The sequence below is a fragment of the Ranitomeya imitator genome, chromosome 3, assembly GCF_032444005.1.
Source record: "Ranitomeya imitator isolate aRanImi1 chromosome 3, aRanImi1.pri, whole genome shotgun sequence".
NCBI classification, from domain to species: domain Eukaryota; kingdom Metazoa; phylum Chordata; class Amphibia; order Anura; family Dendrobatidae; genus Ranitomeya; species Ranitomeya imitator.
Genome location: NC_091284.1, coordinates 328,657,147 through 328,792,694, shown reverse-complemented (window position 1 = coordinate 328,792,694; position 135,548 = coordinate 328,657,147). Strand labels below are relative to the sequence as shown.

Sequence of the window (135,548 nt, the reverse complement as noted above, 5' to 3'; positions counted from 1 at the left end):
ACTTTTGATAGTGTCAGCAATAAGCCATGTGCTCGGTACAGAATAAAAATAAGAATAATTAATATTTAACACGGTCAAAACCACAATACGGTGCTTAGCTCCCTCAAGCCAATGTCGCCACTCCTCAAACGCCCACTTCATAGCCAACAACTCCCGATTGCCGACATCATAATTGCGTTCAGCAGGCGAAAACTTACAGGAAAAGAAGGCACACGGTTTCATTAAGGAACCAACAGGATCCCTCTGAGACAAAACGGCCCCTGCCCCAATCTCAGAAGCGTCAACCTCAACCTGAAACGGAAGAGAAAAATCCGGTTGGCGCAACACTGGAGCAGAAGTAAATCGACGTTTAAGCTCCTGAAAGGCAGAGACAGCCGCAGAGGACTAATTCGCCACATCAGCGCCCTTCTTCGTCAAATCGGTCAAGGGTTTAACCATGCTGGAAAAATTAGCAATGAAGCGGCGATAAAAATTTGCAAAACCCCAAAATTTCTGAAGGCTCTTCACGGATGTGGGCTGAATCCAATCATGAATGGCCTGAACCTTAACCGGATCCATCTGTATAGACGAAGGAGAAAAAATGAAGCCCAAAAAAGAGACTTTCTGCACCCCAAAGAGACACTTAGACCCTTTCACAAACAGGGCATTGTCACGAAGGATCTGAAATACCATCCTGACCTGTTGCACATGAGACTCCCAATCATCGGAAAAAATCAAAATATCGTCCAAATATACAATCAAGAATTTATCAAGATAAGTCCGGAAGATATCATGCATGAAAGACTGAAAAACAGATGGAGCATTAGAAAGTCCGAATGGCATCACAAGGTATTCAAAATGGCCTTTGGGCGTGTTAAACGCAGTTTTCCATTCATCACCCTGCTTAATACGAACAAGATTATATGCCCCTCGAAGGTCAATCTTGGTAAACCAACTAGCTCCCTTAATCCTAGCAAACAAATTGGAAAGCAAAGGTAACGGGTATTGAAACTTGACCGTGATTTTATTCAAGAGGCGATAATCTATACAGGGTCTCAAGGAACCATCTTTTTTAGCAACAAAAAAGAACCCCGCTCCCAACGGTGAAGAAGATGGCCGAATATGCCCTTTCTCCAAAGACTCCTTAATATAGCTCCGCATGGCGGTATGTTCAGGCACAGATAGATTAAAAAGTCGACCCTTAGGAAACTTACAGCCTGGAATCAAGTCAATAGCACAATCACAGTCCCTGTGCGGTGGAAGGGAACTGGACTTGGGCTCATCGAATACATCCTGAAAATCAGACAAAAACTCTGGAATCTCAGAAGGTGAAGAAGAGGAGATTGACATCAAAGGAACATCATTATGAACCACCTGACAACCCCAACTAGTCACAGACATGGACTTCCAGTCCAACACAGGATTATGTACCTGCAACCATGGAAAACCCAGCACGATAACATCATGCAAGTTATGCAACACCAGAAAATGACAATCTTCCTGATGGGCTGGCGCCATGCGCATGGTTACCTGTGTCCAAAACTGGGGCTTATTTCTAGCCAAGGGTGTAGCATCAATGCCCCTCAAAGGAATAGGGTTCTGCAAAGGCTGCAAGGGAAAACCACGCTTGGCAAACTCAAAATCCATTAAATTCAAGGCGGCGCCTGAATCCACAAACGCCATGACAGAAAATGATGACAATGAGCAGATCAAGGACACAGATAACAGAAATTTAGGTTGTACAGTACTGATGGTAATTGAACTGGCGATCCTCTTTGTCCGCTTAGGGCAGACAGAAATGACATGAGAAGCGTCGCCACAATAATAACACAACCTATTTTGACGTCTGAAACCTTGTCGTTCTGTTCTAGACAGAATTCTATCACATTGCATAGGCTCAGAAATTTGCTCTGAGGATAACGCCACAGCGCGCACAGTTCTGCGCTCCCGCAGGCATCGGTCAATCTGAATGGCCAGAGACATAGAATCACTCAGACCGGAAGGCATGGGAAACCCCACCATAACATCTTTAACGGATTCAGAAAGCCCCCTTCTGAAAATTGCCGCCAAAGCATCATTATTCCATTTAGTCAATACTGACCATTTTCTGAATTTCTGACAATACGATTCTGCCGCCTCTTGACCCTGAGACAGGGCCAACAAGGTCTTCTCAGCTTGATCTACAGAATTAGGTTCATCATATAATAGTCCTAAAACCTGAAAAAAGGAATCAATATTAAGCAAAGCCGGATTCCCAGATTCCAGGGAAAACGCCCAATCCTGCGGGTCGCCACGCAGCAGGGAGATTACGATTATTACCTGCTGAATGGAATCACCAGAGGATCGAGGTCTCAGGTCAAAAAACAGTTTACAGTTGTTTTTAAAACTCATAAATTTAGACCTGTCACCAGAAAACAAATCAGGAGTAGGAATCTTCAGTTCTAAAGCAGGAGTCTGAACAATATAATCAGAAATACCTTGCACCCTAGCAGCAAGCTGGTCTACACGAGAAGCTAATTCCTGAACATTCATGCTTGCACCAGGCTCCTCAGCCACCCAGATATTAAGAGGGAAGAGAACACAAAACAGACTGGAGAAAAAAAAATGGCTCAAGAGCTTCCTTCCCTTCTTCTGAGATGCATTTAACTCATTGTTGGCCAGTTGTACTGTTATCCGGTGACCTTGGAGCTGCATGAGAACTTTCACTGGAGAAAGTGGCCACTATACTGACCGCAAACCTGAACTTAACACCGCAACTAGAAGTAGCCGTGGAGTGTACCTAACACACCTAGACACCTCGTCACAGCCGGAGGACTAAATACCCCAAAAGATGGAAATCCGAATACTGTCAGGCCTCAGAGAAAATCCCCAAAGGATAGACAGCCCCCCACAAATATTGGCGGTGAGTCGGAGAGGAAAAAACATACACAGGCAGAAAAATCAGGATTTAGCACAGAAGGCCACTCTAGCTAGATAGGAAAGGATAGGACAGAGTTCTGTGCGGTCAGTATTAAAACCCTTCAAAAAATCCACAGCAGAATATACAAAAAACTTCCTACATCTAACTAAAGATGTAGGAGCGTATATCTGCAACTCCAGTGAAACCAACCAGACTGAGAAAACACAGACACAGTCTAATCTGGACAAAATAAAAACAAACGAACAGTACTGAAAATAAGCACACTGCATGTGTGCCACAGGAAAAGAAACAGACACTTATCTTTGCTGAACTGGCAGATAAGCAGGAGAGGCCAGGCAGAGATCCAACACTTCCAGAGAAACATTGACAACTGGCAAGGGCTAAAGGATCCTGCACACCTAAATATCCCAGTCAGAATTGTAGTTATCCGATACACCTGGCCAGGACTGCGAGTCAGAGACAACTGCATTCCCACCAACAACCACTGGAGGGAACCCAAGAGCAGAATTCACAACAATTCCCCTGCCTACAATGCACGCAATGCAACAATGTGCAGAGAGGCAACACTTTCCACCATCCCCATAATGGTAAACAATACACCATTAAGGAATACTTTACATGTGAAACATCATTTGTCATTTATTTGATCAAATGTCCATGCGGCATTTGTTATGTTGGCGAAACAACACAGCCCATAAAAGACCGCATATCTAAACATAAGTCGACCATCAGGTGTAAAAATCTACTATTGCCCATTCCCTACGATTTCATTACCCTGGGACATACCATTGCCCAGTTAAAATTCCAGGTAATAAAATAATAATAATAATCTTTATTTTTATATAGCGCTAACATATTCCGCAGCGCTTTACAGTTTGCACACATTATCATCGCTGTCCCCGATGGGGCTCACAATCTAAATTCCCTATCAGTATGTCTTTGAATTGATAATTGAATTGATAATTGATAATTGAATTGATAATTGAATACGTTGCACCACCCTGCAGAGGTGATCGCATACACCTCCTAAGAAAGAGGGAAGCCTACTGGATCCATGAACTTCAGATGTTGGCCCCAAAGGGCTTGAACAGAGAATATGACGTCCAATCGTTCATGCCTTGATTCTTATGCTACTGTAATGTCACATGAACAGTTTTCTATATTTTTGTAACTGACTGTTTTTTGATTTACTGGATGTCTGTGACATATAAGACTAATGTATATATTTCTTTTGCAGAACCGCCTGTATTAATACTATGTCCACGGCTATTAGGACCTAACTTCAGGATCACCACATCTTTCCCCTCACTTTCTGACTCAGGGATCAGCCCTGCTACAGCGGTAGTTCACAGATCTTTCACATGCACATGTTCTAAAGTGGAACGCAAACATGGACTTATCTCCACCCATTTTTTGCTTAGTGGAACGCAGAACACCATCACTGAGGCTCACCAACGTCACTTCCGGTAAGCCACTTCCGGCCGTGTGGTCTCCTGGAGACAAGCAGACCTTCCGGACACTCATTCCCCACACTGGACTAGCGGTAGATACTGCGTCTGTCACTCCTGTCTCTTTGGTGAGTCACCCATCGGACTGAACGGTGCCACGCCACTATCACCTAGACTTCAGCGCAGCACTACCGTACTATGTCTAAAGCTTAGACTCCATTCTCTCTTAACCCCACAGTGCCAGACCCGGCATAACCGGAGACCTGCTCTTCCTTCCGTGGGGTAGGTAACTGTTGTGAGTTCCGTTCTGGAGCTCCCTCCTGTGGTTGCTAATGGTGTGTTTGCGAGTTCTGCCCTTGGGCTCCCTCTGGTGGTTTCGAGTGGAACTGCTGCTCCGTTAGTTAGCTGTAGCAGCTGCCTTCACTAATCGCCTTGCCTGGGTTTGTTATTTAAACCTGCTCTGGGCTTTTGTCCATGCCTGCTGTCAATGTTCTTGGTTGGATTTGATTCTTCCCTTGGATTTCTCATATGGCCAGTCCTTGTCTGCAAAAGATAAGTTTTTCTAGTTTGTTTGTCCATTTGTTTGGACTCTATTGCTTTGCATTTTGTCTCTTTTGTCCAGCTTGTCACTATGTCTTATTTAGGCTAGCTGGAAGCTCTGGGAAAGCAGATTTGCCCCTCCACACTGTGAGTCGGTGTGGAGTTCATTTTTGTAAACTCTGCGTGGATTTTGTAGTTTTTAATACTGACCGCACAGTATCCTTTGCTCGCTGTCTATCTAGTTTAGTATTGGCCTCCCCTTTGCTGAATTCTAATTTCATTTCTGTGTTCGTCATTTCCCTCTCCTTTCACAGTCAATATTTGTGGGGGGCTATCTTTCCTTTTGGGGCTTTCTCTGAGGCAAGATAGCTTTCTATTTCCTTCTTTAGGGGTAGTTATATCTTAGGCTGTGACGAGGTGTCTAGGGAGTGTCAGGAACATCCCACGGCTATTTCTAGTTGTGTTGTTAGGATTAGGGACTGCGGTCAGTAGAGATACCACCTTCTCAGAGCTCGTTCCATGTTGCGTTTTAGCCACCAGGTCATTTCAGTGTGGCCTCTTAACCACCAGGTCATAACAGTACAGCAGGCCAAGAATGAATTGAATGCATCTCAAAAGAAGAAAAAAAAGAGTTCTGAACCTTTTTTTTTTCTGTGCTCTGTTCTTTTTTTTCCTCTTGATATCTGGGTGGTGCTGGATATATGCTCTGGTATGGAGGTTCAGAGTTTGTTTTCTCGTGTGGATCAACTTGCTGCAAGAGTCCAGAGTATCCAAGATTATATTGTTCAGACTCCGGCTCTAGAGCCAAGAATTCCTACTCCTGATTTGTTTTTTGGGGACAGATCCAAGTTTTTGAACTTTAAAAATAGCGGCAAATTGTTTTTTGCTTTGAAACCCCGTTCTTCTGGTGATCCCATTCAGCAAGTGAAAATCATCATATCCTTACTGCGTGGTGATCCTCAAGACTGGGCATTTGCTCTTGAAACAGGGAATCCGGCATTATTGACTGTAGATGCATTTTTTCAGGCGCTCGGATTGTTGTATGACGAACCTAACTCTGTAGAGCATGCTGAGAAAACACTGTTGGCCCTGTGTCGGGGTCAGGAAGCGGCAGAGTTATATTGCCAGAAATTTAGAAAATGGTCTGTGCTCACTAAATGGAATGAAGAGGCGCTGGCTGCTATTTTCAGAAAAGGTCTTTCTGAAACCCTTAAAGATGTTATGGTGGGCTTTCCTGCGCCTGCCGGTTTGAGCGAGTCTATGTCTCTAGCCATTCAGATTGATCGGCGCTTGCGTGAGCGCAAGGCGGTGCACCATATGGCAGTGTCCTCTGAGCGAAGTCCTGAGCCTATGCAATGTGATAGGATTTTGACTAGAGCAGAAAGGCAGAAATTCAGACGTCAGAATGACCTGTGTTTTTACTGTGGTGATTCAGCTCATGCTATTTCTGATTGCCCTAAGCGTACTAGGAGGGTCCCTAGGTCTGTTACCATTAGTACTCTGCAGCCTAAATTTCTCGTCTGTTACCCTGATTTGCTCATTGTCGTCCTTTTCTGTTATGGCATTTGTGGATTCTGGCGCTGCCCTGAACTTAATGGACTTAGAGTTTGCCAGGCGCTGTGGTTTTTCCTTGGAACCTTTGCAGAGTCCTATTCCCTTAAGGGGGATTCATGCTACGCCATTGGCCAAGAATAAACCTCAGTACTGGACACAGTTAACCATGTGCATGGCTCCAGCACATCAGGAAAATATTTGTTTTTTGGTGTTGCATAATTTGCATGATGTTGTTGTGCTGGGTTTTCCATGGTTACAGGAACATAATCCAGTGCTGGATTGGAGATCTATGTCTGTGACTGGTTGGGATTGTCAGGGGATACATAGTGATATTCCTTTGATGTCCATTTCCTCGTCCCCTTCTTCTGAAGTTCCTGAGTTTCTGTCGGATTTCCAGGATGTATTTGATGAGCCCAAGTCCAGTTCCCTGCCTCCTCACAGGGACTGCGATTGTGCCATTAATTTGATTCCTGGCTGTAAGTTCCCTAAGGGCCGACTTTTCAATCTGTCTGTGCCAGAGCATGCCGCTATGCGGAGTTATGTAAAGGAGTCCTTGGAGAAAGGGCATATTCGCCCGTCTTCGTCACCGTTGGGAGCGGGATTTTTTTTTGTTGCCAAGAAGGATGGCTCCTTGAGACCCTGTATAGATTATTGCCTTCTCAATAAGATCACTGTCAAATTCCAGTATCCGTTACCTTTGCTTTCTGATTTGTTTGCTCGGATTAAGGGTGCTAGTTGGTTTACTAAAATCAACCTCCGAGGGGCGTATAATCTTGTGCGTATTAAACAAGGTGATGAATGGAAAACAGCATTTAATACGCCTGAAGGCCATTTTGAATATCTTGTGATGCCATTCGGGCTCTCTAATGCTCCATCGGTATTTCAGTCCTTTATGCATGATATCTTCTGGAATTATCTAGATAAATTTATGATTGTGTATTTGGATGATATTTTGGTTTTCTCCGATGATTGGGAGTCTCATGTGAAGCAGGTTAGGATGGTGTTTCAGGTCCTTCGTACTAATGTGTTGTTTGTGAAGGGGTCTAAGTGCCTCTTTGGAGTTCAGAGGGTTTCTTTTTTGGGTTTCATTTTTTCTCCCTCGGCTATTGAAATGGACCCTGTTAAAGTCCAGGCCATTCATGATTGACTCAACCTACATCTGTAAAGAGCCTTCAGAAATTTTTGGGCTTTGCCAATTTTTATCGTCGCTTTATTGCTAATTTTTCTAGTGTGGTGAAGCCTCTGACCGATTTGACGAGGAAGGGCGCTGATGTGGTGAATTGGTCCTCTGCGGCTGTTGAGGCCTTTCAGGAGCTTAAACGTCGTTTTACTTCTGCCCCTGTGTTGCGTCAGCCAGATGTTTCTCTCCCTTTTCAGGTTGAGGTTGATGCTTCTGAGATTGGGGCAGGGACCGTTTTGTCTCAGAGAAATTCTGATGGCTCTTTGATGAAACCATGTGCCTTCTTCTCCAGAAAATTTTCGTCTTCTGAGCGTAATTATGATGTCGGCAATCGGGAGTTGTTGGCTATGAAGTGGGCATTTGAGGAGTGGCGACATTGGCTTGAGGGAGCCAAGCATCGCGTGGTGGTCTTGACTGATCATAAGAATCTGATTTACCTCAAGTCTGCTAAGCGGTTGAATCCTAGACAGGCTCGGTGGTCTTTGTTTTTCTCACGTTTTGATTTTGTGGTCTCGTACAGTATATTCCTGGATCTAAGAATGTGAAGGCTGATGCCCTTTCTAGAAGTTTTTTTGCCTGATTCTCCGGGAGTTCTTGAGCCGGCTGGGATCCTCAAGGAGGGGGTGATTCTTTCTGCCATCTCCCCTGATTTACGGCGGGTACTTCAGGAGTTTCAGGCTGATAAACCTGACCGCTGTCCTGTGGGGAAATTGTTTGTTCCTGATAGATGGACTAGTAGGGTAATTTCTGAGGTTCATTGTTCGGTGTTGGCTGGTCACCCTGGGATTTTCGGTACCAGAGATTTGGTGGCTAGGTCCTTTTGGTGGCCTTCCTTGTCGCGGGATGTGCGTTCGTTTGTGCAGTCCTATGGGACCTGTGCTCGGGCTAAGCTTTGCTGTTCCCGTGCCAGCGGGTTGCTTTTGCCTTTGCCTATTCCTGAGAGGCCCTGGACGCATATTTCCATGGATTTTATTTCTGATCTTCCTGTTTCTTAGAAGATGTCTGTTATCTGGGTGGTTTGTGACCGGTTTTCTAAGATGGTCCATTTGGTGCCGTTGCCTAAGTTGCCTTCCTCTTCTGATTTGGTTCCATTATTTTTTCAGCATGTGGTTCGTTTGCATGGTATTCCGGAGAATATTGTGTCTGACAGAGGTTCCCAGTTCGTTTCTAGGTTTTGGCGGTCCTTTTGTGCTAGAATGGGCATTGATTTGTCTTTTTCTTCTGCATTCCATCCTCAGACAAATGGCCAAACGGAGCGAACCAATCAGACCTTGGAAACCTATTTGAGATGCTTCGTGTCTGCTGATCAGGATGATTGGGTGACCTTTTTGCCGTTGGCCGAGTTTGCCCTTAATAATCGGGCTAGTTCGGCTACCTTGGTTTCGCTTTTTTTTGTAACTTTAGTTTTCATCCTCGTTTTTCTTCAGGGCAGCTTGAGCCTTCTGACTGTCCTGGTGTGGATTCCGTGGTGGACAGGTTGCAGCAAATTTGGACTCATGTGGTGGACAATTTGACGTTGTCTCAGGAGAAGGCTCAGCGTTTTGCTAACCGTCGTCGGTGTGTTGGTCTTCGGCTTCGTGTTGGGGATTTGGTCTGGTTGTCTTCTCGTCATGTTCCTATGAAGGTTTCTTCCCCTAAGTTCAAGCCTCGCTTTATTGGGCCTTATAAGATTTCTGAAATTATCAATCCAGTGTCTTTTCGTTTGGCCCTTCCAGCTTCCTTTTCCATTCATAATGTGTTCCATACATCCTTGTTGCGGAGATATGTGGTACCTATGGTTCCCTCCGTTGATCCTCCTGCTCCGGTGTTGGTTGAGGGAGAATTGGAATATGTGGTAGAGAAGATTTTGGATTCTCGTTTTTCGAGGCGGAAGCTTCAGTATCTGGTCAAGTGGAAGGGTTATGGCCAGGAGGATAATTCTTGGGTTGTTGCCTCCGATGTTCATGCTCCCGATTTGGTTCATGCTTTCCATTTGGCTCGTCCTGATCGGCCTGGGAGCTCTGGTGAGGGTTCGGTGACCCCTCCTCAAGGGGGGGGGGGGTACTGTTGTGAGTTCCGTTCTGGAGCTCCCTCCTGTGGTTGCTAATGGTGTGTTTGCGAGTTCTGCCCTTGGGCTCCCTCTGGTGGTTTCGAGTGTAACTGCTGCTCCGTTAGGTAGCTGTAGCAGCTGCCTTCACTAATCGCCTTGCCTGGGTTTGTTATTTAAACCTGCTCTGGGCTTTTGTCCATGCCTGCTGTCAATGTTCTTGGTTGGATTTGATTCTTCCCTTGGATTTCTCATATGGCCAGTCCTTGTCTGCAAAAGATAAGTTTTTCTAGTTTGTTTGTCCATTTGTTTGGACTCTATTGCTTTGCATTTTGTCTCTTTTGTCCAGCTTGTCACTATGTCTTATTTAGGCTAGCTGGAAGCTCTGGGAAAGCAGATTTGCCCCTCCACACCGTGAGTCGGTGTGGAGTTCATTTTTGTAAACTCTGCGTGGATTTTGTAGTTTTTAATACTGACCGCACAATATCCTTTGCTCTCTATCTAGTTTAGTATTGGCCTCCCCTTTGCTGAATTCTAATTTCATTTCTGTGTTCGTCATTTCCCTCTCCTTTCACAGTCAATATTTGTGGGGGGCTATCTTTCCTTTTGGGGGTTTCTCTGAGGCAAGATAGCTTTCTATTTCCTTCTTTAGGGGTAGTTATATCTTAGGCTCTGATGAGGTGTCTAGGGAGTGTCAAGAACATCCCAAGGCTATTTCTAGTTGTGTTGTTAGGATTAGGGACTGCGGTCAGAAGAGATACCACCTTCTCAGAGCTCGTTCCATGTTGCGTTTTAGCCACCAGGTCATTTCAGTGTGGCCTCTTAACCACCAGGTCATAACAGGTAACCCTATTTAACCACTGCATGCCAGCATACAGCACTCAATATCCTAGTTACTAGCGGTATGCTTTTCATTCCTTTTAGGCACCTTTATGCCTATAGGACCCTTATACTCAATAGTATTTAAGTGAGGGTAGGTCCAGATTTCCTTTTCAGTTTTTCACTTTTCTTTTTCATTTTGCATACCTCTTCGCAGCTACAGTGGTCTAATGCCTAAAGTCACCTTACTGTTGTAAAATCCACTGTGGTGATACCATATTCACCACTAGGACTAGCCTATAATAGTTGTGACGCATCACGGTCTTACTGTATGCAATCTTTTGCCATCCTTGGTACCGTAATGCTATAAAATGGTGTTATTTTGCTCCTGTTAAATGTTTTACTGTTTGTCCTACAGACATTTTGCACATTTGTACAGTATATACCTTATTTTCATTTAGTTTTATTGCTTTCTTCACATTTAATACATTGATGAATGTCTACTGTATGTAATTTACCTCATTAAATCTTCACTGCATTCAAGTCTGTGTGTGCCAAGTTTATCAGTCATCTTATATGGCTTGGGCACCTACTTGAGCACCACATATTTAGTAGTGCCTAGGATATTTTATTCTAATCACTGTGCTCTCTTCTTTAACCTGTCTACCCCATGTGCTATCCCCCCCGTCTCTCTCTTTCCTGTGCTGTGTTCTCCCCTCAAAGACAATACTGACATTACAGCAAGAGATCGCAGAGGATACATTTTGTGAGGTAAAATATTTTTTAAAAACAGTCAGTGAAATATTTTACCTCACAAAATGAATCCACTGTGATCCCCTGCTGTAATGTCAGTATTGTCTTTTGCTTCCTCTCCTGCCCAGGAGATGTGGTATGCTCCGTACACGGTCAGACACAGTCAATTGTTAAAATTAACTTTTGCTTGTGGGAAAACCCCTTGAGGCTATGTGCACACGTTGTGGATTAGGCTTAGGAATTTCTGGTGCGGATTCTGCCTCTCCTGGCAGAAAACGCACCTGCGGATTTGTTGCGTTTTTTGTGCGGTTATGCAGCGTTTTTTGTGCACTTTTGCTGCGGTTTTCTTGCGGATTTGCTGCATTTTTTACCCCTGCGGTTTTCTATAATGGAATGGGTACAAAAACACTGCAGATTCACAAAAAAGAAGTGACATTTTACTTCTTTTAATCCACAGCGTTTCCGCAGCGGATTTTCCGCAAAGTGTGCACAGCATTTTTTTTGGTTCATTGATTTACATTGTACTGTAAATCAATTGCGTACTGCTGCGTTTCAGCACCTCAAAAAATGCTGCGGATCCGCAGAGAATCCGCAACGTGTGCACATACCCTTAATGTGACCGGCTTCCTCTGCCTGTAGACACGTCGCGCATCTGTCGACAGGCTCAGCCGAATGATTCACTGCACCTGCGCGGAATTTGCGCAGGCACAGTAAATTAGAAAGCTGTCGTCTTTGTGCAGACAGAGAGCGGCGGTCACATTAAAACTGTGCATGCGCTCCTCCTGTACAAAGATGGCGGCAGTCAGTGAATCATTCAGCTGATCCCGGCGGCGGCGTGTTCGCGACGGTGTTCCGCTGATGGTACTGTGCAAGAGGCTGCGTGTGTGTGTGTTACGTACGGCGTATAGTGTGTGTGTGTGTGTGGTGAGACGGTGTTCCGCTGGTGGTACCGTGCAATAGGTAGGTACCAGCATCAGTTTCCATATTGAGACACCCATTAATTGGGTGTCCCAATATTATGGTCGGTGAACTTCCTCCGCTTGGAATTCTGGGATATGGTGACATCTGGACAGAACAGGAAATGAAAACATTACAAGACAATTATATAAATAGACTAGATGGTGGCCCGATTCTAACGCATCGGGTATTCTAGAATATGCATGTCCACGTAGTATATTGCCCAGCCACGTAGTATATTGCCCAGTCACGTAGTATATTGCCCAGCCACGTAGTATATTGCCCAGTAACGTAGTATATTGCCCAGCCACGCAGTATATTGCCCAGCCACGTAGTATGTAGTATATTGCCCAGCCACGTAGTATATTGCCCAGTCACGAAGTATATTGCCCAGCCACATAGTATATTTCCCAGCCACGTAGTATATATCACAGCCCAGGTAGTATATTGCACAGCCCAGGTAGTATATAGCAATGTGGGCATCATATCCCTGTTAAAAAAAAGAATTAAAATAAAAAATAGTTATATACTCACCTTCCGGAGCCTGTTGTGAATTCTGTGGCTGAATTCACTCCTGTGGTCACAAGTGGTACTGCAGCTTCTGAGCTTCCTCCCTCAGGTGTTCTGGTGAGCTCGTTAACTGCTTCATTACTTAACTCCGCCTGATGCTGCTATCCTTGCTCCTTGTCAATGTTTCAGTGTTGGATCTGAGCTTCTCCTGATTGTTCCTGTGACCTGCTGCTCTGTATAGCTAAGTGCCTTTTGCTTTTTTGTTGCTTTTTTTCTGTCCAGCTTGTCTTTTGTTTTGCTGGAAGCTCTGAGACGCAAAGGGTGTACCGCCGTGCCGTTAGTTCGGCACGGTGGGTTTTTTTTGCCCCCTTTGCGTGGTTTTGCTTTAGGGTTTTTTGTAGACTGCAAAGTTCGCTTTACTGTCCTCGCTCTGTCCTAGAATATCGGGCCCCACTTTGCTGAATCTATTTCATCCCTACGTTTTGTCTTTTCATCTTACTCACAGTCATTATATGTGGGGGGCTGCCTTTTCCTTTGGGGAATTTCTCTGGGGCAAGTCAGGCCTATTTTTCTATCTTCAGGCTAGCTAGTTTCTTAGGCTGTGCCGAGTTGCCTAGGTAGTTGTTAGGCGCAATCCACAGCCGCTTTTAGTTGTGTTTAGGAGAGGATCAGGTGTGCAGTCTACAGAGTTTCCACGTCTCAGAGCTCGTTCTTGTATTTTTGGGTATTTGTCAGATCACTGTGTGCGCTCTGATCGCTAAGCACACGGTGTTTCTGGATTGCCTTCATAACACCTGTCATTAGCAAACATAACAGGAGCCCCCGGATCCAAGCGAAGCAGTTACCGACGCTCCTCGCGCGCTCCAGTCTCAAGAGTGCATTGCGGTCTCGCGAGACCGCTACGTCATCTCGCGAGATCGCAGCATGGACCGGTTACCGGAGCGTTGCGAGCGAGAAAGGCTTGTTGTGGATCCGAGAGGCCGACGGACAGTGAGTATATAACGATTTTTTATTTTTTTTAATTATTTTTAACATTAGATCTTTTTACTATTGATGCCGCATACACAGCATCAATAGTAAAACGTTGGTCACACATGGTTAATGGCAGCGTTAACTGAGTGCGTTACCCCGTTGCATAGCGCGGTCGGTTAACGCTGCCATTAACCCTGTGCGAGTATGGAGCGGGTACTGACTGCGGGGAGGATGGAGTGGCCATGTTGCCGCCAGACTGTGCCTGTCGCTGATTGGTCGTGGCTGTTTTGCCACGACCAATGAGCGACTTGGATTTCCATGACAGACAGAGGCCGCGACCAATCAATATCCATGACAGACAGAAGGACAGACGGAAGTGACCCTTAGACAATTATATAGTAGATAACAAATTTTAATAAGAAAAATTGGCTTGGTCATTAAGTATCAAATTGGCTCTGTCACTAAGGGGTTAAATATACCTATATAATGTTAATTTTGTATTTTAGTATTAGCTTTATAAGTGTCATTCAAAAAGCAGTAACACTTGCAGTTTTTTTTAATTACTGTATTTAAATACCGTATATACTCGAGTATAAGCCGAGATTTTCAGCCCAAATTTTTGGGCTGAAAGTGCCCCCCTCGGCTTATACTCGAGTCACGGTAGCGGTGGGGTCGGCGGGTGAGGGGCTGAGGGCGCTGGGGTATACTTACCTAGTCCCAGCGATCCTCGCGCTGTCCCTGCCGTCCCACGGGCTTCGGCGCTGCAGTTTCTTCCTCTCTTCAGCGGTCACGTGGGACCGCTCATTACAGAAATGAATAAGCGGCTCCACCTCCCATAGGGGTGGAGCCGCTTATTCATTTCTCTAATCAGCGGTGCCGGTGACCGCTGATAGAGAAAGAAGCTGCGGCACCGAAGACAGGAGGGGACAGCGCGAGGATCGCCAGGACTAGGTGAGTATAGCATATTCACCTGTCCTCGTTCCAGCCGCCGGGCGCCGATCCATCTTCCCGGCCGGCGCCTCCATCTTCCCGGCGTCTGCGCTCTCTGACTGTTCAGGCAGAGGGCGCGATGACGCATACAGTGTGCGCGGCGCCCTCTGCCTGATCAGTCAGAGCAGAGAGACGCCGGGAAGATAGAGGCGCCGGAACGAGACGCCGGGAGCTGCAATCAAGGGAGGTGAGTATGTGTTTTTTTTTCTTTATTGCGGCAGCGGCGGCACAAATTTATGTGGAACATCTATGGGGCACAGTGAACGGTGCAGAGCACCGTATATGGCACAGCTATGGGGCACAGTGAACGGTGCAGAGCACCGTATATGGCACAGCACAGCTATGGGGCACAGTGAACGGTGCAGAGCACCGTATATGGCACAGCACAGCTATGGGGCACAGTGAACGGTGCAGAGCACCGTATATGGCACAGCACAGCTATGGGGCACAGTGAACGGTGCAGAGCACCGCATATGGCACAGCACAGCTATGGGGCACAGTGAACGGTGCAGAGCACCGTATATGGCACATCTATGGGGCACAGTGAACGGTGCAGAGCACCGTATATGGCACATCTATGGGGCACAGTGAACGGTGCAGAGCACCGTATATGGCACAGCACAGCTATGGGGCACAGTGAACGGTGCAGAGCACCGTATATGGCACATCTATGGGGCACAGTGAACGGTGCAGAGCACCGTATATGGCACAGCACAGCTATGGGGCACAGTGAACGGTGCAGAGCACCGTATATGGCACAGCTAGGGGGCACAATGAACGGTGCAGAGCACTATATGGTTCACACCTATGGGGAAATATGAACGGTGCAGAGCACTATATGGTTCACACCTATGGGGAAATATGAACGGTGCAGAGCACTATATGGCACAGCTATTGGGAAATAATGATCTATTTTTATTTTTGAAATTCACCGGTAAATGCTGCATTTCCACCCTAGGCTTATACTCGAGTCAATAAGTTTTCCCAGTTTTTTGTGGCAAAATTAGGGGGGTCGGCTTATACTCGGGTCGGCTTATACTCGAGTATATACGGTAATTAAAAAATATTGTGTGGGGACCCCTCTATTCTTGGTAACAAGCCTTGCTAAAGCTGACAGATGAGGGTTGCAGCCCCCAGCTCAGTTTTGTCTGTCTGGTTTTACCAAAAGTACAGGGGAACCACACCTTTTTTACATTTATAAGACCAGGATCACACACAGCGAGATACGGCCGAGTCTCGCTGGTTAAAGGGAACCTGTCACCCCGAAATTCGCGGGTGAGGTAAGCCCACCGGCATCAGGGGCTTATCTACAGCATTCTGTAATGCTATAGATAAGCCCCCGATGTTACCTGAAAAAGGAGAAAAAGACGTTATATTATACTCACCCAGGGGCGGTCCCGCTGCTGGTCAGGTCGGATGGGCGTCTCCGGTCCGCTGCGGCGCCTCCCATCTTCATTACAAGACGTCCTCTTCTGATCTTCAGCCACGGCTTCGGCGCAGGCGTACTTTGCATTACAGAATGCTGTAGCTAAGCCCCTGATGCCGGTGGGCTTACCTCACCCGCGAATTTCGGGGTGACAGGTTCCCTTTAAAACAAGCTCTGGCACCGGCACTCCAGAGCGGAGCGTGCGGCCCTATAGCAATACATGAAGCTGCACGCTCCGCTCTGGAGTGCCGGTCCAGAGCTGGGTTTTAACCAGCGAGACTCGGCCGTATCTCGCTGTGTGTGATCCCAGCCCAAGGCCGGTGTCACACTAGCAGTATTTGGTCAGTATTTTACCTCAGTATTTGTAAGCCAAAACCAGGAGTGGGTGATAAATACAGAAGTGGTGCACGTTTCTATTATACTTTTCCTCTATTTGTTCCACTCCTGGTTTTGGCTTACAAATACTGATGTAAAATACTGACCAAATACTGATAGTGTGACGCCAGCCTAACACATACATTCATTGGCGAAGCGGACATAGCTCTCTCATGCTCCAGCACTGCCCTAATTGGACCTACTCCTTCATTCCTTCTTCTTTCCACCTCTATCTTACCACAAGTGAGGTTTTGACAAAAGACCGCCCCAGGTCAAAACGTTAACCTTATTGTCCGCAATCTATAAATGTCATTAAGCACCTGGTGATGTCTGTGCACACGAATAAAGAAACAATATTTTTTGCAGCATTTTCAACCATTTGAGTGCGGCTGATTCTCTTATGAATATTAGGTTCCCTTTAAAGCCTTAAGAAATTCCATTAAAAAAAACATTAAAAAGCCGGATGAGGGGACTAGAATGGATCAATCAGTATGGGGAGCTCCTGAGACCATCTCCGCTCTAGTCGTGTCCGTGCTGAGCTGATTACATCGGAGGGGATGATCCTCGCTCCAGCAGCTCCGATCTGGTTACATCGGAGGAGATGATCCTCGCTCCAGCAGCTCTGATCCGGTTACATCGGAGGGGATGATCCTCGCTCCAGCAGCTCCGATCCGGTTACATCGGAGGGGATGATCCTCGCTCCAGCAGCTCCGATACAGTTACATCGGAGGGGATGATCCTGCTCCAGCAGCTCCGATCCGGTTACATCGGAGGGGATGTTCCTGCTCCAGCAGCTCCGATCCGGTTACATCGGAGGGGATGATCCTCGCTCCAGCAGCTCTGATCCGGTTACATCGGAGGGGATGATCCTGCTCCAGCAGCTCCGATCCGGTTACATCGTAGGGGATGTTCCTGCTCCAGGAGCTCCGATCCGGTTACATCGTAGGGGATGTTCCTGCTCCAGCAGCTCCGATCCGGTTACATCGGAGGGGATGATCCTCGCTCCAGCAGCTCCGATCCGGTTACATCGGAGGGGATGATCCTGCTCCAGCAGCTCCGATCCGGTTACATCGGAGGGGATGATCCTGCTCCAGCAGCTCCGATCCGGTTACATCGGAGGGGATGATCCTGCTCCAGCAGCTCCGATCCGGTTACATCGTAGGGGATGTTCCTGCTCCAGCAGCTCCGATCCGGTTATATCGGAGGGGATGATCCTCGCTCCAGCAGCTCCAATCCGGTTACATCGGAGGGGATGATCCTGCTCCAGCAGCTCCGATCCGGTAACATCGTAGGGGATGTTCCTGCTCCAGGAGCTCCGATCCGGTTACATCGTAGGGGATGTTCCTGCTCCAGCAGCTCCGATCCGGTTACATCGGAGGGGATGATCCTCGCTCCAGCAGCTCCGATCCGGTTACATCGGAGGGGATGATCCTGCTCCAGCAGCTCCGATCCAGTTACATCGGAGGGGATGATCCTGCTCCAGCAGCTCTGATCCGGTTACATCGGAGGGGATGATCCTCGCTCCAGCAGCTCTGATCCGGTTACATCGGAGGGGATGATCCTGCTCCAGCAGCTCTGATCCGGTTACATCGGAGGGGATGATCCTCGCTCCAGCAGCTCTGATCCGGTTACATCGGAGGGGATGATCCTCGCTCCAGCAGCTCTGATCCGGTTACATCGGAGGGGATGATCCTCGCTCCAGCAGCTCTGATCCGGTTACATCGGAGGGGATGATCCTCGCTCCAGCAGCTCTGATCCGGTTACATCGGAGGGGATGATCCTCGCTCCAGCAGCTCTGATCCGGTTACATCGGAGGGGATGATCCTGCTCCAGCAGCTCCGATCCGGTTACATCGGAGGGGATGATCCTCGCTCCAGCAGCTCTGATCCGGTTACATCGGAGGGGATGATCCTGCTCCAGCAGCTCCGATCCGGTTACATCGGAGGGGATGATCCTCGCTCCAGCAGCTCCGATCCGGTTACATTGGAGGGGATGATCCTGCTCCAGCAGCTCCGATCCGGTTACATCGGAGGGGATGATCCTCGCTCCAGCAGCTCTGATCCGGTTACATCGGAGGGGATGATCCTCGCTCCAGCAGCTCTGATCCGGTTACATCGGAGGGGATGATCCTCGCTCCAGCAGCTCTGATCCGGTTACATCGGAGGGGATGATCCTCGCTCCAGCAGCTCTGATCCGGTTACATCGGAGGGGATGATCCTGCTCCAGCAGCTCCGATCCGGTTACATCGGAGGGGATGATCCTCGCTCCAGCAGCTCTGATCCGGTTACATCGGAGGGGATGATCCTCGCTCCAGCAGCTCTGATCCGGTTACATCGGAGGGGATGATCCTGCTCCAGCAGCTCTGATCCGGTTACATCGGAGGGGATGATCCTGCTCCAGCAGCTCCGATCCGGTTACATTGGAGGGGATGATCCTCGCTCCAGCAGCTCCGATCCGGTTACATTGGAGGGGATGATCCTGCTCCAGCAGCTCCGATCCGGTTACATCGGAGGGGATGATCCTGCTCCAGCAGCTCTGATCCGGTTACATCGGAGGGGATGATCCTCGCTCCAGCAGCTCTGATCCGGTTACATCGGAGGGGATGATCCTGCTCCAGCAGCTCTGATCCGGTTACATCGGAGGGGATGATCCTCGCTCCAGCAGCTCCGATCCGGTTACATCGGAGGGGATGATCCTCGCTCCAGCAGCTCTGATCCGGTTACATCGGAGGGGATGATCCTGCTCCAGCAGCTCCGATCCGGTTACATCGGAGGGGATGATCCTGCTCCAGCAGCTCCGATCCGGTTACATCGGAGGGGATGATCCTCGCTCCAGCAGCTCTGATCCGGTTACATCGGAGGGGATGATCCTCGCTCCAGCAGCTCTGATCCGGTTACATCGGAGGGGATGATCCTGCTCCAGCAGCTCCGATCCGGTTACATCGGAGGGGATGATCCTGCTCCAGCAGCTCCGATCCGGTTACATCGGAGGGGATGATCCTGCTCCAGCAGCTCCGATCCGGTTACCTCAGCACTGAGCTGTCTAGAGCGGAGTTGGTAAAATGAGGACCTCGAAATATCAACTCCAGTCTAGTCACCTCATTACTGAGCCGTGTGGGGCCGAAGGGCTAAACTGAGGACCTGGAAATAGCTCCTCCAATCTAGACGTAAGCGGACACTGGTCTCAGCTGCAAGGTTTCTGCACGTCACGTGATTACCAGAGGACCGGAAGTATCGGCGACGCGCAGTGTTGGTGTCACGCATGCGCGGCCTGCTGAGATCCGGGAATCTTGGGGTGTGGAGCTGTGAGCCTCCGTGGAGGTGCAGGCATTCAGGTGATCTTGCAGGGGGGATTGCTGCCTAGTCTCCGTGCACTTGGCACTGGCTGGGCACCCTAAGGAGGATGGCAGATATACATTGTGCTGTAGTATGCCAGCACATGTAATGGGGTCTCTGAGATGAGAAGTCTGCACCTGAAGTATAATTGTATTTCTTGTCAGGTCACCGACTGGATGTAATCTGATGTGAGACATGGCGAACGCTGCTGTGACGATCCCCATGGGGGATGTAGTGGTGATCCCCAGCGACTGCACCGAAGAGGAAGATCCAGAAGATGCCAAGACGCAGGTGATCCTGCAGCTGCAGCCAATCCCCCATGGGTAAGCTGATGGGCATGACTGTATGTAGGGCCTCCTTCATTACAGGGAACTAGTGATGAGCGAGTGCACGCTCGGGGTCTCCCAGTATTTGTGGGTGTTCGGAGATTTAGTTTTTGTCTCCGCAGCTGCATGATTTATGGCTGCTAGCCAGCCTGAGTACATCATGGGGTTGCCTGGTTGCTAGGGAATCCGCACATGTATTCAGCCTGTCTAGCAGTCGCAAATCAAGCAGCTGCCGCGATGAAAACTAAATCCCCAAACGATAACACTCGGAAATCACCCGAGCAACGAGTACACTCGCTTATCACTAAAGGGAACCCATCGGGGCCCCAGGTGCTGTTAAGTCTCCACTGTTAGGTCGTGCAACCTTATTCCTGCATTAAAATGTGTTTCTTGTAGTATTTAAATGCACTTATTTGTGTAAAGTCCTCCTGTATACCGTCAGGCAATATGTAAGCTAATATTGGCTAGTCCGGAGGGGTCTAATTCTCTATAATCACACCCCCAGGGGGAGGATTGGTCTGGAGAGGTAAACACCCCTTCGTGCTAGTTAGTATATATTTGCATATTGTCTGTGGCAGTATAGAATTGATTTTGTTCGAATCGCTGCAGATAAACAATACAGACCAAAAGTTTGGACACACCTCACTTAAAGATTTTCCTGTATTTTCATAACGATGAAAATTGTACATTCACACTGAAGGCATCAAAACTACGAATGAACACCTGTGGAATTATATACTTAACCCATTCCTGCCATTGGACATACTATTCGTCCATGTGGGGTGGGCCTTACTTCCCAAAGACGGAATAGTACGTCCAGCGCAATCGTCCGCGCTCATGGGGGGAGCGCGGCCGGGTGTCAGCTACCTATCGCAGCTGACATCCGGCACTATGTGCCAGGAGCCGTCACGGACCGCCCCCGGCACATTAACCGCCGGCACACACGATCAAACATGATCGTGTTGTGCCGGCGGTATAGGGAATCATCGCGCAGGGAGGGGGCTCCCTGCGGGCTTCCCTGAGACCTCCGCAGCAACGTGATGTGATCGCGTTGCTGCGAGGGTCTCTTACCACCTCCTCCTCCTTGCAGGCCCGGATCCAAGATGGCCGCGGCATCCGGGTCCTGCAGGGAGGTGGCTTCACTGCGCCTGCTCAGAGCAAGCGCCGGGAATCATAAGAAAAGTGCACGTCAGATCGCTGATCTGACACAGTGCACAGCAAAGTGTCAGATCAGCGATCTTACACTATAACATGATGCCCCCCTCCTACCCGGGGCAATATTATAGTGTAAAAAAAAAATATTCCAATGTGTAAAAAAATAAATAAATATTGTTCATATAAATAGATTTCTTTATCTAAATAAAAAAAAAAAAAAAAATTACACATATTTATTATCGCTGCGTCCGTAACGACCCCACCTATAAAACTATATCACTAGTTTACCCCTTTAGTGAACACCGTAAAAAAAAAAAAAAAAAGAGGCAAAAACACTTTATTCTCATACCGCCAAACAAAAAGTGGAATAACACATGATCAAAAAGACAGATATAAATAACCATGGTACCGCTGAAAACGTCATCTTGTCCTGCAAACAACGAACCGCCATACAGCATCATCAGCAAAAAAATAAAAAAGTTATAGTCCTCAGAATAAAGCGATGCAAAAATAATTATTTTTTTCTATAAAATAGTTTTTATCGTATAAAAGCGCCAAAACATAAAAAAATGATATAAATGAGGTATCGCTGTAATCGTACTGACCCGAAGAATAAAACTGCTTTATCAATTAAACAGTATAAACGCCTCCCCAAAAAGAAATTCATGAATATCTGGTTTTTGGCCATTCTTCCTCACAAAAATCGGAATAAAAAGCGATCAAAAAATGTCACGTGCCCGAAAATGTTACCAATAAAAACGTCAACTCGTCCAGCAAAAAACAAGACCTCACATGACTCTGTGGACTCAAATATGGAAAAATTATAGCTCTCAAAATGTGGTAACGCAAAAAATATTTTTTGCAATAAAAAGCATCTTTCAGTGTGTGACGGCTGCCAATCACAAAAGTCCGCTAAAAAACCCGCTATAAAAGTAAATCAAACCCCCCTTCATCACCCCCTTAGTTAGGGAAAAATTAAAACATTAAAAAAAATGTATTTCCATTTTCCCATTAGGGTTAGGGCTAGAGGTAGGCAGGGGTGGATTAAGGGTAGCCAGGGCCCCGGGCTGTTCACACTGTGGCCCCCCCCCCCCCCCTCCCGGTCATGTGACGGGGGTCATGTGACGGGGGTCATGATATACCCGAACCAGATTTTTCCAGAAAAATGGCCGGGCCCTACTCTGCTGTAACCTATTAAATATTTGTTAAAATCAGCAATACAATTTAGGTATATTTTGACCAATAATATCACATACAAGGAACAAATACCACCGCCCCATGTCAAGACCACATATTACCACCACTTGGTGACCAAATAGCACATACAAGGGACAAATACCACAACACCATTTCCAGACCACATATTACCACCACATAGTGACTGAATACTACAATACCGATCAGTAATAAAAAAAAAAAAACAAAAAAAAAAACTCACAATACTATCACCATAAGTGCCAGTATTCACAGGAGATCTGTACTTAGTATGCAGTGTCTGTGTAGAGGTAATACAGAGATCACTGGTGGTATTATACACAGGAGCTCTGTATATAATGTATAGGTAATACAGTGATCACTGGTGACATTGTACACAGGAGCTCTGTATATAGTATACAGTGTATAGTGTCAGTGTATAGGTAACACTGACTCACCAGTGACATCTCTAGTGAAGTCCTTCATCTTTCATCCAGCACAGACCGCCATCATTTCTTCCAGCCAGGACTCGTTTCTGCAGGAAATAACAGTTATCTCGAGCTCCGCTTGCAGAACACATTACTTAATTTTTCACAACTTCTACATTACACCACATGAAGAAAAAAAGGCGATATAGTGTCACTCTGCACAGTAACAGGATCGCCCCCCCATTTAAAACCGTGTCCCCAAAAAATAAAATAAATACATCACTGCAGTAATAATATCCCTTAATTAGCCCCTATGGTAATAATATTCCCCATCCTGGCCCCGTGTGTCTCATTCCTGGCTCCAGCCATATGTTCTCGCATCCTGCCCTTATGAGTATCCATTCTACATTTCTACCCTATATGATCTCCCCATCTGTCTCAATCGTATCCATTTTGCCCCATGATCCAATCCTGCCCCATGTCTTTCATTTTGCCCCGTGCCTCCAATCATGCCCCGCATCTACATTCTGCCCATGCCTCCAGTCCTGCCCCCAGTGTGTCCAGCATTGCCCCCAGTGTGTCCGACTCCAGCATATTGCCCCAGTGTGTCCAGCATTGCCCCCAGACAGTGTGTTCAGCAATCTGCCCCAGAGTGTCCAGCATTGCCCCCAGACAGTGTGTCCAGCAATCTGCCCTAGCGTGTCCAGCATATTACCACCAGTGTCCAGCATATTACCACCAGCGTGTCCAGCAATCTGCCCCAGCGTGTCCAGCAATCTGCCCCAGCGTGTCCAGCAATCTGCCCCAGCGTGTCCAGCAATCTGCCCTAGCGTGTCCAGCATATTACCACCAGTGTCCAGCATATTACCACCAGCGTGTCCAGCAATCTGCCCCAGCGTGTCCAGCAATCTGCCCCAGCGTGTCCAGCAATCTGCCCCAGCGTGTCCAGCAATCTGCCCCAGCGTGTCCAGCAATCTGCCCCAGCGTGTCCAGCAATCTGACCCAGCGTGTCCAGCAATCTGACCCAGCGTGTCCAGCAATCTGACCCAGCGTGTCCAGCAATCTGCCCCAGCGTGTCCAGCAATCTGCCCCAGCGTGTCCAGCAATCTGCCCTAGCGTGTCCAGCATATTACCACCAGTGTCCAGCATATTACCACCAGCGTGTCCAGCAATCTGCCCCAGCGTGTCCAGCAATCTGCCCCAGCGTGTCCAGCAATCTGCCCCAGCGTGTCCAGCAATCTGCCCCAGCGTGTCCAGCAATCTGCCCCAGCGTGTCCAGCAATCTGACCCAGCGTGTCCAGCAATCTGACCCAGCGTGTCCAGCAATCTGACCCAGCGTGTCCAGCAATCTGCCCCAGCGTGTCCAGCAATCTGCCCCAGCGTGTCCAGCAATCTGCCCTAGCGTGTCCAGCATATTACCACCAGTGTCCAGCATATTACCACCAGCGTGTCCAGCAATCTGCCCCAGCGTGTCCAGCAATCTGCCCCAGCGTGTCCAGCAATCTGCCCCAGCGTGTCCAGCAATCTGCCCCAGCGTGTCCAGCAATCTGCCCCAGCGTGTCCAGCAATCTGCCCCAGCGTGTCCAGCAATCTGCCCCAGCGTGTCCAGCAATCTGACCCAGCGTGTCCAGCAATCTGACCCAGCGTGTCCAGCAATCTGACCCAGCGTGTCCAGCAATCTGACCCAGCGTGTCCAGCAATCTGACCCAGCGTGTCCAGCAATCTGACCCAGCGTGTCCAGCAATCTGACCCAGCGTGTCCAGCAATCTGACCCAGCGTGTCCAGCAATCTGACCCAGCGTGTCCAGCAATCTGACCCAGCGTGTCCAGCAATCTGACCCAGCGTGTCCAGCAATCTGACCCAGCGTGTCCAGCAATCTGACCCAGCGTGTCCAGCAATCTGACCCAGCGTGTCCAGCAATCTGACCCAGCGTGTCCAGCAATCTGACCCAGCGTGTCCAGCAATCTGACCCAGCGTGTCCAGCAATCTGACCCAGCGTGTCCAGCAATCTGACCCAGCGTGTCCAGCAATCTGACCCAGCGTGTCCAGCAATCTGACCCAGCGTGTCCAGCAATCTGACCCAGCGTGTCCAGCAATCTGACCCAGCGTGTCCAGCAATCTGACCCAGCGTGTCCAGCAATCATCTGCCCCCAGCGTGTCCAGCAATCATCTGCCCCCAGCGTGTCCAGCAATCATCTGCCCCCAGCGTGTCCAGCAATCATCTGCCCCCAGCGTGTCCAGCAATCATCTGCCCCCAGCGTGTCCAGCAATCATCTGCCCCCAGCGTGTCCAGCAATCATCTGCCCCCAGCGTGTCCAGCAATCATCTGCCCCCAGCGTGTCCAGCAATCATCTGCCCCCAGCGTGTCCAGCAATCATCTGCCCCCAGCGTGTCCAGCAATCATCTGCCCCCAGCGTGTCCAGCAATCATCTGCCCCCAGCGTGTCCAGCAATCATCTGCCCCCAGCGTGTCCAGCAATCATCTGCCCCCAGCGTGTCCAGCAATCATCTGCCCCCAGCGTGTCCAGCAATCATCTGCCCCCAGCGTGTCCAGCAATCATCTGCCCCCAGCGTGTCCAGCAATCATCTGCCCCCAGCGTGTCCAGCAATCATCTGCCCCCAGCGTGTCCAGCAATCATCTGCCCCCAGCGTGTCCAGCAATCATCTGCCCCCAGCGTGTCCAGCAATCATCTGCCCCCAGCGTGTCCAGCAATCATCTGCCCCCAGCGTGTCCAGCAATCATCTGCCCCCAGCGTGTCCAGCAATCATCTGCCCCCAGCGTGTCCAGCAATCATCTGCCCCCAGCGTGTCCAGCAATCATCTGCCCCCAGCGTGTCCAGCAATCATCTGCCCCCAGCGTGTCCAGCAATCATCTGCCCCCAGCGTGTCCAGCAATCATCTGCCCCCAGCGTGTCCAGCAATCATCTGCCCCCAGCGTGTCCAGCAATCATCTGCCCCCAGCGTGTCCAGCAATCATCTGCCCCCAGCGTGTCCAGCAATCATCTGCCCCCAGCGTGTCCAGCAATCATCTGCCCCCAGCGTGTCCAGCAATCATCTGCCCCCAGCGTGTCCAGCAATCATCTGCCCCCAGCGTGTCCAGCAATCATCTGCCCCCAGCGTGTCCAGCAATCATCTGCCCCCAGCGTGTCCAGCAATCATCTGCCCCCAGCGTGTCCAGCAATCATCTGCCCCCAGCGTGTCCAGCAATCATCTGCCCCCAGCGTGTCCAGCAATCATCTGCCCCCAGCGTGTCCAGCAATCATCTGCCCCCAGCGTGTCCAGCAATCATCTGCCCCCAGCGTGTCCAGCAATCATCTGCCCCCAGCGTGTCCAGCAATCATCTGCCCCCAGCGTGTCCAGCAATCATCTGCCCCCAGCGTGTCCAGCAATCATCTGCCCCCAGCGTGTCCAGCAATCATCTGCCCCCAGCGTGTCCAGCAATCATCTGCCCCCAGCGTGTCCAGCAATCATCTGCCCCCAGCGTGTCCAGCAATCATCTGCCCCCAGCGTGTCCAGCAATCATCTGCCCCCAGCGTGTCCAGCAATCATCTGCCCCCAGCGTGTCCAGCAATCATCTGCCCCCAGCGTGTCCAGCAATCATCTGCCCCCAGCGTGTCCAGCAATCATCTGCCCCCAGCGTGTCCAGCAATCATCTGCCCCCAGCGTGTCCAGCAATCATCTGCCCCCAGCGTGTCCAGCAATCATCTGCCCCCAGCGTGTCCAGCAATCATCTGCCCCCAGCGTGTCCAGCAATCATCTGCCCCCAGCGTGTCCAGCAATCATCTGCCCCCAGCGTGTCCAGCAATCATCTGCCCCCAGCGTGTCCAGCAATCATCTGCCCCCAGCGTGTCCAGCAATCATCTGCCCCCAGCGTGTCCAGCAATCATCTGCCCCCAGCGTGTCCAGCAATCATCTGCCCCCAGCGTGTCCAGCAATCATCTGCCCCCAGCGTGTCCAGCAATCATCTGCCCCCAGCGTGTCCAGCAATCATCTGCCCCCAGCGTGTCCAGCAATCATCTGCCCCCAGCGTGTCCAGCAATCATCTGCCCCCAGCGTGTCCAGCAATCATCTGCCCCCAGCGTGTCCAGCAATCATCTGCCCCCAGCGTGTCCAGCAATCATCTGCCCCCAGCGTGTCCAGCAATCATCTGCCCCCAGCGTGTCCAGCAATCATCTGCCCCCAGCGTGTCCAGCAATCATCTGCCCCCAGCGTGTCCAGCAATCATCTGCCCCCAGCGTGTCCAGCAATCATCTGCCCCCAGCGTGTCCAGCAATCATCTGCCCCCAGCGTGTCCAGCAATCATCTGCCCCCAGCGTGTCCAGCAATCACCTGCCCCCAGCGTGTCCAGCAATCACCTGCCCCCAGCGTGTCCAGCAATCACCTGCCCCCAGCGTGTCCAGCAATCACCTGCCCCCAGCGTGTCCAGCAATCACCTGCCCCCAGCGTGTCCAGCAATCACCTGCCCCCAGCGTGTCCAGCAATCACCTGCCCCCAGCGTGTCCAGCAATCACCTGCCCCCAGCGTGTCCAGCAATCACCTGCCCCCAGCGTGTCCAGCAATCACCTGCCCCCAGCGTGTCCAGCAATCACCTGCCCCCAGCGTGTCCAGCAATCACCTGCCCCCAGCGTGTCCAGCAATCACCTGCCCCCAGCGTGTCCAGCAATCACCTGCCCCCAGCGTGTCCAGCAATCACCTGCCCCCAGCGTGTCCAGCAATCACCTGCCCCCAGCGTGTCCAGCAATCACCTGCCCCCAGCGTGTCCAGCAATCACCTGCCCCCAGCGTGTCCAGCAATCACCTGCCCCCAGCGTGTCCAGCAATCACCTGCCCCCAGCGTGTCCAGCAATCACCTGCCCCCAGCGTGTCCAGCAATCACCTGCCCCCAGCGTGTCCAGCAATCACCTGCCCCCAGCGTGTCCAGCAATCACCTGCCCCCAGCGTGTCCAGCAATCACCTGCCCCCAGCGTGTCCAGCAATCACCTGCCCCCAGCGTGTCCAGCAATCACCTGCCCCCAGCGTGTCCAGCAATCACCTGCCCCCAGCGTGTCCAGCAATCACCTGCCCCCAGCGTGTCCAGCAATCACCTGCCCCCAGCGTGTCCAGCAATCACCTGCCCCCAGCGTGTCCAGCAATCACCTGCCCCCAGCGTGTCCAGCAATCACCTGCCCCCAGCGTGTCCAGCAATCACCTGCCCCCAGCGTGTCCAGCAATCACCTGCCCCCAGCGTGTCCAGCAATCACCTGCCCCCAGCGTGTCCAGCAATCACCTGCCCCCAGCGTGTCCAGCAATCACCTGCCCCCAGCGTGTCCAGCAATCACCTGCCCCCAGCGTGTCCAGCAATCACCTGCCCCCAGCGTGTCCAGCAATCACCTGCCCCCAGCGTGTCCAGCAATCACCTGCCCCCAGCGTGTCCAGCAATCACCTGCCCCCAGCGTGTCCAGCAATCACCTGCCCCCAGCGTGTCCAGCAATCACCTGCCCCCAGCGTGTCCAGCAATCACCTGCCCCCAGCGTGTCCAGCAATCACCTGCCCCCAGCGTGTCCAGCAATCACCTGCCCCCAGCGTGTCCAGCAATCACCTGCCCCCAGCGTGTCCAGCAATCACCTGCCCCCAGCGTGTCCAGCAATCACCTGCCCCCAGCGTGTCCAGCAATCACCTGCCCCCAGCGTGTCCAGCAATCACCTGCCCCCAGCGTGTCCAGCAATCACCTGCCCCCAGCGTGTCCAGCAATCACCTGCCCCCAGCGTGTCCAGCAATCACCTGCCCCCAGCGTGTCCAGCAATCACCTGCCCCCAGCGTGTCCAGCAATCACCTGCCCCCAGCGTGTCCAGCAATCACCTGCCCCCAGCGTGTCCAGCAATCACCTGCCCCCAGCGTGTCCAGCAATCACCTGCCCCCAGCGTGTCCAGCAATCACCTGCCCCCAGCGTGTCCAGCAATCACCTGCCCCCAGCGTGTCCAGCAATCACCTGCCCCCAGCGTGTCCAGCAATCACCTGCCCCCAGCGTGTCCAGCAATCACCTGCCCCCAGCGTGTCCAGCAATCACCTGCCCCCAGCGTGTCCAGCAATCACCTGCCCCCAGCGTGTCCAGCAATCACCTGCCCCCAGCGTGTCCAGCAATCACCTGCCCCCAGCGTGTCCAGCAATCACCTGCCCCCAGCGTGTCCAGCAATCACCTGCCCCCAGCGTGTCCAGCAATCACCTGCCCCCAGCGTGTCCAGCAATCACCTGCCCCCAGCGTGTCCAGCAATCACCTGCCCCCAGCGTGTCCACCGTTAGCTTACAAAAAAAAACAAAAAAAAAAAGTCTCCTCACCTGACCTGGCGCTCCAGCGGCGAGCTCCCTCGTGTAGCGCACACTCGCCGGCAACTGACAATGACGTCAGACGCCGGCGACGTGTGCGCTGCGGCCGACATCAGCCGCCAGCCTCCAATTAGCTGGCGGCTGTTGTTGTTAACTATTGACGTGCGGGCGCGCGGCCGCACGTCAATAGGAAACCGCCGCAGCTCCGGAAGGGGCCCGTTGAGCAGACGAGACGGGGCCCGATGCGGGCCCCCTCTCTCTGCCCACCGGGTCCGGGGACACAAATGCCAGCAGGCATTCACCACCACACTCAGGGGCGGATTATCAGAGGGTCAATCTGTGCGGTGTGGGGGGGCCCTGGGCTACCGCCCAGATTGACCCTCTTATAATCCGCCCCTGGAGTTAGGGCTAGGGTTAAGGCTGCAGTTGGGGTTGGGGCTACAGTTAGGGTTGGGGCTACAGTTAGGGTTGGGGCTAAATTTAGGGTTTGGATTACATTTACGGTTGGGAATAGGGTTGGGATTAGGATTAGGGGTGTGTCTGGGTTAGAGGTGTGGTTAGGGTTACCGTTGGGATTAGGGTTAGGGGTGTGTTTGGATTAGGGTTTCAGTTATAATTGGGGGGTTTTCTCAATTCCAGCCAATTCTACGTTGAAAAAGTAAAACAGTGCTTCTTCCCTTCCGAGCTCTCCCATCCGCCCAAACAGGGGTTTACCCCAACATATGGGGTATCAGCGTACTCAGGACAAATTGGACAACAACTTTTGGGGTCCAATTTCTCCTGTTACCCTCGGGAAAATACAAAACTGCGGGCTAAAAAATAATTTTTGTGGGAAAAAAAAGATTTTTTATTTTCACAGCTATGCGCTATAAACTGTAGTGAAACACTTGGGGTTCAAAGCTCTCACAACACATCTAGAGGAGTTCCTTAGGGGGTCTACTTTCCAAAATGGTGTCACTTGTGGGGGGGTTTCTACTGTTTAGGTACATTAGGGGCTCTGCAAACGCCATGTGATGCCTGCAGACCATTCCATCTAAGTCTGCATTCCAAATGGCGCTCCTTCCCTTCCGAGCTCTCCCATGCACCCAAACGGTTCCCCCCCACATATGGGGTATCAGCGTACTCAGGACAAATTGGACAACAACTTTTGGGGTCCAATTTCTCCTGTTACCCTCGGGAAAATACAAAACTGGGGGCTAAAAAATAATTTTTGTGAAAAAATATGATTTTTAATTTTTACGGTTCTGCATTATAAACTTCTGTGAAGTCCTTGGTGGGTCAAAGTGCTCACCACATCTCTAGATAAGTTCCTTAGGGGGTCTACTTTCCAAAGTGGTGTAACTTGTGGGGGGTTTCAATAGTGGACAGCACGGTGGCGCATTCACTCAGGACAACATCTGCAAAGAGTTTGTATGTTCTCTCTGTGTTTGCGTGGGTTTCCTCCGGGTACTCCGGTTTCCTCCCACATTCCAAAGACATACTGATAGGGAATCTAGATTGTGAGCCCCATCGGGGACAGCGATGATAATGTGTGCAAACTGTAAAGCGCTGCGGAATATGTTAGCGCTATATAAAAATAAAGATTATTATTATTATTATTAATGGCTCTCCAAACGCAACATGGCGTCCCATCTCAATTCCAGTCAATTTTGCATTGAAAAGTCAAATGGCGCTCCTTCGCTTCCGAGGTCTGTCTTGCGCCCAAACAGTGGTTTACCCCCACATATGGGATATCGGCGTACTCAGGACAAATTGTACAACAACTTGAGGGGTCCATTTTCTCCTGTTACCCCTTGTAAAATAAAACAAATTGGAGCTGAAGTAAATTTTTTGTGAAAAAAAGTTAAATGTTCATTTTTATTTAAACATTCCAAAAATTCCTGTGAAACACCTGAAGGGTTAATAAACTTCTTCAATGTGGTTTTGAGCACCTTGGGGGGTGCAGTTTTTAGAATGGTGTCACACTTGCTTATTTTCTATCATATAGACCCCTCAAAATGACTTCAAATGAGATGTGGTCCCTAAAAAAAATGGTGTTGTAAAAATGAAATTGCTGGTCAACTTTTAACCCTTATAACTTCCTAACAAAAAAAATTGTGGTTCCAAAATTGTGCTGATGTAAAGTAGACATGTGGGAAATGTTACTTATTAAGTATTTTGTGTGACATATCTCTGTGATTTAATTGCATAAAAATTCAAAGTTGGAAAATTGCAAAATTTTCATAATTTTCGCCAAATTTCCATTTTTTCACAAATAAACGCAGGTAATATCAAAGAAATTTTACCACTATCATGAAGTACAATATGTACAAGAAAACAATGTCAGAATCACTGGGATCCATGGAAGCGTTCCAGAGTTATAACCTCATAAAAGTACAGTGGTCAGAATTGTGAAAATTGGCACGGTCATTAACATGCGAACCACCCTTGGGGTAAAAGGGTTAATGAAAGAAAATACCAGACATATAAATGACACAGGAATTTTTTAGTTGCACACAATGTGAACTAGGTTTCACCACAGCCCTGCCTTTGAATGTACTACCTATGTTCCCACAAGGACTCGGAGGCATAGCTAGAGTTTCGTTTCGGGGGGCGAAATTTCTGAGCGGGCCTCTTACAGGTAACCTTGATTATAACTGGGTGATACACCCTAATAGTGGATGTAGGAGAACCTAAGCAGATGACCAAGCTGTGGCTGAAAATAATTTCTATACAAAAACCAACACTGATTTTACCACCCTTTTGTCAGTTGTAGATACCAGTCCTGCAGAACATACAAGATCACAGTACAGTTATAGATGGTGACTAACTGCTGACGTTCTTTCTGATGGAGTCGTTCACTTTTCCCTTTTTAATAATGTATCGAGTCTTCCCCTTGTACAGCTCCCCTATACGCAGTATGATGCTCTTTTATACCCAATATAATGCCCAATTCACTGTATATATACTGACCCCATAGTATCCCCCAAACTGATGGCTCAACACCATATGCTGGCCTGTCACTGTAATCTCCACACTGTATGATGGCCCCCTAGATAGCCTCCATATAGTATAATGCACCTGATAGTCCTCTACGTAGTGTAATGCACTCCCCATAGGCAGAGTCTATATTGTATAATGCACCCCCTATAGGCAGACTATATAGTATAAGGCAGCCCCCGTATAGGAAGACTATATAGTATAATGCAGACTCTATAGTGTAATGCAGTCCCCACAGGCAGGCTATAGTGTAATGCAGCCTCCCATAGGCAGACCATACTGTATATTATAATGTAGCTCCCATAGGCAGACTCTATAGTATAATGCAGCCCCCACATAGGCAGACTGTATAGCATAATGCATCCCCCCATAGGCAGACTATAGTATAATGTAGCCACCCATGGCAGAGTCTATAGTATAATGCAGCCACCCATGGCAGAGTCTATAGTATAGTGCAGCCACCCATGGCAGAGTCTATAGTATAATGCACTCCCCATAGGGAAACTCCATATAGTGTAATGCACTCCCATAAAAAATAAATTCAATACTCACCTCTCCTCCTCGTTCCTCCGCTGCTCTGAGCGCCCGCACATCTCCGAACATCGGTCTCCTATTAGTGACATCATTGCGACCCATGTCGATGTCTGTGACGTCAGACGCTGACAGGGAGGATGATGGGACAGGGAGTGTATTGCTCCCTCTCTCCTCAATGCGGTCAGCAGTATTGGCATTTAGCTGATACAGTTGACCTTTCGATGACAGGCGGGGAGCCCACTGCTGCCACTGGGGCCCCCCAGCCTGCTCAGGGGCCCCATTGCGGCCAGGTGGCGGAGCAGGGAGATTGATTCTCCCTGCTCAGCCACTGAATGTAACTGTATCCTCGTGCTGTGCACGCCAATACAGTTACAGTAGGGTACATCAAAGAGGAATGCTGCCTAGACCAATGGCAAAAGCTTCCAAAATCAAAATACCATCAAATAATAGAACGATGAAGCACCAAGCCATAAAATAACACAATTTTATTAAATCAAAATATTTAAAAAAAAATACATACAAAATTATTATAAATATATTTTTTAGTACCTAGTGGGAATAATACTACGCAAATAAAAACCACCATATAAAGGCAAAGTGATGCTGATGGGAAAAAATGCGGGAACATAGCATATTTTAAAGAAAATGTTTCAGTTGATAAAATGACAGTCGGGGTTTATAATTGCACAAAGGGTAGTGGGAGCCAAACTACCAGGCTTCCCACAATGTTTGAACCCCAAAGAGACTGGCCTCTAACATGTACAAAATATTCCAAAAATGCATCCAAGATATACACAGGGAAAGGCAATTTGTAAAGAGCCTAAGTAGGCTTATAAACTTCTAAGTGATTACTCTGGTACGGTAGCCAGATATCCTAAATGTGGATGTAATATTCCAAGGAAACATGAAGGGACATTACCTTTAAGCGGTGGTGGCACCCCGACACGCGTTTCACGTATAGCTTTTTCTCAGGGAGAGTGCGTGACTTCTATAGTGTGCCTGCTGTTTTATATAGTGCTCTTTCTAATCATTGGTGTCAGCGGTTGAATTGCGGCGCTTCCGCCGGTGAAACTGCATGACGTGGATGCGTGTCAGCGTCATGTGATGTCTGGCGACACCCCTGCCCGATGTGTTAGAGCGGGGTGTGGACCAGGCACCAGCTGAGACGCGTCTCCACGGCGACTCCAAAGCAGGAAACAGACGGAAGCACACACCGCATGTTTGTTCCATTTGCTGCTTTTAACCTTTTTTCTCGTAATCTTTTTACTTTAATTAGTACCTTGCATTTATATGTACCATACTTACCTGTTGGTTCCGTTGGTGCTGGGTTGTGGGTGCGTTTGGCCTCCGGGGTTCATGGCGTGGCTGTTCGTGTTTGCTGCCTCCTTAACCATACCAAACTACACCTAAAGAAGACCGGAATGTTATATACGGTCACAGACAATCTGTTGGAAAAGTGTAAAAAAAATCTTTTTTGCCCTTTTTTTGTACATTTTTAATGAGTTTTTTTTATGTATATATAAAAAAAACAATTTGTACATTTCTTGCACTGTTTAATTCATATTTTACTGATATGAATATTTATAGATATTGATATTTGCACTGTATGCACAGATATGCATTGCTATAAAACCCTATTACCTTTAAACCATGCACTTATGACACTTTAATCCATTTAATGGATAATTAGCTTTCCATGCATACAATCATCCTCTGTTAATAAGAGGGTATAGTACCTTTTAATGCGTAGCATTCACATTGACCCCACTTTATATCCCCTTATCTATTATATAATGGATCCCTAATCCTTCACCCACTTTCCTGCACATCACACATCTTTTCCTTCAGCATATGTCCCATGCACTATATTGCTTGCCACCTTTTCCCTGCCATTCCTTAAGGTACTGTCACACTAGACGATATCGCTAGCGATCCGTGACGTTGCAGCGTCCTGGCTAGCGATATCGTCCAGTGTGACAGGCAGCAGCGATTAGGCCCCTGCTGGGAGATCGCTGGTTGGGGAAGAAAGTCCAGAACTTTATTTCGTCGCTGGACTCCCCGTAGACATCGCTGAATCGGCGTGTGTGACACCGATTCAGCGATGTCTTTGCTGGTAACCAGGGTAAACATCGGGTAACTAAGCGCAGGGCCGCGCTTAGTAACCCGATTTTTACCTTGGTTACCATCCTAAAAGTAAAAAAACAAACAGTACATACTTACCTACAGCCGTCTGTCCTCCAGCGCTGTGCTCTGCACTCCTCCTGCTCTGGCTGTGAGCGTCGGTCAGCCGGAAAGCAGAGCGGTGACGTCACCGCTCTGCTTTCAGGCCGCTGTGCTCACAGCCAGACCAGAGAAGCAGAGCGCCGAGGACAGACAGCGGTAGGTAAGTATGTAGCGTTTGTTTTTTTACTTTTTAGGATGGTAACCAGGGTAAACATCGGGTTACTAAGCGCGGCCCTGCGCTTAGTTACCCGATGTTTACCCTGGTTACCGGGGACCTCGGGATCGTTGGTCGCTGGAGAGCTGTCTGTGTGACAGCTCTCCAGCGACCAAACAGCGACGCTGCAGCGATCCGGATCGTTGTCGGTATCGCTGCAGCGTCGCTATGTGTGACTGTACCTTTACTTCCCCTCTTACCCGGTATTGTTCATTTATAAATTTTGTTTATATTTTTGTTAGCACATCTGCTCCATGCATAACACAGCCCGCACTCAGCCCCACAGACGAACACCATCACCTGCGGTGTGTGCTTCCGTCTGTTTCCTGCTTTGGTGTCGTCGTGGAGACGCTTCTCAGCTGGTGCCTGGTCCGCCCCCGCTCTGACATGTCGGGCCGGGGTGTGGCCAGACATCACATGACACCGACACGTGTCCACGTCATGCAGTTTCACTGGCAGAAGCGCCGCAATTCAACTGCTGACACCAATGATTAGAAAGAGCACTATATAAACAGCAGGCACACTATAGAAGACACGCACTCTCCCTGAGAAAAGCTATACGCGAAACGCGCGTCGGGGTGCCACCACTGCTTAAAGGTAATGTCCCTTCATGTTTCCTTGGAAAATTACATCCACATTTAGGATACCGTATATACTCAAGTATAAGCTGATTTAATACCTATCCCCCTCCCCCCCCTAATTTTGCAACAAAAAACTGGGATAACTTATTGACTCGAGTATAAGACTAGGGTGGAAAATGCAGCAGCTACCGGTAAATGTCAAAAATAAAAATAGATAACAATAAAAGTAAAATTAATTGAGACATCAGTAGGTTGTGTTTTTGAATATCCATATTGAATCAGGAGCCCCATATAATGCTCCTTGCAGTTCATTATGGCCCCATAAGATGCTCCATATTAAAATATTCCCCATATAATGCTCCATACAGTTCTTTATGGCCCCATAGATGCCCCATATAATGCTCCATGCAGTTCTTTATTGCCCCATATAATGCTCCATGCAGTTCTTTATTGCCCCATAGATGCCCCATATAATGCTCCATGCGGTTCTTTATGGCCCCATAGATGCCCCAGGTAACGCTCCATGCGGTTCTTTATGGCCCCATAAGATGCCCCATATAATGCTCCATGCAGTTCTTTATGGCCCCATAAGATGCCCCATATAATGCTCCATGCAGTTCTTTATGGCCCCATAAGATGCCCCATATAATGCTCCATGCAGTTCTTTATTGCCCCATATAATGCTCCATGCAGTTCTTTATTGCCCCATAGATGCCCCATATAATGCTCCATGCAGTTCTTTATGGCCCCATAAGATGCCCCATATAATGCTCAATGCAGTTCTTTATGGCCCCATAAGATTCCCCATATAATGCTCCATGCAGTTGTTTATGGCCCCATAAGATGCTCCATGCAGTTCTTTATGGCCCCATAAGGTGCCCCAGATAATGCCCCAAGCAGTTCATTATGGCCCCTTAGATGCCCATATAATGCTCCATGCAGTTCATTATGGCCCCATAGATGCTCCATATAACATTGTGCCACATATAATAATGCTGCTGCACTAAAAAAAATAAAATGACATACTCGCCTGTCGTCGCTGCTCCTCAGCATCCTGTTTCTCCGCACTGACTGTTCAGGCAGAGGGCGGCGCGTACACTAATGTCATCACGCCCTCTGACCTGAACAGTTACTTCAGAGGACGCGGAAGATGAAGCGTCGGTGGAACGTGGAAAGGTGAATATGAAATACTCACCTGCTCCTGGCTCGTTCCCTGCATGTCCCACGGTCTCCGGGCGCGGCAGCTTCTTCCTGTAGTGAGCGGTCACATGGTACTTTAATGAGCTGTACCAGTGACCGCTGAACAGGGGGAAGAAGCTGCCGCCCCCGAAGACCGTGGGACATGCAGGGACAGCGCCGGGAGCAGGTGAGTATTTGACAGTCGTTGCTCCCCCTCACCCACCAACCATTATTCGAGTATAAGCCGAGAGGGGCACTTTCAGCCCATTTTTTGTGGCTGAAAATCTCGGCTTATACTTGAGTATATACGGTATTTGGCTACTTTACCACTGAGTAATCACTTACATGTTTACAAGCCTACTTGGGCTCTTTACAAATTGCCTTTCCCTGTGTATATCTTGGATGCATTTTTGGGATATTTTGTACATGTTAGATGTCACTCTCTTTGGGGTTCAAACATTGTTGGGAAGCCTGGTAGTTTGGCTCCCACTACCCTTTGTGCAATTATAAACCCCGACTGTCATTTTATCAACTGAAACATTTTCTTTAAAATATGCAATGTTCCCACATTTTTTCCATCAGCATCACTTTGCCTTTATATGTTGGTTTAGGCCAGGCTCACAATTGCGAGTGTGATTTGAGAAACTTGCACATCAATACCCGGCACTGCTGCCGGCACTCAGACCGGAGCATGCGGCTGCATAGAAATACGTGTAGCTGAATGGTCCGGTGGCAGCGCCGGGTATTGATGCAAGTTTTTCGCATGACACTCGCAAGTGTGACCCCAGCCTTAGACATATGTTTCATGTGTATTGAGTGTCTTATATTTGTCAGTTAGACATATCTACAGCATGTCCATTTATTCAGTGGATATCATTGCAGATTTCAAGATTTGCAATACAGAAGTAGAAATGTGCGTAAATTCTGTTGGATTTCCACAATGAAATGTTGGAGGTCTGCAATAGAAAGCTCCCATGGGACACATGCACATGGCAGATCCCAACCATAGTGATCTGCTTTGCCGGGTAAACAATAAGGCACAGTTGAGGCCAGCACTCAATAAACCATTTATTTAGTTTTTTTTATTTCATGGACCTCACCTTACTAACATAGCTGCTACTTGTATTTATTCAGAATGTATGAGGAGATGGCTGACACGAACGCTGCAGTTGTATCATTGGAGACTCACACTCTGAAGATGGGAGATACGCTGGGTAAGGAAAAGACTAATCCATTTTCTACTCACAAGAGAACATTTCAATGATATGTTATTGTCTTTCCATGTAGATGGTTCCACAGTGAATTTGAGTGATGATATTGACATTGCCTATCCGATCACTTGTGGAGACAGCAAGGCAGTTTTATTCTGGAAGAAATTTGTGTGTCCTGGAATTAATGTCAAGTGTGTAAAGGTAAATTTCTGGAAATGGTGGTAGTGTGTGTGGGGGGGTGGGGGGGGTGGGAGAGTTTGTATGAAAATACTAAATAACATATATTTATTCAGTCGCCATGGCAGCACCACGAGAGAGGGGATCCACCCTTCAGGGACAGGAAACCTACAGACATAAAAAGGGTGGCACCTCTCTCCCTCGTCAGTTGGTTTCATGTCCCTGACAGGCGAACCTCTTCAGGCAGACCTTGTGAAGAAGGTTGAAGAAAGAAGACTACCCAGTTCTGGCGGTCCGACGCAGGTAGCGGGAGGGCCCCTACCTCGGACTGTCCAGGACGCAGGAAGCACCACACAGCAGGGGGACTGTCTTATGTTAGGTGTCAGCAGAGGGAAGCAGCCTTCAGAACGGCTTGTTTTTTAATGACCCTTCACCGCAGGTACCTGGTAAGTATGTGGTGCCTGCTCCTGGGGCCGTATCTGGTGGGCCCTTCCGAGTCCGACCGCGTCCTGCGGGGGTGAGCGCTTCGGTCTGGACGGCGGATGGCATGTCCGGGTGTCTGTGGAGGCGCCGCGGTCGCAACCAGAAGGGGCGTTCGCTGGCGAAAGGCCGGCGGCACATCCTTATGACGTGGCCAGCGGCGCAGTCTGATGACGCGACCGGGCATGCGCGGTGGAGCCGCGCCGGATGGTGGTGTATCCCTTTGGATGGACAGCGAAAGCGGGTGCGTCGCGGCCTGGGGGTGGGGGGTTGGGGGCCCTATTGTCAGCTGGGGTCGCGGCCTCAGGAGGGGAAGCCAGTCCTCACGTTGGTGCCGGGCAGGTCACGTGGAGATCCTGCTGAACCCCCATCCGGGGGTGGTACCGTTGGGGGCATATTTAAGGAAGGATATGGAAGCTGCTGAGTGTCTCAGACCCATTTTTTCAAATGGAGTCGCCGGAGCAAGAAGCACCGCAGCTTTAGAAGCGGCCACAGCCTCAGCCCATTGAAGAGACCCATGCTATCTCCCAGCAGCGATCTAGTGGCAGTAGTCGCGCTGGTGGAGACAAAAGTGTTCAGAAGTCAAGCAGGTCCTCAGGCCGTAAAATATTAACGGCCAGGAAGGACCCCTCACTAACTACGGTACCGTGAACCACGCATCTGGGTATGTGATCTACGTGAAAGTTCACTTAATGATCCTCTGCCCCTCTTTATGTTCCCTCTCTCCTTACTAGGGGAGAAAATGTTCCGCCAAGGCCAAACACAGGGAGTGTGTCGAGTCACTCCCGGATAATTGAGAAAAGGTTGTGCAAGCCTTGCATACGTTTAATAAAGGAAGAGGCCCCTGACCTTACGTCTACCTTAAGAGATATGGTTAGACGAGAAATCAGACGTTCTATTAAATCCCAAAAGTCAGATTTTAAAAAGTGGAAAAAAATTAGATCCCCAATGTCAGACTTTAGTTCAAATTCGGGCGAGCTAAGCTCTGATTCCTCTCCCTCTTCCTCTTCATCCATGGACGCTGAGTCAGGACACTCCTGCTTACCACTACATAGAATTAATCGGCTGTTGAAAGCAGGAAATAATATAATGGGGATTGAAGAGCCCTAATCGGAGTGCTCCATGCAGGACATAATGTTTAAGGGGACCTCACTACCGTTTGAGGATCTAGGCAATCTAAAAGACCCGTTAGACAGAAAGGCTGATGGTTTTTCTTAAGGGTACTGGGGGAACGGCTGCGGGATCTCTGAGACCAGCAATTGCGGCTACTTGTACAGCACGGTCGCTAATGGTGTGGTTTGACCGCCTGGAAGATCAACTTAAAAACAAAGCTCCTAGAAATAAGATCTTGGCCTCCCTTCCTATAATTTAAGAAGCAGCAGCTTTTCTTTCAGACGCTTCGGCAGATTTGGTGAAATTGGCAGCCAGATCTTCAGCCCTGCAGGGCTTTATGGATAAAATGTTGTCCAGGGGATTTACAAGCCAGATCAAAATTGTGGCATTCCCTGTGAGGGGGCGCACTTGTTTGGACCAGTACTGGATGAGCTGTTAGAAAAAGCAGGCGATAATAAAAAACGATTCCCCTTCCTAGGCAGACCCTCATACAGACGGGAATACAATAAAAGATTGTTCAACCGCAAAAGATCAAGTAGAGAAAGATCCAGGTATGACAGTAACAGAAAAAGAGGTAGAGGGTATATGTTTAACACCTCTCGGGACTATAAAAAGCCTCAATGACTGCTGGACCAGGTGGGGGGAAGACTTTCAGCCCTCTACCCGGCCTGGTTGAAGATTTCCAATAGCCCATGGGTCCTCAGTAATATTGCAACTGGTCTAAGGTTCAAGTTCCAAAGGTTTCCTCAAGATAAATTTTGTTTAACACCTGTCCGTTCTTCCTCTGCAGAACAATTAGCACTGGAATCGGAAGTCCAGGAACTTCAGCAAAAAGGAGTGCTGATTAATGTATCAACAATACAGATAGTTAATGGGTTTTATTCCCCCCTCTTACTGATTAGAAAACCTGATGGGTCCTTCCGTACCATCATTAATTTAAAAGGCCTAAATAAATTTCTCCTGGTTCCTTCCTTCAAGATGGAGTCTGTAAAGACTGCAATAAATCTTATGTTTAACAATTGCTTCATGGTTGTCTTAGATTTGAAAGACGCCTATATATTATCATGTCCCGATACACGCAGACCACCAACAATTCCTTAGCGTGGCAGTTTCAATTAATGGTACAATAGAGCACTTCCAATATCGAGCACTTCCCTTTGGTGTCGCGGTTGCACCACGTGTATTCACTAAAATAATGGTAGAAGTCATGGCGCACCTTCACGAACAGGACATCTTATTAGTTCCCTATTTAGATGACTTATTAATCGTGGGACATTCGGAATCGCACTGCACTGACTAGTTAGGAAAGGTGACTTCAATGTTGCAGGAGTTGGGTTGGATCGTTAATTTCAAAAAAATCCCGTTTACAACCCTCTAAAGTACAGGAGTTTTTGGGTCTTCTCATAGATTCTTGTAGGCAGGAATATCACCTTCCAGATGCAAAAGTGGATAGGATCCAACAACTAGTAACTAAAGTTATTAAAAAACCTTCAGTCTCTATAAGAAGAGCAATGTCACTGTTAGGATCACTCACATCGTGTATCCCGGCGGTCCTCTGGGCCCAATATCACACCAGAACACTACAGTGGGACATATTACGTAACACCCGTCACTTGTCGGATCACCTTGATGATATTTTTTCACTATCCACTGAATCTGTACAATCCTTACATTGGTGGACACATATACCAAATTTACGTAGATGTGTTCCATGGACAAACGATGTGTCCCGAATAGTAACTACAGATGCTAGTCCCAGGGGATGGGGAGCGCACATGGAAAATAGTTGGGTCCAGGGACTGTGGTCTCAATCTGAACAGAATTCATTATCCAATTTAAAGGAATTATTAACGGTAGAACGCGCTTTAAGTAAATTCCTTATACCCCTACAGGGTAGACATGTCAAATTTTTTTCAGACAACCAGGTGACCGTAGCCTATATTAACCATCAAGGAGGTACTCGGTCAGGTTCATTAATGGATGTTGCGGATCGTATTTTTCAGATGGCAGAAAAGCATCTTCTATCTCTTACGGCTCTTCACATAAGAGGAAAGCTCAATGTCATGGCCGAATATCTAAGCCGCAACAAACTCGGACAGGGAGATTGGACATTGAATCAGACCATCTTCAACCAGATTGTACAATTATGGGGGTGCCCAGACATAGACCTTTTCGCAAGCAAGGAAAACAGAAAGCTACATCGGTTCTGCTCCTTAAACCCCAGGGAAAACCCATATGCAGTGGACGCTCTCCTAATTTCATGGCACTTCAATCTCGCTTACGCCTTTCCCCTTCTAAACTTAATTCCGATAGTTCTGAGGAAGATATGGGAGGACAAGGCCCAGGTAATCATGGTAGCCCCATTCTGGCCCAGAAGGTCATGGTTTCCGTGGCTGAGGAAGATGTCTGTTTCCTAGCCTTGGATTCTCCCAGAAATACCAGATCTCCTCTCCCAGGGCCCGATTCTCCATCCACGAGTCGCCAATTTACATCTAGTGGCGTGGAATTTAAGAGGTCATTACTAAAGGCGAAGGGGTTTTCTCGAGATTTAGTAAATACATTACTAAAGAGTAGAAAGGTGTCTACGACAAATGTTTGTCAGAATTTGGAGGAAATTCTTGGATGTCTCAGGGGCACATATTGGCCAAAAAGTCTGTATTAATAAAATTTTGGAATTTTTACAGAAGGGATTAGAAATGGGGTTCGCCACAAGCACTCTCAAAGTTCAAGTGTCAGCTCTGTATAATAGTAAGTTAGCCAGCAATCACTGGATATCTAGGTTCTTGAAGGCTGCAACTAGGTCCAGGCCAGTTATTAAGCAGAAATTGGTTCCATGGGACCTAAATTTTGTGCTCTCAGCTCTGATGGAAGCGCCACTTGAACCTATTGATACTATCCCGATAAAAATCCTATCTTTAAAAACTGCCCTTTTAGTTGCGCTTACATCCGCAAGAAGGGTTTGCGATCTGCAAGCCCTATCTAGACAGCCTCCATACATGCAGTTTAGAGAAGATGGGGTTATTCTGAAACCTGATCCTCTTTACCTTCCAAAAGTAGCTTCAAAATTTCATAGATTATAGGAAGTTGTTCTACCTTCGTTCTGTTCTAACCCCACTAATGATAAAGAGCGAAAATTCCATTCTCTAGATGTAAGAAGATGTCTTCTTAGATATATTACGGCTACTAGCGCTTGGAAGAAAGATAATTCCCTATTTGTATCCTTCAAGGGAGTTAGAAAGGGGCTTAGAGTGTCCAAAAACACATTAGCTAGATGGATCAGGGAGGCAATTTCTTTAGCTTATTCAGCAGGTGGTGTGCAGATCCCAGAAGGTATAAAAGCTCACTCCACTCGAGCCATGGCTACTTCTTGGTCGGATAGATCAATTGAAGACATTTGTAAGGCGGCCACATGGTCTTCTCCATCTACCTTTCTTAAACACTATAGACTAAATTTTGGTTGCTCCTCCGATCTCACGTTTGGGAGAATGGTGCTTGAAGCAGTTGTCCCTTCCTAGTCTCTTTTACTTCTCTGAAAGTCTCTCGTGGTGCTGTCATGGCGACTGAATAAATACGTAAGCTACTTACCGGTAGCGGTGTTTTTCAGGAGCCCATGACAGCACTTTTATATTCCCTACCCTCTTTTCTTGTGTGGGTCAACACCTTCTTTCCATTAAAGGGAACCTGTCACCCCGTTTTTTGAGATTGAGCTATAAATACTGTTAAATAGGGCCTGCGCTGTGTGTTCCTATAGTGTATGTAGTGTACCCCGATTCCCCACCTATGCTGAGAAATAACTTACCAAAGTCGCCGTTTTCGCCTGTCAATCAGGCTGGGCAGGTCGGGAGGGCGTGGTGACATCGCTGGTTCTTCCTCAGCTTTACATTGGTGGCGTAGTGGTGAACAAGCAGCGCGCGATCTGCGCTGTCATCCCTTTCGTCGGTGGGGGCGGCCATCTTCCTGGGGCCGCGCGTGCGCAGATCGAGTGCTCTGCTGCACGGGGCTTCAGGAAAATGGCCGCGGGATGCCGCGCGTGCGCATTAGAGATCGCGGCGGCCATTTTCCCAAAGCCGAGATGCAAACTCGGCTTTGGGAAAATGGCCGCCGCGATCTCTAATGCGCACGCGCGGCATCCCGCGGCCATTTTCCTGAAGCCCCGTGCAGCAGAGCACTCGATCTGCGCACGCGCGGCCCCAGGAAGATGGCCGCCCCCACCGACGAAAGGGATGACATCGCAGATCGCGCGCTGCTTGTTCACCACTACGCCACTACGCCACCAACGTAAAGCTGAGGAAGAACCAGCGATGTCACCACGCCCTCCCGACCTGACCAGCCTGATTGACAGGCGAAAACGGCGACTTTGGTAAGTTATTTCTCAGCATACATGGGGAATCGGGGTACACTACATACACTATAGGAACACACAGCGCAGGCCCTATTTAACAGTATTTATAGCTCAATCTCAAAAAACGGGGTGACAGGTTCCCTTTAAGTCCTAAGTTTATTCACTGGGTGAATTGTACCATCTTTTAAAATTGTTTATATGCTACTAACCTAGGAGGTCCTCTCTTGCTCTGTAAACCAACTGACGAGGGAGAGAGGTGCCGCCCTTTTTATGTCTGTAGGTTTCCTGTCCCTGAAGAGCGGATCCCCTCTCTCGTGGTGCTGTCATGGGCTCCTGAAAAACACCGCTACCGGTAAGCAGCTTACGTATTTCATGATTTTTACTGTTGGATTGCTCAAAGGGGTTATCCCAACATCGCAAGTTGCCTATCCATCCCACCAATATAGACCAATGCGGCTCTTTAGAATGGATGGCCATACACCCACACCACTGTTACATACGTATAAATAGATGCCTTTCTTTACTCCTCTACACCCAGCAAAAATGTAATTTAGTGGAAGAAATTATCTGCATTATCAGTGCACTGCAAAGTGTCAGATCAGCAATCTGGCACTTTCCCTGGGGCAATGTAAACAATTAAAAAAAAGTTATTTCCACGTGTAAAAGAAAAAAAAAAATTATTCCAATAAATATATTTGTCTAAATAAAAAAAAACAATAAAAGTACACACATTTAGTATCGCCGCGTCCGTAATGACCCGACCTATAAAACTGTCCCACTAGTTAACCCCTTCAGTGATCACCGTAAAAAAAGAGGCAAAAAACGATTTATCAAACCACCGAACAAAAAGTGGAATAACATGCGATCAAAAAGAGGGATATAAAAAAACATGGTACCGCTGAAAACGTCATCTTATCCCGCAAAAACGAGCCGCCATACAGCATCATCAGCACAAAAAAAAAAAAAGTTATAGTCCTCAGAAAATTTAAGCCCTTTACCCCCAAGGGTGGTTTGCACGTTATGGACCGGCCAATTTTTACAATTCTGACCACTGTCCCTTTATGAGGTTATAACTCTGGAACGCTTCAACGGATCCCGGTGATTCTGACAGTTTTCTCGTGACATATTGTACTTCATGATAGTGGTAAAATTTCTTTGATATTACCTGCGTTTATTTGTGAAAAAAACGGAAATTTGGCGAAAATTTCGCAATTTTCCAACTTTGAATTTTTATACAATTAAATCACAGAGATATGTCACACAAAATACTTAATAAGTAACATTTCCCACATGTCTACTTTACATCAGAACAATTTTGGAACCAAATTTTTTTTTTTGTTAGGGAGTTATAAGGGTTAAAAGTTGACCAGCAATTTCTCATTTTTACAACACCATTTTATTTTAGGGACCACATCTCATTTGAAGTCATTTTGAGGGGTCTATATGATAGAAAATACCCAAGTGTGACACCATTCTAAAAACTGCACCCCTCAAGGTGCTCAAAACCACATTCAAGAAGTTTATTAACCCTTCAGGTGTTTCACAGGAATTTTTGGAATGTTTAAATAAAAATGAACATTTAACTTTTTTTTACAAAAAATTTATTCAGCTCCAATTTGTTTTATTTTACCAAGGGTAACAGGAGAAAATGGACCCCAAACGTTGTTGTACAATTTGTCCTGAGTATCCCGATACCCCATATGTGGAGGTAACCCACTGTTTGGGCGCATGACAGAGCTAGGAAGCGAAGGAGCGCCATTTGACTTTTCAATGCAAAATTGACTGGAATTGAGATGGGACGCCATGTTGCGTTTGGAGAGCCACTGATGTGCCTAAACATTGAAACCCCCCACAAGTGACACCATTTTGGAAAGTAGACCCCCTAAGGAACTTATCTAGATGTGTGGTGAGCACTTTGACCCACCAAGTGCTTCACAGAAGTTTATAATGCAGAACCGTAAAAATAAAAAATGATATTTTTTTCACAAAAATTATCTTTTCGCCCCCAATTTTTTTATTTTCCCAATGGTAAGAGAAGAAATTGGACCACAAAAGTTGTTGTACAATTTGTCCTGAGTGCGCTGATACCCCATATGTGGGGGGGGGGGGGGTGGGGGAACCACCGTTTGGGCGCATGGGAGGGCTCGAAAGGGAAGGAGCGCCATTTCGAATGCAGACTTAGATGGAATGGTCTGCAGGCGTCACATTGCATTTGCAGAGCCCCTAATGTACCTAAACAGTAGAAACCCCCCACAAGTGACCCCATATTGGAAACTAGACCCCCCAAGGAACATATCTAGATGTGTTGTGAGGACTTTGAGCCCCCAAGTGTTTCACTACAGTTTATAATGCAGATCCGTGAAAATAAAAAAATAAAAAATGTCCCCCCAAAATTATTTTTTAGCCCCCAGTTTTGTATTCTCCAGAGGGTAACAGGAGAAATTGGACCCCAAAAGTTGTTGTCCAATTTGTCCTGAGTACACTGATACCCCATATGTTGGGGTAAACTCCTGTTTGGGCACACGGGAGAGCTCGGAAGGGAAGGAGCACTGTTTTACTTTTTCAACGCAGAATTGGCTGGAATTGAAATCGGACGCCATGTCGCGTTTGGAGAGCCCCTGATGTGCCTAAACAGTGGAAACCCCCCAATTATAATTGAAATCCTAATCCAAACACACCCCTAACCCTAATCCCAACGGTAACCCTAACCACACCTCTAACCCAGACACACCTCTAACCCTAACCCCAACCCTATTCCCAACCGTAAATGTAATCCTAACCCTAACTTTAGCCCCAACCCTAACTGTAGCCTTAAGGTACCGTCACACATAGCGACGCTGCAGCGATACCGACAACGATCCGGATCGCTGCAGCGTCGCTGTTTGGTCGCTGGAGAGCTGTCACACAGACAGCTCTCCAGCGACCAACGATCCCGAGGTCCCCGGTAACCAGGGTAAACATCGGGTAACTAAGCGCAGGGCCGCGCTTAGTAACCCGATGTTTACCCTGGTTACCATCCTAAAAAGTAAAAAAACAAACGCTACATACTTACCTTCCGCTGTCTGTCCTCGGCGCTCTGCTTCTCTGGTCTGGCTGTGAGCGCCGGGCAGCCAGAAAGCAGAGCGGTGACGTCACCGCTCTGCTTTCTCTATCACCTTTCATTGGGGGACACAGGAACCATGGGTGTATGCTGCTGCCACTAGGAGGCTGACACTATGCAAATAAAAAAGTTAGCTCCTCCTCTGCAGTATACACCCTACCGACAGGAAGTAGGATATTCAGTTTAGCTTAGTGTCAGTAGGAGGTGGACACGGGTCTTTCATTAGACCCTTATCTACCTCAATGTGCGTCGTTCCTTTTCAGTTTTTCCGGAGGGATACAGGGTGAGCAGTCACACCTGTATTCCCACTATGCGGACTATGAGTACGGCGTGTACTGCCACCCCGTATCCTCATAGATCCCTCTCCAGGACCATGATCCTGGCACACATGCGTGCTCAGAAGTCCGGTCCTGGCTCCGTCCCCCACCCACTCGCCCACCAGAGCCTGTCGGTCGGAGGAGACGAGGACGTCCATCTCCAGCTCCACGGACGTCTAATACCTTCAGGGCTTCAGGTTAGTAACGGACGGCGTGGGATGTTTAGGTGAGTATTCCCTTCCCACCGATCCCCCTATCCCTCGGTCTCTCTTCAAAGACAATCATGGGGGGTCCCTGCGGATTCCCTGTTACAGGGGCGATCTTTGGACGTCTCTTTATTGGGACGTTTTCCACACTGCGACAATTTTTTGCTCTGTGCGGCGCCCTGTAGGCAGCCGAGCTGCCGTTTCTACGGCTGCATTTTCCCCCTAACCTGGCGGTTTGCGCGGCAGCTGCGCCGCTTCATGCTCGGCGGCCGCACCTTTACAGGCAGCGGCTCTGCCTTGTCTGCGGCCGTACCTTTATTCCAGGCAGCCGCGCCGTTTACTCCGGCGGCCGCACAGTTTGCTCCCCAGTTTTCCTAACCGGCGGCCGCGGTGTTTCCTGACCGGGGGCCGCAGGGTTTCCTGACCGGCGGCCGCAGGGTTTCCTGACCGGCGGCCGCAGGGTTTCCTGACCGGCGGCCGCAGGGTTTCCTGACCGGCGGCCGCAGGGTTTCCTGACCGGCGGCCGCAGGGTTTCCTGACCGGCGGCCGCAGGGTTTCCTGACCGGCGGCCGCAGGGTTTCCTGACCGGCGGCCGCAGGGTTTCCTGACCGGCGGCCGCACGGTTTCCCTCACCGGCGGCCGCACCGCTTTCTGGTCCCGTGGCCCTCTCCGGCGCCCTCCAGCTTCTAATTTAGGTCCCGGCTTCTCCCGGGGCCTACTCTCGGCCGTGACTCCGCCCACTTCCTGCGTTCTCGGGCGGGCTTTTTTCCCGCCCGGCTGTCTCGACTAGCTCCGCCTCCCGGCGCCATCTTGGTGCTCCTGGCCAGGCAGTTAACCCTGCCCACTACCTCCGTATTCTCGAACCAGGAACGCCTTATGCCCCCCTCCAAAGTGCGTGAATCCCGGCGTCCTCCTCACTTGCGGTCGCCTCAGCCCCACAGCTGGTCCCGGACAGGAGAGTTCCAGAGGTCTGCTCTTTCTGCATGCACCGTCTGCCTGCACCCCTGCCTTTAAGGACCACCGAAGCGCATCACCTGCCGTGAGTAGCTCTGCTCTGCAGTCTGACACTCTCTGCCCTTCTGTCCCCTAACCTTCTGGTCTCCGCTATGTCCGTCCTGCAGCAACCCGATTGATCCCCGGCCGATCCGCCCGTGAGTGACACCCCCATCCCAGGCTGGGCCTCCTCTCTGTCTCAATCGGTGGCCAATTTAACATAGGTGTCTCAAACCCTGGTGTCCATGCTGGATCGGTTACCCCTGCAGACCCCCGCAGTAGCCACCGGGTCGCAGGAAGCTCCGTCCAAGCCCTCCAAGGCTAGCTGCAAAAGGTCCAGACAGGAACGCCGGTCTGAGTCCTCTTCTCGCTCCATCTCGCCACTCGGTCCTCCTCTGCGGTCGGCGTCCTCCCGATCCTCCTCCGCTGAATCAGGCGAGGCTTTCTCTGATGCGCCTTCGAAGGATAATTTGGGGCCGGATTCGAACCAAATCGCTAACATGAGGGATATGGTTCAAAGCCTCATTGGAACAACCAATCAGACCTGTGGCATCGAAGATTCCTCTACGAAACCCGCAGATCAGGCGGTTTCGTTTAGACGGTCTAAACTACCTCCCAAGGTATTTGTTCCTCATCCTGAATTCGTGGAGTTTCTGGCCAGAGAAAGAGCGAATTCGACCAGACGTTCTCAAAGAGACAAGCGTCTTGGAGTTTCCGGATCTCATTGCCAACCGGAATGAGAGGCGTTAGAGAACGACCTCTCCCCCTGTGGATCCATCGGCTGCTAGACTTGCCGCCAACACAGTCCTTACGCTGTCCGGTGGGCGGCTCTGAAAGATTCCATCGATAGGATCATGGAATTCTTCGTGAAGTCGGCTTTCGAAACTGCCGCATCATCCCAATGCCCGGCTTTGGCTTCCACTTGGGTTTCGAAGTCTGTATCCGAGGGGCTAAACAACTCCGTTGGGGCATTCAAGCTGGAGCTCCGGCTGGCGGAACTTGCCACCCAGATTACTCATGACGGGGAATAATTTGTTCCCTGGAGGTCGCGTCTTCTGCCGCACAGGCCCCCAGTAATGTTGTTGCCAGCTGTCGCGCTGTTTGGCTCAAGAGTCATCGAAGAAGTCCCTTACTAGCCTGCCTTTCCAAGGCTCACGTCCTTTCGGTTCCAAGCTGGACCAAATTATTAAGGACGCCACTGGTGGCACCAGTCCCCTTCTCCAGACCTCACCTACTTCCCCTTAGGCGGCTACTTTGGTCTTTTTGACCTTTTTCGTAGTTTTGCGGCATCAGATTCTTCTTCGCAACTGCAGAGGCCACAGGCACGTTAAGAGAAGAAGGTATTCTTCGGCTCACTCTTTCCTGGCGTGCCCGCTACTCCTAAGGTGGATTCTCCAGGTCCAGGACTGGAAGTTCCACCTAGGCATGACCCATGACTAGACCACAGCCCGTTTCTCAGACTGGGCAATCGTCTCCTGTTCTTCAGGGACGTCTGGGTCTCCTCAGTAGAGGTCGCATGGGCCAGGGCTCTTGTTCCCTCTAGATACAAAATCTTCATTTCACGGTCCTGGGATCGTTTTCTTCAAATCCCAACCTTCAAGAGACCCCGCTCTAGTCCCGGGTTTCTTTACTGCCATTGCTTCCCTCCTTAAATCCGGGGTAATCGTTCCCGTCCCAGAACAGGAACGGTTCACTGGCTTCTATTCGAATCTTTTTGTACTGACAGAGGACGACAAGGTTCGTCTCAGTCCGGATCTCAATTGCTGAACAAGAAGTTTCGTCGGAGACACTTCAGGACGATATTCCCTCGTTCAGTAATCGCCTCCATGGAGGCTCAGGAATTTCGGTTTCAGGCTCCCGAAAGTCTATCCATCTTTTCCGACATTCTATCCATTGCGGGTGGCTCGTCAACAGAAAGAAGTTCCATCTTGTTCAGCGCCTCGTATCTCCGGGAATGTTCTTAGACACTTGTCGGACCAGAGTCTTCCTTCCCGAAGACAGGATATCCCTCCTTTGTCAGGAAGTTCGCTTGCTCCAGGGTTCTCGGCTCCCCTCCTTTCCGATGGGCCTTAAAGGCCCTAAGGAGGTCGGTTGCAACATCGGAAGCAATTTTCCCTTCGCCCGTTTCATTCAAGACTTCTTCAGCAGGCTATTCTATCACAGGGGACAGGTCTGTCTTCTCCCTGCATCGTCCGATCTGGCTTTCTCCCGGGTCAAATGGTTCCTCGACTGGTGGCCGAGGTCACTTCTCTTATCCCAGAGTAGATCCTTCACAGCATATCCTTCCTTCCAGTTCCATGGCAGGTGGTGACGACGGACGCCAGCCCGCTCGGCGGAGGCGCGGGGCTTTGTCTCCTGTTCTTTCAGGGTTGTTGGTCAGCGCAGGAGTCCTCTTTGCCGATCAATGTCCTCGAGTTCCGGATCATCTTTCTGTCTTGCCTTCACTGGGTAAGGATTCTCGGCAGCCTGCCAATTCGAATCCAGACAGACAATGACACAGCTGTGGCATACGTCTACCACCAGGGGTGGACTTGGCGTTCTCTGGCCTCGGCCGAGATTCCAGGATCCTCCTTTGGACAGAAGCAACGGTCCTGGTGAGCTCCGCAGGGCATGTCCCCGGCGTGGACATTTAGCCCGCCGACTTCCTCGGCTGCGAGGGCCTCGCGGCAGGGGAATGGTACTTCAGGAGGTTTCCTGTCAGATTGCTCTTCGATGGGGGACTCCAGAGGTGGTCCTCATGGCGTCCCGATTGAACAGGAGGTCCCTCGGGTCGGCCAGGGTCCCGTGATCCTCTCACAGTGGTGTTGTCACTCTGGCCATTCCTCGGTCGCAGTTCGGGCTCCCCTATCGGTTCCCACGCCTTCTCTTGCTTTCCAAGCTGTCGAAGAAGATCAAGGCTGATGGGTGGTCTTGGTTTGCAGACATCGCCAATCTTCTCGCGGACACCCCTTGTGTCTTCCAAACGGACCCGTTATGCTGTCTCAGGGTCCGATCTGCCACCCGAATTATCGGTCGCTCAGTTTAACGTCGTGGCTGTGGACTCCACAGTTCTAAGAGCGTCCGGCCTTTCGGCCCAGATGAGTCACTCTATAATCCAGGCTGGGAAGCCTTCGTCTTCTTGCAGGATCTACTATCGTACCTGGAAGGCTTACTTTCGTTGATGTGAGTCCAACCGCTTTTCACCTATGTCCTTTTTCCCTGCCTTCCATTTGGTTTTTCCTTCAGGCAGGACTGGATTCGGGCTTCGTTCTCAGTTCCCTAAAGGGACAGTTTCCTGCGCTCTTCTTCTCTTTTAAGAAGACGTTATCTTCTCAGCCACAGGTTAAGACCTTCCTTCAAGGAGTAGCCCACGCTGTCCCTCCGTACAGGGCCTCTGTGGATTCATGGGATTTTAAGGTTGTGTTGGTCATTCTTAGGGGTTCCCCCCTTAAAGCCTCTCCGGGAGCTTTCCCTGTCAGTTCTATCTCGGAAGGTGGCTTTTCTCAGGTCCATCTCTTCGATCCGCCGCGTTTTTGAGTTGGCGGCCATTTCTTGCCGACCTCTTTTCTTGATTTTCCACCAGGACAAGGTGGTCCCAGGCCTCCGCCTTCCTTCCTTACTTTCTCGAGGTGGTTTTAATCTTTCCACCTCAACGAGGACATCGTTCTACCTTTCCTTTTGTCCAGCTCCGACTCATCCTCTGGAGTGATTGTTGAACAGGCTGGGACTCGTCAGGGCAGTGAGGATCTCCCTGGCTAGCACAGCCACTTTCCGAAAGATGGAATCTCTTTTCGCCATCCCTGATGGCATGCGTAGAGGCCTGCCGGCTTCCAAGGCAACTATTGCTCGCTCTATCTGAACGGCAATTTTGGAAGCTTACCGGGTCAAGAACAAGAGTGTCCCCTCCTGAGATAAAGACTCACTCTACCCGGGCAGTCGGCGCTTCCAGTGCGGTACGTCATGGGGTTTTCGCCGATGGCTTTGCAAAGCGACAACCTGATCTTCCATCCACACATTTTGCCGAACTACGGCGGACTCCAGCCTGGGCAGAAGGATCCTGCAGGCGGCAGTGGTGAGTCCTCGGACCTGATGGAAGTCTGTTTTTCCCACCCCAGAGACTGCTTTGGGACGTCCCATGGTTCCTGTGTCCCCCAATGAAAGGTGATAGAGAAAACAGGATTTTTGGTTGCTTACCGTAAAATCTGTTTCTCGGAGCCTTCATTGGGGGACACAGCACCCTCCCAAGTTGAACAGCTCTGTTTACTGTATACGTTTGAGTTCTTTGAACACTCTTTGAGCGTTTGAATCTGTTAATCTATAGAGCGCCGTAGAATTTGTTGGCGCTAGTAGATAAAGTTTATTATTATTATTATTCTTTCTCTTTTACACGTTTCTTCTCCTACTGCTTTCTCACTAACTGAATATCCTACTTCCTGTCGGTAGGGTGTATACTGCAGAGGAGGAGCTAACTTTTTTATTTGCATAGTGTCAGCCTCCTAGTGGCAGCAGCATACACCCATGGTTCCTGTGTCCCCCAATGAAGGCTCCGAGAAACAGATTTTACGGTAAGCAACCAAAAATCCTGTTTTCCGGCAGACCGACGCTCACAGCCAGAGCAGGAGGAGAGCAGAGCACAGCGCTGGAGGACAGACAGCGGTAGGTAAGTATGTAGTGTTTGGTTTTTTACTTTTAGGATGGTAACCAGGGTAAACATCGGGTTACTAAGCGCGGCCCTGCGCTTAGTTACCCGATGTTTACCCTGGTTACCAGCGAAGACATCGCTGAATCGGTGTCACACACGCCGATTCAGCGATGTCTACGGGGAGTCCAGCGACCAAATAAAGTTCTGGACTTTCTTCCCCGACCAGCAATCTCCCAGCAGGGGCCTGATCGCTGCTGCCTGTCACACTGGGCGATATCGCTAGCGAGGACGCTGCAACGTCACGGATCGCTAGCGATATCGTCTAGTGTGACAGTACCTTTAACCCTAACCCTAGTGGGAAAATTGAAATAAATACATTTTTTTAATTTTTTTTATTTTTCCCTAACTAAGGGGGTGATGAAGGGGGGTTTGATTTACTTTTATAGCGGGTTTTTTAGCGGATTTTTATGATTGGCAATAAAAAGCGTCTTTCAGTGTGTGACGGCTGCCAAAGACGCTTTTTATTGCAAAAAATATTTTTTGCGTTACCACATTTTGAGAGCTATAATTTTTCCATATTTGAGTCCACAGAGTCATGTGAGGTCTTGTTTTTTGCGGGACGAGTTGACGTTTTTATTGGTAACATTTTCGGGCATGTGACATTTTTTGATCGCTTTTTATTCCGATTTTTGTGAGGCAGAATGACCAAAAACCAGCTATTCATGAATTTCTTTTGGGGGAGGCATTTATACAGTTCCGAGTTTGGTAAAATTGATAAAGCAGTTTTATTCTTCGGCTCAGTACGATTACAGCGATACCTCATTTATATAATTTTTTTATGTTTTGGCGCTTTTATACGATAAAAACTATTTTATAAAAAAAATAATTATTTTTGCATCGCTTTATTCTGAGGTCTAACTTTTTTATTTTTTTGCTGATGAAGCTGTATGGTGGCTTGTTTTTTGCGGGACAAGATGACGTTTTCAGCGGTACCATGGTTATTTATAGTTGTCTTTTTGATCGCGTGTTATTCCACTTTTTGTTCAGCGGTATGATAATAAAGCGTTTTTTTGCCTCTTTTTTTTTTTTGTCTTACTGTGTTTACTGAAGGGGTTAACTAGTGGGACAGTTTTATAGGTTGGGTCGTTAAGGACGCGGCGATACTAAATATTTTTATTTAGATAAAGAAATGTATTTATGGGAATAATATTTTTTTTTTCTTTATTTAGGAATTATTTTATTTTTATTTTTTTTTTTAACACATGTGGGAATTTTTTTTCTTAACTTTTTTACTTTGTCCCAGGGGGGGACATCACAGATCACTGATCTGACTGTTTGCACAGCACTCTGTCAGATCAGCGATCTGACTTAGTGCTGCAGCTTACCAAGCGCCTGCTCTAAGCAGGCGCTTGGTAAGCCACCTCCCTCCCTGCAGGACCCGCATGCCGCGGCCATCTTGGATCCGGGCCTGGAGCAGGGAGGGAGGTAAGGAGACCCTCGCAGCAACGCAATCACATCGCGTTGCTGCGGGGGTCTCAGGGAAGCCCGCAGGGAGCCCCCTCCCTGCGCGATGCTTCCCTATACCGCCAGCACACCGCAATCATGTTCGATCGCGGTGTGCCGGGGGTTAATGTGCCGGGGACGGTCCGTGACAGCTCCTGGCACATAGTGCCAGATGTCAGCTGCGATATGCAGCTGACACTCGGCCGCGCTCCCCCCGTGAGCGCGGCCGATCGCGCTGGACGTACTGGCAGAAAGGGGTTAAACAATGCAAAAATAATTTTTTTATGAAAATAGATTTTATCGTATAAAAGCGCCAAAACATAAAATAATGATGTAAATGAGGTATCACTAATCGTACTGACCCGAAGAATAAAACTGCTTTATAAATTTTATCAAACATGGAACGGTATAAACGCCGAAATTAACGAACTGCTGGTTTTTGTTCATTCTGCCTCACAAAAATCAGAATAAAAAGCGATAAAAAAATGTCACGTTCCCGAAAATGGTACCAATAAAAACGTCAACTTGTCCCGCAAAAAACAAGACCTCACATGACTCTGTGGACCAAAATATGGAAAAATTATAGCTCTCAAAATGTGGAGACGCAAAAACTATTTTTTGCAATAAAAAGTGTCTTTTAGTTTGTGACAGCTGCCAATCTTAAAAATCTGCTAAAAAACCCACTATAAAAGTAAATCAAACCCCCCTTCATCACCCCCTTAGTTAGGGAAATATGATAAAATTAAAAAAATGTATTTATTTCCATTTTCCGGTTAGGACTACAGTTAAAGTTGGGGCTACAGTTAGGGTTAGGGTTGGGGCTACAGTTAGGGTCGGCTACAGTTAGGGTTAGGGTTGGGGCTACAGTTGGGGTTAGGGTTGGGGCTACAGTTAGGGTTAGGGTTGGGGCTACAGTTAGGGTTAGGGTTGGGGCTACAGTTAGGGTTGGGGCTACAGTTAGGGTTGGGGCTACAGGTAAGGTTTTTTTTTTTTTTTAATTCGTTTATTTATTAAACACAGAATAAAATTACAGCATACATATTTGTCCTTGTCGTTAATTTGTATAGTTGCATTTACAGGGATTGAGAAAGACAAAATATACATATGCCAATCATTTTACATAAAGAAAACATATGCGTTAAGTTATACAACAGTCAGAACATAAGGTTCCTAAACTATAACCAAACTAAGCCTCCAAAACTACTAAGCCGCCACTTAACAAAAGTTGAATACACTATTATTTGACTTTTTCCCTTTCCCATTACGCAATATTTACGGATCAAAGAACCATGCATACCACATTTCTCTCAATCAGTCAGGTCATAAAGTAAGATGTGAGGCATTCCATTTATCCCAGATTTTACTAAACTTACGCGGACAACCTCTATTTTGATAAAGAGTACGCTCATCGGGGATAACTGCATTTACCAACTCAATCCAGGACCTAACGGAGGGGGGCGAGCCTCCCATCCACCTCAGAGCTAGTAACTTCCTTGCCAGAAAGAGTGCTTCACGTAAAAAAATCCCAGTATAATGTTCCCAGGCCCCTTCGTCCCACACTCCAAATAAGCAAATTAAGGGTTCAGGAGAAATTGGAATTGACAATACTGAAGTTAATAGTGACGCCACCTCCCTCCAGTAATGAGAAACTATGGGGCACTGCCATATCATATGTATAAAATCCGCGTCAGAGTGGCAACGCAAATATTCCGACGTCGGGTATCGACCCATCCGACAGAGTCTCAACGGAGTCAAGTATGACTGGTGGATTATGTATAATTGGGTCATCTGATTGTTGACTGATGGGGATACTCTGAGAGGGGATTCCAAAATATCCTCCCATTCCTCGTTTTGCATGTCAGGAATGAGTCCCCCCCCATTTGCCCCTTACCGAATCCACAACAGAGTTCGCCCCCGCTGATAGCAGATATGTGTATAGGGACGAAATAAGACCTTGAGGTCCCTGCGACTTAAGAATACCTATCAAAGGTAAAGATGAAATGTTACGGTTCATCCCCTCATTCCTGACAAATGACTGAACGGCAGATCTGAGCTGCAGGTATCGAAAAAATTGAGACCTTGGAAGATCACACTTATTTTGTAGTTGTTCAAAGGACACAAAAAAACCCTGATCATATAAGTCTCCGATCAAAAGAACCCCACGAGAAACCCAAAATTTTGTAGATGGGTGATTCATCAGTGTCGGGAAATAACCATTATCCCATAGAGGCATCTCTGCTACAATGTCCCCAAATCCAGTAATTTTTTTAATTTTCTTCCAAGTGGACCGTGCCAAACGAATCATGGGCAACAGACAGGGAGCACCTATCCTCTCCGATTCTAGAAGACCCAGCGGGCATCCAGCACCGACAGAGCTAACTAAGTGGCTTTCAGAATTGGGGAGATAGTTATGGGGCATCCATTTACATAGTGCTTTAGCCTGTCCCGCTAGATAGTATAGCAAAAAATCTGGCAATGCCGCTCCTCCCTCCCGTTTAGGTCTTTGTAAAGTGGCCAGTTTAAGCTTGGGCCTACCCTTCCCCCATACGAATGAGGTAACATGAGAATTTAAACTGGTGAAGAAAAATTTTGGTATAGTTACTGCACTATGTTGGAGACAATAATTGAATTTAGGAAGCAAAATCATTTTAATGAGATTAATGCGGCCTGCTACAGACAGCGGAAGCTTACTCCAAGATGCAAATTTCAATTTAGTATATTCCAACAGGGGGAAAACGTTAAGCTGTAAGTCCAACCCACTGTGCTGGGACATGTAAATACCCAAGTACTTAAATTTAGATACTATCGGCAATAAAGAGAGAGTACTAAGATTAGGTGCTGGGAGTTGAGATAGAGGTAGTAGGGCAGATTTATCCCAATTAATATATAGACCTGAGAACCCACTAAATTTATCTATGGTAGCAATTACCCGTGGTAATGTTTCTTCTGTCTTATCCATGAATATTATCATGTTGTCAGCATATAAGCCAACGATATCCGTGCGGTCCGCTATTTTAATACCATCAATACCGGGGGTTGAGCGCAGACGCATAGCTAATGCTTCTATTGCTAAAGCAAATAGGGCTGGGGAAAGGGGGCACCCTTGACGAGTTCCCCTATATAGTGAGAATGGTTCAGAGATGGAGCCATTAACAACTATACGGGCCTTGGGTTTCAGATATAGCACACCAACCCACTTCAAAAATTTCTCCCCAAAGCCATATTTTTGTAGACAGGCGGACAAAAAGGGCCATTCAAGAGAGTCGAACGCCTTGGCTGTGTCTAACGACGCCAGTGCCCAGCTATTATCTGGCAACAAAGAGCTATACTGAATCACCAACTGGACCCGCCTAATATTTATAGAGGTACTCTTACCGGGCATAAAGCCAGTTTGATCTGGGTGTACAATATCTAATATGATGGAGTTCAACCTGGTAGCCAGTATTTTAGCAAAAGTCTTATAATCCACGTTTACCAGGGATATGGGACGATATGATCCACATTCCAAAGGATCTTTCCCCTCCTTTTTAAGTACAATAATATGCGCTTCATAAAAAGTATCAGGTAGACACCCTGCCCTCCATATCTCTTTAAATACTTTCAATAAAAGCGGAGCCAGTATCTCCCGGTATCTCCTATACAGCTCTACAGGAAAGCCATCTGGTCCAGGGGCCTTCCCGGAGGCCATATCCGTTATAGCTTGTTCCACTTCCTCCAAAGTAAATTCAGCGTCCATAAAGGCCTGCTGGGCAGAGCTCAGTGCAGGGAATGTCATATCGGATAAATATCTTAAACAGTCGGAAACATCAAAACCGCTCTTAGATTCATACAGCCCCTTATAATAGTCATAAAAACATTGGAGTATTCCCTCAGTAGTGGAATTCAGTGAGCCGTCTGGTGAGCGAATTTGTAATATCATATTAGATGTGTTGTGTTGACGCACCAAGTAGGCCAGGAATTTCCCCGCCTGATTCCCCATTTCAAAGTACGATTGTCGTGTGAAAAATAGTTTTCGCTTAGACTTAGTGTCTATGTGTTGGGTGTATAATCTTTGCAGAGTCAACCACTCAACCCTATTATCGTTGGTCTGGTCAGCTGTATATGTTGTCTCAGCATTTCTCAAGCGTTGCTCAATTTCATCATCCTCTCTCGATGTTACCCTCTTGATATATGAAATTGTTGAAGACAGACAGCCCCTTAAATATGCCTTAAGTGTGTCCCAAAATAAATTAATATTCTGGAGTTCTGAGTGGGACTGCATGAAGCAGTTTAACTGGTCAACTGTCCTATCATCTGAACCCATTAGTTTACACCAAAAGGGATTCAATTTCCATATTCTACCGTTATTCAATGTCCCGAACACGAGTCTAAGTGTGACCGGACTATGGTCTGAGATTCCTCTATTACCATGTTTCACTCTATCCACCCACCGCACCAAATCGCCAGACCCGAAGATATAATCTATGCGAGAGAGGGAACTTTTAGTGGATGAGTGGCAGGTATATCCCCTCTCCCCAGGGCGATGGATCCTCCATAGGTCTATCCAGCCGCTACCCTCCATGAACTGTGCCAACTGAGTCGGGGCTGAGGAAGGAGAAGAAGACAAGGGTTCCCCGGTCGACCCATCTCCCAAACGTATTCTATCAGAACTACTGTTCATAACTAGGTTGAAATCACCCATACACATAACATGCGCGTCAGGGTAGTTTAACGCAAAGCTCATTGCCATCTTAAGTATTGAGGTGTTGGCCGGAGGGGGGTTATATATGCATAATATGACATATTCACGGGAGTTAATTAGTGCATGGACAAAGACAAATCGTCCCTCTATATCCCGCCGAGTCACTCGGGCCTCCCATCGGACATCTTTGTGTACTAGTAATGATACCCCTCTTGAGTAGCTAGTGTGAAATGAGTGAGCATACCATTGTACCCAAGGTTTCTGTACACCTCTGGCTGTATCTCTGGTCAGATGTGTCTCCACCAGGACCACAATATGGGGATGACATCGCCTGATTTGAGAGAACACCTTAATTTTCTTCCGGGGTGTCTTAATGCCCCGTATGTTCCATGTCATACATATCAACTCAGACCCCATACCCAGTCATTAAAAAAAAATTGGTGTGCACTGATGGTGAGAGAAAACCACTTATTACGCATGGGAGGTCATAAAGGCTTTGGTGGCGGCTCTTACCCAAATACCTACTAAAACTGATTAAATCTAACAAGATAGAAAATCAACAACTTAACAAAAAACGAATAATCCAGGAGCATAGAATAACACTCCCGTCTTCAAATAAACCTGGGGATACCCCCGCTGATTCCAGCGTCCGGTATTGTTGGTAAGTTGAGCGCTCACAGGGAGAGCTCCAATTCAGCAATTAAATAACCGTTGATCAGCTGAAAACACATCAGGATTCTATTCCACTAGACATTCCACGGGAACGCAGCCAATCAGCTGCCTCTGACTGGTCAGTGAAAAACAGGGAGGAACCGTTGCTGACAACCCGGAGACGCGCCGGGTATATCATGGAGTAGATAATGTTTTTATCTCTGAGCTGCTTCTTAACATCCACAAATCTTGCCCGTTGTTTCTGGAGTTCAACGGAGAAGTCTGGAAATATCGAGATTGTAGCATCGTTGAGCTTGATGGGACTCTTTTGTCGCGCCAATCGTAGGATAGTATCTCTGTCTTTGCAATTGAGAATACGTGCCAGGAAAGGTCTGGGTGGTGCCCCAGGGGGAAGAGACTTGGTGGGGACTCTATGGGCTCTTTCCACCGAGAACATCGGAGAAAACGCATCTCCCAACGACGACTTAAGCCAATCCTCCAGGAATTTTTCAGGCTGCTGGCCTTCTGTACGTTCCGGTAGGCCTATGATGCGAATATTATTTCGGCGCATTCTGTTTTCAGGCTCAATCTTTCAGAGCTCACTCCGCGCTGGCCCTTAAACTATGGAGCACCAGTATGTGTTGCTCAGCCGCGCTGCAGTAATGAGGGGCTGCGCCACGTCCTCTGCTGTAGGAGCGCGCGCTTTAGTAATGGCCGCCGCTCACAGCCGCCCCCACCGCCGATGTGCTCTCCTCTCCTCGGAGTCCCGCAGTCCTCACCTGCCGGCGCCCGGTGCCTCCCGAAAATCAGGGAGAGATTCCGGCTGCAGGTATCCGCAGCACCGCGTCTCTTGTGGGCAAGGCGTCCCCCTGGAAAATGTCCGCCGTCACATTCAGGGCCCTCCGCGTCGCCGATCTTCCTCCCTCACCGGCACCTCTCTGTCACCGCCCTAGTCTTCTCCAGAGGCTAGCAGCCTCTGCGTCTCCAGGGGTCTCGGCAGCCGCAGGATTTTAATAGTGTAAGGGGTCTAATAGGCAGGATGGTAGAAGGATATTAGGGAGCTCTCCCAAAGCACGTCTTCTTCCTCTCACTCCATAACCACGCCCCCACAGTTAAGGTTTAATAATAATCTTTATATAGCGCCAACATATTCCGCAGCGCTTTACAGTTTAACAGTTTCAAACACAAAAGTCATAAGTAACAACGTTAACAATACAATAATTAAAGCGAAATAAGACGACCCTGCTCATGAGAGCTTACAATCTACAATGAGGTGGGGGAGATACAAAGTACTGGTGTGTATTTACAATGATGTATTTACAATGATCGTCCAGCCATCCTCAGGGGTTGGGTAATAGATAGGGATAGTGAATGGGCTACACACACACAAACATAAAATGACTTTGATTAGTGAACGTGATAGGCCGCTCTGAACAAATGTGTTTTGAGCGAGCGCCTAAAACTATGCAAATTGTGGATGGCCCTAATATCTTGGGGTAGAGTATTCCAGAGGATTGGCGCAGCACGGGAGAAGTCTTGGAGACGGGAGTGGGAGGTACGGATTAGTGCAGAGGTTAGTCGAAAGTCATTTGCAGAGCGCAGTGGTCTGTTAGGCCGATAGACAGAAATGAGGGAGGAGATGTAAGGGGGTGCCTCACTGTGGAGAGCTTTGTGGGTGAGAACAAGTACTTTGAATTGTATCCTGTAATGAATGGGCAGCCAGTGTAACGACTGGCGAAGAGCGGACGCGTCCGAGTAGCGATTAGCCAGATGGACGACCCTGGCTGCTGCATTAAGGATGGACTGGAGAGGGGAAAGTCGAGTGAGGGGGAGGCCAATTAATAGAGCATTGCAGTAGTCCAGGCGGGAGTGGATCAGGGCGACAGTGAGGGTTTTAGTTGTCTCCATGGTGAGAAAATGGCGGATTCTAGAGATGTTCTTTAGGTGTAAGCGGCATGAGCAGGCAAGAGATTGTATATGGGAGGTGAAGGAGAGATCGGAGTCAAACATAACACCCAGACAGCGCGCCTGCTGCCGGGGTGTTATAATGGTGCCACCCACGGAGAGGGAAATGTCAGATTTAGGGAGGTTAGTAGATGGCGGGAGCAGAAGTTCAGTTTTGGAGAGGTTGAGTTTCAGATAGTTAGGGTTAGGGTTGGGGCTACAGTTAGGGTTGGGGCTACAGTTAGGGTTGGGGTTTGGATTACATTTACGGTTGGGGTTAGGGGTGTGTCAGGGTTAGGGGTGTGGTTAGGGTTATGATTGGGATTAGGGTTAGTGGTGTGTTGGGGTTAGGGATGTGGTTGGGATTAGGGTTAGGGGCATGTTCGGGATAGGGGTGTGGTTAGAGTTACGGATGTGTTTGGGTTAGGATTTCAGTTAGAATTGGGGGTTTCCACTGTTTAGGCACATCAGGGGATCTCCAAACGCGACATGGTGTCCTATCTCAATTCCAGCCAATTCTGCATTGAAAAAGTAAAACTGTGCTCGTTCCCTTCTGAGCTCTCCCATGCGCCAAAACAGATGTTTACCCCACCATATGGGATATCGGTGTGCTTAGGACAAATTGGACAACAAAGTTTGGGGTCCAATTTCTCTGGTTACCCTTGGGAAAATAAGTTTGGCGGGCTAAAAAATCATTTTTGTGGGGAAAAAAATGATTTTTTATTTTCTCGGCTCTGCATTATAAACTGTAGTACAACACTTGGGGGCTCAAAGTTCTCACAACACATCTAGATAAGTTCCTTGGGAGGTCTAGTTTCCAATATGGGGTCACTTGTGGGGGGTTTGTACTGTTTAGGTACATTAGGGGCTCTGCAAACGCAATGTGACGCCTGCAGACCATTCAATCTAACTCTGCATTCCAAATGGCGTTCCTTCCCTTCCGAGCTCTGCTATGCGCCCAAACAGTAGTTTTCTCCCACATATGGGGTATCTGCGTACTCAGGACAAATTGGACAACAACTTTTAGGGTCCAATTTCTTCTGTTACCCTCGGGAAAATACAAAAATGGGGGTTAAAAATTTTTTTTGTGAAAAAATGACTTTTTATTTTTACAGCTCTACATTATCAACTTCTGTGAAGCACTTAGTGGGTCAAAGTGTTCACAACATATCTAGATAAGTTCCTTAGGGGGTCTACTTTCCAAAATGGTGTAACTTGTGGGGGGTTTCAATGTTTAGGCACATCATAGGCTCTCCAAACCCGACATGGCGTCCTATCTCAATTCCAGTCAATTTTGCATTGAAAAGTCAAACGGCGCTCCTTCCCTTCTGAGCTCTGCCATGTGCCCAAACAGTGATTTACCCCCTCATATGGGGTATCCGCATACTCAGAACAAATTGTACAACTTTTGGGGTCCAATTTCTCCTGTTACCCTTGGCAAAATAAAACAAATTGGAGCTAAAGTAATTTTTTTGTGAAAAAAAGTTAAATGTTCATTTTTATTTAAACATTCCAAAAATTCCTGTGAAACACCTGAAGGGTTAATAAACTTCTTGAATGTGTTTTTGAGCACCTTGAGGGGTGCAGTTTTTAGAATGATGTCACACTTGGGTATTTTCTATCATATAGACCCCTCAAAGTGACTTCAAATGTGATGTAGTCCCTAAAAAAAAAAAAATAAAAAAAAATGGTGTTGTAAAAATGAAAAATTGCTGGTCAACTTTTAACCCTTAACTCCCTAAAAAAAAATTTTGGTTCCAAAATTGTGCTGATGTAAAGTAAACATATGGGAAATGTTACTTCTTAAGTATTTTGTGTGACATAACTCTGATTTAAGGGCATAAAAATTCAAAGTTGGAAAATTGCGAAATTTTCGCCAAATTTGTTTTTTTTCACAAATAAATGCAGGTAATATCAAAAAAATGTTACCACTGACATGAAGTACAATATGTCATGAGAAAACAGTGTCAAAATCACTGGGATCCGTTGAAGCGTTCCAGAGTTATCTCATAAAGGGACAGTGGTCAGAATTGCAAAAATTGGCCCGATCATTAACGTGCAAACCACCCTTGGGGGTAAAGGAGTTAAGATAAATGGTACCCTTTCATATAGCAGCACCATGACAATGTACAAGTGTGTCTTTTGGGATAAGAAAGATATGCGCTACTTACTGATTGATTTCAACCATTTTTCCCTTAGTTGCTATTAGTGCTTTTTATCTTATACACTTTTCATTTATCCTTCTTTATTTAGTTTAATGACCAGCTGATTAGCCCTAAGCACTTTGTTCATTTGGCTGGAAAATCAACTTTAAAGGATTGGAAAAGAGCGATTCGCCTTGAAGGAGTCATGTTACGGTAAGGAGTTTGTGGAAACTTTCCTAGGAATCTTTATCATATTTCATGTAGTTCTATGGTAGTTCTATAATATTCCCATTCCATTGCAGAAAAATGATGGATTCAGGCCAGATTGATTTTTATCAACATGAGAAACTCTGCACCAACACATGCCGAAGCACTAAGTTTGATCTGCTCATTAGTAGTGCTCGTGCCCCTGTTCCCGGACAGAGCAATGTTGTGCAGAGCCCACCCACAGGGGAAGGTATGCATTTACTTGCTTCTGACGATGGCATAGGTTGTGACAGAAAATATCCGGCACACATGTCTATTGGTAATACCTGCTGTTTTAATCTAAAGGGCCTCTTTCTATGGTGACTTTATCAGAGGAGACGATGGAAGATGGTACTATTGAATGGGGGTCAGGACTCACTGCTACAGTACAGATGAATAGAGATGACCGAGGCAAAAAGGATGAGGAGATATCTGGTAGGAAAATTCAGACTTGTGTATCCACCGTTTCTTTATTTTTTATTGGAATCTAGTATTTTATTGGAGTGCCATCTCCTGTAGTAACATTTTAAGGGAAAGTCATCAATAAATAATAATTATATATAATATAGATCATTGCTAGGACATGTACAAATGCATAGGTTAGCAAAGTTGTGGTATATTGCTAAGCTGTAACCAAAAAAAAAAAAAAAAATACGTGGTCAAAATTGTTGGTACCCCTCGTTTAATGACAGAAAATGGTCACAGAAATAACTTGAATCTGACAAGTAATAAATGCAAAAAAAATCTGAAAATGAACAAATGAAAGTCAGACGTTTCTTTTCAACCATGCTTCCACAGAATAAAAAAAAAAAAAAAAACTTCCACTATTCCTCACATAAAAGAATTTATAGCATCTGCAGGATGATCATGCGTGCCCGCTATTATAGAGAATAAATATTCACTGCTCTCCACTCCCATAGGCGTGGGGAGCAGTGAATATTCATTGACCTTTAATAGCTGGCACAGTAGCAACAGATGCATGCTTCCTGCAGTTGCCCGGCGATCATGTGTGACCACTACTCAAAAGAATGAATATTCACCGCCCTCCATGGCCATGGGAGTGGAGAGCAGTGAATATTCATTCCCTTTAATAGCGGGCACACGTGATCGCCCGGCAGCTGTGGCCAACATTGGGCCTGCTATTAAATATCCATGAATATTCTATAAAAAATTAACTAATAAAGATTTTAAAAAAATGCATTTTTTTTTTTCGTAATTCACTCTAAAGTAGCAAATAAAAATTCAGATTTGGTCACTTGACATGGAATGACCCAGTCTTTCTTTCACAGTGCCTGTGAATATGCAGAATTTATAGGGAGGAGAGGAATAACACAGACCTCTGTATTAGTGCATATACAGCTCAGGCAAAAATTAAGAGATCACTGCAAAATGTTCAGTTTGTCTGATTTTTCTCTTTATAGGTATATTTTTGAGTAAAATGTAAATTATTTTAGCCCATAAACTTCTGACATGTCTCTGAATTTCCACGTAATACATTTTACTATTTTTTTTTTTCCTGAAAAGGAGAAATGGTAAAAAAAAAACAAAAAAAGCCCAATGCTTTCAGACCTCAAACCATGCAAAGAAAACAAGTTCAAAATAATTTAGAAACAACAATACTAATGTGTTAACTCAGGAAGAGCTCAGAAATCAATATTTTGTGGAATAACCATGATTTTTAATCACAGCTTTCATGCGTCTTGGCATGCTTTCCACCAGTCTTTTACACTGCTTGTGGCGCAAGAATGTAAGCAGTTCTTCTTTTTTTGATGGCTTGTGACTATCCATCTTCCTCTTGATTACATTCCAGAGGTTTTCAATGGGGTTCAGGTCAGGAGATTGGGCTGCCCATGACAGGGATTTGATGTAGTCGTCTCTTAATTTTTGCCAGAGCTCTCTAGTGAGTGCCTCAACTTGCTACCCACAAGCTCACTTTTGTTAGAGCTCCTAAGGGTGTGTGCCCACGATCAGGAAGAAGAGCAGTGTTTTGGAAGCAGCACACTTGCGCTGTGTCCAAAAAGCTGTTCTACATTAGAAACACAGTGGATGTTATTTATAGAAATCCCATGCCCACTGTGCTTCTATTTGACGCTGCTGAAACTCATCCGTGGTGAAGGTTTACGAGCTGCAGAATGACCATTTCTGTTGCGGTGACGCTAGTCTCCGCAACAGAAGTTTCCACCATAGAAATGTATTGGATGCGGTAAATTCGCATTGTTCAGTGTACAAATGTGGATTTGCCTGCGTAATTAGAAGGCAGCAAAAATGCGCTGCTATTTCCTGATCGTGGGCACGTACCCTGATAATGGCCCTAGTACAAAGATAGTCATGGCCAAAAGTATTGACACCCCTGCAATTCTGTCAGATAGTACTCATTTTCTTCCTGAAAATGATTGCAAACACAAATTGTTTGGTATTAATATCTTCGTTTAATTTGTCTTAAATGAAAAAACACAAAAAGAATTGTCCTAAAGCCAAATTGGATATAATTCCACACCAAACATAAAAAAGGGGGTGGACAACAGTATTGGCACTGTTCGAAAAATCATGTTATGCTTCTCTAATTTGTGTAATTAACAGCACCTGTAACTTACCTGTGGCACCTAACAGGTGTTGGCAATAACTAAATCACACTTGCAGCCAGTTGACAAGGATTAATGTTGACTCAACCTCTGTCCTGTTCCTTGTGTGTACCACATTGAGCATGGAGAAAAGAAAGAAGACCAAAGAACTGTCTGAGGACTTGAGAAACCAAATTGTGAGGAAGCATGAGCAATCTCAAGGCTACAAGTCCATCTCCAAAGACCTGAATGTTCCTGTGTCTACCGTGCGCAGTGTCATCAAGAAGTTTAAAGCCCATGGCACTGTGGCTAGCCTCCCTAGATGTGGACGGAAAAGAAAAATTGACGAGATTTCAACGCAAGATTGTGCAGATGTTGGATAAAGAACCTCGACTAACATCTAAACAAGTTCAAGCTGCCCTGCAGTCCGAGGGTACAACAGTGTCAACCCGTACTATCCGTCGGCGTCTGAATGAAAAGAGGGACTGTATGGTAGGAGACCCAGGAAGACCCCACTTCTTACCCCGAGACATAAAAAAGTCAGGCTGGAGTTTGCCAAAACTTACCTGAAAAAGCCTAAAACGTTTTGGAAGAATGTTCTCTGGTCAGAAAAAAAGAGGCATTCAAAGAAAAGAACACGGTCCCTACAGTCAAACATGGTGGAGGGTCCCTACAGTCAAACATGGTGGAGGTTCCCTGATGTTTTGGGGTTGCTTTGCTGCCTCTGGCACTGGACTGCTTGACCGTGTGCATGGCATTATGAAGTCTGAAGACTACCAACAAATTTTGCAGCATAATATAGGGCCCAGTGTAAGGAGGTTGGGTCTCCCTCAGAAGTCATGGGTCTTCCAGCAGGACAATGACCCAAAACACACTTCAAAAAGCACTAGAAAATGGTTTGAGAGAAAGCCCTGGAGACTTCTAAGGTGGCCAGCAATGAGTCCAGACCTGAATCCCATAGAACACCTGTGGAGAGATCTAAAAATGGCAGTATGGAGAAGGCACCCTTCAAATATCAGGGACCTGGAGCAGTTTGCCAAAGAAGAATGGTCTAAAATTCCAGCAGAGCATTGTAAGAAACTCATTGATGGTTACCGGAAGTGGTTGGTCGCAGTTATTTTGGCTAAAGGTTGTGCAACCAAGTATTAGGCTGAAGGTGCAAATACTTTTGTCTGGCCCATTTTTGGAGTTTTGTGTGAAATGATCAATGTTTTGCTTTTTGCTCCATTCTCTTTTGTTTTTTTTTTTTATTTAAGACAAATTAAATGAAGATAATACCAAAGAATGTGTTTGCAATCATTTTCAGGAAGAAACTGAGTATTATCTGACAGAATTGCAGGGGTGTCAATACTTTTGGCCATGACTGTATTTGCCTGACAGAGATGCTAGGTAAACTTTCTTAAGCTCCCTAACCTAGAAAGTAGCAACTATTTACAATCCTGAAAAACTCATCTTAGACTAACTATTGTCTCATTAACCCCTTAGTGACAGAGCCAATTTGGTACTTAATGACCAGGCCAATTTTTGCAATTCTGACCACTGTCACTTTATGAGGTTATAACTCTGGAACGCTTCAACGGATCCCGCTGATTCTGAGATTGTTTTTTCGTGACATATTGTACTTCATGTTAGTGGTAACATTTCTTCGATATTACTTGCGATTATTTATGAAAAAAACGGAAATATGGCGAAAATTTTTTAAATTTTGCAATTTTCAAACTTTGTATTTTTATGCCCTTAAATCAGAGAGATATGTCATAAAAAATAGTTAATAAATAACATTTCCCACATGTCTACTTTACATCAGCACAATTTTGGAAACAAAATTTTTTTTTAAGGAGTTCTAAGGGTTAAAAGTTGACCAGCAATTTCTCATTTTTACAACACCATTTTTTTTTAGGGACCACATCACATTTGAAGTCATTTTGAGGGGTCTATATGATAGAAAATAATGAAGTGTGACACCATTCTAAAAACTACACCCCTCAAGGTTCTCAAAACCACATTCAAGAAGTTTATTAACCCTTTACGTGCTTCACAGGAACTGAAACAATGTGGAAGGAAAAAATGAACATTTAACTTTTTTTTTGCAAACATCTTAATTCGGAACCATTTTTTTTATTTTCACAAGTGTAAAAACAGAAATGTAACCATAAATTTTGTTATGCAATTTCTCCTGAATACGCCAATACCCCATATGTGGGGGTAAACCACTGTTAGGGCGCACCGCAGAACTTAGAAGTGAAGGAGCGCCGTTTGACTTTTTCAATGCAGAATTGGCTGGAATTGAGATCGGACACCATGTCACATTTAGAGAGCCCCTGATGTACCTAAACAGTGGAAACTCCCCACAAGTGACACCATTTTGGAAACTAGACCCCTTAAGGAACTTATCTAGATGTGTGGTGAGCACTTTGAACCCCCAAGTGCTTCACAGAAGTTTATAACGTAGAGCCGTGAAAATAAAAAATCGCTTTTGTTTACACAAAAATGATATTTTTGCCCACAAATTCTTATTTTCACAAGGGTAACAGGAGAAATTAGACCACAAAAGTTGTTGTGCAATTTCTCCTGAGTACGCTGATACCCAATATGTGGGGGTAAACAACTGTTAGGGCGCACCGCAGAGCTTGGAAGAGAAGGAGTGCCGTTTTACTTTTTCAATGTAGAATTGGCTGGAATTGAGATTGGACGCCATGTCGCGTTTGGAGAGCCCCTGATGTGCCTAAACAGTGGAAACTCCCCACAAGAGTGACACCATTTTGGAAACTAGACCCCTTAAGGAACTTATCTAGATGTGTGGCGAGCACTTTGAACCCCCATGTGCTTCACAGAAGTTTATAACGTAGAGCCGTGAAAAAAAAAAATTGCATTTTTTCTACAAAAATGATCTTTTTGCCCACAAATTTTTATTTTCACAAGGGTAACAGGAGAAATTAGACCACAAAAGTTGTTGTGCAATTTCTCCTGAGTACGTCGATACCCAATATGTGGGGGTAAACCACTGTTTGGGCGCACCGCAGAGCTTGGAAGAGAAAGAGTGCCGTTTTACTTTTTCAATGTAGAATTGGCTGGAATTGAGATCGGACGCCATGTCGCGTTTGGAGAGCCCCTGATGTGCCTAAACAGTAGAAATCCCCCACAAGTGACCCCATTTTGGAAACTAGACCCCCCATGGAACTTATCTAGATGTGTGGTGAGAACCTTGAATGCCCAAGTGCTTCACAGAAGTTTATAATGCAGAGCCGTGAAAATAAAAAAAAATTTTTTTTTCCACAAAAAAGATTTTTTAGCCACCAAATTTATATTTTCACAAGGGTAACAAGAGAAACTGGACCCCAAAAGTTGTTGTCCAATTTGTCGTGAGTATGCTGGTACCCCATATGTGGGGGTAAACCACTGTTTGGGCGCACGGCAGAGCTCGGAAGGAAGGAGCGCCGTTTTGGAATGCAGACTTTGATAGAATGGTCTGCGGGTATTATGTTGCGTTTGCAGAGCCCCTGATGTACCTAACCAGTAGAAACCCTCCACAAGTGACCCCATTTTGGAAACTAGACCCCCCAAGGAACTTATCTAGATGTGTGGTGAGAACTTTGAATGCCCAAGTGCTTCACAGAAGTTTAGAATGCAGAGTCGTGAAAATAAAAAATATTTTTTTTTCCACAAAAAAGATATTGTAGCCCCCAAGTTTTTATTTTCACAAGGGTAACAGGAGAAATTGGACTGCAATAGTTGTTGTCCAATTTATCCCGAGTACGCTGATGCGCCATATGTGGCGGTAAACCACTGTTTGGGCGCACGGCAGAGCTCGGAAGGGAAGGAGCGCCTTTTTGGAATGCAGACTTTGATAGAATGGTCTGTGGGCATTATGTTGCGATTGCAGAGCCCCTGATGTACCTAAACTGTAGTAACCCCCCACAAGTGACCCCATTTTGGAAACTAGACCCCCCATGGAACTTATCTAGATGTGTGGTGAGAACTTTGAATGCCCAAGTGCTTCACAGAAGTTTAGAATGCAGAGTCGTGAAAATAAAAAATATTTTTTTTTTCACAAAAAAGATTTTGTTGCCCCCAAGTTTTTATTTTCACAAGGGTAACAAGAGAAATTGGACCCCAGAAGTTGTTGTCCAATTTATCCCGAGTACGCTGATGCCCCATATGTGGGGGTAACCCACTGTTTGGGCGCACAGCAGAGCTCAGAAGGGAGGGAGCACCATTTGACTTTTTGAGCGCAAAATTGGCTGTCGTGTTTGGAGACCCCCTGATGTACCTAAACAGTGGAAACCCCCCAATTCTAGCTCCAACCCTAACCCCAACACACCCCTAACCCTAATCCCAACCTCATCCATAATCCTAATCACTAACCCTAACCATAATCACAACCCTTACCCCAAAACAACCCTAATGTCAACCCTAACCATAACCCTAATCAAAACCCTAAATCCAACACACCCCTAATCCTAATCTCAACCCTAATCTCAAACCTAACCCTAATCCCAATACACCCCTAATCACAAGCCTAACCTTAACCCTAATCCCAAACCTAACCCTAATCCCAAGCGTAACCCTAATGCCAACCCTAACCCTAATACGAACCCTAATCCAAACCCTAACCCTAATCCCAGCTCTAACCCTAACTTTAGCCCCAACCCTATCCCTAACTTTAGCCCCAACTTTAGCCCCAACCCTAACCCTAGCCCTAGGGCTACTTTCACACTTGCGTCGTTTGGCATTCCGTCGCAATCCGTCGTTTTGGACAAGAAACGGATCCTGCAAATGTGCCCGCAGGATGCGTTTTTTGCCCATAGACTTGTATTGCCGACGGATCGTGACGGATGGCCACACGTCGCGTCCGTCGTGCACTGGATCAGTTGTGTTTTGGCGGAGCGTCGGCACAAAAAAAGTTCAATGAAACGTTTTTTTGTACGTCGCATCCGCCATTTCTGACCGCGCATGCGTGGCCGTAACTCCGCCCCCTCCTCCCCAGGACATAGATTGGGCAGCGGATGTGTTGAAAAACTACAGCTGCTGCCCACGTTGTGCACAATTTTCACAACGTGCGTCGGTATGTCGGGCCGTCGCATTGCGACGGCCCCGTACCGACGCAAGTGTGAAAGAAGCCTAACCCTAAGTTTAGCCCCAACCCTAACCCTAAATTTAGCCCCAACCCTAACCCTAAATTTAGCCCCAACCCTAGCCCTACCCCTAACCTAACCCTACCCCTAACCTAACCCTAACCCTACCCCTAACCCTAACCTAACCCTACCCCTAACCCTAACCTAACCCTACCCCTAACCTAACCCTACCCCTAACCTAACCCTACCCCTAACCTAACCCTACCCCTAACCCTACCCCTAACCCTAACCCTACCCCTAATTTTAGCCCCAACTGCTGTTCTCCTGCCGGCCGGCAGATGGAGACAGATGGCGGGCGCACTGGGCATGCGTCCGCCATGTTCTGCTGCCGGCGGCCAGGAGGAGCAGCAAGAGGATCCAGGGACCTACGTGAGTATGCCAGGGCATACCACGGCAGCCAAGACCCCAAAGATTCTCCCGGTGCCGGCCGGCGGGCGCACTGCGCATGCGCCCGCCATTTTGAAGATGGCGGCGCCCACCGGGAGACACGAGGAGCATCGGGGGAGCTAGGTGAGTATTGGGGGGCCACCTGGGACCCCTTTTCTCTGTCCTCCGATGTGCGATCACATCGGAGGACAGAGAAATTAAAAAGAGATCGCTTTTTTTTTTTTTTTTTGCGATCGCCGGTAAACGGTTAATTACCGGCGATCGCAAATGCGGGGTGGGTTAAAAACCCCCCGAATCATGTTCTCTGGGGTCTCGGCTACCCTCGGCAGCCGAGACCCCGGAGAAAATCGGCCTCTGGGGGGCGCTATGGACTTTTTCCACAGCGCCGTTAATTAACGGCGCTGTGGTTTAAGTACCCTTAGCGGCCGCCGTTAAAAGGCGTATCGGCGGTCGCTAAGGGGTTAAACAGCCATTTTTATTTCATATTTAAAAAAAAAAAGTTTTTCCTTTTTTTTTTTTTTTTTTTTTTTGTGCGCAGACACATGGTCTGCAAAAAACCCCACAAGCTTGTGAACAGCACCATACATTGAATATTTGTTTGATCTGTGAATATTGCATAGAGCACGTATGTCTGAATGAGGCTTATCATTTATCCTGTTGCTTGATAAGAAATGCAGCATAGAATTACCATGCACAATACATGTTCTCCTTTCAGAAGAGACTCTGCTTTTCTGGAAAGGGATCTCTGATGTTGGACTTATGGATGAAGTTATCTGCAAAGTCCAGAATGAAATTGAGGAGATTTTAAGTGGTGTCCAACAGAGAATAGGCCAAGAACCCTTTCAGATTACAGGTGAGTCAAACTGATCTAGGGGGCGACACACTACAAAGTAATAATAAATAAAAATCTTTATTTTTATATAGCGCTAACCTATTCCGCAGCGCTTTACAGTTTGCACACATTATCATTGCTGTCCCTGTTGGGGCTCACAATCTAAATTCCCTATCAGTATGTCTTTTAGAAGTAGAAGAATCTCATTAACATTTATGGGAAAGTAAGCCTAAAAAATAACCAGTCTGTGTCCGGGTTCTAGATGCCACTGTACTCAGTAATATTGCTCAAACATTTGGTCTCCTGGATGTTGTGAAAAAAGTTCTTGGGCGAAAAAGGAATCGGGCAGACCAGAGGGAAGAACAATATCATTATACACTTGCCGGTAAGTGTGTTCAACAAACTGTAATTTGTAGTACAAAGGATTCTGCATTTGTTGTCCGTACCTGACTAACTTGATTTTGGAAAGCTGCATTTTTCACTATCCCATAGTTCTTTCCCTTAGTTGAGATCTGTTCCTAGTATTGATTTTACAAATAAAAATGGACAGACACACATGAGAGTTCAATGTGAGAAAATGTTGAAATTGACTGACATAAGGATGGATTTTTTTTTTTTCATTTTCCAGATCTTGAAAGGCAGCTGGAAGAACAAAAGAAGCAGGAAGGCAGTCACTCTCCAGTTCTTCAGAATGTGGTCCTAATGCCTGTTAACACCCCTAAACCCCCCAAGAGGCCTCGACTTCAACGGCCAGCATCTGCTGGTACTTTAAGTACTCAGTCATCCCAGCCGCAGTATACAGTGCTCTCTCCACTCACATTAGCACCAGTCGGACAGCATTTTTCGTTGGGTGGTTTACGGTATACCACTGTACTAGGCAAAACTGGGGGAAGTGATGCCCTTACTGTATTAGCAACAGAAATGCAGGATTCGGGGTCTTTAGGTGCAGTTATGAGTCCAGTAGAGCTGGTCGCAATGGATTCGGGACTTGGGCAGGATGGAGTTGGAGAAGAGGGACAGACGATCATTCAGATAGACCCAGCACCGGACCCTGAAAGTGGCTCTAAGGTGATGCAGCTCGGTGATGGAAAGGTTCTAGGGGTTGGACACACTGATGACCTGCATGATGTGGAAATTGTGGTGTTAGAAGATGAGTAACCGCCATAGAACCGAGAATGACCTAGTTCTAGAGTTAATTGGAAATAAACCTAATTTATTATATTAGAAGCCCTTTATTACTTTTTTTTTTTTTTTCAAACGTTGGCTTAGTGGCAAAAGCAACATTAATAGGTGAGAGGGAGGCTTTGCCTTTTAAAGGATGGACCTTTCTGAAAAACCTATGAATATAAGTGCAGTCTGTGCTTATCCTGTACATAGTGTGTAAAGATATCAATGTCAAAAGCTAATTTTTTAATTAAAATAACAAATGCATTGTTTTATTTTGTAATGATTTATTTTATATACTGGCATTACCATGGAGCTGGTAAATCCTACCAGAAAAGGATAGAAGGATCATTAATTTCATTAAACCGAAAACCTCAAGCAGAAAACACTTGTGTCTGCAAGGACTAATGGAAAAGCATCTTGTGGAAATCTCTCTAAGATATGAAAATATCCAGAAAACTGTTACAAAACGTCTCCAAGAACAAACTATGGAGGAAGCCTAAGGTTGAATTCAGATGTCCGTGAATCATGGACTGGTCATGGGGTTTCCTGACCTGAAATGAAGCAGCCACATATATGATGGAGACTGTCAGGAGATCCGCGACCAGTCCATAATTGGCCTGTGTTTAACGGACATCTTAACCCCTTTACCCCCAAGGGTGGTTTGCACGTTATGGACCGGGTCAATTTTTACAATTCTGACCACTGTCCCTTTATGAGGTTATAACTCTGGAACGCTTCAACGGATCCCGGTGATTCTGACATTGTTTTCTCGTGACATATTGTACTTCATGATAGTGGTAAAATTTCTTTGATATTACCTGCGTTTATTTGTGAAAAAAACGGAAATTTGGCGAAAATTTTGAAAATTTCGCAATTTTCCAACTTTGAATTTTTATGCAATTAAATCACAGAGATATGTCACACAAAATACTTAATAAGTAACATTTCCCACATGTCTACTTTACATCAGCACAATTTTGGAACCAAAATTTTTTTTTTGTTAGGGAGTTATAAGGGTTAAAAGTTGACCAGCAATTTCTCATTTTTACAACACCATTTTATTTTAGGGACCAGATCTCATTTGAAGTCATTTTGAGGGGTCTATATGATAGAAAATACCCAAGTGTGACACCATTCTAAAAACTGCACCCCTCAAGGTTCTCAAAACCACATTCAAGAAGTTTATTAACCCTTCAGGTGCTTCACAGGAATTTTTGGAATGTTTAAATAAAAATTAACATTTAACTTTTTTTCACAAAAAATTTACTTCAGCTCCAATTTGTTTTATTTTGCCAAGGGTAACAGGAGAAAATGGACCCCAAAAGTTGTTGTACAATTTGTCCTGAGTACGCTGATACCCCATATGTGGGGGTTAACCACAGTTTGTGCGCATGGCAGAGCTCGGAAGGGAAGGAGCGCCATTTGACTTTTCAATGCAAAGTTGACTGGAATTGAGATGGGACGCCATGTTGCGTTTGGAGAGCCACTGATGTGCCTAAACATTGAAACCCCCCACAAGTGACACCATTTTGGAAAGTAGACCCCCTAAGGAACTTATCTAGAGGTGTGGTGAGCACTTTGACCCACCAAGTGCTTCACAGAAGTTAATAATGCAGAACCGTAAAAATAAAAAATCATTTTTTTTCACAAACATTATCTTTTCGCCCCAAATTTTTTATTTTCCCAATGGTAAGAGAAGAAATTGGACCACAAAAGTTGTGGCACAATTTGTCCTGAGTACTCTGATACCCCATATGTGGGGGTAAACCATTGTTTGGGCGCATGGGAGAGCTCGGAAGGGAAGGAGCGCCGTTTGACCTTTCAATGCAAAATTGACAGGAATTGAGATGAGACGCCATGTTGCGTTTGGAGAGCCACTGATGTGCCTAAACATTGAAACCCCCCACAAGTGACACCATTTTGGAAAGTAGACCCCCTAAGGAACTTATCTAGATGTGTGGTGAGCACTTTGACCCAATAAGAGCTTCACAGAAGTTTATAATGCAGAGCCGTAAAAATAAAACAAAATTTTTTTCCCACAAAAATAATTTTTTAGCCCCCAGTTTTGTATTTTCCTGAGGGTAACAGGAGAAATTGGACCCCAAAAGTTGTTGTGCAATTTGTCCTGAGTGCGCTGATACCCTATATGTCGGGGAGAACCAGCGTTTGGGCGCATGGGAGGGCTCGGAAGGGAAGGAGAGCCATTTGGAATACAGACTTAGATGGAATGGTCTGCAGGCGTCACATTGTGTTTGCAGAGCCCCTAATGTACCTAAACAGTAGAAACCCCCCACAAGTGACCCAATATTGGAAACTAGACCCCCCAAGGAACTTATTTAGATGTGTTGTGAGAACTTTGAGCCCCCAAGTATTTCACTACAGTTTATAACGCAGAGCCGTGAAAATAAAATAAAAAATTTCCCCTCAAAATTATTTTTTAGCCCCCAGTTTTGTATTTTCTCGAGGGTAAAAGGAGAAATTGGACCCCAAAAGTTGTTGTCCAATTTGTCCTGAGTGCGTTGATACCCCATATGTGGGGTGAACCAGCGTTTGGGCGCATGGGAGGGCTCGGAAGGGAAGGAGCGCCATTTGGAATGCAGACTTAAATGGAATGGTCTGCAGGCGTCACATTGCGTTTGCAGAGCCCCTAATATACCTAAACAGTAGAAACCCCCACAAGTGACCCCATGTTGGAAACTAGACCCCCCCACGAACTTATCTAGATGTGTTGTGAGAACTTTGAGCCCCCAAGTGTTTCACTACAGTTTATAACGCAGAGCCGTGAAAATAAAAAATCTCTTTTTTTCCCACAAAAATTATTTTTTAGCCCCCAGTTTTGTATTTTCCCAAGGGTAACAGGAGAAATTGGACCCCAAAAGTTGTTGTCCAATTTGTCCTGAGTACGCTGATACCCCATATGTTGGGGTAAACTCCTGTTTGGGCACACGGGAGAGCTCGGAAGGGAAGGAGCACTGTTTTACTTTTTCAATGCAGAATTGGATGGAATTGAGATCGGTCGCCATGTTCGCCATGTCGCGTTTGGAGATCCCCCTGATGTGCCTAAATAATGGAAACCCCCCAATTATAACTGAAACCCTAATCCAAACACACCCCTAACCCTAATCCCAACGGTAACCCTAACCACACCTCTAACCCAGACACACCCCTAATCCTAATCCCAATCGCAAATGTAATCCAAACCCTAACCCTAACTTTAACCCCAACCCTAACTGTAGCCTTAACCCTAGCCCTTACCCTAGCCCTAACCCTAGCCCCAACCCTAACCCTAACCCTAGCCCTAACCCTAACCCTAGTCCCAACCCTAACCCTAGCCCTAACCCTAGCCCTAACCCTAGCCCTAGCCCTAACCCTAGCCCTAACCCTAACCCTAGCCCTAACCCTAACCCTAGCCCTAACCCTAATGGGAAAATGGAAATAAATACATTTTTTTCATTTACTTTTATAGCGGGTTTTTTAGCGGATTTTTATGATTGGCAGCCGTCACACACTGAAAGACGCTTTTTATTGCAAAAAATATTTTTTGCGTTACCACATTTTGAGAGCTATAATTTTTCCATATTTGAGTCCACAGAGTCATGTGAGGTCTTGTTTTTTGCGGGACGAGTTGACGTTTTTATTGGTAACATTTTCGGGCACGTGACATTTTTTGATCGCTTTTTATTCCGATTTTTGTGAGGCAGAATGACCAAAAACCAGCTATTCATGAATTTCTTTTGGGGGAGGCGTTTATACCGTTCCGCGTTTGGTAAAATTGATAAAGCAGTTTTAATCTTCGGTTCAGTACGATTACAGCGACACCTCATTTATATCATTTTTTTATGTTTTGGCGCTTTTATACGATAAAAACTATTTTATAGAAAAAAAATAATTATTTTTGCATCGCTTTATTCTGAGGACTATAACTTTTTTATTTTTTTGCTGTTGTCGCTGTATGGTGGCTCGTTTTTTGCGGGACAAGATGACGCTTTCAGCGGTACCATGGTTATTTATATCCGTCTTTTTGATCGCGTGTTATTCCACTTTATGTTTGGCGGTATGATAATAAAGCGTTGTTTTTTGCCTCGTTTTTTTTTTTTTTTCTTACGGTGTTTACTGAAGGGGTTAACTAGTGGGCCAGTTTTATAGGTCGGGTCGTTACGGACGCGGCGATACTAAATATGTGTACTTTTATTGTTTTGTTTTTTTTATTTAGATAAAGAAATGTATTTATGGGAATAATATATATATTTTTTTTTTCATTATTTAGGATTTTTTTTTTTTTTTTTTTTTTACACACTTGGAAATTTTTTTTTTAACTTTTTTACTTTGCCCCAGGGGGGGGGACAATACAGATCGGTGATCTGCCAGTTTGCACAGCACTCTGACAGATCACCGATCTGTCTGAGAGCAGTGCAGCGTTACCAAGTGCCTGCTCTGAGCAGGCACTTGGTAAGCCACCTCCCTCCCTGCAGGACCCGGATCCGCGGCCATTTTGGATCCGGGACTTACTGCAGGGAGGGAGGTAGGAGACCCCCGGAGCAACGCGATCACATCGCGTTGCTGCGGGGGTCTCAGGGAAGCCCGCAGGGAGCCCCCTCCCTGCGCGATGCTTCCCTGCACCGCCGGCACATCGCGATCATCTTTGATCGCGGTGTGCCGGGGGTTAATGTGCCGGGGGCGGTCCGTGACCGCTCCTGGCACATAGTGCCGGATGTCAGCTGCGATAAGCAGCTGACACCCGGCCGCGATCGGCGGCGCTCCCCCCGTGAGCGCGGCCGATCACGCTGGACGTAATATTCCGTCCTTGGGAATTAAGGCCCACCCCACATGGACGGAATATTACGTCCAATGGCAGAAAGGGGTTAATGAAGTCTTAGGCTAAGTTCACACTAAGCGTTTTTATGGACATTTTCAGCTTCGTTTTACAGTACCAGCAAAGCCAATGAGATTTTAGAAATCTCATGCACACAGCTTGGTTTTTGTCATCAGGATTTTGTACTGTTCATGACTTTTTTCACAATGTTGCATCACTTCTTTCAGCGTTTTATACCCATTGAAATGAATGGGTGGTGAAAAAAACACACCAAAAAACAGGTATCAGGTTTTGTTGTGCCAAAACCTGATTCTGTAGAATAGAACTTTTTTTTCCAACATTAAAGTTTATTATCATGCATAAGAGACAAATCTAGCTTGCCAAAACCGTAGGAAAAAAAACATGCAAGGAAAACATGCTTTTTTTCTGAAGCTTCTCCTGCCAAGTGATCAGGTTTTGCTGCAGAAAAAAAGCTAAAAAAACAGCTAGTGTGAACTTACCCTTAGATTTGTGGAAATTGGGACATCTTTGCATCCAGTCACAAATATTCTTTATGAATGTAACATCTCCATTCATTAAAATATTCTCTGTGCATTAACCCCTTCACGCCGGGGCCCTTTTTCGTTTTTGCATTTTCGTTTTTCACTCCCCTCCTTCCCAGAGCCATAACTTTTTTATTTTTCCGTCAATATGGTCATGTGAAGGCTTATTTTTTGCGGGACGAGTTGTACTTTTGAACGACACCATTGGTTTTACCATGTCTTGTACTAGAAAACGGGAAACAAATTCCAAGTGTGGTGAAATTGCAAAAAAAAAGTGCAATCCCACACTTGTTTTTTGTTTGGCTTTTTGCTAGGTTAACTAAATTACATAGTTACATAGTTACTAAGGTTGAAGGAAGACTATATGTCCATCTAGTTCAACCCATAGCCTAACCTAACATGCCCTAACATGTTGATCCAGAGGAAGGCAAAAAAAACCCATGTGGCAAAGAGTAAGCTCCACATTGGGGAAAAAAATTCCTTCCCGACTCCACATACGGCAATCAGACTAGTTCCCTGGATCAACGCCCTATCAAGGAATCTAGTGTATATACCCTGTAACATTATACTTTTCCAGAAAGGTATCCAGTCCCCTCTTAAATTTAAGTAATGAATCACTCATTACAACATCATACGGCAGAGAGTTCCATAGTCTCACTGCTCTTACAGTAAAGAATCCGCGTCTGTTATTATGCTTAAACCTTTTTTCCTCCAAACGCAGAGGATGCCACCTTGTCCCTGTTTCAGGTCTATGATTAAAAAGATCATCAGAAAGGTCTTTGTACTGTCCCCTCATATATTTATACATTAAAATAAAATCACCCCTTAGTCTTCGTTTTTCCAAACTAAATAGCCCCAAGTGTAATAACCTATCTTGGTATTGCAGACCCCCCAGTCCTCTAATAACCTTGGTCGCTCTTCTCTGCACCCGCTCCAGTTCAGCTATGTCTTTCTTAAACACCGGAGACCAGAACTGTGCACAGTATTCTAAGTGTGGTCGAACTAGTGACTTGTATAGAGGTAAAATTATATTCTCCTCATGAGCATCTATGCCTCTTTTAATGCATCCCATTATTTTATTTGCCTTTGTAGCAGCTGCCTGACACTGGCCCCTGAATATGAGTTTGTCATCCACCCATACACCCAGGTCTTTTTCATTGACGGTTTTGCCCAGAGTTTTAGAATTAAGCACATAATTATACATCTTATTACTTCTACCCAAGTGCATGACCTTACATTTATCCCCATTAAAGCTCATTTGCCATTTATCAGCCCAAGCTTCTAGTTTACATAAATCATCCTGTAATATAAAATTGTCCTCCTCTGTATTGATTACCCTGCAGAGTTTAGTGTCATCTGCAAATATTGAAATTCTACTCTGAATGCCCCCTACAAGGTCATTAATAAATGTTAAAAAAAAGAGGGCCCAATACTGACCCCTGTGGTACCCCACTGCTAACCGCTACCCAGTCCGAGTGTGCTCCATTAATAACCACCCTTTGTTTCAAATCCCTGAGCCAGCTCTCAACCCACTTGCACATATTTTCCCCTATCCCCATTATTCTCATTTTATGTATCAACCTTTTGTGTGGCACCGTATCAAAAGCTTTTGAAAAGTCCATATACACTACATCCACTGGGTTCCCTTGGTCCAATCCGGAACTTACCTCTTCATAGAAACTGATCAAATTAGTCTGACATGAACGGTCCCTAGTAAACCCGTGCTGATACTGGGTCATGAGGTTATTCCTCTTCAGATACTCCAGTATAGCGTCCCTTAGAATGCCCTCCAGGATTTTACCCACAGTAGAGGTTAAGCTTACTGGCCTATAATTTCCGAGTTCAGTTTTTGTTCCCTTTTTGAATATTGGCACCACATTTGCTATACGCCAGTCCTGTGGCACAGACCCTGTTATTATGGAGTCTTTAAAGATTAAAAATAATGGTCTATCAATGACTGTACTTAATTCCTGCAGTACTCGAGGGTGTATCCCATCCGGGCCCGGAGATTTGTCAATTTTAGTGATTTTTAGACGCCGCCGCACTTCCTGCTGGGTTAAGCAGGTGACATTTAATTGGGAATTTTTATCACTAGACATTTTGTCTGCCATGGGATTTTCTTGTGTAAATACTGATGAAAAAAAGTCATTTAGCATATTGGCTTTTTCCTCATCCTCATCCACCATCTCACCCAGACTATTTTTAAGGGGGCCAACACTATCATTTTTTAGTTTCTTACTATTTATGTAGTTAAAGAATATTTGAGGATTATTTTTACTCTCTCTGGCAATATGTCTCTCTGTCTCAATCTTTGCTGCCTTGATTTGCTTTTTACAGAATTTATTTAATTTTCTGTATTTATTTAATGCCTCCTCACTACCTACTTCCTTTAATTCTCTAAATGCTTTCTTTTTGTCACTTATTGCGCCCCTTACAGCTCTATTTAGCCATATTGGTTTCCTCCTATTTCTAGTATGTTTATTCCCATACGGTATATACTGTGCACAGGTCCTATCCAGCATGCTAATAAACGTCTCCCATTTTCTTTGTGTATTTTTGTGTCTCAGGATATCGTCCCAGTTAATTGCACCAAGATCCTCTCTCATCCGTTGGAAATTTGCCCTCCTGAAGTTTAGTGTCCTTGTAACCCCTCTACTACACATCTTTTTAAAGGATACATGAAAACTTATTATTTTGTGATCGCTATTTCCCAAGTAACCCCCAACCCTTATATTTGATATGCAGTCTGGCCTGTTGGTTAATATTAGGTCTAGCAGTGCCCCCTTTCTTGTTGGGTCCTGAACCAGTTGTGAAAGGTAATTGTCTCTCATAGTTGTCAAAAACCGATTACCTTTGCTGGAACTGCAGGTTTCTGTTCCCCAATCTATTTCAGGGTAGTTGAAGTCCCCCATAATAATGACTTCTCCTTGAGTCGCAGCTTCATCTATTTGCTTTACGAGGATATTCTCCATTGCTTCCATTATTTTTGGAGATTTATAACAAACCCCTATAAGTAATTTATTATTTTTCCCCCTCCCCTTATCTCCACCCACAAGGATTCTACATTTTCATTAAATTCACCTATATTATCGCGCAGGATGGGTTTTAAGGACGATTTTACATATAGACACACCCCTCCCCCTCGCTTATCTGTACGGTCATTTCTGAACAGGCTATAGCCCTGCAAGTTAACAGCCCAGTCATGGCTCTCATCCAGCCACGTTTCAGATATCCCCACCATGTCATAATTATGCTCCAACAACATTAGTTCTAATTCGTCCATTTTGTTGGCGAGGCTTCTGGCATTAGTATACATGCACTTTATGTTCCTCTCTGTACTTCTATTTCTTAAATTATTAACTGTTCTGACCCCACCCCCCATGCCACCGCCACCCCCAACTTCCTTATTTGTGCCCAGGTCTCTGTCTGCACTATCTTCCCCTCCTATAAAATGAATACCCTCCCCCCCAATTCCTAGTTTAAACAATCCTCCAACCTTCTAGCCATTTTCTCCCCCAGCACAGCTGCACCCTCCCCATTGAGGTGCAGCCCGTCCCTAGCGTAGAGCCTGTAGCCAACTGAGAAGTCGGCCCAGTTCTGAAGGAACCCAAACCCCTCTTCCCTACACCAATTCTTGAGCCACTTATTAACCTCCCTAATCTCCCGTTGCCTCTCTGGCGTGGCACGTGGTACCGACAGTATTTCGGAAAATACCACGTTGGAGGTCCTTGCTTTCAGCTTGCAGCCCAATTCCCTGAAATCATCTTTAAGGACCTTCCACCTACCTCTAACTTTGTCATTAGTGCCAATGTGCACCATGACCGCTGGGTCCTCACCAGCCCCTCCCAATAATCTGTCCACCCGATCAGCGATGTGTCGGACTCGAGCGCCAGGTAGGCAGCACACCGTTCGACGATCCCTGTCTTTGTGACAGATTGCCCTATCTGTTCCCCTAATAATTGAGTCGCCCACTACCAGCACCTGTCTGGCCTGCCCTGCTCTCCTATTTCCCTCCTTACTGGAGCAGTCACTCCTCCGGCTTTCAGAGGACATGCCTGGCTGCAGCAGTGCTAGCCCTGTACTGGCACCCCCCTCATCTGCCAACTTAGCAAACTTATTGGGGTGTGCCAGGTCAGGACTAGCCTCCCTAGCACTCTTCCCTCTACCCCGCTTCCTAACTGTCACCCAGCTAGCTACTTCATTGTCCTGCAGCTCCATCCCACCATCCCCCCCCTCATCTGTCCCATTGAGCGTCTGCTCCGTGAGCAGAAGACTCCTCTCCATATTGTCTATGGATCTCAGTGTTGCCAGCTGCACATTTAGAGTCAGAATCTGGGTTTCCAAATGCACAAAGTGCTGACATCTCGCACAGCAGTATGCACCCTCGATCGGCTGCTCAAGGACTGCATACATGTGGCAAGATGTGCACTGGATGGCATTAACAAGAGTGGAGCACATTTCCTAATGGGGATTGCACCAGACAGAACAGTTCAATAAAAAAAATAAAAAATAAATACAAAGTATTAATAAAAATCAGACAGCAATTCAGTAATTCCTCCCTTGGAAACTCCCTGACTCCAAAGTCACTGAATCACAAGTCACACTTACCGCCGTCCACACTTACGCTCAGGCCACACTCAGCTCGCTCACACTCGCTATGCTGAAGATTTAAAGATTTTTTTTTTTCTCTCCCTTAACAGCAATCCACCTTGCTGTCCAAAAGCACTTCCAAATGCTACAACTGACCTGCCATTATGATTCTCCAGGTCAGTACGAGTTCATAGACACCTAACATGTTTAGGTTATTTTTTATCTAAGTGGTGATAAAAAATTCAAAACTTTGGTAAAAAAAAAAGCACCATGTTCCGATACCCGTAGCATCTCCATTTTTCGTGATCTGGAGTCGGGTGAGGGCTTATTTTTTGCGTGCCGAGCTGCCGTTTTTAATGATACCACCTTTGTGCAGATAAGTTCTTTTAATCGCCCGTTATTGCATTTTAATGCAATGTCGCGGCGACCAAAAAAACGTAGTTCTGGCGTTTCGAATTTTTCTCGCTACGCTGTTTAGCGATCAGGTTAATGCTTTTTTTTTTATTGATCGGGCGAATCTGAATGTACCGATACCAAATATGTGTAGGTTTGATTTTTTTTTTTAAATTGTTTTATTTTGGATGGGGTGAAAGGGGGGTGATTTAACCCCTTAGTGACAGAGCCAATTTGGTACTTGATGACCGAGCCAATTTTTACAATTCTGACCAGTGTGACTTTATGAGGTTATAACTCTGGAACGCTTTAACGGATCCCGCTGATTCTGAGATTGTTTTTTCGTGACATATTGTACTTCATGTTAGTGGTATCATTTGTTTAATATTACTTGCGATTATTTATGAAAAAAACTGAAATATGGTGATAATTTTAAAAATTTTGCAATTTTCAAACTTTGTATTTTTATGCCCTTAAATCAGAAAGATATGTCACAAAAATAGTTAATAACATTTCCCACATGTCTACTTTACATCAGCACAATTTTGGAAACAAAAATTTTTTTTGTTAGGGAGTCATAAGGGTTAAAAGTTGACCAGCAATTTCTCATTTTTACAACACCCATTTTTTTTTTAGGGACCACATCACATTTGAAGTCATTTTGAGGGGTCTATATGATAGAAAATAACCAAGTGTGACACCATTCTAAAAACTGCACCTCTCAAGGTTCTCAAAACCACATTCAAGAAGTTTATTAACCCTTTACGTGCTTCACAGGAACTGAAACAATGTGGAAGGAAAAATGAACATTTAACTTTTTTTTGCAAACATTTTACTTCTGAACCATTTTTTTTTATTTTCACAAGTGTAAAAACAGAAATTTAACCATAAATTTTGTTGTGCAATTTCTACTGAATACGCTGATACCCCATATGTGGGGGTAAACCACTGTTTGGGCGCACCGCAGAGCTTGGAAGAGAAGGAGTGCCGTCTTACTTTTTCAATGTAGAATTGGCTGGAATTGAGATCGGACGCCATGTCACGTTTGGAGAGCCCTTGATCTGCCTAAACAGTGGAAACCCCCCCACAAGTGATACCATTTTGGAAACTAGACCCCTTAAGGAACTTATCTAGATGTGTGGTGAGAACTTTGAATGCCCAAGTGCTTAACAGAAGTTTATAATGCAGAGTCGTGAAAATAAAAAATACTTTTTTTTCCACAAAAAAGATATTTAAGCCCCCAAGTTTTTATTTTCACAAGGGTAACAAGAGAAATTGGACCCCAAACGTTGTTGTCCAATTTGTCCTGAGACTGCTGGTACCCCATATGTGGGGGTAAACCACTGTTTGGGCGCACGGCAGAGCTCGGAAGGGAAGGAGCGCCGTTTTGGAATGCAGACTTTGATAGAATGGTCTGCGGGCGTTATGTTACGTTTGCAGAGCCCCTGATGTACCTAAACAGTAGAAACCACCCACAAGTGGCCCCATTTTGGAAACTAGACCCCCCCCCAAGGAACTTATCTAGATGTGTGGTGAGAACTTTGAATGCCCAAGTGCTTCGTGTTTGGAGACCCCCTGATGTAACTAAACATTGGAAACCCCCAATTCTAACTCCAACCCTAATCCCAACCTAACCCTAATCCCAACCCGATCCATAATCCTAATCACAACCCTAACGATAATCACAACCCTAACCCCAAAACAACCCTAATCTCAAACCTAACCATAACCCTAATCAAAACCCTAAATCCAACACACCCCTAATCCTAAACTCAACCCTAACCCTAATCCCAATACACCCCTAACCCTAATCACAAACGTAACCCTAATACCAACCCTAATCCAAACCCTAACCCCAACTCTAACCCTAACTTTAGCAGCAACCCTAGCCCTAACTTTAACCCTAACCCTAAATTTAGCCCTAACTTTAGCCCCAACCCTAGCCCTAAGGCTACTTTCACACTTGCGTTGTGTGGCATCCGTCGCAATCCGTCGTTTTGGACAAAAAACAGATCCTGCAAATGTGCCACACGTCGCGTCCGTCGTGCATTGGATTCATTGTGTTTTGGCGGACCGTCACAAAAAAAAGTTCAATGTAACCTTTTTTTTGTACGTCGCGTTCGCCATTTCTGACCGCGCATGCGTGGCCGTAACTGTCCCCTCCTCCCCAGGACATAGACTGGGCAGCGGATGTGTTGAAAAACTGCATTCGCTGCCCACGTTGTGCACAATTTTCACAACGTGCGTTGAGCCGACGCATTGCGACGGCCCCGTACCGACGCAAGTGTGAAAGCCTAAAGGTACCTTCACACTGAGCAACTTTAGAAGGATAGCGATCCGTGACGTTGCAGCGTCCTGGATAGCGATATCGTTGTGTTTGACACACAGCAGTGATCAGGATCCTGCTGTGACATCGCTGGTCGGAGCTAGAAGGCCAGAACTTTATTTCGTCGCTGGATCACCCGCTGACATCACTGAATCAGCGTGTGTGACGCCGATCCAGCGATGTGTTCACTTGTAACCAGGGTAAAGATCGGGTTACTAAGCGCAGGGCCGCGCTTAGTAACCCGATATTTACCCTGGTTACCATTGTAAATGTAAAAAAAAAACAAAAAAAAAAACACTACATACTTACATTCCGGTGTCTGTCGCGTCCCCCGGCGTCAGCTTCCCTTGCACTGTGTAAGCGCCGGCCGTAAAGCAGAGCGGTGACGTCACCGCTGTGCTCTGCTTTACGGCCGGCCGGCGCTGACACAGTGCAGGGAAGCTGACGCCGGGGGACGGAATGTAAGTATGTAGTGTTTTTTTTTTTTTTTTTACATTTACAATGGTAACCAGGGTAAATATCGGGTTACTAAGCACGGCCCTGCGCTTAGTAACCCGATGTTTACCCTGGTTACCCGGAGACTTCGGCATCGTTGGTCGCTGGAGAGCTGTCTGTGTGACAGCTCTCCAGTGACTACACAACGACTAAACAGCGACGCTGCAGCGATCGGCAACGTTGTCTATATCGCTGCAGCGTCGCTTAATGTGACGGTACCTTTACCCTAGCCCTAACCCTAAATTTAGCACCAACTCTTTCCTGTCGGCCGGCAGATGGCGGGCGCACTGCGCATGCGCCCACCATTTTCTTTCCCGATGAAGAAGCCGGAGGGCAGGAGGGGACGCCGGAGGACCCAGTGACACCGGTAAGTATGATAGGGTCCCCGAATCCCCCTATTTCTCTGTCCTCTGATGTGTGATCACATCAGAGGACCGAGAATGACAGATCGCTTTTTTTTTTTTGCGACCGCTGGTAAACGGTTAATTACCGGCGATCGTAAAACAGGGGTCAGTAAAAACTGACCCCGATCATGTTCTTTGGGGTCTCTGCTTCCCCCGGCAGCCGAGACCCCAAAGATCCTCCGAGTGCCGGCCGGCGGGCGCACTGCGCTCGCCGTTTTTTTTGCCGGAAAAAGATGGCGGCGCCCATCGGGAGCCACGAGGAGCATCGGGGGAGACAGGTGAGTATCGGGGGGGCTATCAGGGACCCCATTTCTCTGTCCTCTGATGTGCGATCACATCGGAGGATAGAGAAATTAAAAGGGAAATCGCGTTTTTTGGGGGTTTTTTGCGATCGCTGGTAAACTTAATTACCGGCGATCGCAACCCGGGGGTCGGTAAAATAACCCCCGAATCATGTTCTCTGGGGTCTCGGCTACCCCCGGCAACCAAAACCCCAGAGAAAATCCGACTCTGGGGAGAGCTATTCACTTTTTCCACAGCGCCGTTAATTAACGGCGCTGTGGTTTAAGTACCCTTAACTGCCGCCGATGAAAGGCGTATCGGCGGTCGTTAAGGAGTTAACCCCTTCATGACCCAGCCTATTTTGACCTTAATGACCTGGCCGTTTTTTGCAATTCTGACCAGTGTCCCTTTGTGAGGTAATAACTCAGGAACGCTTCAACGAATCCTAGCGGTTCTGTGATTGTTTTTTCGTGACATATTGAGCTTCATGTTAGTGGTAAATTTCGGTCGATAATTTTTGCGTTTATTTGTGAAAAAAATGGAAATTTAGGTAAAATTTTGAAAATTTCACAATTTTTGAATTTTTATTCTGTTAAACGAGAGAGTTATGTTACACAAAATAGTTAAATAACATTATCCACATGTCTACTTTACAGCAGCACAATTTTGGAAACTTTTTCGCTAGGAAGTTATAAGGGTTAAAATTTGACCAGCGATTTCTCATTTTTACAACGAAATTTACAAAACCATTTTTTTTAGGGACCACCTCACATTTGAAGTCAGTTTGAGGGGTCTATATGGCTGAAAATACCCAAAAGTGACACCATTCTAAAATCTGCACCCCTCAAGGTACTCAAAACCACATTCAAGAAGTTTATTAACCCTTCAGGTGCTTCAGAGCAGCAGAAGCAACATGGAAGGAAAAAATGAACATTTAACTTTAGTCACAAAAATGATGTTTTAGCAACAATTTTTTTATTTTCCCAAAGGTAAAAAGGGAAACTGGACCCCAAAAGTTATTGTACAATTTGTCCTGAGTATGCCGATACCCCATATGTGGGGGGGAACCACTGTTTGGGCGCACAACAGGGCTCGGAGGTGAAGGAGCGCCATTTGAATTTTTCAATGAAAAATTGGCTCCAATCTTTAGCGGACACCATGTTGCGTTTGGAGATCCCATGTGTGCCTAAATATTGGAGCTCCCCCACAAATGACCCCATTTTGGAAACTAGACTCCCCCCAAGGAGCTTATCTAGATGCATAGTGAGCACTTTGAACCCCCAGGTGCTTCACAAATTGATCTGTAAAAATGAAAAAGTCCGAAAAATTAGCTCCAATCGTTAGCGGACACCATGTCGCGTTTGGAGAGCCCCTGTGTGCCTAAATATTGGAGCTCCCCTACATGGGACCCCATTTTGGAAACTAGATCTCCCATGGAACTAATCTAGATGTGCGGTGACCACTTCAAACCCTCAAGTGCTTCACAGAAGTTTATAACGCAGAGCCGTGAAAATAAATCATTTTTCTTTCCTCAAAAATTATTTTTTAGCCCGCAATTTTTTATTTTCACAAGAGTAACAGGCGAAATTGGACCCCAAAAGTTGTTGGCCAGTTTGTCCTGAGTACACTGATACCCCATATGTGGGGGGGGGGAACCATTGTTTGGGCACATTTCGGGGCTCGGAAGGGAAGTAGTGACTTTTGAAATGCAGACTTTGATGGAATGGTCTGCGGGCGTCACGTTGCGTTTGCAGAGCCCCCGATGTGCCTAAACAGTAGAAACCCCCCACAGGTGACCCCATTTTGGAAACTAGACCCCCCAGGGAACTTATCTAGATATGTGGTGAACACTTTGAACCCCCAAGTGCTTCACAGAAGTTTACAATGCAGAGCCGTAAAAATAAAAAATAATTTTTCTTTCCTCAAAAAAGATGTTTTAGCAAGCAATTTTTTTATTTTCACAAGGGTAACAGGAGAAATTGGACCCCAATAATTGTTGCCCAGTTTGTTCTGAGTATGCTGATACCCCATATGTGGGGGTAAACCACTGTTTGGGCGCACGTCAGGGCTCGGAAGGGAGGGAGCACCATTTTTTTAAATGCAAGATTGGCTGGAATCAATGGTGGCGCCATGTTGCGTTTGGAGACCCCTGATGTGCCTAAACAGTGGAAACTCCAACACTAACCCCAACCCACCCCTAACCCTAATCCCAACTCTAGCCATAACCCTAATCACAACCCTAACCACAACCCTAACCCCAACACACCCCTAACCATAACCACAGTCTAATCTTAACCTTATTTCCAACCCTAGCCCTAATTCCAACCCTAACCCTAAGGCTATGTGCCCACGTTGCGGATTCGTGTGAGATTTTTCCGCACCATTTTTGAAAAATCCGCAGGTAAAAGGCACTGCGTTTTACCTGCGGATTTACAGCAGATTTCCAGTGGTTTTTGTGCGGATTTCACTTGCGGATTCCTATTGAGGAACAGGTGTAAAACGCTGTGGAATCCGCACAATTAACATGCTGCGGAAAATACAACACAGCGTTTCCGCGCAGTATTTTCTGCACCATGAGCACAGCGGATTTGGTTTTCCATAGCTTTACGTGGTACTGTAAACCTGATTGAAAACTGCTACGAATCCGCATCGGCGAATTCGCTGCGGATCCACAGCCAAATCCGCACCATGTGCACATAGCCTAATTCTAACCCTAGCCCTAACCCTAGTGGGGTAAAAAAAAAAATATTATCTTTTTTTATTTTTGCCCCTACCTGTGGGGGTGATAAAGGGGGGAAGGGTTATTATTTTTTTATTTTGATCGCTGTGATAGAACCTATCACAGCGATCAAAATGTACTTGTAACAAAATTTACTTGTAACGAATCTGCCGGCCGGCAGATTCGGCAGACGCACTGCGTATGCGCCCGCCATTTTGCAAGATGGCGGCGCCCATGGAGCAGACGGACGGACACCTGGAGGGACACGGGAGGTCGGTAAGTATGATGGGTGGGGACAGCAGGGGTGGGGGGATCGGACTGCGGGGGGAGCAGACAGGAGGACGGAGGGGAGCGGAGGACAGCTAATGACCGGACAGAGGATGGAGGGGAGGAGATCGGTGGGGGTGGGGGGGTGGCAGATCGCGATCTCCAGCCATGGCTGATGCTATTGCAGCATCGGCCATGGCTGGATTGTAATATTTCACCAATTTTCATTGGTGAAATATTACTATCGCTCTGATTGAAAGTGAAACGTCACTTTCAACAGCCAATCAGAGCGATCGTAGCCATGCGGGGGCAAAGCCACCCCCCCTCCCCCACCCCCGGGCTAAAGTACCACTCCCCCTGTCCCTGCAGATCAGGTGAAATTGGAGTTAACCCTTTCACCTGATCTGCAGGGACGCGATCATTCTGTGACACAACATATGCGTCACAGGTCGGATTGGCACCGACTTTCATGACGCATACGCTGTCACAGGTCGGGAAGGGGTTAAATTTATTTTTTTCTTCATATCTTGAAAAACATTTTTTTTTACTTTTGCCATGCTTCAATAGCCTCCATGGGAGGCTAGAAGCTGGCACCACTCGGTCGGCTCAGCTACATAGCAGTGATCTGATGATCGCTGCTATGTAGCTGAATTGCAGGCTTGCTATGAGCGCCGACCACAGGGTGGCGCTCACAGCAGTCCGGTATCAGTAACCATAGAGGTCTCAAGGACCTTTATGGTTACCATCCTGACGCATCGCCGACCCCCGATCATCGCGCGGCCGGAAGCGGTAGTTAAATGCCGCTGTCAGCGTTTGACAGCGGCATTTAACAGGTTAATAGCGGCGGGTGAATCGCGATTTCACCCGCCGCTATTGCGCGCACATGTCAGCTGTAAAAAAAAAAAAAAACAGCTGACATGTTGCGACTTTGATGTGGGCTCACCGCCGGAGACCACATCAAAGGGGGAGACACGACATGCGCAGTACTAGTATGGCGCATGTCGTGAAGGGGTTAAAAGCAAACATCCATTTTAATTGCAGAAATCTAATGTAGATTTCTCCTTCGCCACATTGGGGGACACAGAACTATGGGTGTTATGCTGCTGTCACTAGGAGGCTGACACTAAGTTGAGACAAAAAGTTAGCTCCTCCCCTGCAGTATACACCTTCATACTGGCTTCCGGAGACCCAGTTCAAGCTTAGTGTATGTAGGAGGCACACTGGGTCTGCTATTCAGACCAGAACTTTTTGGATTTTCTACTTTTTTATTCCTTTTGGACGAAGGGGCGACGGAACCTTTCAAGGCTCCGATCTCCCAGAACCAACAACAGGCGAGCATGGGAGTATTACCTCTCCGTATCCTCTCCTGCGACGTGGGATGCAACGGCCTGAGCTGATTCTAGGGGCGACGGGCCCTCTCTATCAGACGAGCACTGGAGTGGTACCTCCAGTATCCTCTTCTGCAGCCAGGCCATATTGCCGGACATTTTGCCCTGCCCACCAAGTTTTACCCTCGGCTGTTCAGAGGCACCTTTCCATTGTGGCGTCCATGCAGCCCCCACTGCATCACCACTGTAAAAGCGGATGATGGAAGGAGGTGGACGGTTCCTCTCCACCCCCCTTTCAGGGAATGGTGGATGGAGGCTCCCCAACCCTGCACCGTCCTAACTACCCTGGGCACAGCTCTGACCTGCTGAACATCCCCTTCATATCGGGGTAAGTGCAGCGGGAGTGGTCGTTTTTTTGGTGGCATACGAGGGCTCCATAGAGGCAGGGTCCCCACAGAACTCCGCGGCACATTTCCGGGCGGTCCGCGGGTGCGCGCCGGCCGTAGCCATAATTTAGTCCCCGACTTTGGCCTTGTGTAGGCTGCATCCTGGTAAGCTCCGCCCACCGCTTGCATCATTCCAGCGGCTCCGCCCCCAGTCCTGGCGCTTCTTGCTCCTTGCGAGACTACCTCCCAGCTCTCGGCAGCCATCTTTTTTCCCACTGCAAGCAGCTCTGCCACCCTCTGCACGTGTCGCCCTGGATGCCGGTTTACTCAGCGCCATCATCTTCAGATTGCGGGACACAGGACCTGGGTAAGGAGACTGCACTAGGTGCTTCCCTGCAGCTTACTCCACATCGCTTCCACTAGCAGTGTTTTTTCACTTATATTGGGGTACATCATGTCGCTGTCAAAGGCTGAACAGACTACAAAGGTACATACTACCTTTTTCACTGCGTGTACCACCTGCCAGCCTCCTCTCCCTCAGCCTCAAAGCTCCCCTCTCTGCTCAGCCTGTGATACCCAATGTGCCCAAGAGCTCTCTGCCGCTACCGACCCCAGTGTATCTAGCCCCCCTGAGTGGGCTGCGTCACTGTCACAATCCATGGCTTCGCTGGCCAAAGCAATTGAATCCCTCCATGACCCCTCTGGGGAGCGGGGCACTCGTCTTCCTGGGTTAAGAGGCCCCTCCATTACAGGGGAATCATCGGCCAGCAGGGGCCGCTCTCACCTGAAGGAGGTACGGACATCCAAAAAATGGATCCGCACCTCTCGAGCATTCACCACGCCATTCAGCCTCTGATAGCTCCACTTCTCGCTCTCCCTCTCCAGGGGTTCACAGCGATCATGACTCTGAGTATGAGTCTGAGGCATCCTTGGACCCGGATTCTCCAGAGGTTCAAGCGACTGTGGATTCCCTCATTGATGCTGTCAATCATGCGCTAAAGGTTGATGACTCTCATTCGGTTCTGGATCGTGCGGTTTCTTTTACAAGAACCAAGCGACCCCAAAGGGTGTTCACCTCTCATCCGGACTTTTTGTAGATAGTCAGGCGACACAGGGAGCGACCGGATAAGTGCTTTACGGGTAAAAAGACCCTGGGAATGAAGTATCCCTTTTCTGCAGATCTTGTCAAAGATTGGACGGAGCCTCCACTAGTAGATCACATCAAAGGTTCCTGCGTTTTGCCATCCAAGAGGACCATTTTCAATTCACGGCCTTACCCTTCAACCTTGCCACTGCGCCAAAGGTATTCACAAAGGTCATGGCGGCGGTCATGGCCATTCTTCATTCCCGAGGAGTGGTCGTGTTGCCATACTTAGGACTGACCTTTGATCAGGAGGTCGTCTGAGACCTGCGAAGCAAGCGTCCTCTTGGATACCCTTTCACGCCTGGGCTGGCTAATCAACTTAGACAAGTCCTCCCCTGTTCCATCCCGACGAATCTCCTTCCTAGGCATGATCCTGGACACGTCCAAGGGGCTGGTCCTACTTCCTCGGTCCAAGGCCCAAGCGCTTCAACAGGGAACCCCGACTCTTTGTCGTCCCTTCCCTTATTCCATTCGTTTTACCACGAGGATCCTGGGGAAAATGGTGGCCGCAATGGAAGCGGTTCCCTTCACCCAACTGCATCTCCGTCCCTTACTACAGGCTCTACTGGACAATTGGGACAGGAGTCCCTTATCTCTCGATCGGCCATGTCCTCTGCCCCCGTGGATCAGGCAAGCGCTCAAATGGTGGACTTTGGAGTCATCTCTCAGCCAGGGAAGGTCTTTTCTCCCAATTCACTGGCTGGTGGTAACTACCGACGCCAGTCTCCTCGGTTGGGGAGCGGTATTTCGCCACCACACTGCCCAGGGACATTGGGCGATTCGAGAGTCGAGACTTCTGATAAACATCTTGGAGATTTGAGCGATCAGATTTGCCCTGAGACATTTCCACTTCCTCCTTGCGGGTCACCCAATTCGGATTCAATCAGACAACTCGCGAGACCGCTAAGTCTTCTGGGTAATTTCGCAATGCATCTCTGGGAATGGAAGCTGGATGCTTCATATGCATAGGCAGCATCAATAGTAAAAAGTTGGTCTCAGTGTTACGCGGTCCGTTAACGCTGCCATTAACCCTGTGTGAGCGCTATGGAGTGGGCACCGGGCACTGACTGGACGGAAGTAGGGAGGGACTAATTCTTGGCCGGGCTGTGCCCGTCGCTGATTGGACGCGGCCGCGACCAATCAGCGATGTGGGATTTCCGTGACAGACGGAAGTGCCCCTTAGACAATTATGTATATAGATCCTTGTTACCATCCGAAAGAAATTGACTTTTGACTTTTTTTTTCCCTCTTGGGTGTCTTCCTAGTTGCATGGTTTTTTTCTTTTCCTCATGTTTTTTCAATGAAGTGGGTAGACTCTGAACTTTTTTTTTTTGTCTATTGACTTTTAACAATGTATAAATTAAAAACTGATGAAATTCTGATGTAACGCTGAAGTACAAAGTCTGTTTTCAGGGAGTCATCCGTTTTATATGCATCTCCATAGACTTTAATGGTTGAGTCTGATTCACAAAACAAATGAGCGTGCTCTGGGTCTCACAGACTGGAAATATAAACATGTTTTTAAAACTTATGGGTATGGCTCAATGAAACGTTATGGCACAGATTCATCAAAGTGTTTGACAGAAATCTGGAGTAAAACGCTTTTAGTTGCGCAAAAATTTTGAAACTTTCCTGTACAGTTTTGCCAAGACTTGCTCATGTCTTCTCATTGAGGAGAGATGAGAGCCTCAGGCAGCACCTTATGTCCCCTGAAAACTATGAAGTTTTGGCTTTTAACCCCTTTCCGCCAAGGCCAATTTCCATTTTTCCTCCTGTGAAGAAACGGGGTCAGTGGGTGCTCTCGTCCGCTGGCACGGCTGTCTTTAGCAAGACTGCATGGACCAAGGCTCATACCACTGAACGCCCGCTCTATCTCCCAGTGGGCAATACACTACACAGACAACACAGGGTTAAGGTAAAAGAGTGTGGCAATACTTTATTGAACCACAGCACACAATAGCAAACAGAACAATCCCAACATGGCTGGAACTGCTTGATAACATGGGAGCATATAAAAGATCACTGCGTCTCCTTGTATTTCCAGTATGACATGATGTCAGAGCTCCCAGGGTCGCTACTTCATCTGTGGATGCACGCACAGAGAAGAGGTAACGACAAGCATAGGGAGATGAACAAGAACTGTCCATAGAGTCCATACAAGGTCCAAAGCCAGTTGACACGAGAGTCAGAGCTCCCAGGGTCGCTACTTCATCTGTGGATGCACGCACAGAGAAGAGGTAACGACAAGCATAGGGAGATGAACAAGAACTGTCCATAGAGTCCATACAAGGTCCAAAGCCAGTTGACACGAGAGTCACCACCTGGCTTATCTGACCATCTCCATGGAACCAGGCAACCAGCGGGTCCCAAACCTGGCTTTCTCCAAACATATCCATTGTTCATAGATGGTCACTGGATCAGATCTGTGTCCTTCCAACCGGAGCCAAAAACCCCTAGGTTGTTTCCTATAGACTCATAGATCAGTGTCCCTCGTGATGGTGCCATGATGAATTGGCTGCAGTCCGTTCTCTTGTCTGTTGGGTGGTTTGCAGAATGTCCGGCTGGTAGCTCTGTGTTACTTCAGTCTCCCAGGATGTGATCTCTAAAGGTACCGTCACACTCAGCGACGCTGCAGCGATATAAACAACGAGCCGATCGCTGGAGCGTCGCTGTTTAGGTCGCTGTAGAGACGTCAAACACAATTACTCCAGAGCGATGCAGGAGCGATCCAGTGACGTAACGGCGACTCACTTATCGTTCTCGCTGGTTGTTAGCTCCATGCAAAAACATTGCTGGCATCGTTGCTTTTGATGTCAAACATGACGATACACGCCGACCTGACGACCAAATAAAGTTCTGGACTTCTGGCTCCGACCAGCGATGGCACAGCGGGATCCAGATCGCTGCTGCATGTCAAACACAACGAGATCGCTATCCAGGACGCTTCAACGTCATGGATCGTTGTCGTTGTAAAGTTGCTGAGTGTGACGGTACCTTAAGTCTTTTTATACCCAAGGCATGTAAGCTATTTTTAGAATTACCCAGGGTCCTTCAGTCCAACATCAAGATAAGGTAAACAATGGTGATGGGATTAAGTAGCACTATTAGCATATAAGCACACATCAATAAACAAAGCTTAACACACCCTATGTACAGTCAATATTACAGACTTAAGGTACTGTCACACTTAGCGACGCTGCAGCGATACCGACAACGATCCGGATCACTGCAGCGTCGCTGGAGAGCTGTCACACAGACCGCTCTCCAGCGACCAACAATGCCGGTAACCAGGGTAAACATCGGGTAACTAAGCGCAGGGCCGCGCTTAGTAACCCGATGTTTACCCTGGTTACCATCCTAAAAGTAAAAAAAAACAAACACCTGCGATGTCTACGGGGAGTCCAGCGACCAAATAAAGTTCTGGACTTTCTTCCCCGACCAGCGACAGCACAGCAGGGGCCTGATCGCTGCTGCCTGTCACACTGGACGATATCGCTAGCGAGGACGCTACAACGTCACGGATCGCTAGCGATATCGTCTAGTGTGACGGTACCTTTACACAGTATGTTAGATAGTATATCAGTTGGCAAGTCTGTCTTCTTGACCCACCAGACATAAACACTTAAATTCACAAGCCAATATACGAGCAAGCCAGTTCTTTTGGGTTGCAAAAAACATGGTTGTCTGGGAAATTAAGATACAATCTGGTTTCTTCACATTCCTCCCCATCTTAATTAACCAGACATGATAGGCTTCCGATCATCCAGTTTCCTTAGAGCATATTCCATATGTTCCTTACGAAAATAAACTCCATACGTAATTGAAGAGTAACAACTGGTATCCATTGGGTCCACGCATGGCTTCCTCCACATTCCGTAGCTCCTGCATTAAATTCTATTTAATCCGTTGAAGCTGGAACATCTCCTGTAGTTTCTGTTTCTTGTTGAGGTCATATAGCTACTCTGGTCCTCTTCCCAAGGCCGATTTGGTGGGGTTTGATATATATATATATATATATATATATATATATATATATATATATATATATATATATATATATATATATATATATATATATATATATATATATAATAATATATGTTTTTACGATTATTTGAGCCCATGGATCCATTGTATGTCCGTATTGCAAGCCTGCGAGGAAATCTCGCAGTACGGATGCCATACGGATTACATACGGGGATGCCATGCGCAAAATACGCTGACACACCCTGCCTACGGATGATATACGGATCACTATTTGGGGGACTTTTCTGGGTATTACGGCCGTAAATAACGGACCGTATTTTCATACGCTGAGTGTGACGCCGGCCTTATAGCTTCCTAACGAAAACATTTGGCTTCCAAAATTGTGCTGATGCACAGTTGACATGTGACATGTTACTTAGTAAATCTGTGATTTAAGGGCATGAAAATGCCAAGTTTGAAAATTCCCAAATTTTTCCAAATTTCCATTTTTTTTTTTTACAGACATCTCAGAATTGCCAGGATCCGTTGAAACATTCCAGAGTTTTTACCTCATGACGTGACAGTGGTCAGAATTGTAAAAATTGGCCCGGTGATTAACATGAAAACCACCTTCGAGGGTAAAGGGGTTATTAATACATTTTGGAGGCTGGACCACTTCTTTGAAGCTACTACGTCTTTGATTTTCCCAATTACTGGTCCTATACAAAGTGAGGAAAATTTTGAACCACTGTTTTCATTCAGTCGGAGGAGGGTATCGCAAATCAAGCGATTTCACCGACTACTCACATAATTGTGAAAAAGAACTTTAATCTTTATATCTCTCTCAAATCTTATCTACGGTCCACTCTTAGAATAATCTTCATAGCGAAGATTTTGTCTCTTCAGATGCACTACTTAAAAGATCCCAAGGACTCTTAAAGGTACCGTCACACATAACAATATCGTTAACGATATCGTTGCTTTCTCTAGTCACCTTCCACGACGGCATATGGAGGTTGTCTCTTTGCCCTAATGGGGAACAGGAAACACAGAGAGGTTTAAAAGGACCTCCCACCTCCCACCTGCCAGTGTCTTTCCTGTTCCCCATGGGACAGGGAGAGGTCTCCAGGTGCTGTTGTGGCCGGCGACTGCGGTACCTTTGTGCAGGCTCTGCCTGTTGTAGCCGGGCAGCTGGTGGTCGCGTTCCGCCTCCTCCCCTGCTGCTCCCGTCGTCCTGCTATGCAGGTGCCTCAGGGACCCCCTCCCGGCCTTCCCGCGCCCCCACGAGGGCAAAGCAGGCCTGGGATCCCTCGCCGGGCTCCTCCATGAGCTGCTCGGCGTTCTCCCCCTCCATTGCCGGCTCGGCGTTCCGGATGTGACGTCGGCGGTCTCGCGCGTCACTTCCGGTCCTTCGTTCTCCTGGAGGCCGCTTCTTCCAGGTTCGCCGGCCGGCGTGTCGGACTGATGGCGTCCCCTCACATGGATCCCGGAGGGGGAGGGGGAACTGCTGATTGCTGGAGGCAGGTGCGGACAGCGTTCTTAAACCCTGCTGAACCACCACTGAGGTAAGACTAATTTTCCCAGTATGGATGGTTCCTTGTGCCCTGCATCTGCGGAGCCCAGCGCTACCCCTGCTACAGTAAGTGTTTTGCAGGGATAGGATCCGGGAGGTAGTACCTATAGGGGGTTTTAATGTCCTCACTCCCCTCTCCCTTGTCATTTCAGGGAGAGAAGTCTGCCCCTAAAGCCGCTATTAAAAAGAAGTGCCCAGTCTGTTCTACTAAATTCCCTCTTAACTGGGACAAAAGACTCTGCCAGCCATGTACTGACAAGATTGTAAAAGCTGAGCAACCATCTCTGCTGGATGAAATTCGCTCCTTAGTAAAACAGGAGGTGCAATCTTCGTTAGCAGCTTTTACTACTCCTCCACCTCCACCTCCGCCGCCGCATCCCCCAGCTAAAAAGAGAAAAATTCAGGCGGTCGAATCAGACTCTGATTCAGACCTCTCCCATACTTCATCTGTGGGCTGGGAAGATCCTGTATCACCTAAAGCTGAGGTCAGGAAATACCTCTTTTCCTCAGATTACATTGAGGATTTAGTATCTGCTGTCCGTAATACTATGGGCCTAGAAGAGGAATATGAGCCACAGTCCGTACAGGATCAGATGTTTGGCGGACTCAGATCGGAGAAAAGAGTGGGGTTCCCGGTGCACGCTAACATTGTTAGTATGGTTAATCAGGAATGGGACCAGCCTGAGAAACGCCTCACTACCCCTGCAGAAATGAAGCATAGATTTCCTCTAGAGGGTGAAGTAATCAAATTGGACATTCCAAAAGTGGATGTGCAGGTGGCTAGAGTCGCCAAAAGAACAGCACTCCCTTTTGAGGATTCCTCACAATTAAAGGATCCTATGGACAGAAAGATTGAAAGCCTCCTAAAAAAGTCTTGGGAAACTTCAACGTCTATCCTTAAGGCCAATGTCGCTTCCACTTGTGTTGCCAGGGCCCTCTCCTGCTGGTTGGAGAAATTAGAGTCTCATATATCTCAGGGTACCCCGAGAGGTGAATTATTAGATTCACTTCCCATCCTGCATAGAGCCTCTGGGTTTCTGGCTGACGCTTCTCTGGAATCTGTTAGAGTGGCCGCCAGATCTCTCGTACTCTCCAACTCTGCTAGAAGAGCCCTCTGGCTTAAAATATGGAGCGGTGATATCACTTCAAAAGCCAAGTTGTGTGCTATACCTTTTAAGGGAGATTATGTTTTCGGTCCAGCCTTAGACGATATTCTTGACAAGGCTACTGACAAGAAAAAGGCACTCCCGGAGCAAAAACAACCGAGAAAACGGTTTTTTCGTGCCCCACAGTCTCAGCCCCCTCAAAGAGGGAAAGGCAAAACCGGCAGGTGGAGTTACGCCAAAGGTAGAGGGAAAAATATTTTTGTCCCCCAGCAGCAGCAGCAACAGTCCCAACAGGACAAGCAATGACTCCGACCCGGTAGGGGGGAGACTCTCAAAATATGTGGGTCAGTGGGAAAATATCACCAGTTCCCACTGGGTCCTCAATGTCATCAAGGAGGGCCTATTAATAGAGTTAATTTCTTCCCCCCCTCAGGGTCTGAAAGTTACTACCCTTACGTCTTCAAGAGATCACAATTTGTTGACATTGGGTCTCAGAGATCTTATGAAATCAAATGTGATCTCACCAGTTCCACATCTGGAACAAGGAAAAGGACATTATTCCCGTCTATTCTTAGTACCCAAACCCTCAGGGGATGTAAGAATTATTATAAACCTAAAAGGTCTAAACCGACATGTGAAATATCGCAAGTTCAAGATGGAGTCTGTAAGATCTGCAATTCCTCTGATAGGACATCAGTCCTTTATGGCAACCATCGACCTAAGGGATGCATATTTTCACATTCCTATCCACCCGAGACACAGAAAATACCTCAGGTTTGCGATACGGGGGAGTCATCGAGTGGAGCACTATCAGTATGGAGTCCTTCCCTTCGGCATTTCCTCAGCACCAAGGGTATTCTCCAAGATCATGGCAGAGGCAGTGTCATTTATCCGGAGTCAAGGTGTCTGTATAGTGCCCTACTTGGACGATCTACTGGTAGTTGCCCCCACCGAGATGACCCTGATATCCCATGTGTCAACCACTTTGGAGATATTGAAGTCTCTGGGTTGGATTCCAAACATGAAGAAGTCTCAGCTTCAACCCTCAAGAACCAGAAAGTTCTTGGGGGTGGTTCTGGACTCAACAAAACAGATGTCCTTTCTCCCAGACGATCACAGGCTACCATTAGTAGCAAAAGTCAGAAAATTCAAGGAGATGAGATGTCCTACTCTTCGAGAAGGAATGTCTCTCTTAGGCTCCATGACAGCCTGTATACAATCAGTGGCTTGGGCTCAAGCTCACTCCAGAATTCTCCAAACCCACATTCTAGACAGGTGGGATGGTCAACCTGGCACTCTAACAAGAAGGATTCACACACCAGGTCGAGTGAAAGCATCCTTAACATGGTGGATGAATTCCAGAAACCTCCTGAAGGGGGTGAGCTGGATTCAGCTCCCGATAACCACGATCAAGACAGATGCCAGCAGGAGAGGCTGGGGAGCCATAGTAAATCATGTTCCTTACCAAGGTCTTTGGAACCAGTCGATCAGCGAGAAATCGTCAAATTTCAGAGAACTCAAAGCTGTGGAAGAGGCCCTGTTAGCAGCAAGCCGTCAGATTTCCGGTCAACATGTCCAGATCTATTCAGACAACATGACCACGGTGGCGCATATCAGGCGTCAGGGCGGCACAAAATTCCTCAGTTTGAAAAAGATCTCCGCTCGAATTTTTTATTGGGCCGAGAAACACTTACTGTCACTGACAGCAATTCATCTAAAAGGGACTGCAAATATTCAAGCAGACTACCTGAGTCGCCAGGACATTCATCCTGGCGAGTGGAGCCTGGACCTTCAAACGTTCAATATGCTAGTACAAAAGTGGGGTCTTCCAGAAGTCGACCTCTTTGCCTCTCACCAGAACGCAAAAGTCAAAACCTTTTTTTCCTTGAACCCAAGTGGATGCCCTAGTCCAAGATTGGCACTTCCAGCTTGTCTACGCATTTCCACCAATCCCAATCCTGGCAAAGGTTCTAAGGAAGATACGAATAGAAGGAACTCCGACTATCCTGATAGCCCCTTTTTGGCCCAAAAGAAGTTGGTTCAACTTGATCATCCAACTACAAGTGGATGGACCAGTAATGTTACCTCTAAAAAACGATCTCCTCTCTCAGGGTCCTATTCTCCATGCAGACCCTCAGAAATGGAATTTAGCGGCGTGGTTACTGAAGCCCAGGTCTTGAAAGCAAAAGGACTATCGGACTCTGTCATAGCTACTCTCCAAAAATCGAGAAAGCCGGTAACCAACGCCATCTACAACAAAATCTGGAAAAAGTTTTCGTCTTTTTGTCTACCTAACCTTCCAGACCCTCTCAAGCCTAATATACCTAACATCTTAGATTTTTTGCAAAAAGGCTTAGGAATGGGTTTTAGGCCCAGTACTCTCAGAGTCCAGGTCTCGGCACTTAGCTCCTTTTTTGATCAAGATCTAGCAGGCCATCGCTGGATCAAAAGATTTTTAACATCAGCAACTAGGATGAATCCTAGAAAACAGATAATAGTTCCCCCATGGGATCTGAATGTGGTGCTTCAAGGTCTTACAGGCCCGCCTTTTGAACCTTTTTCCTCCTGCTCTCTTCAAAATCTTGCATACAAAACTGTGTTTTTGGTAGCCATAACTTCGGCTAGAAGAGTGGGTGAACTACAAGCCTTATCTATAAGAGAGCCGTATCTTCTAGTGAGAGATGACTCAATAGTACTTCGTCTAGATCCTTCTTTTCTTCCAAAGGTAGTCTCTGATTTTCATCGTTCCCAAGAGATTGTTCTACCAACCTTTTGCCATAGTCCTGCAAATTCGGAAGAAAGAAGATTCAACACTCTGGACGTCCGACGTATTGTGCTGCAATACTTAGATCAGACCCGTGCTTTCAGAATCGATCATAACCTCTTTGTCCATCCCTCTGGGCAAAATAAGGGTAAAAAAGTAGCTAAAAGTACCATTGCTACATGGATCAAAAAGGCTATAACGGAAGCCTACCTTGCTCAAAACAAAATACCTCCAGTAGGGATCAAGGCCCATTCAACAAGATCTACGTCAGTCTCCTGGGCAGAAAGAGCAGGTGCATCCCCAGAGCAGATCTGCAGGGCAGCAACGTGGTCTTCACTTCATACTTTCTCTAAACATTACAGATTAGATGTATTGTCCAATAAGGACTTAGTCTTCGGCCGTAAAGTTCTGCAGGCCGTTGTCCCTCCCTAGTGCCAAATTAGTTGGTATTCCTCCATATGCCGTCGTGGAAGGTGACTAGAGAAAATAGAATTATTCTTACCGTTAATTCGGTTTCTAGGAACCTTCCACGACGGCACTAATTTCCCACCCGATATATATTCCTGGATTAGTTCTGGGATTCGGAAGGTAAACCGGTGCTATGGGTTCAGTTGTAAGTCACTGGCAGGTGGGAGGTCCTTTTAAACCTCTCTGTGTTTCCTGTTCCCCATTAGGGCAAAGAGACAACCTCCATATGCCGTCGTGGAAGGTTCCTAGAAACCGAATTAACGGTAAGAATAATTCTATTTTTTGTGACGTAGCAACGATATCGTTAAGGAAATCGTTGTGTGACAGCGACCAACGATCAGGCCCCTGCTGGGAGATCGTTGGTCGCTGGGGAAAGTCCAGAACTTTATTTTGTCGCTGGACCTCCCGCAGACATCGCTGAATCGGCGTGTGTGACGCTGAATCGGCGTGTGTGACGCCGATTCAGCGATGTCTTCACTGTTAACCAGGGTAAACATCGGGTTACTAAGCGCAGGGCCGCGCTTAGTAACCAGATGTTTACCCTGGTTACCAGTGTAAACGTAAAAAAAACAAACACTACATACTTACCTTCCGTGTCTGTCCCCGGCGCTCTGCTTCCCTGCACTGGCTGTGAGCGCCGGCCAGCCGGAAAGCACAGCGGTGACGTCACCGCTCTGCTTTCCGGCTGGCCAGCGCTAACCGTGCAGAGGAAAGCAGAGCGCCGGAGGACAGACACGGAAGGTAAGTATGTAGTGTTTGTTTTTTTTACGTTTACAGTGGTAACCAGGGTAAACATCGGGTTACTAAGCGTGGCCCTGCGCTTAGTAACCCGATGTTTACCCTGGTTACCCGGGGATTTCGGCATCGTTGGTCGCTGGAGAGCTGTCTGTGTTGACAGCTCTCCAGCGACCAAACAGCGACGCTGCAGCGATCGACATCGTTGTCGGTATCGCTGCAGTGTCGCTTAGTGTGACGGTACCTTAACTCTAAATTCCAGGCTGTATTCATCAAAGTGTTTTATGCCAGAAAACTGGCTTAGGATATGTGCACACGTTGAAGATTTGCCTATGGAATTTTCTGCGCGGATTCTTCCTCTCTTGACAGAAAACACAGTTGAAAAACCGCACGGATTTGATGTGTTTTTGATGTGGATTTTCATGCATTTCTTTTCATGTGGATTTATATGCGTTTTTGTAAGCTAAATAAAGATATATTATTTAACGGAAAAAAAAAATTGTGATGTAATTTCCTTGTCCAACCTCTTCTTTTATATACTCCATTGAATAATGTTTACTCACACAGATAGCTAGATATATCTATAGATAAATAATACCAAGCCCGATGCTTAGTAATAAACATAATAAAATTGTACATAAAGAGTTAGACACACACACACAAATTCTGTGTTAGGCCGGGGTCACACTTGCGAGACACTCGCACGAGTCTCGCACCTCAATACCCAGCACAGCCGCCGGCACTCGGACCGGAGCTTTCAGCTGCATAGAAATACATGCAGCCGCACACTCCGGTCTTGAGTGCCGGCAGCAGTGCTGGGTACTGAGGTGCGAGACTCGTGTGAGTTTCTCGCAAGTGTGACTCCAGCCTTAAATGCAATGTTTAATTAAAAAAAAGGTAAACAAATTGGTATGGGCTCCCACACAATTTTCCAAGCCAGAGGGAAAGCCAGCATTTGGGGGCAGATTTTTATAGTCTGAGAAGGGGGTAGTACCCATGGACCTTCCCAGGCTATTAATATCAGCTCACAGCTGTATATTTAGCCTTTACTGGCTATTAAAATAGGGGAGCCCCCCAAAAATTGTGGGGTCTCCCTATAATGACCAGAAAAGGCTATGCAGACAGCTGCTGGCTGATATTAATAGCCAAGGGGCCATGGATAATGGCAACCCCCCCCCCCCCCCCCCCGACTGCAAACACCAGCTCTTAGACCCCCTCAGAAATGGAGCATCTCTAAGATGCGCCAATTCCGCCACTTAGCCCCCCTCTTCCCACTTGCCCTGTAGTGGTGGCAAGTGGGGTAATAGTTGTGGGGTTGATGTCACCTTTGTGTCGTCAGGTGACATCAAGCCCGCGGCTTAGTAATGGAGAAGCGTCAATAAGACGCCTATCCATTACTAATCCTATAGTTGTTACGTTAAATAAAGATACATCCAGAATAAAGTATTTTAAGAAAACAACAGTTTCCCATATTTATTATACGCCTAATTCTTGTGACGCCCTCATTCTCCTGCAAAAAAAAAATAATAAACCAACACAAATACTCCTTGTTCCAATGTAATCCATATAATGAGTGTCCCACGACGATCTCCCTTGTACAGCTGTCACGTCGGGAGATTTGACCGCTCTACAGGGGTCTCTAATGATACACTGACCAGAGATAATACTCCCGCAGTGTAGTTAATCGGAGTTCGTGCTCTCACTTTACGGCACTACAGCTGCGTGATAATTTTCTCACGCAGTGGTACCGCAAGTGACAAGATGAATTCTAGTGACCTCTAGGTTGCAGAGTGATACAGTGCAGGAGGATACCTTTTGTCACTGTATCACCGAAGGCCCTGTAGAGCGGTCGGAGATGTGACAGCTCTACACGGGAGATCGTCGTGCAACACTCATTATTAAATGGATTACATCATGACGGAGTATTGGGTTGGTTTATTATTTTTTTTTGCAGGCGATCGAGGGCGTCGGGGGTTAGCTGTTTGGTAAGTATGTACTGTATGTGTATATGTATGTACTGTATGTGTGTATATATGTAAATGTTTCTTTCTCTAATATTCAACACAGTAGCCAGATGATGGGACTACTATCCCATCATCAGATAATGCTGTCACTGTTCCATGTGACAGCAGACATAGCCAGATGGGACTAGTAGTCCCATTGGACAATGCTTGCCTACACACAGACCCGAGCGCACGCACACACACACCCCACCACAGACCCCCGCACATCATCTCCGCACACACACAGTCTTCCTCCTTCCTTTCTGCAGCGTTTTTCGCACGCACATCCGCAGCAAATCTGAAAATCTTTTTACACCTGCGGTTTTGCAGTGGGTTTGACTGACGCTGTGGAGGAGCTGAAATGGGACACTGCTATGCCTGCAGATGTGTAATTACTTATGCCAGTAAGTTGCTCCAGTCTATGATAAGATGTGTTAAAATTTATTAAGTGGTGTGTGGCTCTTAATAAATTTGAAACATCTTATTGAAGAAAGCCACTGATTAAGCTTGTCGTATGAAATACCAGTCATAATTAATCCGAGCCTAATATTTGAACAAAAGACATGTTTTTTTTTTCTAATAATAATCTTTATTTTTATATAGCGCTAACATATTCCGCAGCGCTTTACAGTTTGCACACATTATTATCACTGTCCCCGATGGGGCTCACAATCTAAATTCCCTATCAGTATGTCTTTGGAATGTGGGAGGAAACCGGAGTGCCCGGAGGAAACCCACGCAAATACGGAGAGAACATACAAACTCTTTGCAGATGTTGTCCAAGGTGGGATTAGAACCCAGGACTCCAGCGCTGCAAGACTGCAGTGCTAACCACTGCGCCACCACGCTGCCCCTAATAATGATTTAGAATATAAATATTTATTGAAAAGAAGCAACTTTAGACAACCTTTCAGACACGTCACACTATCATATCATATATTGAAACCATAACAGTGAAGTCTGGCGCTCCTTGCCTTCTGAAAAATATTTCCCGATTACATGTAGGGTATTGGCATACTCAGGAAAAAATGGACCTCAGTTTGTTGTAAAAAAAAAATTCCTATTAGCCCTTAGAAAAATTTTAAACTTGGGACTAAAACATTTTAGCGGTAGAAATGTCACTTATTCTTTCTTCACCACTCAGTGGTGTTTTATTCTGTTAGTCACATGTGGTGTCAGTATGATCACTGCACCCCTAGATGAATTCATTGGGGAGTGTAGTTTGTAAAATGAGTTCACATATAGGGGTTTCTGTTTTTCTGGCACCTGAGGGGCTCTGCCAATGTGACATGGCACCCTCAAACCACTCCAGCAAAATCTGAACTCCAATATGGCACCTCTTCCCTTGTAGTATACCCCTATATATGGGGTATCAGGGTACTCAGGACAAGTTGCGCATCAAGTTTTGGGGTCCAATTTCTCCTGTAACCCTTGGTAAAATAAAAAATTGGGGGCAAAAAGATCATTTTTGTGTGAAAAATACTTATTATTTTTATGGCTCTACGTTATAAACTTCTGTGAAGCACTTGGGAGTTCAAAGTACTCACCGCACATCTAGATAAGTTCCTTGGGGGGTTTAGTTTCCAAAATGGTGTCACTTGTGGGGGGTTTCCACTGTTTAGGCACATCAGGGGCACTGCAAACGTGACATGGCGTCCTATCTCAATTCCAGCCAATTTTGTGTTGAAAAAATAAAATGGCGTTCCTTCCCTTCCTTGGGGATAAAGTTAGGGTTAGGGCTAAAGTTAGGGTTGGGGCTAGAGTTGTGGTTAGGGTTTGTATAATGGTTGGGGTTAGGATTATGGTTGTGTTAGGGTTAGGTTTGTGGTTAGGGCTATGGTTAGGGTTGAGATTGGTGTTAGAATTGGGGGTTTTCCACTATTTAGGCACCTCAGGGGCTCTCCAAATGCGACATGGCGTCCAATCTCAATTTCAGCCAATTCTGCGTTGAAAAAGTCAAACGGCGCTCCTTCCCTTCCAAGCTCTGCTGTGCGCCCAAACAGTGATTTACCCCCACATATGGGGTATCGGGTACTCAGTACAAATTGCACAACTATCCAATTTCTCTTGTTACCCTTGGTAAAATGAAAAAATTTGGATCTGAAGTAAATTTTTTGCAAAAAAATTAAATGTTCATTTTCTTTTGAACATTACAAAAATTCATGTGAAGCACCTGAAGGGTTAGTAAATGGCTTGAATGTGGTTTTGAGCATCTTTAAGGGTGCAGTTTTTAGATTGGTGTCACTTTTGGGTATGTTCTATCATATAGACCCCTCAAAAAGACTTCAAATGTGAGGTGGTCCCTAACCTAAAAAAATGGTATGGTGCTGTAAAAATAAGAAATCGCTGCTTAACCCCTTAATCCCATATGACGTACTATCCCGTCAAGGTGACCTGGGACTTAATTCCCAGTGACGGGATAGTATGTCATATGCGATCGGCCGCGCTCTCGGGGGGAGCACGGCCGATTGCGGCTGGGTGTCAGCTGACTATCGCAGCTGACATCTGGCACTATGTGCCAGGAGCGGTCGCGGTATAGGGAAGCATCGCGCAGGGAGGGGGCTCCCTGCGTGCTACTCTGAGACCCTCGGAGCAACGCCTGTAGGCCCCGGATCCAAAATGGCTGCGGGGCTGTATCCGGGTCCTGCAGGGAGGTGGCTTACCAGCGCCTGCTCAGAGCAAGCGCTGGTAAGCCTGCAGCCCTGCATGTCAGATCGCTGATCTGACAGTGCTGTGCAGTGTCAGATCAGCGATCTGACCTTATAACATGATGCACCCCCCTGGGGCAATGTTGGAAAGTTAAAAAAAAATATTCACGTGTAAAAAATAAATAAATAAAAATTCCTAAAGAAAAAAATATATATATTGTTCCCATAAATACATTTCTTTATCTAAATTATAAAAAAAAAAAAAAAAGTACACATATTTAGTATCGCCACGTCCGTAGCGACCCCATCTATAAAACTGTCCCGCTAGTTAACCCCTTCAGTGAACGCGGTAAAAAAAAAAAAAGAGGCAAAAAACAACGCTTTATTATCATACCGCCGAACAAAAAGGTGGAATAACACGCGATCAAAAATACGGATATAAATAACCATGGTACCGCTGAAAACGTCATCTTGTCCCGCAAAAAAGGAGGCACCAGACAGCATCATCAGCGAAAAAATATAAAAGTTATAGTCCTCAGAATAAAATGATACAAAAATAATTCTTTTTTATATAAAATAGTTTTTATCGTATAAAAGCGCCAAAACATAAAAAAATTATATAAATGAGGTACCGCTGTAATCGTACTGACCCAAACAATAAAACTGCTTTATCAATTTTACCAAACGTGGAATGATATAAACGCCCCCCCCCAAAAGAAATTCATGAATAGCTGGTTTTTGGTCATTCTGCCTCACAAAAATCGGAATAAAAAGCGATCAAAAAATGTCACATGCCCGAAAATGTTACCAATAAAAACGTCAACTCGTCCCGCAAAAAAAAAAAAAAACCTCACATGACTCTGTGGACCAAAATATGGAAAAATTATAGCTCTCCAAATGTGGAGACGCAAAAACTATTTTTTGCAATAAAAAGCGTCTTTTAGTGTGTGACAGCTGTCAATCATAAAAATACGCTAAAAAAAGCTATAAAAGTAAATCAAACCCCTCTTCATCACCCACTTAGTTAGGGAAAAATAATAAAATTAAAAAAATGTATTTATTTCCATTTTCCCATTAGGGTTAGGGGTAGGGTTAAGGCTAGGGTTACAGTTAGAATTGGGGGTCTCCACTGTTTATGCACATCAGGGGCTCTCCAAACGCGACATGGCGTCCGATCTCAATTCCAGCCAATTCTGCTTTGAAAAAGTAAAACCGTGCTCCTTCCTTTCCGAGCTCTCCCGTGTGCCCAAAAAGGGGTTTACACCAACATATGGAGTATCAGCGTACTCAGGACAAATTGGACAACTGGGGTCCAATTTCTCTTGTTACCCTTGGGAAAATAAAAATTTGGGGAGCTAAAAAACCATTACCTTTTTTGTGGGAAAAAAATGATTTTTTATTTTCACGGCTCTGCGTTATAAACTGTAGCAAAACACTTGGGGGTTCAAAGTTCTCACAACACATCTAGATAAGTTCCTTGGGGGTCTAGTTTCCAATATTGGGGTCACTTGTGGGGGGTTTCTACTGTTTAGTTACATCAGGGGCTCTGCAAATGCAACGTGATGCCTGCAGACCAATCCATCTAAGTCTGCATTCCAAATGGCACTCCTTCCCTTCTGAGCTCTGCCATGCGCCCAAACGGTGGTTCCTTCCCACATATGGGGTATCAGCGTACTCAGGACAAATTGCACAACAACTTTTGGGGTCCAATTTCTCCTGTTACCCTTAAGAAAATACAAAACTGGGGGCTAAAATATAATTTTTGTGGGAAAAAAATAATTTTTATTTTCACAGCTCTGCGTTATAAACTGTAGTGAAACACTTGGGGGTTCAAAGTTCTCACAACACATCTAGATACGTTCCTTGGGGGGTCTACTTTTCAAAATGGTGTCACTTTTGTGGGGTTTCTATGTTTAGGCACATCAGTGGTTCTCCAAACGCAAAATGGCGTCTCATTTCAATTCCAGTCAACCTTGCATTGAAAGATCAAACGGCGCTCCTTCCCTTCCGAGCTCTGCCATGCGCCCAAACAGTGGTTTACCCCCACATATTGGGTATCAGCGTACTCAGGACAAATTGCACAACAACTTTTGGCATCCAATTTCTTCTCTTACCCTTAGGAAAATAAAAAATTGGAGGCGAAAAGATCATATTTGTGAACAAATATGATTTTTTATTTTTACGGCTCTGCATTATAAACTTCTGTGAAGCACTTGGTGGGTCAAAGTGCTCACCACACATCTAGATAAGCTCCTGAGGGGGTCTACTTTCCAAAATGGTGTCACTTGTGGGGGGTTTCAAAGATTAGGCACATCAGTGGCTCTCCAAACGCAACATGGCGTCCCATCAATTCCTGTCAATTCTGCATTGAAAAGTCAAATAGCGATCCTTCCCTTCCGATCTCTGCCATGCGCCCAAACGGTGGTTTACCCCCACATACCGGGTATCGGCGTACTCAGGACAAATTGTACAACAACTTTTGGGGTCTATTTTCTCCTGTTACCCTTGGTAAAATAAATCAAATTGGAGCTGAATTACCCGTATTTTTTGGACTAAGATGCACCGGACTATAAGACACACCCAGGTTTTAGAGGTGGAAAATAGGGAAAAAATATTTAAAGCAAAAAAGGTGGTAAAATATTTAATAACATAAACATACTATTATATGTGTTATTATATATAATAGTATGTTAGGGTGGTTTCACATTTGCGTTTTTTTTTGCGTTTCTGCGGTAAAAAACGCAAAAAAAGCATGCATTTTTTTCCCCTATATTTAACATCAAAAACGCATGCGTTTTTTTGTATGCGTTTAGACGCGTTTTTGCAACGCATGCGTTTTTTTCTGCATGCGTTGTGTTGCAGAAATGCAACATGTAGTATTTTTAGCGGCTTTTTTTGCGCGCAAAAAAATGCATTGCTGTCTATGTAAACGCATGCATTTTTTACCACATGCGTTTGCATGTGTTAAAAACGCATGCGTTAAAAAAAAAAAAAACACTGATAAACCACCCCACACCATAAAATTGATAAAGGGATCCTACCCCTAACCCTAACACTACCCCTAACCCTAATCCCTTTAAGGGTAGGGTTAGGGGTAGGGTTAGGATCCCTTTAGGGTTAGGGGTAGGGTTAGGATCCCTTTAGGGTTAGGGGTAGGATCCCTACCTCTAACCCTACCCCTAGCTCTTTCTGTTTATAGTGGGCTTTTTACTATATTTTGATGATTGGCAGCTGTCACACTTTTATCTGCATGCATTTAAAAAACGCAAACGCATGAAAAAACGCATGTAAACGTGTCAAAACGCCGCGTTTTTTTCACCACATGCAAAAACGCATACGAAAAAAAAAACGCAGCGTTTGCACGCGTTTACATGCGTTTTTTCACCATGCGTTTTTTTTTTAAAACGCATGCGTTTTGAAACGCAAGTGTGAAACCAGCCTTATTATGTTGGAAGCTGCGGGTAGAAGATGGTGCTACGGGACCAGTGTGGTGTCTGTAAAGTACTGTATGAAGATGCTGGAGGGTGAGTATAAGAATGGGGGCACAGGGTTTATATTTAAAGCACCACTCCAGCACTGAAAACTAACACTGGAGTGCTGCTTTGAGATCCCATTGGGAGAACTAAAACTCCAAGCATGTCCTGCAGAACCTATGGCATGCTGGGAGTTACAGTTCACCACAGAAGTGGCAGAGTGCTTTATTGTGTGTTGTAGTGACTGACCTTTTAATTGTGGCAGCCAGCCACACTGTGGTGAGGTAAAATGCTGGAGCATCTCATACCATGACTGCACAGAGTCCTCCCTCTTGTTGCCTCTCCACAGCACAGGAGTAAGCTTGCAGATTGTAGTGTGGTGTCTGCAGGACCTGTGATGACATCAGAAGAGGGAGGGCTCTGTGCTGCAATGTGATGCTCCAGCCCGCCCTCTTCATGACATCACACAGGTCCTTGTGCTGGAGCACTCAGCATCCAGCACAGCCCAGGCAGGCAGGTATGCAGCGATCTTGTCCCCTCTGGCCCCTGCTGCTGCCTCCTCCACCAGACACACAGATCTCCCCAGCTGCTGCCGGAATCCAGCGCTGGGGAAACCATGTGTGTCCCTGTGAAGGAGTATTCATTTGCTGCTCCCAACTCACTGCTCAGCTGACAGGTGGGCGGGGAAGCAGCTAATGAATATTCACTGCACTTTAATGATCAGGACCATGTGGTTTCCCCAGCACTGATTCCTGAAGCCAGGCAGGGACATTTTTCTGCCTCCTGCCTCCCAGTGCAATCCCACTCCCTGCTGCCCCCTCCCCACGTTACATCCCTACCATAAGACGCACCCACACTTTCCTCTCAAATTTGGAGGAAAAAAGTGCGTCTTATGGTCAGAAAAAAACGGTAAATTTTGTGTGAAAAAAAGTTAAATGTTCATTTTTCCTTAAACATTCCAAAAATTCCTGTGAAACACCTGAAGGGTTAATAAACTTCTTGAATGTGGTTTTGAGCACCTTGACGGGTGCAGTTTTTAGAATGGTGTAACACTTGGTTATTTTCTATCATATAGACCCCTCAAAATGACTTCAAATGAGATGTGGTCCCTTAAAAAAAAATGGTGTTGTAAAAATGAGAAATGGCTGGTCAACTTTTAACCCTTATATCTCCCTAACAAAAAAATGTTGGTTCCAAAATTGTGCTGATGTAAAGTACACGTGGGAAATGATACTTATTAAGTATTTTGTGTGACATATCTCTGTGATTTAAGGGCATAAAAATTCTGATTTATTCACACTGCGGGGCTGGGAATCTGGCGCATGCACAGTTAGTCTCTGCGGCTTTCTCCATCTCCCTCCGCCTCTTTTCTCCAGCGTGCTACGACTTATACGACTTATCTGCACTGCAGCATCAGAGTGATCGCAAGCTGCAGACAAGTCGTGGAGGAAAGAGGCGGAGGGAGATGGATATATTTCTCGACAATCCTCATTTTTTGCTGCTGTATCTAGCTGCAAGATAAGACCAGTGAATGCTGGTTGTGTACCTTTAAGACCTGGGGATGCTGGTCGTGTAACTTTAAGATCAGAGAATGCTGGTCTGGTCATGTACCAATAAGACCAGGGGTTGCTGGTCGGGAGCCTTTAAGACTAGCTCTAGGACCAGGGAATACTGGACATAGCGCTCAAGCTGGTCGTGCGTTTATGTTGGTCGTGTGCCTTAGGACTAGCTTTTGGGGCCAGGGAATACTGGACATAGCCTGTATGCTGGTTGTGTGCCTTTAAGACCAGCTTTATGACACAGCCTTTCAATCCATTATCCCTCTCTGCATGCTGCCGGAGGAGGTTGTGGGGAAAAGAGAGCGGGGGAGGGATGGAGCAGCGTCTCCCTACCCGGTTCCTGAGTCCCCCGTCAGCATTGGATTAGACTCTCTGAACACGCCGCCGGGACCGATGCAGCAGCCGCTTCCGGATGTACATAGCTAGTGTCCGGAAGCGGCAGGAGGATGAACATGGCCCCGAGAATATGGTGTGTTCTCGTCCTAAACGAGAAGCGCCTGAATAGGGGGGCAGAGCCTTAATGCGCGGCCTAGCATGGGCAGAGACTCCAGGTTGCGGCCTACACAAAGCCGAAACCGGGGGCTAAATTTTTGGTGCCGAGCGAGAAAGAAGGGGAAAAGACCCGTCGCTTGTAAAAAAAAAAAAAAAAAAAAAAAAAGGGGGAAAAACCGCCGGTTGCGCAGAGCCCTCCAGCCGCTGGAATCCCAGCACTTACCTAGGAATCTGCCGCAAGGCAGAGTATGCAGCTCTGTTCAGCAAGTCATTAAGAAGGGATCCACTGCTGTCTGGACGGTGCAGGGATAGAGAAAAAACCTCAATCCATCGTCCCTTTAGCACGGAGATGGAGAGGTACCGTCCGCCTCCTTGTACCATCCGCTTTCAACAGTGGTGGTGCAGTGGGGGCTGCTCGGACGCCACACTGGAAAGTGCCACTGAACCATCCGAGGGTAAAACCTGGTGGGCAGGGCAAAGTGTCTGGCAAGAAGGCCTGGCTGCAGAAGAGGATACGTAAAGGTGACACTCCATGTGCTCGTCTGTTAAGAGATGCAGGGAGATCGGTGCCCTTGAAGGGGCCCGTTGCTCCTAGAATCAGCTCAGGCAGAGGCATCACATGTCGCAGGAGAGGATACGGAGAGGAGACACTCTCCGTGCTTGCCTGTTGATGGTTCGGGGAGATCGGAACCTTGAAAGATCTCTCTCCCCTTCGTCTGTTGTAAAAAGGTAAAAATAAAATAGAGTTCTTTGGGTCTGAATAGCAGACCCGTCCGTGTCCCTCCTACGGACACTAAGCAAGAACTGGTTAGCTGAGAGCCAGCAGGAGGGTGTATATTTTGTATCACTTAGTGTCAGTCTCCTAGCGGCAGCAGCATACACCTATAGTCTGTGTCGCCCAATGAGGCGAAGGAGAAATATACATCTACAATATAACTGTCTAAGGGCCACTTCCATCTTTCTGTCTGTCACGGTTATTCATTCGCTGATTGGTCTCACCAGCTGCCTGTCATGGCTGTCGTGACCAATCAGCGACGGGCACAGTCTGGAAGAAAATGGCTGCTCCTTACTCCCCGCAGTCAGTGGCCGGCGCCCGCTCCATACTCCCCGCTCCCCGCCGTGTCCCCGGCGCTCCGCTATATACTCCCCGCAGTGTCCCCGGCGCTCCGCTATATACTCCCCGCAGTGTCCCCGGCTCTCCGCTCCATGCTCCCCGCAGTCAGTGTCCCCGGCGCCCGCTCCATACTCCCCTCCGGTCACTGCTAACAAAGGGTTAATGCCGGCGGTAACAGACCGCGTTATGCCGCGGGTAACGCACTCCGTTACCGCCGCTATTAACCCTGTGTGTCCCCAACCTTTTACTATTGATGCTGCCTATGGCGGCATCAATAGTAAAAAAAGTAATGTTAAAAATAGTAAAAAAACCTGCTATACTCACCCTCCGTTGTCCGCTGAGGCGCTCGCGCCTGCCGCCATCTTCGTTTCCCAGCAATGCTTTGCGAAATTACTCAGAAGACCTAGCGGTCTCGCGAGACCGCTAAGTCATCTGGGTAATTTTGCAAGGCATCCTGGGAACGCAAGATGGCGGCAGCCGTGCGCCCATCGGCACAGCTCCGTTGGATCCCAGGAGGCGCAGAGACAGGACGCTGAGGAGCAACGACCAGAATTGTGAGTATGTTAAACTACAAGGGGCCCTCGGATCGTTAGGTGAGTATGTTTATTTTTTATTTTTTAACCTGTGACATACGTGGCTGGGTAATATACTACGTAGCTGGGCAATATACTACGTGGCTCTGTGCTGTATAGTACGTGGCTGGGCAATATACAACGTGGCTCTGTGCTGTATACTACGTCACTGGGCAATATACTACGTGGCTCTGTGCTGTATACTACGTAACTGGGCAATATACTACGTCACTGGGCAATATACTACTTGGCTCTGTGCTGTATACTACGTTGCTGTGCAATATACTACGTGGCTCTGTGCTGTATACTACGTAACTGGGCAATATACTACGTGGCTGGGCAATATACTACGTGGCTGGGCAATATACTACGTGGCTCTGTGCTGTATACTACGTCACTGGGCAAAATACTACGTGGCTCTGTGCTGTATACTACGTCACTGGGCAATATACTACGTGGCTCTGGGCTGTATACTACGTCACTGGGCAATATACTACGTCACTGTGCAATATACTATGTGGCTCTGTGCTGTATACTACGTAGCTGTACAATATACTACATCACTAGGCAATATACTACGTGGCTGGGCAATATACTACGTGGCTCTGTGCTGTATACTACGTCACTAGGCAATATACTACGTCACTGTGCAATATACTACGTGGCTCTGTGCTGTATACTACGTAGCTGTACAATATACTACATCACTAGGCAATATACTACGTGGCTGGGCAATATACTACGTGGCTCTGTGCTGTATACTACGTCACTAGGCAATATACTACGTAGCTCTGTGCTGTATACTACGTAACTGGGCAATATACTACGTCACTGGGCAATATACTACGTTGCTGTGCAATATACTACGTGGCTTAGTGCTGTATACTATGTAACTGGGCAATATACTACGTGGCTCTGTGCTGTATACTACGTAACTGGGCAATATACTACGTCACTGGGCAATATACTACGTGGCTGGACAATATACTACGTTGCTGGGCTATATACTACGTGGCTGGGCAATATACTACCTGGCTGGACAATATTCTACATTGCTGGGCAATATACTACGTGGCTGGGCTATATACTACATGGCTGGGCAATATACTACATGGCTGGGCAATATACTACGTGGCTGGGCTATATACTACGTGGCTGGGCTATATACTACGTGGCTGGGCTATATACTACGTGGCTGGGCAATATACTACGTGGCTGGGCTATATACTACGTGGCTGGGCAATATACTACGTCGCTGGGCAGTATACTACGTGGCTGGGCAATATACTACATGGCTCTGCTGTATACTATGTAACTGGGCAATATACTACGTCACTGGGAAATATACTACGTGGCTGGGCAATATACTACGTCGCTGTGCAATATACTACGTGGCTCTGTGCTGTATACTACATTGCTGTGCAATATACTACGTGGCTCTGTGCTGTATACTACGTAACTGGGCAATATACTACGTCACTGGGCAATATACTGCGTGGCTGGGCAATATACTATGTCGCTGGGCAATATACTACGTGGCTCTGTGCTGTATACTACGTGGCTGGACAATATACTACGTGTCTGGGCAATATACTACGTGGCTCTGTGCAGCACAGCGGTGACGTCACCGCTGTGCTCTGCTTTCACTTTACGGCCGGCAGTCAGTGAGTGCGGGAAGCAGACGGCAAGGGACCTGACGGACACCGGAATGTAAGTATGTACTGTTTTTTTTTTTTTTTACATTTACGCTGGTAACCAGGGTAAACATCGGGTTACTAAGCGCGGCCCTGCGCTTAGTAACCCTATGTTTACCCTGGTTACAAGCGAACGCATCGTTAAATCGGTGTCACACACACCGATCTAGCGATGACAGCGGGAGATCCAGCGACGAAAGAATGTTCCAAACGATCTGCTACGACGTACGATTCTCATCAGGATCCCTGATCGCTGCTGCGTGTCAGACACAGCGATATCGTATGGATATCGCTGGAACGTCACGAATCGTACCGTCGTAGCGACAAAAGTGCCACTGTGTGACGGTACCCTAAGTGTCTGCCTACCTCCCATGTAATGATAATTGCCTCATTGTGGGGCCATGCCTATATAGGGCTTTGTTTGGTAGGCATAATTACCTGTGCCATAGCGCCTTGCACATGAACTTTACAGATAAGATTGATAGGCACTAAGGGACTAGGGTTGTTTGGTGGGTCCTGGTTACCCTGGTGTGGTGTCTCTGCACATGTACCACTTTATTTTATGTGTGTTAACGTATGTGAAATATATATCATGTAAACTCTCAATAAATTTTGGATTGTTTTACTCTATATATAGCTAGTACAGCTCGTGTTTCTCCTTCCATAATATGTTGCTCCGAGTGGGTATACCTCGTGTTTGTTTAATGGGCTAACTATAGCCCTTGTGTCTGACGGAAATATGTCAGGGAGGTTTTTGTGGCTACTAATATACTACGTGTCTGGGCAATATACTACATGTCTGGGCAATATACTACGTGGGCTGTGCAATATACTACGTGGACATGCATATTCTAGCATACCCGATGCATTAGAATCGGGCCACCATCCAATTATATATATATATATATATATATATATTGTAAGACTCATGCTGGTGTGGTAGATGGAGGCAGGTATATCTCGCCCAGGTGTTTGTCCTATGTGAATTAGGCCACTCAGTATCTTCAGGGTGCTAATGGGTTAATGATTGCAGGAATAAAAGATGACCAGCTGGGTGGTTCCAGTGTCTGCCTGGGGCACACAGATTGCCTGCCTGTGTGAGACAAACGTGAGTGAAGAGCTCTGCTCAAGATCTGTATGATGTTAGCTGGGTGGGAGAAGCCCCCCCAGTTGTTGAGATAGCAACGTATTTGTTTAGTTAGTGCCGGACAGGCTAGGGTTTATTTTTATGTTTTGTTTTTTGTGTTGCTTTCACGTTAATAAATCTGACCTGAGGTCAGCCTGCTCAGAAACCTGCTGTACGCCTCAGATTCAATGCACAAACCACGTGTCCTTTGACCCCAGCAAAGGCGATCCCAGAGTGTTTTGTCATTGTGGTGGAGAACGCGGGCATACCGTGGCACAGGCGACAGCATGGAAGACGTGGTGAAAGCCTTAGTACAGTCCACTGCCGTACAGCAGCAGGCCACTGCCGCACAGCACGAAGCTAATCGCTTGATGGCCGCACAGCTGAAGGAGTTACTGGACATGACGGTTGCAGACCGCCAACTTCTCCAACAGGTGGCGCAGCGCCTGGTGAGCATGCCTGACGCTGACCCGGAAGCAGAGTCCAGAAGGATCCATGTGAGTCGATACTGGCAAAAGCTGACTGCAGAAGATGACGTCGAGGCATATCTGACAACTTTTGAGCGGACGGCATTGAGAGAGAAGTGGCCGAAGGCATGATGGGCCGATTTGATTGCCCCGTTTCTCTCCGGCGAGGCCCAAAAAGCTTACCATGATTTGGACCCGGAGGTCGCTCAGGACTTTGAGAAGCTGAAAGCTGAGATCCTGGCCCGGCTGGGTGTGACGACGGCTGTCCGTGCACAGAGGGTACATCAGTGGACATACCAGCAAGATAAACCAGCGCGGTCTCAGATGTTCGACCTGATCTACTTGACAAAGAAATGGCTGCAACCCGATGTACTGACAATACCCGAAATAATCCAGCGGGTTGTCCTGGACAAGTACCTGAGAGTACTACCCCCAGCGCTGAAAAGGTGGGTAAGCCAAGGAAATCCCACGACAGCGGATCAACTTGTGGAGTTGGTCGAGCGTTATTCCGTGGCAGAAGGACTTCCCGACGACACCGCCAAACCCCGGACTGTGCCTCCTCCTCGTGGAACCGGTAAGACTGTTCCAGGGACCACGGGTGAAGGAAAATCGCTTAAAACTGTGGGGGAGGAGTCCGGGACTGCTCGCACTCCGAGACCAAGAGTATTGGACGGTGGTCTCAGTAGGGGACCTGTTAGGTGTTTCCGCTGCCATGAGAAGGGTCATGTTTCTGCGAACTGTCCTGTTACCGCTGAACCCATGCAGTGCGACGTTATAGACTCTAGAAAACGCATGTCTTTGGTTACACAGCTAGTGAGCGTGAATGCGGGTCAAAATGATACAGTGAAACACCTGTGTGAATTATGTGTTGATGGGAAAAATGTTGTGGCATTACTAGACTCTGGAAGTGTGGTGACTCTGGTGAAAGCTAGTCTGGTGGCACTTCCGTCTGGTCCGTCTGACAAGTTTTCTGTGACGTGTGTGCATGGTGACACCCGCTCGTACTTAACAGCGGTCATATGGATTTCTACTCCCTATGGGTCAGTGCAGCACAAAGTGGGACTCGTTCCCGCATTGTTACATGATGTAATCCTGGGCAGGGATTTTCCCTATTTCTGGCAGTTGTGGGAGAATCAGTTACTCCTTCACGGTAGCTGTACCCGTGAATCTTCTCCCATGCCATCTGGAGGTCCCGAGTCCCTAGAGGAGACCCCACAGGAAGATGTTGCTGGGGAGGTTAGTGAATCTAACCTTCAGTACCCCTTCTCCGTCATGGCGGGGGAAACAGAGGAAACTGAGGAACCTCAGCGAGAGGCGGAGGCAGACAGCCATCCGGCACCCTGCCTGCCAGATTTGGGAGTCCAGGTGGATGACTTCCACAGCGAGCAAATGAAAGATCCTACCCTGACTCCGGCTAGGAAAAATGTAAAAATGATAGATGGGGTACCCGTAGAACCTGACACTAGGCTAGCGTACCCGTATATGGTTCTTGAAAATGATTTGCTCTACCAGGTAGAAAAAAAAGGGGAAGGTACTGGATTTGGCCCACGGACATATAATGGGGGGACATCTGGGGGTACAGAAAACCACAGAAAGGATATTGCATTGTTTTGTGTGGCCTGGAATACATTGTGATGTGCGTAACTATTGTGAGTCCTGTCCAGAGTGCCAAATCGCGGCCCCTAAATCTCAGTTCCGTAGCCCTTTGGTACCCCTTCCTATCATCGGGGTCCCTTTTGAGAGAATTGGGATGGATTTGGTTGGGCCCCTTCCCCGATCCGCACGTGGGCACCAACATATCCTCGTCATCGTGGACTATGCCACTCGTTACCCGGAAGCCGTCCCTTTGCGTAACACAGCTACCAAGACGATCGCCAAGGAATTGGTACAAGTGTTTAGTCGGGTGGGAATTCCAAAACAGATACTCACCGACCAGGGGACTCCCTTTATGTCGAGGGTAATGAAGGAGCTCTGCAGGCTCTTACAAATAGACCCGTTGCGTACGTCTGTCTATCACCCTCAAACAGATGGCCTGGTTGAGCGCTTCAACAAAACCTTAAAACAGATGCTCCGGAAGGCGATAGACAAAGATGGGAAGAACTGGGATTACTTGTTACCCTATTTGCTGTTTGCCATTAGGGAAGTTCCCCAGTCTTCCACAGGATTTTCGCCTTTCGAACTGTTGTACGTCCGTCGTCCCCGGGGACTGCTGGACGTCGCAAAAGAAACCTGGGAAGGTCAAGTCACTCCCTTTAAAACGGTGATCGACCATGTAACACAAATGCAGGATCGTATTGCCGCTGTCATGCCCATTGTTAGGGACCATATGTTACAGGCCCAGGGAGCCCAGAGGCAAAGTTATGATAGAGGCGCTAAGGTCCGTACATTTGCACCCGGCGATAGGGTGTTGGTCCTAATCCCTACGGTGGATAGTAAATTCCTGGCGAAATGGCAGGGCCCGTTTGAGGTCCGAGAAAGAGTTGGTGAAGTGAACTATAAAGTGTACCAGCCGGGTAAGAGAAAACCGGAACAGATTTATCATGTGAATCTGATAAAATCCTGGAAAGACCGCTCTGCCCTAACGGCGGATCTGCCCCGTCCGGTTTGTTCACCTACTGTACCAGAGGTGCAGGTTGCTGAGACTCTCTCAGAACGACAAAAATCTGAGGTTAAGCAATTTTTGTTACAGAACCGACAGTTCTTCTCCGAAAAACCTGGCCGGACGAAGTTGGTGAAACATGAGATTGTCACAGAGCCTGGCGTCACTGTTCATGTGAAGCCCTACCGGATTCCGGAAGCCCGCCGTGAAGCCGTCTCCCGGGAAGTGATGGCAATGTTGGACTTAGGAGTCATTGAGGAGTCACACAGCGCCTGGTCCAGTCCAATTGTGTTGATACCTAAACCGGATGGCTCCATCCGGTTTTGTAATGACTTTAGGAAACTGAATGCAGTTTCTAAATTTGATGCGTACCCTATGCCCCGGGTCGATGAGTTGATTGACCGGCTTGGTAAAGCCCGATACATTACGACTAGTGTTGAGCGATACCGTCCGATACTTGAAAGTATCGGTATCGGATAGTATCGGCCGATACCCGAAAAATATCGGATATCGCCGATACCGATATCCGATACCAATACAAGTCAATGGGACATCAAGTATCGGAATGTATCCTCATGGATCCCAGGGTCTGAAGGAGAGGAAACTCTCCTTCAGGCCCTGGGATCCATATTAAAGTGTAAAATAAAGAATTAAAATAAAAAATATTGTTATATTCACCTCTCCGGCGGCCCCTGGACATCAGCGGGAGGATCCGGCGTCCGGCACGGCTTCTTTCTTCAAAATGCGCGCCTTTAGGACCTGTGGAATGACGTCCCGGCTTCTGATTGGTCGCGTGCCGCCCATGTGACCGCCACGCGACCAATCAGAAGCCGCGACGTCATTCCTCAGGTCCTAAAAGGCGCTCATTCTAGGACTTTAGCTGAGGAATGACGTCGCGGCTTCTGATTGGTCGCGTGGCGGTCACATGGGCGGCACGCGACCAATCAGAAGCCGGGACGTCATACCACAGGTCCTAAAGGCGCGCATTTTGAAGAAAGAAGCCGTGCCGGACGCCGGATCCTCCCGCTGATGTCCAGGGGCCGCCGGAGAGGTGAATATAACAATATTTTTTATTTTAATTCTTTATTTTACACTTCCGATACCGATACCCGATATCACAAAAATATCGGATCTCGGTATCGGAATTCCTATACCGCAAGTATCGACCGATACCCGATACTTGCGGTATCGGAATGCTCAACACTAATTACGACCCTGGATTTAACAAAGGGGTACTGGCAGATTCCTCTGGCCGAGGCGGCCAGAGAGAAGACGGCATTTGCTACACCGGAAGGTCTGTTCCAGTATGTCTATATGCCGTTTGGACTTCACGGAGCTCCCGCAACGTTCCAGAGATTGATGGATCGAGTCTTGAGGCCTCACAGACAGTACGCTTCTGCCTACCTGGATGACATCGTAATTTACAGCATGGACTGGGAAACTCATCTCCAGAAGGTACAAGCCGTGATTGATGACCTGCGAGATGCAGGTTTAACGGCAAACCCCAAGAAATGCCACATCGGGCTTGAAGAAGCCCGATACTTGGGCTACGTGATTGGCCGAGGAGTGGTTAAACCCCAGATCGACAAAATACAGGCAATTCAGGGCTGGCCACAACCAGTGAACAAGAAACAAGTGCAGGCTTTCCTGGGGATTGCCGGCTATTATCGCCGGTTCATACCTAATTTTGCAGCCATGGCTACTCCCTTGACGGATCTTACCAAGGGGAAGGGTTCCATCATGGTAAAATGGACCTCAGCTGCTGAAGAGGCCTTCCACAGCCTGAAACGGGCTTTGTGCTCTCAGCCCGTACTAGTGACTCCTGATTTCAGCAGCGAGTTTGTGGTACAAACTGATGCCTCTGATACTGGTGTCGGAGCTGTACTTTCCCAGGTGAGGGACGGAGTCGAACACCCGGTCCTCTATCTCAGTCGGAAACTGAATGTACATGAGCAGAGGTATGCCGTGGTTGAAAAAGAGTGCCTAGCCATTAAATGGGCTCTCGACTCCCTCAAGTATTACCTGGCTGGTAGGAAGTTTAGGCTGGTCACAGACCATGCCCCTCTCAAGTGGATGCACCTCCACAAGGACCGTAATAGTCGGGTAACCAGGTGGTTCCTTGCCCTGCAGGCTTACTCTTTTACGGTGGAGCACCGACCTGGGGTGCAGATGGGGAACGCCGATGCCCTATCCCGAGTGCACTGTTTCAAAAGTGTTCTTGCTCGACCGGAGTGGTCTGAGCAAGGGGGGGGGATATGTAAGACTCATGCTGGTGTGGTAGATGGAGGCAGGTATATCTCGCCCAGGTGTTTGTCCTATGTGAATTAGGCCACTCAGTATCTTCAGGGTGCTAATGGGTTAATGATTGCAGGAATAAAAGATGACCAGCTGGGTGGTTCCAGTGTCTGCCTGGGGCACACAGATTGCCTGCCTGTGTGAGACAAACGTGAGTGAAGAGCTCTGCTCAAGATCTGTATGATGTTAGCTGGGTGGGAGAAGCCCCCCAGTTGTTGAGATAGCAACGTATTTGTTTAGTTAGTGCCGGACAGGCTAGGGTTTATTTTTATGTTTTGTTTTTTGTGTTGCTTTCACGTTAATAAATCTGACCTGAGGTCAGCCTGCTCAGAAACCTGCTGTACGCCTCAGATTCAATGCACAAACCACGTGTCCTTTGACCCCAGCAAAGGCGATCCCAGAGTGTTTTGTCACAATATATATATATATACAGTGGGGCAAAAAAGTATTTAGTCAGTCAGCAATAGTGCAAGTTCCACCACTTAAAAAGATGAGAGGCGTCTGTAATTTACATCATAGGTAGACCTCAACTATGGGAGACAAACTGAGAAAAAAAAATCCAGAAAATCACATTGTCTGTTTTTTTAACATTTTATTTGCATATTATGGTGGAAAATAAGTATTTGGTCAGAAACAAAATTTCATCTCAATACTTTGTAATATATCCTTTGTTGGCAATGACAGAGGTCAAAAGTTTTCTGTAAGTCTTCACAAGGTTGCCACACACTGTTGTTGGTATGTTGGCCCATTCCTCCATGCAGATCTCCTCTAGAGCAGTGATGTTTTTGGCTTTTCGCTTGGCAACACGGACTTTCAACTCCCTCCAAAGGTTTTCTATAGGGTTGAGATCTGGAGACTGGCTAGGCCACTCCAGGACCTTGAAATGCTTCTTACGAAGCCACTCCTTCATTGCCCTGGCGGTGTGCTTTGGATCATTGTCATGTTGAAAGACCCAGCCACGTTTCATCTTCAATGCCCTTGCTGATGGAAGGAGGTTTGCACTCAAAATCTCACGATACATGGCCCCATTCATTCTTTCATGTACCCGGATCAGTCGTCCTGGCCCCTTTGCAGAGAAACAGCCCCAAAGCATGATGTTTCCACCACCATGCTTTACAGTAGGTATGGTGTTTGATGGATGCAACTCAGTATTCTTTTTCCTCCAAACACGACAAGTTGTGTTTCTACCAAACAGTTCCAGTTTGGTTTCATCAGACCATAGGACATTCTCCCAAAACTCCTCTGGATCATCCAAATGCTCTCTAGCAAACTTCAGACGGGCCCGGACATGTACTGGCTTAAGCAGTGGGACACGTCTGGCACTGCAGGATCTGAGTCCATGGTGGCGTAGTGTGTTACTTATGGTAGGCCTTGTTACATTGGTCCCAGCTCTCTGCAGTTCATTCACTAGGTCCCCCCACGTGGTTCTGGGATTTTTGCTCACCGTTCTTGTGATCATTCTGACCCCACGGGGTGGGATTTTGCGTGGAGCCCCAGATCGAGGAAGATTATCAGTGGTCTTGTATGTCTTCCATTTTCTAATTATTGCTCCCACTGTTGATTTTTTCACTCCAAGCTGGTTGGCTATTGCAGATTCAGTCTTCCCAGCCTGGTGCAGGGCTGCAATTTTGTTTCTGGTGTCCTTTGACAGCTCTTTGGTCTTCACCATAGTGGAGTTTGGAGTCAGACTGTTTGAGGGTGTGCACAGGTGTCTTTTTATACTGATAACAAGTTTAAACAGGTGCCATTACTACAGGTAATGAGTGGAGGAAAGAGGTGACTCTTAAAGAAGAAGTTACAGGTCTGTGAGAGCCTGAAATCTTGTTTGTTTGTTTCTGACCAAATACTTATTTTCCACCATAATATGCAAATAAAATGTTAAAAAAACAGACAATGTGATTTTCTGGATTTTTTTCTTCTCAGTTTGTCTCCCATAGTTGAGGCCTACCTATGATGTAAATTACAGACGCCTCTCATCTTTTTAAGTGGTGGAACTTGCATTATTGGTGACTGACTAAATACTTTTTTGCCCCACTGTATATATATATATATATATATATATATATATATATATATATATATATATATATATATATATATATATATATATATATATATATATATATATATATATATATATATATATACACACACACACACACAGTATATACACATATATATATGAACTACTACTATATATATCTACTATATAATTGGAGGCACCAACTTGGTCTTTTTGGATGTCCAGTTATGCATTGAGGACGGGGGGATCTCCACTAGAGTATATCGTAAACCCTCGGCATGTAATTCTTTATTACATTATAACAGTGCTCATCCGCCATACATGAAGGGATCTCTGCCCTATAGTCAACTTCTTAGGGTTAAGAGAATCAATAGTGATCCTGCAGGTTTTGCGCAGCAGTCAGTCGATTTGATTGGAAGATTTAAGAAACGTGGGTACCCCCCATCTATTTTAAAAAATGCCTACGATAAAGCAGCAGCCACGGATGTTTCCACCACCTCCAAAAAAAGACAAAAAGAAGAAAAAAAGTTTGTCTTCAGTTTTAAGTTTGGCCCTCTTGACAACCACATCAGAACCGTCATACGTAAAAATTGGTGTATTTTACGTCAAGATACTGACCTCAAAGAAATAATAGATAGGGGACCTCTCTTTGCTAGCCGTCGCAGTACAAACATTAGAGACAGCATAGTCCGCAACCGCTTTGTCACTACCAAAAATAATTGGCTCACAGATAGTATCCCTAAAGGCAACTTCACATGCGGGGGTTGCAACTTCTGCAAGTACCATCATACAGGTAATAGAATTAGAGTAGGTCATATCCAGCACACTGTACGGGACTTTATTTCTTGCAGGACTACCCATGTCGTCTATGTTCTTTTTTGTCCGTGCAGACGCTTCTATATTGGCAAAACCTTCCGCCCACTGTTTGTTCGGATTAGGGAGCATTTTTACTCCATTAGAACAGGGAAAGGAGCTCCAAGGTTAATAGACCATCTACACACTTGCCATGCAGGAGATGCCCAAGTACTAAGATTTGCGGGTTTGGAGCGGGTCTCGTTGCCTGAGGGAGGAGGGGATTTGCGCCGCCTCCTGCTGCGCAGAGAAGCCAGATGGATCCTGCGCGCAGACGCAGCAGGACCATCTGGTTTAAATGACAAAGTCGACATGTCGGTTTTCTTATAAAAGTGTCTCAATCTTGGTTTCTAAAAGCTGTATTCGGTTTATTTGTAGTTCTCAGCATGTGCTATTTTATTATTATTGTTGTTTTTAATACCATTTTGTTTTAAATGTAACACTGTTTATGTTTGGAGTCCAGGGGGAGGAGTCTGGGATCCAGATGGGTCTATAAAACTCCTTCCTGTTCCACTCAGCATTAGGACCCGTTGAAGTGCCGTAGAGCACGAAACGATCGTTGTCCGTGGCTGACCCTATCCCTCCCTGCTATCCGTTTGTTTATATGTCCTAATAAAGTGATATTCACCGCAACAGGGTAAGTGCGCGCCTACTTTTTCTTTTTTGCCATTTGGATTCTGCACACATTTTTCCTGGCAGCAGCACCCCGTTGATTCAGGTGTAAAGGATTCATACAGCCAGTATCACTTTCTGTGGTGCTAGACCGATATTATAATACGGTCACTGAGTTGGACCTTTGAGCAGTGCGGATGTGTGTTTTCTCTACTATTGGACTCTACTATATATATCTACTATATAATTGTCTAAGGGGTACTTCCGTCTTTCTGTCACAGATATTCATTGGTCGCGGCCTGTGTCTGTAATGGAAATCCAAGTCGCTGATTGGTCGTGACAAAACGCCCACGACCATTGCCACGACCAATCAGCGACGGGCACAGTCCGGCGGCAAAATGGCTGCTCCTTCCTCCCCGCAGTCAGTGCCCGCTCCATACACCCCTCCAGTCAGCCCTCACACAGGGTTAATGCCAGCGTTAATGGACCGCGTTATGCCACGGTGTAACGCACTCCATTAACGCAGCTATTAACTTTGTGTGACCAACTTTTTACTATTGATGATGCAGCATCAATAGTAAAAAGATCTAATGTTACAAATAATAATAAAAAAACGTTATTCTCACCCTCCGACGTGCGCGGTGTCCTCGGCAGTGCAAGCGGCAGGCTCCGGTGCCAAGTATGCTATGCGAGAAGGACCTTCCCTGACTGCGACGTCATCACAGGTCCTGCGCTCATACCAACCCTAGGAACGGAAGCTACCGCGTGCACCGCACACAAGCGCCAGGACTACAAGGTGCCCATTGGAAGGTGAATATATGTTTATTTTTTATTTTAAGTCTTTTTTAACCTGTTACATACGTGTCTGGGCAATATACTACGTGGTTGGGCAATATACTACGTGACTGGCCAATATACTACGTGTCTGTGCTGAATACTACGTGGCTCTGCTGTATACTACGTGGCTGTGCAATATACTGTGTGGCTGGGCAATATACTGCGTGGCTGAGCAATATACTACGTGACTGGGCAATATACTATGTGGCTGGGCAATGTACTACGTGGACATGCATATTCTAGAATACCCGATGCATTAGAATCAGGCCACCATCTAGTATATATATATATATATATATATATATATATATATATATATACTAGCTGAAGAGCCCGGCGTTGCCTGGGCATAGTAAATATCTGTGGTTAGTTATAGCACCTCACTTCTCTTATTTTCTCATCACGCCTCTCATTTTCCCCCTCACATCTCATACTTACCCTCCTGGCGGTCCCTGCTTCTCTGTTGGAGTTCGCGGTGTGCGTTCAGTGTTTACGCACACCACGATCTCCTGGGAGCGTCACTCTGTGAGGCCCAGACTGCGGCGGCGCTTGCGCAGTCTATAAAGGCTTCGGACAGAGTGACGCTCCCAGCGTGATATTATAGATATGTATATATATGTGTATATATATATATATATATATATATATATATATATATATATATATGTAGATATATATATATATATATATATACACCGTATATGTGTATATATATATATATATATATATATATATATATATATATGTGTGTGTATATATATATATATATATATATATACTAGCTATTGAACCCGTTCTACGCCCGGGTGGCGAGCATTTATATTGGTATATGGTCTCCATCCTGGTATGTGCTGCTCCATCCTGCGTCCCCATCCTGTCATGTGCTGCTCCATCCTGCGTCCCCATCCTGTCATATGCTGCTCCATCCTGCGTCCTCATCCTGTCATGTGCTGCACCCATCCTGCGTCCACATCCTGTCATGTGCTGCACCCATCCTGCATCCCCATCCTGTCATGTGCTGCACCCATCCTGCGTCCCCATCCTGTCATGTGCTGCACCCATCCTGGGTCTCCATCCTGTCATGTGCTGCACCCATCCTGCGTCCCCATCCTGTCATGTGCTGCACCCATCCTGCGTTCCCATCCTGTCATGTGCTGCACCCATCCTGCGTTCCCATCCTGTCATGTGCTGCACCCATCCTGCGTCCCCATCCTGTCATTTGCTGCTCCCATTCTGCGCCCTGTTATGAATAGGTAATTCAGAACCACAATGGACCTTGAAGTTCAGAGCACACAAGTGACCTGACAAAAACCACAAAACATAGGACGAGCTCTGAGACGTGGAAACTCTGCTGACCGCAATCCCTAAACCTATCAAACCACACTAGAGGTAGCCGTGGATTGCGCCTAACGCTCCCTATGCAACTCGGCACAGCCTGAGAAACTGGCTAGTCCTGAAGATAGAAAAATAAGCCTACCTTGCCTCAGAGAAATTCCCCAAAGGAAAAGGCACCCCCCCCCCACATATAATGACAGTGAGTAAAGATGAAAATACAAACACAGAGATGAAATAGATTTAGCAAAGTGAGGCCCGACTTACTGAATAGACCGAGGATAGGAAAGATAGCTTTGCGGTCAACACAAAAACCTACAAACAACCACGCAGAGGGGCAAAAAGACCCTCCGCACCGACTAACGGTACGGAGGTGCTCCCTCTGTGTCTCAGAGCTTCCGGCAAGCAAGCAAAACCAAAAAAGCAAGCTGGACAGAAAATATAGCAACAAAAGTAACACAAGCAGAACTTAGCTTATGCTGAGCAGACAGGCCACAGGAACGATCCAGGAGGAAGCAAGACCAATACTAGAACATTGACTGGAGGCCAGGATCAAAGCACTAGGCGGAGTTAAATAGAGCAGCACCTAACGACTTAACCTCATCACCTGAGGAAGGAAACTCAGAAGCCGCAGTACCACTCGTGACCACAGGAGGGAGCTTGATCACAGAATTCACAACAGTACCCCCCCCCTTGAGGAGGGGTCACCGAACCCTCACCAGAGCCCCCAGGCCGACCAGGATGAGCCATATGAAAGGCACGAACAAGATCGGCAGCATGGACATCAGAGGCAAAGACCCAGGAATTATCTTCCTGACCATAACCCTTCCACTTAACCAGATACTGGAGTTTCCGTCTCGAAACACGAGAATCCAAAATCTTCTCCACTATATACTCCAACTCCCCCTCCACCAAAACCGGGGCAGGAGGATCAACAGATGGAACCACAGGTGCCACGTATCTCCGCAACAATGACCTATGGAATACGTTATGGATGGAAAAAGAATCTGGAAGGGTCAAACGAAAAGACACAGGATTAAGAACCTCAGAAATCCTATACGGACCAATGAAACGAGGCTTAAACTTAGGAGAGGAAACCTTCATAGGAATATAACGAGATGACAACCAAACCAAATCCCCAACACGAAGTCGGGGACCCACACAGCGTCTGCAATTAGCGAAACGTTGAGCCTTCTCGTGGGACAAGGTCAAATTGTCCACTACATGAGTCCAAATCCGCTGCAACCTGTCCACCACCGTATCCACACCAGGACAGTCCGAAGACTCAACCTGCCCTGAAGAGAAACGAGGATGGAACCCAGAATTGCAGAAAAACGGTGAAACCAAGGTAGCCGAGCTGGCCCGATTATTAAGAGCGAACTCAGCCAACGGCAAAAAGGACACCCAATCATCACGATCAGCAGAAACAAAACATCTCAGATATGTTTCCAAGGTCTGATTGGTTCGTTCAGTCTGGCCATTTGTCTGAGGATGGAAAGCCGAGGAAAAAGACAAATCAATGCCCATTCTAGCACAAAAGGCTCGCCAAAACCTCGAAACAAACTGGGAACCTCTGTCAGAAACGATGTTCTCTGGAATGCCATGTAAACGAACCACATGCTGGAAGAACAATGGCACCAAATCAGAGGAGGAAGGTAATTTAGACAAGGGTACCAAATGGATCATCTTAGAGAAGCGATCACAAACTACCCAAATGACCGACATTTTTTGAGAGACGGGGAGATCCGAAATAAAATCCATAGAGATATGTGTCCAAGGCCTCTTCGGGATCGGCAAGGGCAAAAGCAACCCACTGGCACGAGAACAGCAGGGCTTAGCCCGAGCACAAATCCCACAGGACTGCACAAAAGAACGCACATCCCACGACAGAGACGGCCACCAAAAGGATCTAGCCACCAAATCTCTGGTACCAAAGATTCCAGGATGACCAGCCAACACCGAACAATGAACATCAGAGATAACTTTATTCGTCCACCTATCAGGGACAAACAGTTTCTCTGCTGGGCAACGATCAGGTTTATTAGCCTGAATTTTTGCAGCACCCGCCGCAAATCAGGGGAGATGGCAGACACAATTACCCCCTCCTTGAGAATACCCGCCGGCTCAGGCAAACCCGGAGAGTCGGGCACAAAACTCCTAGACAGGGCATCCGCCTTCACATTCTTAGAGCCCGGAAGGTACGAAACCACAAAGTCAAAACGGGAGAAAAACAGCGACCAACGAGCCTGTCTAGGATTCAACCGTCAGACTCGAGATAAGTCAAGTTCTTGTGATCAGTCAAGACCACCATGCGATGCTTAGCTCCTTCAAGCCAATGACGCCACTCCTCGAATGCCCACTTCATGGCCAGCAACTCTCGATTGCCAACATCATAATTTCGCTCAGCAGGCGAAAACTTCCTGGAAAAGAAGGCGCATGGCTTCATCACCGAGCAATCAGCACCTCTTTGCGACAAAACAGCCCCCGCTCCAATTTCAGAAGCATCAACCTCAACCTGGAACGGAAGCGAAACATCTGGTTGACACAACACAGGGGCAGAAGAAAAACGACGCTTTAACTCTTGAAAAGCTTCCACAGCAGCAGAAGACCAATTGACCACATCAGCACCCTTCTTGGTCAAATCGGTCAATGGTTTAGCAATATTAGAAAAATTACAGATGAAGCGACGATAAAAATTAGCAAAGCCAAGGAACTTTTGCAGACTCTTCAGAGATGTCGGCTGAGTCCAATCATAAATGGCCTGGACCTTAACAGGGTCCATCTCGATGGTAGAAGGGGAAAAAATGAACCCCAAAAATGAAACCTTCTGAACACCAAAGAGACACTTTGATCCCTTCACAAACAAAGAATTAGCACGCAGGACCTGGAACACCATTCTGACCTGCTTCACATGAGACTCCCAATCATCCGAGAAGACCAAAATATCATCCAAGTATACAATCAGGAATTTATCCAGGTACTCTCGGAAGATGTCATGCATAAAGGACTGAAATACTCATGGAGCATTGGCAAGTCCGAATGGCATAACTAGGTACTCAAAATAGCCCTCGGGCGTATTAAATGCAGTTTTCCATTCATCGCCCCGTTTAATACGCACAAGATTATATGCACCACGAAGATCTATCTTGGTGAACCAATTAGCCCCCTTAATCCGAGCAAACAAATCAGATAGCAGCGGCAAGGGGTACTGAAATTTGACCGTGATTTTATTTAGAAGGCGGTAATCAATACAAGGTCTCAGCGAACCATCCTTCTTGGCCACAAAAAAGAACCCTGCTCCCAATGGCGATGACGACGGCCGAATATGACCCTTCTCCAAGGATTCCTTTACGTAACTCCGCATAGCGGCGTGCTGAGGTACAGATAAATTAAACAGTCGACCCTTAGGAAACTTACTACCAGGAATCAACTCGATAGCACAATCACAATCCCTATGCGGAGGTAGGGCATTGAACTTGGGCTCATCGAATACATCCCGGTAATCAGACAAGAACTCTGGGACCTCAGAAGGGGTGGATGATGAGATAGACAGAAATGGAACATCACCATGTACCCCCTGACAACCCCAGCTGGACACAGACATTGATTTCCAATCTAATACTGGGTTATGGACTTGTAGCCATGGCAACCCCAACACGACCACATCATGCAGATTTTGCAACACCAGAAAGCGAATATCCTCCTGGTGCGCAGGAGCCATGCACATGGTCAGCTGGGTCCAATACTGAGGCTTATTCTTGACCAAAGGCGTAGCATCAATTCCTCTCAATGGAATAAGACATTGCAAGGGCTCCAAGACAAACCCACAGCGCCTAGCAAACTCCAAGTCCATCAAATTCAGGGCAGCGCCTGAATCCACAAATGCCATGACAGAATAGAAAGACAAAGAGCAGATCAAAGTAACGGACAAAAGAAATTTCGACTGTACCGTACCAATGGTGGCAGACTTAGCGAACCGCTTAGTGCGCTTAGGACAATCGGAGATAGCATGAGTGGAATCACCACAGTAGAAACACAGCCCATTCTGACGTCTGTGTTCTTGCCTTTCAGCTCTGGTCAAAGTCCTATCGCACTGCATAGGCTCAGGTTTATGCTCAGATAATACCGCCAAATGGTGCACAGATTTACGCTCACGCAAGCGTCGACCGATCTGAATGGCCAAAGACATAGACTCATTCAGACCAGCAGGCATAGGAAATCCCACCATGACATCCTTAAGGGCTTCAGAGAGACCCTTTCTGAAGATTGCTGCCAAAGCACATTCATTCCATTGAGTGAGCACAGACCACTTTCTAAACTTCTGACAATAAATCTCTATCTCATCCTGACCCTGACAGAGAGCCAGCAAATTTTTCTCTGCCTGATCCACTGAATTAGGTTCATCGTACAGTAATCCGAGCGCCAGAAAAAACGCATTAATATTACATAATGCAGGATCTCCTGGCGCAAGGGAAAATGCCCAGTCTTGAGGGTCGCCACGTAATAAAGAAATAATAATCTTAACTTGTTGAACTGGGTCACCAGAGGAGCGAGGTTTGAACGCCAGAAACAGTTTGCAATTATTTTTGAAACTCAGAAATTTAGCTCTATCTCCAGAAAACAAATCAGGAATAGGAATTCTTGGTTCTAACATAGAATTCTGAGCCACAAAGTCTTGAATATTTTGTACTCTTGCAGTGAGAAGATCCACACATGAAGACAGACCTTTAATGTCCATCACCACACCTGTGTCCTGAACCACCCAAATGTCTAGGGGAAAAAAAAGGAAAAACACAGTGCAAAGAAAAAAAAAATGGTCTCAGAACTTCTTTTTTCCCTC

The 135,548-nt window shown here is 46.7% G+C and overlaps 1 protein-coding gene across 1 annotated transcript; it reads left to right on the top strand.

Moving 5' to 3' along the window:
* Positions 1 to 19,430: 19,430 nt before the first annotated feature.
* On the top strand, positions 19,431 to 74,978 carry GMEB1 (glucocorticoid modulatory element binding protein 1). The gene is made up of 10 exons (XM_069756705.1): positions 19,431 to 19,783; positions 19,949 to 20,107; positions 38,033 to 38,112; positions 38,186 to 38,310; positions 64,491 to 64,594; positions 64,684 to 64,838; positions 64,934 to 65,062; positions 73,426 to 73,563; positions 73,805 to 73,927; positions 74,171 to 74,978. Exons 2-10 carry the CDS (start codon positions 19,980 to 19,982, stop codon positions 74,698 to 74,700), a joined length of 1,512 nt encoding a protein of 503 aa, XP_069612806.1. The 5' UTR covers positions 19,431 to 19,783; positions 19,949 to 19,979; the 3' UTR covers positions 74,701 to 74,978.
* The last annotated feature ends 60,570 nt before the right edge of the window (positions 74,979 to 135,548 follow it).

What these genes read in the sequence shown, in the direction of transcription:
- GMEB1 (XM_069756705.1), top strand. Translation starts at nt 19,980, where the DNA reads ATGGCGAACGCTGCTGTGACGATCCCCATGGGGGATGTAGTGGTGATC. An exon ending in CTTGAAGGAGTCATGTTACG is followed by an intron (nt 64,595 to 64,683) that starts GTAAGGAGTTTG and finishes ATTCCATTGCAG; the next exon opens with AAAAATGATGGATTCAGGCC. An exon ending in AGAACCCTTTCAGATTACAG is followed by an intron (nt 73,564 to 73,804) that starts GTGAGTCAAACT and finishes TCCGGGTTCTAG; the next exon opens with ATGCCACTGTACTCAGTAAT.